At 44.4% G+C, this 135,353-nt stretch overlaps 2 protein-coding genes and 1 long non-coding RNA gene across 5 annotated transcripts; 2 read left to right on the forward strand and 1 right to left on the reverse strand.

The window, feature by feature from the left end:
• The first annotated feature begins 24,261 nt into the window (after positions 1-24,261).
• On the forward strand, positions 24,262-98,754 carry LOC115128299 (exostosin-1c). 3 transcript variants are annotated; one of them, XM_029658021.2, is made up of 12 exons: positions 24,262-24,409; positions 34,613-35,964; positions 91,736-91,829; positions 93,733-93,840; positions 95,072-95,191; positions 95,583-95,715; positions 95,971-96,089; positions 96,206-96,301; positions 96,623-96,709; positions 96,806-96,966; positions 97,284-97,617; positions 98,192-98,754. In XM_029658021.2, the coding sequence occupies exons 2-12, from the start codon at positions 35,018-35,020 to the stop codon at positions 98,378-98,380; spliced, it is 2,388 nt and encodes a 795-aa protein (XP_029513881.2). In that variant the 5' UTR covers positions 24,262-24,409; positions 34,613-35,017; the 3' UTR covers positions 98,381-98,754. The 3 variants fall into 3 exon arrangements, with proteins under 3 accessions (XP_029513881.2, XP_029513880.2, XP_029513884.2); XM_029658020.2 differs by lacking the exon at positions 24,262-24,409 and adding an exon at positions 24,874-25,488; XM_029658024.2 differs by lacking the exon at positions 24,262-24,409 and adding an exon at positions 24,875-25,488 and having other exon boundaries at positions 97,284-97,455.
• An 80-nt stretch (positions 98,755-98,834) lies between these two features.
• On the reverse strand, positions 98,835-103,387 carry zgc:114119 (Mediator of RNA polymerase II transcription subunit 30-like). Its single transcript, XM_029658026.2, has 4 exons — positions 103,163-103,387; positions 100,175-100,333; positions 99,756-99,845; positions 98,835-99,621 (listed from the first exon to the last, which is right to left on the reverse strand). Exons 1-4 carry the CDS (start codon positions 103,385-103,387, stop codon positions 99,526-99,528), a joined length of 570 nt encoding a protein of 189 aa, XP_029513886.1. The 3' UTR covers positions 98,835-99,525.
• Positions 103,388-131,860: 28,473 nt separating this feature from the next.
• On the forward strand, positions 131,861-133,544 carry LOC115128990 (uncharacterized). Its single transcript, XR_003863585.2, has 2 exons — positions 131,861-132,131; positions 132,844-133,544. It is a non-coding gene; the product is annotated as an uncharacterized LOC115128990 (long non-coding RNA).
• The last annotated feature ends 1,809 nt before the right edge of the window (positions 133,545-135,353 follow it).

The following is a 135,353-nucleotide window of genomic DNA, read 5'->3' on the forward strand; positions in this document are numbered from 1 at the left end:
GCACCGGTGGTATGGGAGGTGGACGCAGGGATAGAGAGGGCCTCACGGTTAGAGCCGTCCCCCCTAACTGTCCAGCGGGGGCTCAGTACGTGCCGAGGGGGGTCCGGGATAAGCTAATCCGTTGGGCTCATACTAGAGGACAGTGCGGAGTCTTAGAGCGAGATACTGGTGGACCACGCTGGCTAAGGACGTGAGATTTTATGTCTCCTCCTGCTCAGTGTGCGCTCAGAGCACGGCTCCTTAGCACTTGTCTAGAGGGAAGTTACAGCCCCTCCCCGTTCCACAACGGCCGTGGACACACTTATCGGTGGACTTTCTTACCGACCTTCCCCCGTTCCAGGGAAGTAATACGATCCTGGTCGTTGTGGATCGGTTTTCTAAGTTCTGTCATCTTATCCAGTTGCCCGGTCTCCCTACGACCCTGCAGACTTGCGGAGGCCTTGTTTACCCATGTCTTCCGGCATTATGGGGTGCCTGAGGTCATCGTTTCTGACCAGGGCCCCCAATTCACGTCCAGAGTATGGAGGGCGTTTATGGAGAGATTGGGGGTCTCGGTCAGCTTAACCTTGGGTTTTCATCCCGAGAGTAATAGGCAGGTGGGGCGTGTAAACCAGGATGTGGGCAGGTTGTGGGCAGGTTTCTGCGGTCATATTGCCGGGACCGGCCTGGTGAGTGGGCAAGGTATGTTCCTTGGGCTGAGCTCGCTCAGAACTCCCTCCGCCACTCCTCAAAGAAACATGTCCCCTTTTGAGTGTGTGTTGGGTTACCAGCCGGTCCTGGCCTCATGGCATCAGAGCCAGACCGAGGCTCCTGTGGTAGAAAAATGGGTACAGCGCTCCAAGGACACCTGGAAAGCCGTCTAGGAATCGCTAAGGTTAGCGGGAGAACGGCATTTGCACCGGGGGACAGGGTATGGCTCTCGCCCCGATACCTGCCCCACCGCCTGCCCTGTCGGAAGCTGGGGCCGCAGTGTGTGGGGCCGTTCAAAGTCCTGAGGAGAATAAACAAGGAGTGTTACAGGTTACAACTTCCTAGGTATTACCATATTAACCCCTCGTTTCATGTGTCTCTCCTCAGGCCGGTGGTGGCTGGTCCCCTGCAAGAAGGTGGTCCCTCCGCCCCCTCTGGACATCGAGGGGTCCCCGGCGTACACAGTACGTGGCATTCTGGACTCGAGATGCCGGGTGAGGGGCCTACAGTACCTCGTCGACTGGGAGGGGTACTGTCCGGAGGAGAGATGCTGGGTTCCGGTGGGGAACATTTTGGACCCTTCTCTCCTGAGAGATTTCCACTGCCTCCACCCGGATCACCCGGCGCCTCGTCCTCCGGATCGTCCCCGAGGCCGGTGGTGGCGCGCTGGGGGAGCCGTGCGTCAGGGGGGGGGGGATACTGTCACGACTTCCGCCGAAGTTGGCTCCCCTGCCTATTCGGGCGGTGCTCGGCGGTCGTCGTCGCCGTCCTACCGAATCCCTTTTTCGTTTGTCTGTTGTTTTTGTCTTATTAGTTTCACCTGTGTGTATTTTGGTTTAATTAGCTTCCCTATATGTAGTAGTTTGACCCGCCCTTGTTTTGTGCGGGATTGTCTTTATGTTACGTGTATGCATGTTAGGTAGTGGTGTATTTTATTTTCTTTACTTGACACCCTGTGGTTTTTGGGTTGTCTTGTATTAGTGTCCTGCGCCCTGTATTGTGTTGGGCTTATTATTTTGGAGTGCAAGAGTAAAGCACTTTACTCAGTTACTCTCTCTCTCTGAGTCTGATTCCTGCACCCACCTAGTCCCGCGTGACAATGGCAGATAATATTAGAATTCACTCCAAAAGGCTTTCGGAGCCATCATCAACTCAGTGGGTTTTGTCCAACATGTCTCCGGACCTACTCACTGCCACAGTCATACTCTGGGCCTAGTTTTGTCATGTGGAATAAATGTTGTGGATCTTAATGTTTTTTCTCATAATCCTGGACAATCGGACCACCATTTTATTATGTTTGCAATCGCAACAAATGTTCTGCTCAGACCCCAACCAAGGATCATCAAAAGTTGTGCTATAAATTCTCGGACAACCCAAAGATTCCTAGATGCCGTTCCAGACTCCCTCCACCTATCCAAGGACGTCAGAGTAAAAAAATCACTTAACCAACTAACTGAGGAACTCAATTTAACCTTGCGCAATACCCTAGATGCAGTCGCACCCCTTACAACAAAAAACATTTGTCATAAGAACCTAGCTCCCTGGTATACAGAAAATACCCGAGCTCTGAAGCGAGCTTCCAGAAAATGGAAACAGAAATGGCGCTACACCAAACTGGAAGTCTTCTGACTAGCTTGGAAAGACAGTATCGTGCAGTATCGAAGAGCCCTCACTGCTGATCGATCATCCTATTTTTCCAACTTAATTGAGGAAAAGAACAATCCAAAATGTATTTTTGATACTGTCGCAAAGCTAACGAAAAAGCAGCATTCCCCAAGAGAGGATGGCTTTCACTTCAGCAGTAATAAATTCATGAACTTGTTTCAGGAAAAGATCATGATCAATAGAAAGCTAATTACGGACTCCTCTTTAAATCTGCGTATTCCTCCAAAGCTCAGTTGTCCTGAGTCTGCACAACTCTGCCAGGACCTAGGATCAAGGGAGACACTCAAGTTTTTTAGTATCATATCTCTTGACACATTAATGAAAATAATCATGGCCTCTAAACCTTCAAGCTGCATACTGGACCCTATTCCAAATAAACTACTGAAAGAGCTGCTTCCTGTGCTTGGACCTCCTATGTTAAACATAATAAAGGTCTCTCTATCCACCGGGTGTGTACCAAACTCACTAAAAGTGGCAGTAATAAAGCTATAAAACTATTGGCCTATATCGAATCTCCCATTCATCTCAAAAATGTTAGAAAAATCTGTTGTGCAGCAACTCACTACCTTCCTGAAGACAAACAATGTATACAAAACACTTCAGTCTGGTTTTAGACCTCATCATAGCACCGAGACTGCACTTGTGAAGGTGGTAAATTACCTTTTTATGCTGTCAGACTGAGGCTCTGCATCTGTCCTCGTGCTCCTAGACCTTAGTGCTGCTTTGATACTATCGATCACCATATTCTTTTGGAGGGATTGGAAACCCAAATTGGTCTACACGGACAAGTTCTGGCCTGGTTTAGATCTTGTCTGTCAGGTTGTCTCTGTGGATGGTTTGTCCTCTGACGAATCAACTGTAAATGTTGGTGTCCCTCAAGGCTCCGTTTTAGGACCACTATTGTTTTCAATATATATTTTACCTCTTGGTGATGACATTTGGAAACATTTCGATGAAACATGGTGAAGCCCCAGAATTGCCCTCCCTGGAAGCCTGTGTTTCAGACATAAGTGGATGGCGGCAAATGTTCTACTTTTAAACTCGGACAAAACAGGGATGCTTGTTCTAGGTCCCAAGAAACAAAGAAATCTTGTGTTGAATCTGACAATTAATCTTGATGGTTGTACAGTCGTCTCAAATAAAACTGAAGGACCTCTGCATTACCCTGATCTCTCTTTTGACGAACATATCAAGACTGTTCCAAGGACAGCTTTTTTTCCATCCACGTAACATTGCAAAAATCTGAAACTTTCTGTCCAATAATTATGCTGAAAAATGTATCCATGCTTTTGTCACTTCTATGTAATTTTTGCATTTGTTTAAATTCACATTTATTTAACCAGCTAGGCTAGTTGAGAACAAGTTCTCGTTTACAACTGCGACCTGGCCAAGATAAAGCAAAGCAGTGTGACACAAACAACAACACAGACTTACACATGGAATAAACAAACATACAGTCAATAACACAATAGATACAAAATTCTATATACAGTGTGTGCAAATGAGGTAAGATAAGGGAGGTAAGGCAATAAATAGGCCATAGTGGCAAAATAATTACAATTTAGCATTTAAATACTGGAGTGATAGATGGGCAGAAGATGAATGTGCAAGTAGAGATACTGGGGTGCAAAAGAGCAAAAAATGTAATAACCGTATGGGGATGAGGTAGTTGGATGGGCTATTTACAGATGGGCTATGTACAGATGCAGTGATCTGTGAGCTGCTCTGACAGCTGGTGCTTAAAGTTAGTGAGGGAGATATGGATCTCTAGCTTCAATGATTTTTGAATTTAGTTCCAGTTATTGGCAGCAGAGAACTGTAAGGAGAGTCGGCCCGAGAAGTGAACCCTGTGGCACCCCCATAGAGACTGCCAGAGGTCCGGACAACAGGCCCTCCGATTTGACACACTGAACAATGTCTGAGAAGTAGTTGGTGAACCAGGCGAGGCAGTCATTTGAGAAGCCAAGGCTATTGAGTCTGCCGATAAGAATGCGGTGATTGACAGAGTCGAAAGCCTTGGCCAGGTCGATGAAGACAGCTGCACAGTATTGTCTCTTATCGATGGCTGTTATGATATCATTGAGCATGGCTGAGGTGCACCCATAACCAGCTCGGCAATCAGATTGCATAGCGGAGAAGGTATGGTGGGATTCGAAATCGTCGGTGATCTGTTTGTTAACTTTGCTTTCGAAGACCGCAGGGTAGGATAGATATAGGTCTGTAGCAGTTTGGGTCTAGAGTGTCTACCCCTTTGAAGAGGGTGATGACCGCGGCAGCTTTCCAATCTTTGGGGATCTCAGACGATATGAAAGATAGATTGAACAGGCTAGTAATAGGGCTTGCAAAAATTTTGGCTGATAATTTTAGAAAGAGAGAGGTCCAGATTGTCTATCCCTGCTGATTTGTAGGGGTCCCGGTTTTGCACCTCTTTCAGAACATCAGCTATCTGGATTTAGGTGAAGAAGAAATGGGGGAGACTTGGGCAAGTTGCTGTGGGAGGTGCAGTGCTATTGACCAGGGTAGGGGTGAAAAGGTAGAAATCCTGGCCAGCTGTAGAAAAACGCTTAATTAAATTCTCAAATATTTTGGATTTATCGGTGGTGACCGTGTGTCCTAGCCTTAGTGCAGTGGGCAGCTGGGAGGAGGTGCTCTTATTCTCCATGGACTTTACAGTGTCCCAGAACCTTTTGGAGTTTGTGCTGCAGGATGCAATTTTCTATTTGAAAATGCTAGCCTTTGCTTTACTAACTGTCTGTGTATATTGGTTCCTGACCTCCCTGAAAAGTTGTATATCGCGGGGGCTATTTGATGCTATTGCTGTACGGCAGAGGATGTTTTTGTGCTGGTCAAGGGCAGTCAGGTCTGGAGTGAACCATATCTGTTCCTGGTTAGAGGAAGCACTTTTAAAGAATAACCAGGCATCTTCTACTGATGGAATGAGATCAATATCCTTCCAAGATACCCGTGCCAGGTCGATTAGAAAGGCCTGCTCGCTGAAGTGTTTTAGGGAGCGTTTGACAGTCATGAGGGGTGGTCGTTTTACCGCAGACCCATTACGGATGCAAGCAATTAGGCAGTGATGGGCTACTACAAAGGTACAAAAGTATCTATATCCACAGTAAAACAAGTCCTATATCGACATAACCTGAATGGCAGTTCAGCGAGGAAGAAGCCACTGCTCCAAAACTGCCATAAAAAAAGCCAGACTAACAGCTAACAGTCCGGTATGCTCTAGACAGCTAGCGGGCCCCAGCTAGCAGGCTAGCAGATGGGTATTCAGGGGACGTCGTGATGAAGGAGCCTGTTGAAAAAAAAACTCTGCCGGATTACGTCGGTTGTCCAGACGCGATGGATTGGCAGGGCTCCGTATCGGCAATAAAAGGGGTCCAGGCCAATTGGCAAAATAGGTATTGTAGCCCAAGGAGTGGCTGATGGACCTCTTCAGCTAGCCGTGAGATGGGCCTAGCATAGGCTAGCTCCAGGCTAATAGGTGCTTGCTTCGGGACAGAGACGTTAGCCAGGAGAAACCAATCAGAGAGCAGCTAGCTAGCTGCGATGATCCAGGTGAAGAGGTTCAGAGCTTGCGGTAAGAATCCGGTGATATGGAGAAAAAGGAGTCCATTAAGCTCTGGGTTGAAACACGCTGTACAGACTGGCAGGAGTTGTCCTGGCTAAAGGTTAGCTGATGACCGCTAGCAGTGGTTAGCTGACTACTAGCTAGTAGCTAGTTAGCTGGCTAGCCTCTGTCGGGGGTTCCGGTTCTAATGTAAAGAAAAAAGCATATCCATATCACATTGGGTGAGGCGGGTTGCAGGAGAGTATGTTGAAATTGGGGTTAAGAAAAATATTTTTAAAAGATATGCGAAGAAAAAATATATAAAAATATATAAATAAAGATAAACAGTTGAAATCAGAAGTTTACATACACTTAGGTTGGAGTCATTAAAACTAGTTTTCAACCACTCCACAAATTTCTTGTAAACTAACTATAGTTTTGGCAAGTCGTTTAGGACATTTGATTTTTCCAACAGTTGTTTACAGACAGATTATTTCACTAATTCACTGTATCACAAGTCAGAAGTGTACATACACTAAGTTGACTGTCCCTTTAAAAAGCTTGGAAAATTCCATAAAAGGATGTCATGGCTTTAGAAGCTTCTGATAGGCTAATTGACATCATTTTAGTCAACTGGAGGTGTACCTGTGGATGTATTTCAATGCCTACCTTCAAACTCAGTGTCTCTTTGCTTGACATCATGGGGAAATCAAAAGAAATCAGCCAAGACCTCAGAAAAATAATTGTAGACCTCCACAAGTCTGGTTCATCCTTTGGAGCAATTTCCAAACGCCTGAAGATACTACGTTCATCTGTACAAACAAAAGTATGCAAGTATAAACACCATGGGACCACTCAGCCATCATACCGCTCAGGAAAGAGACGCGTTCTGTCTCCTAGAGATGAACGTACTTTGGTGCTAAAAGTGCAAATCAATCCCAGAACAACAGCAAAGGACCTTATGAAAATGCTGGAGGAAACAGGTACAAAAGTATCTATATCCACAGTAAAACAAGTCCTATATCGACATAACCTGAATGGCAGTTCAGCGAGGAAGAAGCCACTGCTCCAAAACTGCCATAAAAAAAGCCAGACTACGGTTTGCAACTGCACATGAGGGCAAAGATCGTACTGTATGGAGAAATATCCTCTGGTCTGTTGAAACAAAAATATAACTATTTGGCCATAATGACCATCGTTATGTTTAGAGGAAAAAGGGGGAGGCTTGCAAGCCGAAGAACTCCATCCCAACAGTGAATCACAGGGGTGGCAGCATCATGTTGTGGGGGTGCTTTGCTGCAGGAGGGACTGGTGCACTTCACAAAATAGATGGCATCATTAGGCAAGAAAGTTATGTGGATATATTGAAGCAACATCTCAAGACATCAGTCAGGAAGTTAAAGCTTGGTCGTAAATGGGTCTTCCAAATGGACAATGACCCCAAGCATGCTTCAAAAGTTGTGGCAAAATGGCTTAAGGACAACAAAGTCAAGGTATTGGATTGACCATCACAAAGCAATGACCTCATTACATCATTCTCTCTACTATTATTCTGACATTTCACATTCTTCAAATAAAGTGGTGATCGTAACTGACCTAAAACAGGGAATTTTACTCGGATTAAATGTCAGGAATTGTGAAAAACTGAGTTTAAATGTATTTGGCTAAGGTGTATGTAAACTTCTGACTTCAACTGTATACACGGTACATGACAAGACGAAGACAAAAGACGCTTGACTGCTACGCTATCTTAGACTACTGCAATGCTCTACTTTCTGGCTCCCCGGATTAAACACTAAACAAACTTCAGTTAGTGCTAAACACGGCTGCTAGAATCTTGACTAGAACCCCAAAATTTGATCATATTACTCCAGTGCTAGCCTCTCTACACTGGCTTCCTGTTAAGGCAAGGGCTGATTTCAAGGTTTTACTGCTAACCTACAAAGCATTACATGGGCTTGCTCCTACCTATCTTTCCGATTTGGTCCTGCCGTACATACCTACATGTACACTAATGTCACAAGACGCAGGCCTCCTTACTGTCCCTAGAATTTCTATGAAAACAGCTGCAGGCAGGGCTTTCTCCTATAGAGCTCAATTTTTATGGAATGGTCTGCCTATCCATGTGAGTGACGCAGACTTGGTCTCAACCTTTAAGTCTTTATTGAAGACTCATCTCTTCAGTAGGTCATATGATTGAGTGTAGTCTGGCCCAGGAGTGTGAAGGTGAATGGAATGGCACTGGAGCAACAAACCACCCTATTAAAAAGTTGATTCACCAGCAGGATACAGTATGATTATTTAACCAGTTCTGAAAAAGAAAGACATGTTTCTATACAAAATATCATTATTGTTCCAAATGAAATACCTATGGGGGGAAATATAACTAGACTTTACAACAGTATGTGTTCGGTTTCTTGGTCCCGGTGACTCCTGGGCCCAGCTTGGTCTCATAGACTAGATCTAACATACTAAAAGTAAATCAGAGACAATCAAATGAGTATGATACAGTGTGTTACGTTCGGTATGTTTACATAAGACAGCAGGTTATGTTGGGGTTTGTTCCTTGTTCCTTGTCAATCATTGGCTCATTGGTGAAATTAGCATTCAGACAATATCTTAAATTAAATCAATCAAAAACCTTTGTTAATGCAAATGGAGACAAAAGTTAACAACAGGAACATAGCATGCATGTTTCCGAGTAAGTTCTGCAAAATAGTAAAGGGTCCAAGTTATTTTATTAAGCCGAAGTCCAGCCTTAGTGATTTCACTGCCTACATCATTACCTTCTACTCATGAGACCAAGCCCATGCATACACAGCTATACAAACAAGAGTGTCAGTGTTATTTAAAGGCTCAGCAGTAAATGTCCACTCCCCAAGTTGATTTATAGTGGAATGTCTGACTAGTCTCTTATCTCTTTCACTCTCCTGCAGAGTTCTGTCTCACAGTCGCACATCCCTCAGACCGTTTCTATATAAGAGGCAGAGATGAGAAAAGACTGTGGAACAATATTTAACATTATAATGCAAGCTTGTATCCTTTTCCCTCGTCACGTTATTTCCGGGTTGGAGCGAGCGGTCGCATCTGCACTCGGTCCGCAGGTAGTATTACATTTCATTATAGTACAACGGTTTGATTTGTCTAATCTTATCAATTTCTTCTTAGCTAGCTACACAGCCGTCTTTGTATCATAGATAATTGCGTAATTATCGTATTTCGTCGTCCTAACGCAGTCTACACTGCCCTGCAGCTAGCCAGCTAGCTAACGTCCACCGTTAGCTAGTCCACCGTCTACCGATTAGCAGCACAACTATTACACTCAACTGAACGACTTGATTAGTGTAGTGTTAGCTAGCTACATAGTTGTCTTTGCTGTCTTCGTACCCAAGATAATTGTGTAGTTTAGAGTGTGTAGTTTTATGTCGTCCTTAACTTAGGAGACTCTGCTAGCTAGCCAACAGCTAGCCAACGTCTACCGAACAGAACTTCTGCACTCAACAATCCGGTCGCATTTCGCCGCTCCACAGGTAGTATCACATTTTTTCATTTCATTTCATTACAGTACAACGGCTTGATTTGTTTGATCGTAGCTAGCTACATAGCTAGCTACACAGCCGTCTTTGTATCAAAGATAATTGTGTAGCCTAGAGCGATTTCCTAGGTTAGTTAGCCAGCTATTGTCGTTCTTTTAGCATGGCGTAACGTAATCAACACTGCTAGCTAGCCAGCTAGCCCCGAATAGCAGCACAGTAGAAACTATTACACTCAACGGAACGACTTGATTAGTGTAGTGTCAACAACGCAGCCAATGCCAACTAGCCTACTTAGTCAACAACGCAGCCTCTGCCAGCTAGCCTACTTCAGCAGTACTGTATCATTTTAATCATTTTAGTCAATAAGATTCTTGCTACGTAAGCTTAACTCTCTGAACACTCGTGACGTGTAGTCCACTTGTCATTCCAATCTCCTTTGCATTAGCGTAGCCTCTTGTGTAGCCTGTCAACTATGTGTCTGTCTATCCCTGTTCTCTCCTCTCTGCACAGACCATACAAACGCTCCACACCGCGTGGCCGCGGCCACCTAATCTGGTGGTCCCAGCGCGCACGACCCACGTGGAGTTCCAGGTCTCCGGTAGCCTCTGGAACTGCCGATCTGCGGCCAACAAGGCAGAGTTCATCTCCGCCTATGTCTCCCTCCAGTCCCTCGACTTCTTGGCACTGACGGAAACATGGATCACCACAGACAACACTGCTACTCCTACTGCTCTCTCTTCGTCTGCCCACGTGTTCTCGCACACCCCGAGAGCTTCTGGTCAGCGGGGTGGTGGCACCGGGATCCTCATCTCTCCCAAGTGGTCATTCTCTCTTTCTCCCCTTACCCATCTGTCTATCGCCTCCTTTGAATTCCATGCTGTCACAGTTACCAGCCCTTTCAAGCTTAACATCCTTATCATTTATCGCCCTCCAGGTTCCCTCGGAGAGTTCATCAATGAGCTTGATGCCTTGATAAGCTCCTTTCCTGAGGACGGCTCACCTCTCACAGTTCTGGGCGACTTTAACCTCCCCACGCCTACCTTTGACTCATTCCTCTCTGCCTCCTTCTTTCCACTCCTCTCCTCTTTTGACCTCACCCTCTCACCTTCCCCCCTACTCACAAGGCAGGAAATACGCTCGACCTCATCTTTACTAGATGCTGTTCTTCCACTAACCTCGTTGCAACTCCCCTCCAAGTCTCCGACCACTACCTTGTATCCTTTTCCCTCTCGCTCTCATCCAACACTTCCCACACTGCCCCTACTCGGATGGTATCGCGCCGTCCCAACCTTCGCTCTCTCTCCCCCGCTACTCTCTCCTCTTCCATCCTATCATCTCTTCCCTCTGCTCAAACCTTCTCCAAACTATCTCCTGATTCTGCCTCCTCAACCCTCCTCTCCTCCCTTTCTGCATCCTTTGACTCTCTATGTCCCCTATCCTCCAGGCCGGCTCGGTCCTCCCCTCCCGCTCCGTGGCTCGACGACTCATTGCGAGCTCACAGAACAGGGCTCCGGGCAGCCGAGCGGAAATGGAGGAAAACTCGCCTCCCTGCGGACCTGACATCCTTTCACTCCCTCCTCTCTACATTTTCCTCTTCTCTCTCTGCTGCTAAAGCCACTTTCTACCACTCTAAATTCCAAGCATCTGCCTCTAACCCTAGGAAGCTCTTTGCAACCTTCTCCTCCCTCCTGAATCCTCCTCCCCCTCCCCCCCCCCTCCTCCCTCTCTGCAGATGACTTCGTCAACCATTTTGAAAAGAAGGTCGACGACATCCGATCCTCGTTTGCTAAGTCAAACGACACCGCTGGTTCTGCTCACACTGCCCTACCCTGTGCTCTGACCTCTTTCTCCCCTCTCTCTCAGATGAAATCTCGCGTCTTGTGACGGCCGGCCGCCCTACAACCTGCCCGCTTGACCCTATCCCCTCCTCTCTTCTCCAGACCATTTCCGGAGACCTCCTCCCTTACCTCACCTCGCTCATCAACTCATCCCTGACCGCTGGCTACGTCCCTTCCGTCTTCAAGAGAGCGAGAGTTGCACCCCTTCTGAAAAAACCTACACTCGATCCCTCCGATGTCAACAACTACAGACCAGTATCCCTTCTTTCTTTTCTCTCCAAAACTCTTGAACGTGCCGTCCTTGGCCAGCTCTCCCGCTATCTCTCTCAGAATGACCTTCTTGATCCAAATCAGTCAGGTTTCAAGACTAGTCATTCAACTGAGACTGCTCTTCTCTGTATCACGGAGCGCTCCGCACTGCTAAAGCTAACTCTCTCTCCTCTGCTCTCATCCTTCTAGACCTATCGGCTGCCTTCGATACTGTGAACCATCAGATCCTCCTCTCCACCCTCTCCGAGTTGGGCATCTCCCGGCGCGGCCCACGCTTGGATTGCGTCCTACCTGACAGGTCGCTCCTACCAGGTGGCGTGGCGAGAATCCGTCTCCACACCACGTGCTCTCACCACTGGTGTCCCCAGGGCTCTGTTCTAGGCCCTCTCCTATTCTCGCTATACACCAAGTCACTTGGCTCTGTCATAACCTCACATGGTCTCTCCTATCATTGCTATGCAGACGACACACAATTAATCTTCTCCTTTCCCCCTTCTGATGACCAGGTGGCGAATCGCATCTCTGCATGTCTGGCAGACATATCCGTGTGGATGACGGATCACCACCTCAAGCTGAACCTCGGCAAGACGGAGCTGCTCTTCCTCCCGGGAAGGACTGCCCGTTCCATGATCTCGCCATCACGGTTGACAACTCCATTGTGTCCTCCTCCCAGAGCGCTAAGAACCTTGGCGTGATCCTGGACAACACCCTGTCGTTCTCAACTAACATCAAGGCGGTGGCCCGTTCCTGTAGGTTCATGCTCTACAACATCCGCAGAGTACGACCCTGCCTCACACAGGAAGCAGCGCAGGTCCTAATCCAGGCACTTGTCATCTCCCGTCTGGATTACTGCAACTCGCTGTTGGCTGGGCTCCCTGCCTGTGCCATTAAAACCCCTACAACTCATCCAGAACGCCGCAGCCCGCCTGGTGTTCAACCTTCCCAAGTTCTCTCACGTCACCCCGCTCCTCCGCTCCCTCCACTGGCTTCCAGTTGAAGCTCGCATCCGCTACAAGACCATGGTGCTTGCCTACGGAGCTGTGAGGGGAACGGCACCTCAGTACCTCCAGGCTCTGATCAGGCCCTACACCCAAACAAGGGCACTGCGTTCATCCACCTCTGGCCTGCTCGCCTCCCTACCACTGAGGAAGTACAGTTCCCGCTCAGCCCAGTCAAAACTGTTCGCTGCTCTGGCCCCCAATGGTGGAACAAACTCCTCACGACGCCAGGACAGCGGAGTCAATCACCACCTTCCGGAGACACCTGAAACCCCACCTCTTTAAGGAATACCTAGGATAGGATAAAGTAATCCCTCTCACCCCCTCCCCTGAAAAGATTTAGATGCACTACTGTTCCACTGGAGGTCATAAGGTGAATGCACCAATTTGTAAGTCGCTCTGGATAAGAGCGTCTGCTAAATGACTTCAATGTAAATGTAAAATTGTTAATCTGTAGTCTAGGACCCTATAAATGTAAGGAGGGAGGGGTGTTATAACCCCTCCCCTTCTATTAATACAACATAAGCATAATCAATTATTATAATACATCTAACATTTGGTACCGGCTCTATCAGACGTCTAGCAACCCAAAGGTTGCGTGTTTGAATATCATCATGGACAACTTTAACATTTTAACTAATTAGCAGCTACTTTTTTAGCTACTTTCCATCTATTTAGCATGTTAGCTTATCTTTCCCCTAACCTTCATCCTTTAACCTAACCCTCACTTTAAGCCTTAACTCCAACCCCTAGCCTAGCTAATGTTAGCTACCTAGCTAATATTAGCATTAGCCACCTAGCTAACGTTAGCAACAACAAATTGGAATTCATAACATAAGTTTAGCAAATCTGTAGCATATTGTACGAATTGCAATTCCTAACAAATCATACTATGTTATGTCTATTCCTAAGTCCAGGTTGCTGGGCCTCATTCATAAAGGCAGCATCTCAGAGTAGAAGTACTGATCTAGGATCAAGTCCCCATGTCCATGTAATCTTATTAAGATCTAAAAGGCTAAACTTGTAGCATGATGTACTACAGTACCATTACTGCTTTGTAACTATATCCTGTTTTATCTTACTAAACATGCTCCAAGCTAACACCGAGGCAGACTGGGACAGAAATTCAACACTGGCATTTTAGCTACACCAGCCTACATCACATCACCACAGCATTTCTCAATCTTTAATATACCAGTAACAGCGAAACAGCTCTTTTTAACCAGCTCATGTTAAAAACAAATACAACATGAATAAACACCAATGGAGTATGGTGATACAACTCACCACTAGAACTGTGCCTCTAATTCTGTTGTCTCCCTGCTGTCTGTTTCTGCATCTTCTTTGCTGCCAATGTCTGTCTGTGTTTCTCCTTGATTCACTCTGTTGTCACTCTGTCTATCTGTCTGTGCTTCTACTTGTTCTACTCTGTTGTTACTCGGTTGGTCTGTCTGTGATTCTCCTTGATCTCCTCTATTGACTTTTCTGGGGCACTTGCCTCTCTTGCTTGCTTGCTTTCTTTCCTCAACTTTATGATGGTCCTGAGCGTCATCATTATCTGGTTCACTGTCTGCGCTAGTTCAAGCATCATCCCAGCTGTGAGTGAATAAATACACTTATTAGACAATTATAGGAAACTGATTTGCAGATTTTAAGTGTGTCAATACGTAGACATAATTAGGATTATTGTGTTCATTAGTATTACATAAAAAAGGAACTGGCAGTATATCTGTGTGTCTCCCTCTCTGCTTTCTTCGTACCTCCACTGCACTCGTCCCTGAGCGTCTTTTGTTAAGCCTAGCATCCTTTCTCACGGCACTGGTACCAGAAGACCAGGGGACCACACTGCCTGTACTGAGCTCAGCAACAACTTAGGTGTGAATGATACACATTTATTAGATAAAGAAGAAAAAATATATTTTAGATTTTAGATTCTTCAAAGTGGCCACTCTTTGCCTTGGTGACAGCTTTGAACACTCTTGGCATTCTCTCAACCAGCTTCATGAGAAATGCTTTTCCAACTGTCTTGAAGGAGTTCCCACATATGCTGAGCACTTGTTGGCTGCTTTTCCTTCACTCTGCGGTCCACCTCATCCCAAGCCATCTTAACTGGGTTGAGGTTGGGTGATTATGGAGGCCAGGTCATCTGATACAGCACTCCATCACTCTCCTTCATGGTCAAATAGCCCTATATAGCCTGGCATGTTGGGTCATTGTCCTGTTGAAAAACAAATGATAGCTCCATTAAGCGCAAACCAGATGTGATGGCGTATCGCTGCAGAATGTTGTGGTTGCCATGCTGGTTAAGTGTGCCTTGAATTCTAAGTAAATCACTAACAGTGTCACCAGCAAAGCACCCTCACACCATCACACCTCCTCCTCCATGCTTCATGGTGGAAACCACACATGCGGAGATGATCCATTCACCTACTCTGTGTCTCACAAAGACATGGCAGTTGGATTTTGCGACTGCACTTGAAGAAACTTTAAAAGTTCTTGACATGTTCCGTATTGACTGACGTTCATATCTGAAAGTAAAAGACTGTTGTTTCTCTTTGCTTATTTGAGCAGTTCTTGCCATAATATGGACTTGGTATTTTACCAAATAAGGCTATCTTCTGTATACCACCCCTGCCTTGTAACAACACAACTGATTGGCTCAAACATATTAACAAGGAAAGAAATTCCACAAATTAACTTTTAACCAGGCACCCCTGTTAATTGAAATTCATTCCTGGTGACTATCTCATGAAGCTTGGTGAGAGAATGCCAAGAGTGTGCAAAGCTGTAATGAAGGCAAAGGATGGCTACTTTGAAAAATCTCAAATATAATATATATTTTGATTTGTTTAACTTGTTTGGTCACTACATGATTCCATATGTGTTATTTCATAGTGTTTATGTCTTCACTATTATTCTACAATGTATAAAATAGTAAAAAAATAAAGAAAACCCTTGAATGAGTAGGTGTGTCCTAGGGCCCATTGTCCTGCCATTCATCTGCTGCCATCACCTCATGTTTCAGCATGATAATGCATGGCCCCATGTCACACGGATCTGTATACAATTCCTAGAAGCTGAAAATGTCCTAGGTCCATGGCCTGCATACTCATCAGACATGTCACCCATTGAGCATGTTTGGGATGATCTGGATCGACTTGTACGACAGAGTGTTCCAGTTCCTGACAATATTCAGCAACTTCACACAGCCATTGAAGAGAAGTGGAACAACATTCCACAGGCCACAATCAACAACCTGATCAACTCTATGCGAAGGAGATGTGTCGCGGTGCATGAGGCAAAGCCCCAACCTTTTTTGATCCAAGCCCCAACCTTTTTTGCGGGGGTCTCTGTGACCAACAGATGCATGTCTGTATTCACAGTCATATGAAATCCATAAATTAGAGCCTAATGAATTTATTTCTATTTACTATTTTCCTTAAATGAACAGTAACTCAGTACAATCATTGAAATTGCTGCACGTTGTGTTTATATTTTTGTTCAGTGTATATATTTATTATTTATTGTCAATTTCGACCAGCCCATCCCAATAAAATATGACCGGCCCTTCTGGCATTTGCCAGAATTGCCAGACGGCCAATCCGCCCATGGCTAACACTACGGTGTCCAAGGGGCCAGGGTTCCGGTCTGGAAGCCCAATTTAGACTGCTCCTACAGTTTTGCTTCGGTACTGCAGTTTAACTGACGCCAGGCCCAGAAAGACAATTTCCGTACATGGCCTCATAGAGAAGTCAGATTCAAAAATTCCTAATAAGACACTTTAGTCATCACCTTTGTGCACAAAACTTCCATTCAATTTGTTATAGAGTGATAAATGATGCTGGCTCATCTAACCAATAGGTGGCGCTTTCATCGGTCCTAGGTTGGTAACCGTTCTGTGAGCAATAGAGATAGTTAGTTGAGTATTGGTCTCTGTGATAGATCGTGGAGTAAATCAGTTCCTAATAAATGTCAAGCAAAGATTACATCCTGTGTCCTCCCATTATATGTCGGTCTATTTAAGATATTACAAAATTATTAAAATAATTGTCGCTGGGACCGATTTTTCTTTCTCCAGCACTCACAGCCAAAAGATATTAACATTTTATTTTCATCCAATGTCTGCCATGTTTTTGGATGATGTGATGATGTCTTCGCTGCTCGCGTAGCTCCCTGTGCACACTCAGTCCTAGTACACATGTGATATTGGTCCGTCGAAACCCGGATGCAACCCGGATATAGACGTCCACAAATCGGCGCATGCGAACGTAAGTAGATTACCTTGAAAACAATGGTCGGACATCTTGAACGCAGTCTCCAATTCTTATTATACCTCAGTGATTGTGTCCCGTCTCCTTATTCTTACATGGTGTCAGAAGTAAAAAACTATGACGTTGATTGCCAATCTGTCTCCTGAAACTAGCTCACCTAATGTCATCCTCGGTGAGTGTGGACATTTACAAGCGAAAGGGAACCAGAGATGTTGTGCAAAAGAACAACACTTTTATACATGCTCGCTGAAGTCGTTAGGAAGCCCAGCAGCAGGATGTTTCTGTCCACAGGCTGACTGTGTGTGTGGAGTCTTAGTTGCTAGGCAAAGCTGGGCCCTCACCGAGCAGCACGGTCATCACTAGCTTCCATAGCCAAAAAGTCATAATTATGGATAAACCTCGCCCAGTTCTACAATTTCTTTTTTTTTTATTGTCTTTGAAACCTAACCCTAAATGTAAACTTAAAGAGATGCTCTTATAATTGTGTATACATTTTAGCCAGTAGATCTGAAAGTAGCGCTCATGAGCCAAAAACAGTCCCTGAAAATTGCATACAATCTCACAAATGTGCAGATTTGTGCACCCTTACATCGCTCTCTCTGCTCTGCTGTGGGTGCATCATGTGCATCTTGCTAGCTGTCACTCATATGGCAAGGTGCTGAAGCTTATTGGTTGAAGTCATTGCTCTCTCTCTCTCTCTCTCTCTCTCTCTCTCTCTCTCTCTCTCTCTCTGCTCTGCTGTGGGTGAATTATGTGCATGATGTGAGCTGTCACTCAGATGGAGAGGGGCTGAAGCTCATTGTCTGAAACTAGAATTGCTAGGGGGCTGGCCCACGTGGTGGAAAATGTAGGGAAAATGGCCTAGCACAGATCCAGAAAAAAAGTCCCTTTCAAACTAGGGATTTTGTGTCTAATTAAGGTGAAACAGTAATTCTGCATATAGATTATGCTTATGAGCTACGAATTGACACATCCAGCCCAAAGCGTGAGGTTTAAAAAATACTTAGTAATCGTCAAAGCTCCAGAGCATGTCTTTAACCTTAACCACACTGATAAACTTATGCATAACCCTAACCTTAAATTAAGACCAAAAAGCTCATTTTTGTTTGCATGAAATGTTATGATATTTCCAATTTTAACTTTGGGCATTGGAATCTAGTGGAAACCGAGCAGTACAGAAGGGACAGGAGAGGAGGGAAAAAACACTAGGAGGAGGAAAAGTGTCTCGGCAAGCAGAATAAAACAAAACAAAGATCGAAATGGCAGTGGCAGTTGTACATATAATCAATGAATCAATAAAATGTATTTAGAAAGCCCTTTTTACATCAGCAGATGTCACAAAGTGCTTTTACAGAAACCCAGCCTAAAACCCCAAACAGAAAGCAATGCAGATGTAGAAACACGTTAGCTATAATTCATCCAGAGCCCTTTGACTTCTCAAACACGGGAGAATGGCCAAGATGGATGAGGAGATTTGAGAGGTTTCGTCTGGCATCAGGGCTGAATACAAAACCAGAGGAATATCAGGTGAACTCTCTTAAATATGCTATGGAGGATGCCACTAATTATATTTTGGGAGTATCAATGGACTGATGCAGATAAAAATACAGTGCGTTCAGAAATGATTCAGACCCCTTGACCTTTTCCACATTTTGTTACGTTACAGCCTTATTCAAAAACATATAAAAAAATGTTTTTCCTCGTCTATCTACACACAATTCCCCATACTTATTTACATAAGTATTCAGACCCTTTACTCTGCACATGGTTGAAGCAGCTTTGGCAAATACATTTGCTAAATTTTCTAAAAACGAGTTTTTTCTTTGTCATTATGGGGTAGTGTGTGTAGATCGATGAGGGGGGGGGGGGGACAATTTAAACCATTTTAGAATACGGCTGTAACTTAACAAAATGTGGAAAAAGTAAAGGGGTCTGACTACTTTCTGAACGCACTGTAAGTATGAAGCAGAAAAAGGAGCATTTGGGCAGCACTGTGTTTAAAAGTATTATTTTATTTTTGAGAGAGCTTAATTCAACATGAGATGTCAAGATGAGGGAGAGAGTGCAGAGGCATTCATCCCAGGTGTACACAAGCTGGCTGAGCATGGTAACGTTGGAGTGCTCAAAGAAAAATTGATAAGAGACAGAATTGTTGTTGGAATAATAGACTGTCAGGGGCTGTCGGAAAAGCTACAGTTCGACTCAGACGTGACACTGGCAAAAGCTATTCAAAGAGTCAGACAAAGTGAAACTGTAAAGAAACAGCAAACATTACCGCACAGCAATTCAGTAGGAGGAGTAACCACTACAAATGTGGATCCTGTCAAAGCAAAATTGAATAAAATTCCAACAAAGTGCACAGACAACATACAAAGGGCAAAACAAGACGTGAAAAGCTAAGTGAAAAGAAGTGCAAAAGATGTAGAGGGGGACGAGAACATAGACGGAAGGACTGTCCAGCCAAATGACATGGAATGGCAACTGCTCGGCATCTGACCGTAATGCGCTACAGAGGGTAGTGCTTACGGCCAAGTACATCACTAGGGCCAAGCTTCCTGCCATCCAGGACGTACAGTATATACTAGGCGGTGTCAGAGGACTGACCCAAAAACTGTCAGAGACTCCAGTCACCCAAGTCATAGACTGTTTTCTATGCTACCGCACGGCAAGCGGTAGCAAGCACGCCAAGAATAGGACAAAAAGGCTCCTTAACAGCTTCTACCCCCAGTCCCCCCCTCCATTTATTTTGTACACTGCTGCTACTCGCTGTTTATTATCTATGCATAATAACTTCACCCTTACCAACATGTACAAATTACCTCAACTAACCTGTACCCCCACACATTGACATGGTACCGCCTGTATATAGCCTCACTATTGTTATTTTATTGTGTTACTCTTTATTATTTTTTTGTTTATTCAGTAAATATTTTCTTAACTCTTTATTGAACTGCACTGTTGGTTAAGGGCTTGTAAATAAGCATTTCACAGTAAGGTCTACACTTGTTGTATTCGGCGCAAGTGACAAAGTTTGATGTGTCTCACACTCAATAAAAAGTGTGAGTTTGTCAAGGATGAAATCATTCTCTTGGGTCACAGGAATTCTGCTTTTAGGGCTCCTAAGTGGCGCAGGCACTGCATCTCATAGGCACCGCATCTCATAATAGAGGCATCACTACAGACCCTGGTTCGATTCCAGGCTGTATCACAACCGGCCGTGATTGGGAGTCCCATAGGGCGCACAATTGGCCCAGCGTCGTCCGGGTTAGGGTTTAGCCGGGGTAGGCTGTTGTTGTAAATAATATTTTTTTTCTTAAAACTGACCTGCCTAGTTTAAATAAAGGTTAAATAAAAAAGATATAATTCAGGACTGGAGCCAGATCACAACAAGGTTGAGGCAATCAGGGAGAGGCCGGGGCAATCCGTGTAAAAGGGGCCTTTGCTTGCCATAGAGTTGTGAAGACCATAGTTTCAGACAATGGACCGCAGTTCTCCGCAGAGATCTTCCAAGCTTACGCTCAAGAGAACAACTTCATGCACATCACGAGCAATCCGCGGCACCGCGGAGCATGCTGTACAGACCATCAAAAATCTCTGGAAAAGAGACCTGAAGCAAAGCATAGCGCTGTTGGTGTAGCTAGCCACACCATTGGCACATGGATTCTCTCCAGCACAACTGCTCATGGGGAGACATCTGCGCACAAGCTTACCAAAAACAATGACCAAACTGCTTGCCAAGTGGCTGGATGTACAGGCTTTCTGCAAAATGGATGAGGAAGTAAGGAGGAAGCAAGCAAAGAATTACAACCAACACCACTGCTCAGACCACTACATGACCTCACATCTGGACAGAAAGTGTGGATCACTACAGAACAAACTCTGAGAACAGCCACAACACCGAGATCCTACTTGGTAGAGACTGACAGGGGCGTGCTCAGAAGAAAGAGAATTCACCTTCATTCTGCACTTGAAGGCCTTCTTGCAAGACTGCCTTCCTACATATCCCTTGGCTACTAAGGTTCTGCTATTTTAGAGAATGCAACTGAGAAAATGTATGTTTTTTTCCCCTATTCTTAAACTGACACTGATGAGGAGTGCGTCTGATATGTTCGCAGATCATCAATTCTGGATCAAAGGAATGAAATCCAATCTCGTGAATATAAAGGAAGCCTTTTGTGCTTTGAAATATAATTTGTGTTGTGCTTTGAAATATGATTAATATCATAACAATTACTGACTAAATAATATTATAAAGCTAGGCAATTATTTTGCTAACAGTGCAAATTCATTTCAGGTTGCTTAGATGTTTTTTTATTATTTTTAATTAAAATTTTGTTCAGCCTACACCTTGAACACATAATGGTTTATTGTGTCGAGTAAGATGCAGCCAGTGCATTTGGGAATCCTAAAATGTTTCCATTTGGAGTGAAAGAATCCTGGAATCACATTGAAACTGTGACAGAGGCTGTTGCTAATCCGCAGACGGTGTTGCACAATGATCTCAGTCCTGAGAGATGGAAGATAGGAGATAGGCTAGCTATGATGTCATCATAGGAGCAGCCTGTTAACAGAGCAAGCAGGTCACCTGTGATACAAGTCAGTATTCGATGTCCATCCATGTCTGAGGACATCGGGAGATTACATGGAAACCAGCCACTAGGGGGCAACAGTGAGCCCTGTTACCTTCAAGTAGACAACACTTTTGTTGAGTGTTGTGGGCAGATATAGCGGATAGGCAAAAGCACCTCTGGTTCAAATCCAGCAATAGACAGTTGTTTTTTTATATTTTTCTTTTAAGCCTATCACAAATCTTAATCCTTACCTTAACCATTTGGAGTTAATGCCTAACCTTACGAATTCTGAGTTTAACGCCTAACTTAATCTTGGAACGACACAGAGGAGTAACCAAAGCACTTCGAAATTTGACATTTGGAACCATTTTAAAATTTGATGTTTGAGAATCATGGATGAACATCTAATTCTGACGTTAGCTTGTGAGAGCTTGTCGCAGGACAGAAAACACGGAGCAGCCTCACAAAGGAGGAAGAGACTGTGAGTAGTTACATCTTTTGAACACAAGGAGGCACTAGGTGCATAGACAATGACCAGCGTTTGTGTAGGCCATGTTCACAAAGAGAGCATCTTGATCATCTTACTCACATGAGCAAATACAACCACTTCCTTTCTCTTCATTTTGATTGTTGGCACTTTATACCATAGGGGTACAGAAAACGTGATTGGCATTGTAACATGGAGGGCCTAATTAGGTAATAGCCTAAATTATGAATTGCGTGTGTTTGCAATGAACACCAAGTGTGATAAAATATTAAATTACTGAATTAGTTTTGAATGTTATTTAAATGGCGTGAGATAGGCTAGTTGTTTTTCAGATTTGTCATTTTCCAACCTCTTAGCTTCCTGCTCAAACTAGAATATTATATCACCAGACAAATTCAGAATTTGTCTGCGATATAATGGTTTAGAGTTAAGCAAAGTTCATCTTGAACCCAAATCAATTGCCGACATATCGACACCTTGGGACTAAGGTTCTATCTATTTTGGTCAAAAATGACTTATTCACAAAGAGTTGATCTTTAGGAGGTACTTCACATGTGAGTATGTCCCATATGTGAGATATGTCAGATTTGTGAAAATGTAAACTATACTCAAAATAAAGTTGCACACTCAATGTGTTATCTCCCTGCAATTTAATGGGTATTTACCAATGTTTCGGCATCACTGTGGCTTCTTCAGGGTGAAGAACCCTGAACCCTGCACCCCCAAGAAGGCACAGTGATGCCGAAACATTGGTAAATACACATTAAATTGCTGGGAGATTACACATGGAGTGTGCAACTTTCTTTATTTTGATAGTTTATTCGCCGTTAGTCAGCACCTCCACACAAACTATTATTCAGGGTGTGTGCCAGCTCATGATTTAAAAAAAAATCAGATATGTGAAAATGTAAATCATCCCAATGAAAAGTATCTGTGCAAAAACCATTGGATTTGGTGCTATAAGGTTCCATCTACAATCCAACTACACAAAGCTGGGTTGTCAATACAAAATGATTGTATATAAGTGATGTACTTATTGAGTCATGAAAGAGGAACACGTCACGAAATAGTTCTGAGATCTGAGACTTGAAAACTACTCATCTCAAAATCATATATTTTGCCGATAGAGCCTTATTCCAAGTCTTTGTTTATTCATAGGTTCTGGTTGTCTTTTGCAATTACTTGTTTTTTTTCCCACCACTTTTTCAGAAGAATGGCCCTCACTTATTAAAGGAAAAATTTTGGTATTTGTTTCATTGATCCATTGTTGATATAGTCCCAAAATGTTTTGCATGTCAGCAATCAAGTTTTCAAGATATATAACTTTCAAAATACAGAAATTCAGCCAGTATGATGCATGTTACGTGTTTTGCGTCATATGAGGCAACGTGCATCATAGCGGCTGTATTTCGGTATTTTGAAAGTTATTTTACCTTGATTTCTGACATACAAAATATTTTGGGACAATATCAACAATGGACCAATGAAACAAATACCAAAAGATAATTTTTGGGTGGAATTTTCCTTTAAGCTCTTTATGGTAAAAACAAATACATAGGCTACATGTGCATTTGAGCATGGTTAAGGCCAACTGGAGAGACATTGCTGCGTTTGTCTTTTTCTATTTAAATACGAAAACCATACATAGGAGTATTTCACCAAAATTACAAACATACCACATTTTTTTTGATAACTAGCAAGTCATTTACTGACTTTGGGTGTCAGAGACCAGAAAAGGTGTCATTTTACTGATCCAGAGCTAAGCTTTAGCAAAATTGCTAGTTCTCTATAGGATATAGTGCAATTGTCACTTTTATGAACTATCACTTTAACAAATGTGTGATGAACATTAATTCATATATTTGATGATGTGATTAGAAAGAATGAAGGGTATTATCTTTATTGAATCATTACATGTCTGTAATAAGTTTAACATTCTGTGCCATGTAGACTTTTATGGCTGAACCCAGGTGCGTTTCCACCCCCTTAATCAACGGATTTACAAAGGTCTCAGGATTTTGATGCTCTGCACTTAAGGTACATTTAAGGTGAGGACCGTAATGGGTTATGAAATAAGAATTCACTACAACTTCTGGGATGTGATAACATTGATGCTCAATATCTCAGAACTATGTTTTGCACAAATATAACCTTATAGACCCATGGTCACGATATTTAGGGGTTCACTTCAAAGTCGAAGCCGTTCTGTGTGCGTAATTCAGAGGTTCCAAAGTCCTCTAGTTGCGCGGAACCGCTGGCCAGATGTGTGTATTTTCTATAAATAGCCTACAGCTTTGTGCGACTGAGGTACCTCGGCGCCGCGACAACCAATCACAAACGCAGGGGGCTGGTTGTCTTTGGAACGTTGTGTATGTTAAAAAATGACAATATATCGCAGATATCCATATCTGGTATTGCAGGATAACGTGTGCGTGCATGCGCAGGTGATTTGCAAATGCTTGGCCGAGGAGTGAAAAGGAAATCGGCTGAGAGGGGAACTGCACTTTATTTTGACCCCCCGGTGAGGGTGAGTTCTCTGTCGGGAGAAAGCAGGCGGAGCGCACTGGTGATGTAGGCAGCCCATACCCGGGAAAGAGTACTATGTCTGTATTTAGTCTGTTCAGCAGCCTATATCAATGACTGTATGTTGCACTCCGGAAGTAATGGGATTATTCTCAATCACATAGTACTGTATATGGACAAGTGTTTATAGGAAATGTGGTGATTCTGCATGTGATATCGTGCTCAGTGTCCAAGGGCATTGTGCCTACTGTTCAATATTAATTTCATAAGGGTACGAGCATAGCCTACGGAGTGCATGCTCGGCTCAGCCTCATACTGTCACTGTTGACATATTCTACGAGTAGCCTATGAACCCAACCGATGGCAGCGCATTTGAATGATTGGTCTATTTATAGCCACCTCGATTGTTTATTTCCCCTATGCATTGTTTCAATAGCTTCTACCGAATTGCATCAACGCCCTCGACACACTCACGCTCCGATAAAGGGAATGACACTTGTCGTGACCCAGGGATAGGCTGCAGTCTATGTCTCATATAGGGTAAAGTACTGCTGTCACGTTGAATATTCACTGAGAGGGAATCATATGAAATAATGTGCCAATTTCCTCTCTGCGGAGAAAGCGTGCTGTTGAATGTGGCTCCAGGTAGTGCGAACACCCAAATGATGCCACTGTGGAGAGTGAGAAAACTGTGATTGTAATCGCAGACATAGGCGGAGGGAATCGCCGTGGTGATTATTATTTTTATGGACGCGCCCGGTGTGTATGTTTGCGCGTGTCAGTCGTGTAACACAATCATGTTATACATAGCTCGTAAATCGAGAGGAGCGCCAGTGCATCAACTACATCGATGTATTGATCTACCCTCATGCCGCTAGAAAGGACGCTCAATTTGTATGCAAACACAACGTGCCGCTGTAGCTAGAGGAGCGTCAAGAGAACAGAAGCAAGCAAGCAATTACATATTTGGTTGACAACTATTGCTGACAACTCACGAAGATTACCGACAAGGACTAAATACTTGCTTTTGAAAGTGGATGAGACTGTCTGCCTGTCATTCCCGTAGGACCGCAATAAGTACAGGTAACAACACAATAACCTAGCGGTTAGAGCGTTGGGCCAGAAACCGAGAGGTCGCTGGTTCGAATACCTGAACTGACAAGGTGAAACATCAATCGGTACTCTTGAGCAAGGCACTTAAGCCTAATTTGCGCCAGGGGCGCCGTACTACCATGGCTGTCCCTGTAAAACAACACATTTCACTACACATATTGCGTGTATGTGACATTTTTGTGTTGTTTTACTCTTACGCTGTTTACTAGTTTTCTGAGGGATATAAATATGTAGAACATGATGAAGGTTGAATGCTCTGCTTCAGAAATCTTCTAATATGGGTGTAATTTGGCATTTGTTGCAATAGAACGATGGCATTCGTAAATGACATGTTAAATCTATTAACATAACATTATGCATGACCCTGTTTTTCCAAGGGGTAGACCCTCCGAGATGCCTTTCCTGCACACTCAGATTGGATACACTTGACAGAGCTATAAAGCTCAGTATACCCAATTTCAAGTGAGGTGTCACGACGAATTCTGTGGTGAAGCATTTGGTTGACAGATTTAAATGGTGACATCCCCTGACAATAATTAATTTATGGTATTGACTGATGAAGCGCAGCCAAGGACGGGGACCTGGTCCGAACTGACGCCCCATAAATAATTAGAAATCAAAACACTAAACCTGTGGAATGATTTCACATTCACTGTTACCAAACAGTAATGTCTTTAAAGCGAGCTGAGGGATGGGCAATGGGGAAATGCAACCACACTCAAATTAATAGACTGCAAGGATTGATATCTAAATGAGTTTGAAACCATGCAGTGTTTGTTTGCATTTACATTGCTTACAAACATGGGAGTAAAACAAGCTTATATTTTGGGTTCTGATGTTCTAGATGCTACTTATTATCTATCCATATTAGGAGAACGTGGTCTAGTAAAGGCCGTTAGTCTAGACTGTATGACTCAGCTTGAATGTGATACCATGGTATCTAGAGATGTGGATAGGTGATTGAAAGTGACTCGGATCTCTGCTCCTCTGACACGGATGTGGGACTCATTGCATCATTCACACTTAATATATTACCTTATTTTGTGCCGTGAAGGGCGAGGTACATCATGGCTGCAGGCTGCCTGGTTCTTGATAGGCATCATAGTGGAGGAATCAATGTTTGAATTATAGAATTGCTGGGCACTGCCATAACAAGTCACGGCACCCCCATAAAACACTGGCATCTCCTAAGCATACAAATATTATCTTTTGTCCAGGCCATTCTCACACATCACTCCTTAGAGTCCAACCACACGGATAAGCATTGTGTTTTTCACTGGGCTCATTGTGTAGTCGTGAAATTGTCCTTTAGACCTGATCCAACATTACGTTTTACTTTCATCCCCGTGGTCAAGTTTATTTTCATAATAATCTGATCCCAGATCTGCATATAAGGGGGCATCTTCTGCTTGAGCACCATGTACAGTGCATTTGAAAGTATTCTCAGACCCCTTGACTTTTCAACATTTTGTTATGTTACAGCCTTATTCTAAAATGGATTAAATAAATTGTGTCGAGGCACAGATCTGGGGAAGGGTACCAAAACATTTCTGTGGCATTGGAGGTCCCCAAGAACACAGTGGCCTCCGTCATTCTTAAATGGAAGAAGTTTGGAACCACCAAGACTCTTCCTAGAGCTGGCCGCTCAGCCAAACTGCGCAATCGGAGTAGAAGGGTCTTGGTCAGGGAGGTGACCAAGAACCCGATGGTCACTCGGACAGAGCTTTAGAGTTCCTCTGTGGAGATGGTTGTCCTTCTGGAAGGTTCTCCCATCTCTACAGCACTCCACCAATCAGGCCTTTATGGCCAGATGGAAATCCACTCCTCAGTAAAAGGCACATGACAGCTTCTTGGAGTTTGCCAAAAGGCACCTAAAGGACTCTCATACCATGAGAAACAAGATTCTCTGGTCTGATGAAACCACGATTGAACTCTTTGGCCTGAATGTCAAGAGTCACGTCTGGATAAAACCTGTCACCATCCCTACGGTGAAGCATGGTGGTGGCAGCATCATGCTGTGGGGGATATTTTTTCAGCATCAGGGACTGGGAGACTAGTCAGGATCGAGGGAAAGATGATCGGAGCCAAGTACAGAGAGATCCTTGATGAAAACCTGCTTCAGAGTGCTCAGGACCTCAGACTGGGGACAAGTCTCTGAATGTCCTTGAGTGGCCCAGCCAGAGCCCAGACTTGAATCCGATTGAACATCTCTGGAGAGACCAGAAAATAGCTGTGCAGCGACGCTCCCCATCCATCCTGACAGAGCTTGAGAGGATCTGCAGAGAAGAATGGGAGAAACGTCCCAAATATAGGTGTGCCAAGCTTGTGGCGTCATACCCAAGAAGACTCAAGGCTATAATGGCTGCCAAAGGGGCTTTAACAAAGTACCGAGTAAAGGATCGGAACACTTATATTTGCTCAAATTTAAGCAAAACATTTTTGCTTTGTCATTATGGGTATTGTGTGTAGATTGAGAGGGGGGAAAAAACAATTTAATCAATTTGAGCATAAGGCGGTAATGTAGAAAAATGTGGAAAAAGTAAAGGGGTCTGAATCCTTACCAATTGCCCTGTAGATAGCATGATAAGTTGTGTTCTATATCCCACATGATCTGCTGTGTGAGCAGCACGAGTCGATGCAGAGCTAGCAGCTATAGTTGTTCCAACCCATCTAGTGTGTTTGCTTAATCAGCCCTTGTGGCATCGGAGTGAGAGCAGCATATTATTGAGACACATTTAATCAAGCCAGGTTGTAATTATCATTGAGTTTGGAATTGAAGGCGGTGGGAGGCTAGGCATGGGTCATTCAGGCTAGAGGTAAACATCTTGTTAACAATGTAGGAGTCTCTCACAGACTCTCACCACATAGGGCAACAAGGTTGTATTGGGTAGAAACGCACAGCTATATAAAAAAGAAAAAAAAAAAAAGAAATGTCCTCGTAAAAATACCAGAGCTTAATTAGGTTTATGGTCATTACGGTCCTCAGGTAATCTCTACTAAATGGAACAATTCCACACTACTAGCTCACTGTAGACAGAAAGGAACCCAATTTCGTAACAGCCTTGGTCACGAATAAAACATGCCGCCTCCATTGTAAAAAAAAAAAAAAACCCAGAGCAAATAGAATCACCTAGAAGCCCTTAATGCCTGGGTGCTTGGGCGTTGGTTGGACTGTTCCTGTTTTCCCTTTTTCCCAAAAGCACTATCTGAGATGACCACAAGTCACACCTCGACCACAACCTCAGTCATTCCTGGTCAGGTCTTCCCCACATAAACACACATCCCCACAAGCACACATTGCATGGCACAATAAGGCTAGGACTAGGAGTGCCCCTTGGAATTGTCGCTACGGTTCTCTGGCCTCTAATGACAGAGTCCAGCGCTTAATTTTAGTCTGGCTTCGCCTCTCACCTCAACGCAAGATTTGTTTTTCTTTAGGAACAATTTCCCTGGACTAACGTATGTCCAGCTTTAGTCAAGCAACACACGTTTTGTGTGTGCACAAAAACGCGCACACACACACACACACAGAGCCTACTAACTGAACACGTTGGCAGAAAACGGCCTAACAAGTAGCAGTTCAGCATTTGAGTCTCTGTGTAACTCTATCACGCAGATAGACACTGACTCAGGCATGCCGACTCTGTTCGGGAAAGAATTGAGTTACTATTTTAAAATCAGATGCTGCTGGTCGAGTGTCTATTTATAGTCTACTTTATACACCTATGCAAATCCTTTCCGACGTAGTAGTGCCATTTCCTCATGTACAGAGGAAATGACTACTTCCTTCAGAGTCCAACTCAAGCTCATTTCAGTTTTCAGTCGACAGTTGCTGTAAACACAATTCCATCTACTGCTGATTCAATTGCATTTCCTTCAATAGCTGCAGAGAGACTAGTTTAGTCTTGTGGGAACAGCAAAGTTGAGGGTAGGCAGTCTTCGAGGTCCTGAGGGAGGCAGAGGAGGGATGGATGGATGAGGTTTGAGCAGGCCGCCGGTCCAGCTGTCACCGACACTGACTGAAGCTTGTGAACCAACAACAAAACCCAGAGATGAGGATGCAGTGTAGGCATGGGAGGTAGAGACGTTAGGGTGAGGAAGGATAACTTGGAGTTTGATTGTCTTGCTAATAAAGAGATTTCACGAGGCACCTGTAAAGTTTACGGTGGGGCTTTTAATGCTCAATGCGAACACACAGGTGACAAGTACAAGTGCTGTGTATAAACACACATTGATTAGTCAGAGGAAGGAGTTGCTGTATATTTCACTCCCTACTGCTTTGACGACCCATCTACTTCCTTGTGTGTTAGCCTTCCCACAATGCATTGCAGTATCCTCACACCTCTCAAGTGTCCTTCTTATTTGAATCCACTACTTACCTGAAAAGGCAAGTCACAGTCATCTCAAGTATCCCCCAGAGATACCTTACTCTTTCAAGTCTCAATGCCTTCTTTTGTGTGACAAATGACCTTCTTTCACCCCATATCTCAAGGCTAAGCTGAAATATTTCACAGATACCTTCTTGAGTCTGACATCAACATATTGGCGGTGGAACTAAAAACGAATCCATAACCCTTCTTTACCATATGTGTCAAAGCTTCCTGTCAGACCAGTGATCAACCATACAAAAGATGGAAGGAAGGAAGGACGCAGTCTAAGAGCTTCCAACCAGAACCCTTAAGGTTCCCCTCTGTCTGAATCCTGTACTTTCCCTCAGGCTCCTCAACAGGCCATGTGGCCTTTGTCAGTGCTAGGCCCTACCATACTGATCCATTCATCATTGATCTGTGACAGTGGAGCCACATACTCTCTTAGTAGGAGTCTGGCTGCGTAACTCCTTCTCCAAGGTGTGTGTTTATGTGCATTTGTGTAAAGGCTGTTACTGGCCAGACATGTCCGGGGTTTGTATTGGCCAACATTCATTAGCGCTCCCAGCGCTGTGCTATCTCCCAGCGCTATGCCATCTCCCATCGCTATGCCATCTCCCAGCGCTATGCCATCTCCCAGCGCTATGCCATCTCCCAGCGCTATGCCATCTCCCATCGCTATGCCATCTCCCAGCGCTATGCCATCTCCCATCGCTATGCCATCTCCCATCGCTATGCCATCTCCCAGCGCTATGCCATCTCCCATCGCTATGCCATCTCCCAGCGCTATGCCATCTCCCATCGCTATGCCATCTCCCAGCGCTATGCCATCTCCCAGCGCTATGCCATCTCCCATCGCTATGCCATCTCCCAGCGCTATGCCATCTCCCATCGCTATGCCATCTCCCAGCGCTATGCCATCTCCCATCGCTATGCCATATCCCAGCGCTATGCCATCTCCCATCGCTATGCCATCTCCCAGCGCTGTGCCATCTCCCAGCGCTGTGCCATCTCCCAGCGCTGTGCCATCTCCCAGCGCTGTGCCATCTCCCAGCGCTGTGCCATCTCCCATCGCTATGCCATCTCCCAGCGCTATGCCATCTCCCAGCGCTATGCCATCTCCCATCGCTATGCCATCTCCCAGCGCTATGCCATCTCCCAGCGCTATGCCATCTCCCAGCGCTATGCCATCTCCCATCGCTATGCCATCTCCCAGCGCTATGCCATCTCCCCACGCTATGCCATCTCCCCGCGCTATGCCATCTCCCAGCGCTATGCCATCTCCCATCGCTATGCCATCTCCCAGCGCTATGCCATCTCCCAGCGCTATGCCATCTCCCATCGCTATGCCATCTCCCAGCGCTATGCCATCTACTGCTACACTGCTGTTTTCATTTACACAGTACAACAAACAGGATGGCGATTGGGGTTCTATCGTTGCCTTGCATAATGTTGACAGTTGGTAATGGAGATTACTGATCGATGTGGAGGGAATTAGTTGACATTTCCCTGGTTCTTTGGTGGCCGTGTGAGATTAAACTTTTTGGTGTCTTTCATTTTGAGAAAATATCTCGGTATTAGTTGGAGAAGAAAGTGAGAATCCATCCTTGTCATTACCATCACCCTCATCATTACCTGAACTACAAATCATCAGAGACATTATAGTGCTCGGGTCAGGGTTGGAACCAAAATGTTTTTCCAATCATTCTGAGCAAAACCCCTATATCTTGGGAACAGAAAATTGACATTATTTACCGATTCTCATGATTTCAGAATAACATTTTTGTTCCGGAACACTAGAGATCACTTTCGTTCCGGGTTCTGTTTCCATTCTTCAAAATCGCTGTTTGGTTCTGTTCCCTGAACCAGTTCCAACCCGTAGCTCAGGTTGTCTTTTTTTCTGTCAGACTGGATATATGTCTTAGCCGTGTGTGAGAGTATGCTGAGGTAGATTGAGTTTTACTTCAGCAGGAGAGGCAGGGGATATAAAGCAGAAAGGAAAATCAATGTCTTAACTAAAGGAGCTGGTAAATTATTGATGAGGACTATGTAATGGGATCCCTAGTGTCTGTTTCCTTACAACTTTGTCTGCTTGCCACTGTGCTGTGGGAGAGGAGCTTGGCTGAGCCAAAAACCAACACCCAGATTCTCTATGGCTCTCAGTGAGCTCACCATCTGAGACTACCTGATGTGCGCATACATACATGCATACATACATACATACATACAGTATATCACAAACGTGAGTACACCCCTCACATATTTGTAAATATTTGAGTATATCTTTTCATGTGACAACACTGAAGAAATGACACTTTGCTACAATGTAAAGTAGTGAGTGTACAGCTTGTATAACAGTGTACATTTGCTGTCCCCTCAAAATAACGCAACACACAGCCATTAATGTCTAAACCGCTTGCAACCTAAGTGAGTACACCCCTAAGTAAAAATGTCCAAATTGGGCCCAATTAGCCATTTTCCCTCCCCGGTGTCATGTGACTCGTTAGTGTTACAAGGTCTCAGGTGTGAATGGGGAGCAGGTGTGTTAAATTTGGTGTCATCGCTCTCACACTCCTTCATACTGACTGGTCACTGGAAGTTCAACATGGCACCTCATGGCAAAGAACTCTCTGAGGATCTGAAAAAAAGAATTGTTGCTCTACATAAAGAGGGCCTGCACTATAAGAAGATTGCCAAGACCCTGAAACTGAGCTGCAGCATGGTGGCCAAGAACATACAGCGGTTTAACTGGACAGGTTCCACTCAGAACAGGCCTTGCCATGGTCGACCAAAGAAGTTGAGTGCACGTGCTCAGCGTCATATCCAGAGGTTGTCTTTGGGAAATAGACGTATGAGTGCTGCCAGCATTGCTGCAGAGGTTGAAGGGGTGGGGGGTCAGCCTGTCAGTGCTCAGACCATATGCCGTACACTGCATCAAATTGGTCTGCATGGCTGTCGTCCCAGAAGGAAGCCTCTTCTAAAGATGATGCACAAGAAAGCCCGCAAACAGTTTGCTGAAGACAAGCAGACTAAGGACATGGATTACTGGAACCATGTCCTGTGGTCTGATGAGACCAATATAAACTTATTTGGTTCAGATGGTGTCAAGCGTGTGTGGCGGCAACCAGGTGAGGAGTACAAAGACAAGTGTGTCTTGCCTACAGTCAAGCATGGTGGTGGGAGTGTCAAGGTCTGGGGCTGCATGAGTGCTGCCGGCACTGGGGAGCTACAGTTCATTGAGGGAACCATGAATGCCAACATGTACTGTGACATACTGAAGCATTGACACTTTGGACCCAATTTGGACATTTTCACTTAGGGGTGTATTCACTTTTGTTGCCAGCGGTTTAGACATTAATGGATGTGTGTTGAGTTATTTTGAGGGGACGGCAATACAAGCTGTACTCTCACTACTTTACATTGTAGCAAAGTGTCATTTCTTCAGTGTTGTCACATGAAATGATATACTCGAATATTTACAAAAATGTGAGGGGTGTACTCACTTTTGTGATATACTATACATACATACATACATACATACATACACAAATAGTCACGAGGCCTGCATACAGACACCGCCTGACTTACACATGGTTGCACATAAACACAGACAGAATGAGTTGGAAATGTATGTTTCAGTAGTCATTCAATTTACATTCAAAGGTAATTCTGTAGTGTCACAATACACTGGTCTAATGAGACAATGCATTGTTGATCAATATCACCTGTCTGTATGGAGCACGATAACAGGAGCAAAATGAAGGGGGGCATCAATTCTACATGGATGTAGAAGGTAGAAGAATGAGTGGGAGGGAGGGAGGGATGTAGAGATGGGGAGGAAAAGAGAAAGTGAGGGAGAGCAGGTGAGACCTGAAAGCTGCCTTTGTGTGGCGGCTGGCAGGAGGAACACTGGTCTGCTCTGTGAGGTGTTCCATACACACCACAGACACACACACTGGGGAGTTATGGGGGGGATGCTTTGGCAAACATACCGGGTTGCTGTTTTCAAATGTAACAAAAAGCCACTCTCTCCCCACCCCAAGATTATCAGACATTACACTGCCATAAAGTGGCTCTATTTTCCCTTACTTTACCCATCTCCATTTTGAAGTTGCTAAACAGCTCCCCGTTTCCTCCTCCACTGCATCTCAACTGTATCTGACGCTGTTCAACCAGAGCTTGAAGTACGTGATAATATCAGAGCTGGCTGCTTGATGTTCGGCATACTGAAACCAAAACGCCACGGTTCCAGGACTGGATGTCAAAAGCATAACCAGACCAAACATTCAAACTACTTTGACCATTTTCAAATATAGAGTGGTGGTATGTTTAAACTTTGAGAGTCAATGTTTTTTTTTTTATGTCTGTCTCACCAGAACTGTCTGCTATCTGAACTGAACTGAGCGAGGTCTGTGTTTTGAAGAGACTAGATTTCATCTTCAGTTCAACTCGGGGGGGTTTTATAGTGACTTTTTATGTGAATGAAATGACCACCGCTGTGCTAATTTATTGCTGAGTGTGTACACGCTTCATACTGATTCAGTGTATGTTTTGGTTGATACAGTATATCGGCATGTTGGTATGAGCGTGTGTTGTGCATTACATAATGGTGTGAGACCGTGTTCCTTGACTTGTTAATGTGCATAGTGCTGCTGGGCTCTGGCTGTGCTGTTAAGTGCTCCTCGGGTTGTGTACTGAGCTGTGATCTCGTTTATTTGCGTCCTCAGGAGAGACCCGGGAGACAGCGGGCGCCATGAGGCGGCGAGGAGGGCTTGAGAGAGAGGAGACATCGTCCTTCATCATCCACAGCATCGGGCAGTGCAGGAAGTGCACACACGCACCACAGAGACGGTCTAGCAAGAGACAGGCTAACGGCACCCGAATCTGAGCGAGAGAAACCGGAGAGAGTGGCTTCAACATCCATTTATTTATCCTCAATGGGCTCAAACTGGATGGGACCAGACTTGGAAGTGACGATGTCCAAGTTACCACACCGTTCTATATTGGACCCTCCTTGTTAGACCTTTCGAAATAACTCGCCCACCGCTCTGAGGCTTAGAACTGAGGGGCAGAGAGAGAAAAAGAGAGAAGGAGAGTGATAGAGGAAGAGAACGAGAGGCACTCTGGGCCCCATGCAGGCGCGTAAGAAGTATGTCCTGCTGGGGCTGTGTGCTTGCTGTTGGCTGCTGCTCTTCTACTGGGGAGGCGGGGTCCAGGTCCGTCTCTTCAAGCTACTGGGGCGGCCGAGGGGTGAGGTGGTGCGTCCCTGGCCCAACTGGACCGACCGGGCCTTCCTGCCAGGCTATGCCCAGCTGGAGGAACTCCAGACGGGGCCGGGTTCCGCCGAGTCCCCCCACCAGCGTCACCAAGCCTGGACGGGCATCTATAAAGACAGTCGCTGCCGCATGGAGACCTGCTTCGACTTTACGAGATGTCGACGTAGAGGGCGGAATGGGTTTAGAGTATACGTCTACCCGTCGGAGAAGGGCGAGCGCGTATCGGAGAGCTATCGTAAGATACTGATGTCTATAGGCGAGTCGCGGTACTACACCACGGACCCTCGCGAGGCGTGTCTGTTCGTTTTGGGGATTGACACTCTGGACCGAGACCAGCTCTCGGGGCAGTTCGTGCCCAACCTGGATGATCGTATCAAAGGTTACCCGCTCTGGAACGAGGGACGGAACCACCTTGTCTTTAATCTGTACTCTGGGACCTGGCCCAACTACAACGAGGACCTGGGCTTCAATATTGGCCAGGCCATCCTGGCTAAAGCCAGCCTCAACACGGAACACTTCAGGCCCGGGTTCGACGTCTCCATCCCCCTGTTCTCCAAGGAGCACCCCCAGAAGGGGGGCGAGAGGGGCTGGTTGGTGCGAAACACAGTGCCCCCACGCAGGAAGTACCTGTTGATGTTCAAAGGGAAGCGGTATCTAACGGGCATCGGGTCGGACACCCGTAACGCCCTGCATCACATCCATAACGGGAAGGACATCGTGTCCCTCACCACATGCCGTCACGGGAAGGACTGGGAGAAACACAAAGATGCCCGCTGTAACCATGACAACCTGGAGTATGAGAAGTAAGTCAGGATTTGGCATTCTGCCAAACTTCCAATTCAGTTAGTCACTCATTGACAACAATGCATGACTAAGTGAAAATTCGACTTAAGTGGAAGTTAGGATTCTCCCCTTAGGGATAGGTTATTATTGTGAGGTGGTGTCATAACTTGTGTTATGTTTCATCAGGAATACACGTTGGGCTTGTACTTGTATTGCTTAGTTTTTACTTGTTCTGGCCGTTTATTGTGGCTCTTAGATTTAGGGGTTTTATGAGTTTGATTTTCTCTCATCTAAACTGAGGTCTCCTTCTGGATATTATCTGGCTTTTACAGTTAATGTTCCAGTTATCATGTTAGGATTATCGAGTGTTGGTTGCGTGTTGTGTTAGATTTAAAGTATAGAGTGTGGTCCTGGCTGTGTAAGGTCTTGGTGATGAGTTTACACCCCTTGTAAAGCAAGTCAACATCCAAATACCAATAGATTGTCCAAAGGCCAATAGAAAAGGTTCTGAAACCTCCTGAGAAGTGTGTTTATTCATCCATGCGTAGAGGAGCAGTGTCACGATGCAAAGAGTGGGATTGAGGAGAGGGAAAGTTGACTGGAATAAGAATAGCAGTTGATTGGGTAAGAATAGGGGGAGGCTATCTTTTTATGTAGCTTCCAACAAAGTACACCAGTAATCTGGTCCTGGTCGGTTACCTCTAGAATAAGAGAGAGAGAGAGAGTGAGTGGAGAGACTTGTCTTACCCAGTAATAGCAGTTGTCATCTGGCCAGGACATAGCTACCTTTCTGGGTTGTTGACATTGGGCCAGTGGTGAAGGGAAGGGGACGGATCTCCCACTCAATACTGTATGAATGAGCTCATTTATTCCACACATAACAAACGGTCTGCTCAGACATCAGGGGGTGTGGGGGCTTATGTTATATGATAGTGATTTGGATATGGCGAGGGGTTAGATAGGGGTGACAAAGACCTCTCTCTGACTCTCATATCCCGAGGAGTGGGTGGGCTTTTAACATGAGAACCATGCATGGAAGTGGAGTCAGAATGAATTAAATGAAGGCATTACGATATATAAATGTCCCATGAAGCTGAAGGATTCTGAGAATAAGGTTAGGTAATGACTCCCACCATCCATGTCTCTCTCTCTCTCTCTCCAAATGCCATTCTTCCCCTGTTTCTCCTGTCCTCCTTGGCTGTGGGCTCAGGCAGGCTGCAGCCTCTTAGCAGGTTGCACCAGGTTAATGAGCCCATGCATCTGGTCCACCAAGAGATTAACCCAGGAGGACCTGGTACTAGACAGAGTAGGGGGGGGGGGACCTGAAGGGGAGTGTACAGGACAGCCAAGACATGGGGGTTAGATAAAGGGAGGGAGGGACGAAGAGGGGGAGAGAGGCAGACAGCAGGAAAGAGAAGAAGAAAAGGTGGGAAGGGGTAACAGATGGGGAGGAAGAGGAGAAGAAGGTAGGACTTCAGGCAGGGAAAGGACCCAGAAAGAAAGAGGGGCCAAGAGGGAGGGTGACGAAGCGAGAGAAAGAGGGAGGGAGAGAGGGGGATACTTTAGGCAAGGGAGAGGCTTTACCGCAGCTTAATGGCCTAGTTTCTCTTTTTTCTTACTTTGAAGGATTCCCTGAGAAAGGAAAGAAAAACCTGCATTGTACAGTGAATCTAAATGAGGGTGTGTGTGAAAAGAGAGGAGTGGAAATGAAGCACGGACTTTCAGGAGACACACACACACATATATATAACACGTACTAGAAGAATACTTTACAGAGTTGCTTTAGTTCTAGTTGAAGCACTGAGGTATAAGTATCAGGGACGTGGGGGAGGGCGGTGTAATGGCAAAAGGATGTACCTCTCCATTCAGCTTAAACGGATATTCCCATGACGACGGCCTTGCCAAGTGGAAGACGGTGTCAGAGCATAGGCCATTATTCATGACTCAAAAAGTACTCGAGAAGAGGGGAATAAAAAGAGATTCATAAAAAGACCACTGTTCGCTACTGCAGTGCAGAATATACAGTAACCGTTGTACACTGTAGATACAGTACAGGAATATACAGTAATATACATAAATACACTACATGGCCAAAAGTATGGGCCATGTAGAATGATATTCCAAAATCATGGGCATTAATATGATATGGAGTTGGTCCCCCCCCTTTGCTGCTAAAACAGCCTCCACTCTTCTGGGAAGGCTTTCAACTAGATGTTGGAACATTGCTTGCTTCCATTTAGCCACAAGAGCTTTACTGAGGTCGGGCACTGATGTTGGGCGATTAGGCCTGGCTCGCAGTCGGCGTTTGATGGAGTTGAGGTCAGGGCTCTGTTCAGGCCAGTCAAGCTCTTCCACACCGATTTCCGACAAACCATTTCTGTATGGACCTTGTTTTGTGCACAGGGGCATTGTCATGCTGAAATAGGAAAATACCTTCCCAAAACGGTTGCCACAAAGTTGGAAGAACCGACTCAACTAGAATGGCGTTGTATGCTGTAGCGTTAAGATTTCCCTTCATTGGAACTAAGGGGCCTAGCCCGAACCACGAAAAACAGCCCCAGACCATTATTCCTCCTTTACCAAACTACATTTGGCACTGTGCATTGGGGAAGGTAGCTTTCTCCTGGCATCCACCAAAGCCAGATTCGTCTGTCGGACTGCCAGACAGTGAAGCGTGATTCTTCACTCCAGAGAACGTGTTTCCACTGCTCCAGAGTCCAATGGCGTCGAGCTTTACACCACTCCAATCAACGCTTGGCATTGAGCATGGTGATCTTAGGCTTGTTTGCGGCTTGCTTTGCAGCTCCCGACTAACAGTTCTTGCGCTGACGTTGCTTCCAGAGGCAGTTTGGAACTCGGTAGTGAGTGTTGCAACCGAGGACAGACGATTTTTACGTGCTACGCACTTCAGCACTTGGCGGTCCCATTCTGTGAGCTTGTGTGGCCTACCCCTTCGTTGCTGAGCCGCTGTTGCTCCTAGACGTTTCCACTTCCCAATAACAGCACTTACAATTGACCGGGGCAGCTCTAGCAGGGCAGAAATTTGACGAACTGACTTGTTGGAAAGGTGGCATCCTATGACAGTGCCACGTTGAAAGTCACGGAGCTCTTCAGAAAGGCCATTCTACAGCCAATGTTTGTCTGTGGAGATTGCATGGTGGTGTGCTCGATTTTTATACACCTGTCAACAACAGTTGTGGCTGAAATAGCAGAATCCACTATTTTGAAGGGGTGTCCACATACTTTTGTCCATGTAGTCTATATAGTACAGTAAAGGACAACATCATCATTATTACATGCATATTGCATTATAGGAATTATGTATCTGAAATAATTGTGATTTTTCTATAAATGAACTGAAACTAGGCATGGCCCTGACATAATAAGAGGCTTGAATTGTACTGTAGTTAGTGTTCCTGCAGTTCGACCATGGGTATGTATTTGAATGCATGCTTGTGTAAGTGTGTTTTGTTTGAATGGGTGGATTTGTGTTTGTGTTTCTGTGAGTGCGTATGTGTATGCCTTTGTGTGTTTGTGTGCATGTATAATAGTGTGTGTGTGTTGGGATGTTGGCAGGCCCCAATAAGAAATCCTACACCCCACTGTAATTAGGGGCTGTGAAATTGTACCCCTGGAGAGCATGTGGTGTGTGCGGCTCGTGTTCCAGTCCAGAACAAACTCCTCTGTTTGTGTCTCTGTTTAAAAAAAGGTGAATTGAGACAGAGCCTTATAGTTCTTTTTCTCTCTCCTGTTCTTTCTCTCGCTCTCATTTTTCCTCTTCCGGTCCTGATCTCCCTCACTCCCATCTCTCTCTCTCTCTGTAATTTTGTTCTTGACCTCCATCCCTAGCTCTCTCTCTCTCTCCTTTTCCCCTCTTCCAGTGTCTCGCCCACACTCCTGCACTCCCTTCTCTCTCCCTCTTTATTTAGTCTTCCTCTTGAACTCCACTCTTACTGCAAGTACTTCTCCCCATCGGTCTACACCCACTTTTTGATTTATGTTGTTTTTTTTTTTTATCACCGCCCTCCCTCTTTTTAACATTCAATCAAATTGATTTATAAATCCCTTTTTTACATCAGCTGATGTCACAAAGTGCTGTACAGAAACCAGCCTAAAACCCCAAACCCCAAGCAATACAGATGTAGATACATGGTGGCTAGGAAAAACTCCCTAGAAAGGAGAAACCTAGAGAGGAACCAGGCTCTGAGGGGTGGCTAGTCCTCTTCTGGCTTTGCCGGGTGGAGATTATAACAGTACATGGCCAAGATGTTCAAACGTTCATAGATGACCAGCAGGGTCAAATAATAATAATCACAGTGGTTGTAGAGGGTGCAACAGGTCAGCACCTCAGGAGTAAATGTCAGTTGGCTTTTCATAGCCGATCATGCTATGTTTGGGACATGGTAGCACATCCAGTGAACAGGTCAGGGTTCCATAGCCTCAGGCAGAACAGTTGAAACTAGAGCAGCAGCATGACCAGGTGGACTGGGGACAGTAAGGAGTCATCAGGCCAGGTAGTCCTGAGCCATGGTCCTAGGGCTCAGGTCCTTCGAGAGAAAGAGGGAGAGAGAATTAAATTCACACAGGACACCGGATAAGACCTCTCTGAGTCAAAGGGTTGCATTTAATTCAACTAAAAAGAGAGGTGGACCAGCGATCTCTCTATTGCTCTACTGCCCCCTATCAGTAAGCTGACCTCATAGCACCCAGTGGTGATGCCAGGTGGTTCCGTGTTACTATGTCTGGTTGCTTCTCAGATGGTTGTCTATTTTGTCTGGCTACACTAGTGGTAAACACATTCTTTTGAAATGCTAAACAGAATCAGTTATGCTTGGCAACAAAAATGTGGCTTGTTTGCAGTCCCACATTTTAATATTTTGTTACCTTTTTAAATGTTCTGGTAAGAAAGACTTCCTAGCTCTACTGCCTCACAGTCCTTGGCTAATTGTTTATGCCCCCCACCAACTCTTTGCATTTAGCTATCCCTCTCCTTTGGACCTGTGTATATTGAGTGGGAGAGTAAAGCCTGTCAGGTTGTCAGGTGCCTCTCAGGTTCCTGATGTGGAGCCATTTGGCCCCTGAGGCCCACGCTGTCTTACCACCAGCCCACGCGGGGGCCCTGGCTCTACTAGTGTGGATGTCCTTAATGGGGGCCATTCACCGGCCTAATTGGGCCGTTTATCCAGCCGGGCCAGCGCCACGGCGATCATTGCGGGAAAAGCCCCCGGCGTCCTCACTCCCTTTTGTCCGAGCCAACTGGAGCTGAAAGCCTTTCACAATATGGGCGAGACTATAGGAGATGGAGAGAGGGAGACTCCTGCCTTCTGCTGATAAGACTCTCCTTCCCCTCTCTCTCTGTTTTTCGCTTGTTTACCCGTTTTGATAGCCTCCACTTGACTTTCTGAACCCACAACTCTGTATCCAGAGATTATGGATGGTAGGGATTAGGAAAAAGGGGACATGTGAAACTAAGTGCTCCTTACACTATGTTTAATGTTCCATACAATTAGGTGAAGTTGACCTTCAGCAAGTATTGTCTTTCAGAAATGTCAAGACAAAAATAGAATACATTTATTAAATATACATGTGTGTTCATTAGTCATTTTTCTTTTTTCGTCTATGAGGGAAAAGAGGACTGCTTTAAACCATTGGTCTTAATGTCCCATTGGGTGGCTTGAGTCTTTGACAGATGCCTAGGGGCATGGTTCAGTGGCTATTCACTCATATATGTATGTGTGTCTGGTGTTAGGGTTAAATTGGGATTTGAAAGGGGTGGATTTAACCTCTTGAAACTAGGGGGCACTATTTTTATTTTTGGAAAAATAACGTTCCCAAAGTAAACCGCCTATTTCTCAGGACCAGATGCTAGAATATGCATATAATTGACAGCTTAGGATAGAAAACACTCTAACGTTTCCAAAACTGTTAAAATATTATCTGTGACTATAACAGAACTGATATTGCAGGCAAAATCCTGAGGAAAATCCAATCAGGAAGTGCCTCTTATTTTGAAACCGTTGTGTTCCTATGCACCCTATTGGCCATTGAAAGGGATATCAACCAGATTCCTTTTTCTAAGTATTCCCTAAGGTGTCTACAGCATTTTGACGTAGTTTCACGCCTTTATGTTGAAGAATGAGCGTAAACGACTACATTGTGTAAGTGGCCAGCTGAGGGCTCTCAGAGTGATTCTTGCGTAAAAGACAGAGGTAGTCATTTTTCCTCTTGCTCCTACTGAAAATCCAATTGTCCCTGTTGATATATTATCGAATAGATATTTAAAAAACACCTTGAGGATTGATTATAAAAAACGTTTGCCATGTTTCTGTCGCTATTATGGATAGAATTTGTACATTTTTTCAGCGTTGTCGTGACCGCTATTTCCGGTGGATTTCTCAACATAATGTGACCAACAAACGGAAGTATTTTGGGTATAAAAATAAACTTTATGGAACAAAAGGAACATTTGCTGTCTAACTGGGAGTCTCGTCAGTGAAAACATCCGAAGATCATCAAAGGTAAACGGTTAATTTGATTGCTTTTCTGATTTTCGTGACCAAGCTTCCTGCTGCTAGCTGGACATAATGCTATGCTAGGCTATCGATAAACTTACACAAACGCTTGTCTTGCTTTGTCTGTACAGCATAATTTCAAAATCTGAGATGACAGGGTGATTAACAAAAGGCTAAGCTGTGTTTCACTATATTTCACTTGTGATTTCATGAATAGGACTATTTTCTAGTAATATTTTTTGACCGTTGCGCTATGCTAATTAGTGTAGTTGATGACAATTCTCCCAGATCCGGGATGGGTAGTTCCAAGATTAACCTGTGATTCTTTTTAACCTGTGATACTGTGATTTTCCACGTTCTGATTCAGAATACTCCTCCTTACCTGCCTCCTTTTTGAGGTTGGTTGAGCCCACTTCAACTGCGTCCCGACTTCAGTCAACCCCTGTTAGTCGACAGACAAGTGGGCAGCTTTTTATAAGGCGACGACTTCATTTCACCTCATACCATACTGACGACTGACGACCAAGTTCGCATTACCCTAGCTGATTTATTTAGCTAGCATCTTCTCAACATGAGCTACGGAGGACCCCTAGAATCAACAGTTACCACGTATCCTTACACTCCTCAGCACTTGATACATTTGCACCCAATAAAAACACTCTTATATGAAAGGGTGTGGTGGTATTGTGTGGCATCTACTACTGTGGGCCAAACCCAGACAATCTACCCTGGCCCAGATACCTCCTATAGGCAACTTAGGAAAATACTGAACACTATGAATAAGTCAAATAAAATCCAAATGTATTTGTCACGTGCTTCGTAAACAACAAGTGTAGACTAACCGTGAAATGCTTTCTTACGGGTCCTTTTTCCAACAATGCAGAGTTAAAATAAAATAGGTGACAAGGAGAAATTCAGTTAATAATGAATAACAATAAAGTGTTAAAGTAACATGGCTTTATACAGGAAGTGCCGAGTCGCTGTGCAGGGGTATGAGGTAATTGAGGTAGCTATGTACACATAGGTAGAGGTAAAGTGACTAGGCAACAGGATAGATAATAGACAGTAGCAGCAGTGTGGTTGTGGCATCGGTATGCAATGTGTGTGTTGGGATGTCAGTGTAGGTATGTTTGAGTGTGTGGCTAGTCTGAGTTCTACTGTTCATCTCTTATTTAATGATAGCCTGGGAGCTAGCTGAGGCCAGTTTGGTGTTGAGTCCCCTGTCTCTGCAACACCTATGATAAATGACCCCGACTGGATGCTGCTCCCAGCTGCTCGCTCTGGGAATGTCTACTAGGTATAGACTGTTTAAATCCTATTCTGACGCTTGGCTATATGGGCTCTTGGGATGTTATTATTAATAATAGTTAGGTGGGTGCTTACATTTGCCCTATTTCATGTACATGTATTATATACATGAGTGTATTATATACATGAGTGAATTGGAAATGAGTTTTGTTGCACATCCGACTCTCTCGGAGAGTGGGGTCACGGCCAGGGATCAGCCATTATTGACTGTGACCCTGGAGCAATTAGGGTTAAGTGCCTTGCTCAAGGACACATTGACAGATTGTTTTTCACCTAGTCAACTTTGGGATTTGAACCAGTGACCTTTCGGTTACTGGCCCAAAGCTAGGCTACTCTTCTGTGCTCAAACTAGCACTTGTATATTTTTGTTCATGTTGTCCTATAGAGGACCACACATTGCTATGATATGTATTTGAACCCGGAGGTAGACCTATATGCTTTGTTACACTGTGATCCCTGTACCTCAGTTTGCATGTTGTTTTCAGAGAACATTTGAATTGCTTTACTCTCTGCCTCTTGCCTTTTTACATACTACACCCAGCCAACACACACTGCCCTTCCCACTGCCTCTACACACCACCTAGCCTATTTCAGTCATTTCCTTCACTCTTCCCTCTGACCCTACGCCCTACATTACAAGCAGTCTCCACGATCAACTTCCTAGCCAACTCCATTCATAGCTCCATTCCGAGGACTATCCTTAGCTTGGTATCCACTACTATTACTACTGCTGCTCCTTCACCCAATACCCATGTCTCCGTACCGACACCCACCCCTCATATCCCACTCTCACACCACAGTTCAGGTTACCCACACCCTGGCCAGATTGCCCATCCTTGTCCCTGTGTTTCCAGCTGTCCCCAGGTTGTCACCCCTGTCCCCGTGGACCCACTATCCTGTCCGGTGTAGTCAGGCTGGCAGGGCTGCAGTAACCAGAGCCTGCTCCTCTCTTTCTGTCGCAATGAGTCTCTCTTTCTGACACCCTCTTCCATTATCTCGCTGTTCACGCTCTCTCCTGCTATTTCTCTGCCCAATCTCCCTCTCTTTCTCGTTCTCTCTTGCACTCTTTGTTCCTCCCTTTCTCTTTATCTACCCCATCTGTTTTCCCCTGCTGTCTCTCCCTAGATATCTGTCTCTGCCTCGTCTTTCTTTCTCTTAATTCCTCTCTCTCCCTCTTGTCTTCACACTCTCTCTCTCTCCTCTCTATGGCTGTAATATGATCAGGTGCAGGGAGTGAGCTGTCTCCACTCCAGTAAATGCATTAGCCCCGTCTCCTCTCCCTATCCCCTAGCTAGACTACTCTGCTGGCCCCAGTCAAACCCCAGTGTGGCTGGACGGATGGGTCACAAGGCCAGAGCCATTCCAGGAATGGACTTTATTGCTTCTGCAAACGCACACATACACAGATAGGTAGATATAAATGTGTGCATACACACACAAATGCCCTAAGCAGGAAAATACACACACACACACGTTTGTTTTTCTGTCCTTTTGGGGTCCAAACAATTGATTCCCATTCAAAATACTATTTTCTCTAACCCCTAAACCAAAAACACACACACACACACACACTCCATCACTGCTCCTAATAGGGTGTAAGCTGACAGACCGAGCCAGACTCCCTCCGTCAGCACAGTGAATCTATATTCATTCACTAGCTTCACTGTGCGCTAGAGACGAATGAACTAGAGCGAATCCATAGATCCACTAAGCCCACTGATCTATTGAGAAACCCTCTCTGGAATGGAATCTAGGAATCTATATGGCATGGATCCGTTCCCTACAGAATGGATTAGATAGCTATAGCGTTAGGACAACATAGCGAGCAGGTTATCAGTTTGCCACTACTGCAGTGGTAAGCATTTAGGTAATGTTGTTAGTGCAGCATAGAGCATAGCTCGTTTCCTGGTTCTCTTATCAGTAAATCACTTATTCAAACCTGCTGTTTTAGCTTGTAGCATTTAGCTTCAGTGGAAGCACCACAGTTGTATGCAATGAATCAAGAAGATTGAATAAGAATGTCTTTGTGAAATACCAGAGGAGAGAGATACAGTCTTAGTTAATAACTCATACTTACAGTACAAATATAGTAGGGCTATTAGCTGTGTGGTAGCCTCCAAATGAACTTCATTAACCCTTGCAGTACCCCTTCCCTCTAGGGTGGGAATGGAATAGCTGTGCCCGCTGCTGATTGGCTGGTGTCCTGCCTGTTATCTGGAACGTCTGTCTGTCAGGAGAGACGTCGTGGGGATACCAATCCATCAAAAGGTGGCTACGAGCTCCACTCATTTGAGCTACGTGTGTGGATGGGCCAGCAGGCTCTATTCGTTGCGTTCCACTCAGAGAGGATGTCGGCCTTGTATAGTGTATATCCACCAGGGGGCTTGGGAACAAGAGTAGCTTACCAAGCAAGAGGGGCCGAGCCACTCTATTTGACTCTAGCTAGCGACGACATTTGAACTTCCGTGTTATGTGCCTGTTTGGTTGCCTTACACCCTGGAATTATAATTGATTTTTTTTTGGGGGTTTGTATCATTTGATTTACACAACATGCCTACCACTTTGAAGATGCAAAATATTTTTTGTGAAACAAATAAGAAATAAAACTAACCCAAAGTCAATACTTTGTAGAGCCACCTTTTACAGCAATTACAGTTGCAAGTCTCTTGGGGTATGTCTCTATAAGCTTGGCACATCTAGACACTGGGATTTTAGCCCATTTTTCAAGGCAAAACTGCTCCAGCTCCTTCAAGTTGGATGGGTTCCGCTGGTGTACAGCATTCTTTAAACCACTCAAGTGTTGCTTTAGCAGTATGCTTTGGGTCATTGTCCTGCTGGAAGGTGAAGCTCTGTCCCAGTCTCAAATCTCTGGAAGAGTGAAGCAGGTTTCTCGCAAGAATTTCCCTGTATTTAGCACCATCCTTCAACTCTAACCAGTGTCCCAGTCCCTGCCAATGAATAACATCCCCACAGCATGATGCTGCCACAACCATGTGGGGATGGTGTTCTCGGGGTGATGCGAGGTGTTGGATTTGCGCCAGACATGGCGTTTTCCTTGATGGCCAAAAGGCTCACTTTTAGTTTCATCTGACCAGAGTACCTTCCATATGTTTGGGTAGTCTCCCACATGCCTTTTGGCAAACACCAAAAGGTGCTTATTTTTTTCTTTAAGCAATTACTTTTTTTTTATGGCAGCGCTTCCGTAAAGCCCAACTCTGTGGAGTGTATGGCTTAAAGTAGTCTTATGGACAGATACTCCAATCTCTGCTTTGCAGCTTCTTCAGGGTTATCTTTGGTATCTTTGTAGCCTCTGATTAATGCCCTCCTTGCCTGGTGCGTGAGTTTTGATGGGTGGCCCTCTCTTGGCAGGTTTGTTGTGGTGCCATATTCTTTCAATTTTTTTATAATCGGATTTAATGGTGCTCCGTGGGATGTTCAAAGTATTGGATATGTTTTTATAACCCAACCCTGATCTGTACTTCTCCACAAATTTGTCCCTGACCTGTTTGAAGAGCTCCTTGGTCTTCATGGTGCCGCTTGGTGGTGTTGCAGACTCTGGGGCTGTTTGGAACGTGTGTGTATACTGAGATCATGTGACACTTAGATTGCACACAGGTGGACTTTATTTAACTAATTATGTGACTTCTGAAGGTAATTGATTGCACCAGATCTAATTTGGAGGCTTCATAGGGGGTGAATGCATACGCATGCACCACTTTTCCATTTTATTTATTTTTTAAATCATTTTTTGAAACAAGTTATTTTTGTTTTTTTTCACTTCACCAATTTGGACTGTTTTGTGTATGTCCATTACATGAAATCTATTTAAATTACATGTTGTAATGCAACAAAATCCTGGTCCTGATGGCACTCTGCGATGCAAGGTACTGACCATATCCAGGTAAGATACGCTAAATACATATGATGTGAAAATTATACCAATATAGACATTTTAATGATATGCCTCACATAAAAGGGACCTGGCATCCCAATAAGAGGATGGGGGACTATGTACAAACAGGCTACACAATTGTTACAGTACACGTTTGATAGCCTTCATGGTACTGTTCAATAGAAGCAATTATTTTAGTCAAAGGTTCTTCTGGCCTTGATGACGCCAAAAAGATTTACAACTACTGCCACTCAAGAGCCAGAATAATTTCAGAAAGCTGCTTTGGGTTCCTTGCTGCAAGATGGGGGATCCTGGGATGAGCCCTTGATATTGCCCCGGAGAAAGCTGAGACCATTGTGAAGGCCTGCGTGGCCCTCCACCACTACCTTTGCACCACAGACACATCAACACGGTACATCCGCCGCACGTTTGACCACTCCACACCCACTAGGAACCTGCTTCCAGGAGAGTGGAGACAGGTGGTACAAGGGGACACCAGCTTCCTGGACCCAAGAAACATGTCGGCAGACAGGTCAACCAGAGTTGCACAACAACCTAAATGACTACTTCCTCACACCAGCAGGTCAGGTGTCTTTCCAAAATGCTGCTATCACACGTGGCACCCTACTCTAAATGTTGGAGTGTGGTTTAGAAAACAGGTGCACGCATACCTTCTCTTCTGGTTGATGACGGTTTGACTCATGTTGTGAGCCTCACACTTGGTTTTGCTGTTTGGATGTGGCTGCCAAATCCCAATAAAGAGTACTATGATGACTCACGTCATCCTTGTTTTAGTTTTTTTTATATATTTATATAAAAAATGGTGAGGCTAGACCCTCAAGACATTTACTTAACCTTGTGTTACGTGTAGTGGCCTTTCACCTTCCTGCTATAGTAAATGGGTGTGTCCAGCTGTAGACAACAAGGTCTGCCACAAGTACAAGTAAGCAGTACTTTTAAAAGGGGGAAAAAGTGTGATGACCCCCCGCAGAGGTGATGAACCAGGCCGGGGAGATGATGAATCCAGGGGAGTTGAACCACCGGTAGATGGGCCCTCAGGGCTCAGCACCATCTCTGCACTGTCCAAAACCACATACTCCTCCAACACCTACAAGCAGATGGCGAATACGTTAGAATACAATTCAACCAATCTAAAAACATGTTTCCCCAAAATAACTGATTTCATAAAAATCTCAATCTAATTAACACACACATTACCTCTGCTAATCTTATAACACAGGCAATGAATATTTCCCACACACAATTTCTCCCATCCAGAAAAGAACTGATTTCACATGTTCTAACTAATTCTGCTAAACATAAGATCACAAACACACACATGAACTGTACAAAAGGAATCGGTTACATGACGAGTACATACCGTATCTGGCTTATTGGTGTCTGTCTGACGATGTTTCACGTGAACAAGAAGCCAATCCAATTGTCTGACAATCGGTGGGACAGGCACCTGCGGCAGCCCCATTCCTCATCTCCGTCACCCTTTTCAGATTCGGAACATACCGGTCTTTCTCTATGTTTCTTTGATATCCGTATTGGTGTTCAAATTTCGTGATATCTCCTTTCAGCTGTTGTCTTGTGCTTGCTGGTCTGAATACAACCCCATTGAACAGCTATAAAGGTTCTTGTATTGTCTCGCCAGCTCACAAAGATGCTCCTCCAAACTGGACATGGACATAATAGGAAGCTTGCAAGTAGTAGAGGCTAAGTAGCAGAACGTCCATCGCTTCTGTATTTATACCAGAGGAGATACCGGAAAAGATGTGATGTAGACACTAGAGGTCGACCGATTAATCGGAATGGCCGATTTAATTAGGGCCGATTTAAAGTTTTCATAACAATCGGAAATCTGTGTTTTTGGACGCCGATTTAAAATACATTTATTTTTTATTTTATTATTATTATTTTTTTTACATCTTTATTTAACTAGGCAAGTCAGTTAAGAACACATTCTTATTTTCAATGACGGCCTAGGAACGGTGGGTTAACTGCCTCGTTCAGGGGCAGAAAGACAGATTTTCACCTTGTCAGCTCGGGGGATCCAATCTGGCAACCTCTCGTTGCACTCCACAAGGAGACGCAAATGCAGTAAGCCAAGGTAAGTTGCTAGCTAGCATTAAACTTATCTTATAAAAAACAATCATAATCACTAGTTAACTACACATGGTTGATGATATTACTAGATATTATCTAGCGTGTCCTGTGTTGCATATAATTTGACTGAGCATACAAGTATCTAAGTATCTGACTGAGCGGTGGTAGGCAGAAGCAGGCTCGTAAACATTCATTCAAACAGCACTTTCGTGCGTTTTGCCAGCAGCTCTTCGTGGTGCGTCAAGCATTGCGCGGTTTATGACTTCAAACCTATCAACTCCCGAGATGAGGCTGGTGTGACCAAAGTGAAATGGCTGGCTAGTTAGTGCCGCTATTAGCGTTTAAAACTTCACTTGCTCTGAGACTTGGGGTGGTTGTTTCCCTTGCTCTGCATGGGTAATGCTGCTTCGAGGGTGGCTGTTGTCGTTGTGTTGCTGGTTCGAGCCCAGGGAGGAGCGAGGAGAGGGACGGAAGCTATACTGTAACACTGGCAATACAAAACTGCCTATAAGAACATCCAATAGTCAAAGGTTAATGAAATACAAATGGTATAGAGGGAAATAGTCCTATAATAACTACAACCTAAACCTTCTTACCTGGGAATATTGAAGACTCGTGTTAAAAGGAACCACCAGCTTTCATATGTTCTCATGTTCTGAGCAAGGAACTGAAACGTTAGCTTTCTTACATAGCACATATTGCACTTTTACGTTCTTCTCCAACACTTTGTTTTTGCATTATTTAAACAAATTGAACATGTTTCATTATCTACTTGAGGCTAAATTGATTTTATTGATGTATTATATTAAGTTAAAATAAGTGTTAATTCAGTATTGTTGTAATTGTCATTATTACAAATACAAAACTTTTTTTAATCTGCCGATTTAATCGGTATCCGCTTTTTTGGTCATCCAATAATCGGTATCGGCGTTGAAAAATCATATTCGGTCGACCTATAGTAGACACCGGGGCGGGACTTCCATTGCAAAACTCACTCAGTACTGCCCCTTAGTCTTCGCAAGGAATGATATGTCTGGTCTCAATTTCCAGGTAGGAAAAATTGAGTTGAATGCAGAGCGTATTACATGGAGCCACCCCTTTTATGACGAAAACGACATTGCAACACTGCGCTACGCTCCGTCGGCCATGTTTGCACATTGTCCGTAGACCCCTATAAGGAGTGAGTGTGTGTGTGTGTGTGAGAGACAGAAAGAATGAGGTAAAATAGAGGAATAGGATGTGCAAGCGTGTGTATGAAAGAGAAAATGAAAGTGTGAGCGAGAGAAGGAGGGAAAGTAGGCCTACGTGAGTGTGCCAGAAAGAGAGATATATAAATACGGTCTGCTCTTTCTTTTTCTTTCTCCTCTCTTCTCCTTACGGTAATGCAGCATTGATCCTTGCTGGTAAAGTTGCAGCTACAGTACCTCCCTGCTCTTTAAACCCGGTCTCTGCCTAGCGCTAATTGAAGTTGTCCTTAATGCTCCTGCTCTGATGCTCTCCCTGTTCTCTTGACTGGAGAGGAGACCCCGGTGAGAGAAATGTTTAACCCAAACCCCACTCCTCTAATGTAGGGGTGGGTGCAAAGGTAACCAGTAAAGCTGACAATCCAGTTTAGGAGTGGTAGAAACAGAGGGTGTAGAAGGATGTCCCTTGGGCGTATCCGTACCTAATGTAGGACATGCGAGGGTTAGGTTAATAAACAGGCTGGAGCTAGAACCTCGTTGTCGTGCTTCCTTATTTTAGCTCATACTACATGGTGTCAGAAGTGGTTTTAAAATTCACATAAACGTGAAGGACGTACCAAGTAAATCATACATTCAGGCTGTTTCAAAGCAGGGGGGGCACAGTGTTGGAGATAAAACAGCGCATATCATTATTTTGCTAGCTAACGAGCAAGGACTAAGTTACTGCTAAGCAACATGTTGCAAGAGGAAGAAGCTGGCGGGATTTCAGGGTTTGCGACTCCATGTTCAACGGGTTCTGGCGCAAACACGGACAGGCCAGTGGCTAGTGCTGACGGATTTCACATTCGTCCCTCAGAGAAATTTGTTTGTATGGACATTCAAAACTGGCCGAAATGGATCAGGCGCTTTGAAAGGTACAGGGTAGCATCAGGCTTAAACGTGAAAAATGAGGCATTTTAAGTTAATACACTGATCTACTCTATGGGTGATGAAGCCGAGGATATATTAAATGCTTCAACGTTGACCGAGGAAGAGAAACTTAACTACAGTGCCGTTAAAGACTGTTTTGAAACGCATTTTGTAGGGACACAACATTATTTTTGAGAGAGCTGGGTTTAATATGCGCAAACAGGAGCAGGGTGAAACCACCAACAGTTTTTATCACAGCTGTTCACAAACTAGCAGAACATTGTCAGTTTGGCGCGCTCAGGGAAGAGCTGATCTGAGATCGGATTGTAGTCGGAATAAGAAATATATCACTACAGTTTCCAGCTTACCTTGTCCAAAGCTGTAAACCAGGTTAGGCAGAGTGAGACAGACAGTAAAAAGACAGCAGAAGAGAGTGTGGGGAAATACATGCATTTTCATACAGAGCTAAAAAAAACGGAGGGGAACACAGAACAGAGACAGACGTGGAGAAAACAATCACTGACAGCACCAGTAGTAAGTTCAAGAGTTTGTCGCAAATGTGGGAATTTTTTTTTTTTTTTTTCCACAGATGGAAAGATTGCCCAGCAAAAGATGTGGAATGCAGGAAATGTCACAGGAGAGGACACTTTTCAGCTGTCTGTCGATTAAAGAAAATGCATGAGGTTTCAGAGGAGGAACAGCAGGACAGCATCTTTCTGGGAGAAGTAAAGGAAAACAATGAGGCTGGCATTCAGACATTAAACTCAATGGGGAGGTTGTGTCATTTAAACTAGACACTGGGGCAGCAGTGACAGCTATCCCAAATAGGCTGTATAGCTATAGCAGAGATGGCCCTTTGCTCTCTACAAACAAAAAACTGTACGGGCCCAGTAATACGATTTTACCAGTGGTAGGGCACTTGGTGATTAAACTGGAGAGTAAAGACAAAAGTGCCATCCAGCCTGTCTTCGTCATTGACTCATTGAGAGAGTGAGCGAACTGGAGGACCCAGGTGAGGTTTTCAAAAAGAAATTCCCAAAAGTGTTTTCTGGTCTAGGAAGGATAGAAGGTGACTACAAAATCCGCCTGAAAGAGGATGCTGTCCCCTATGCCCTTACCACCCCCCGCCGGGTGCCTATCCCTTTATTGGCCAGAGTAAAGGAAGAGTTGGGGAGGATGGAAGAAATTGGGGCGGTGTCTAAAATAGAGAGTCCCACAGACTGGTGTGCAGGGATGGTAGTGGTCCCAAAAGCCAATGGGGAAATCAGGATCTGTGTGGACATGACTAAATTGAATGAGGCACTCTGCAGAGAGAGAGACACATCTTACCATCAGTTGAGCAGTCAGTGGCTCAGTTGGATGGCTCGCAAGTCTTCACAAAGCTGGATGCCCGCTCAGGTTTCTGGCAGATACCGCTGTCATCAGAGAGTAGGGAGCTCACAACGTTTATGACACCATTTGGCCGTTACTGTTTTAATGTTTTGCCATTTGGAATCGCTTCCGGTCCTGAGCATTTCCAAAGACGCATGTCCCAGCTGTTGGATGGGCTGAGTGGCGTCATAGTCCATGCGGACGATGTGCTCGTGTGCGGAAGGGACAGAGCAGAACATGATGTAAGGCTCACAGCAGTTCTGACCCGACTCGAGGAGACTGGCCTGACACTCAATGAAAAATGCACTTTTGCACAATCAGAGTTCTTGGGACACAAAATCAGTGCAGCTGGAATAGACCCGGACCCGGAGAAGATCAGCGCCATCACAGATATGCCCAGACCCCAGAATGTGGCTAAAGTCAGGACCTTCTTAGGCATGGCCACATATGTGGGTAAGTTCCTCCCACAGTTCTCAGATACAATCAAACCCTGAGAGACTTATTAGCCAAAGAGAATGACTAGTCATGGAGAGGACATGCAACAAGTAGCGTTTGACAAAATCAAAGGAGATCTGGCCTCACAGAGAGTGCTGGCCCAGTACCGTCCCCAAGCTAAGACAAAAGTATCAGCAGATGCATCATCCTTTGGGCTAGGGGCGGTCCTCACACAGATGCAGGACAACATGGAGTGGCGCCAAATAGCATACATCTCCCGAAGCTTATCCGACACAGAGCAAAGATATGCTCAAGTGGAGAAGGAGGCGTTGGCTATCACATGGGCATGTGAAAGGCTCAGCCAATACCTTATTGGCCTGCAGTTCACAGCAGAGACTGACCACAAACCACTGTTTGCTCTGTTAGGGACAAAAGCACTGGACGACTTGCCTCCCAGAGTTCTGCGCTTCCGCCTCAGATTGCTGAGGTTCACCTACAAGATGGTGTATGTGCCAGGGTAGGCACTGATCACAGCAGATGCACTCTCCATGGCCCCAATTAAACATCCATTATCAGAGGAGGAGCAATGTCTAGAGGGTGAGGTACAGGTGTCCATTAATGCAATAAGGGACAGTCTACCTGCATCTCAGACCAAACTGCAGCAGATTGCAGTGAGCAACAACGAGACCACATCTGCCAACAGATAGTGCAGCAGTGCAAGAAGGGATGGCCCAGGCAGGAGGAACTGCCTCCGCTGCTGAAGCCCTATTGGGTGCACCAAAGTGACTTCCACTGTAAAGGAGACCTTCTCATGAAAGGACAACGGATAGTTATCCCAGAGACTCTACAACCAGAAATGCTAGACCGAGTGCATGATGGACACATGCGGATAACCAAATGCAGACTGAGGGCTCAACAGTCAGTGTGGTGGCTTGGTCTGAGTACTCAGATTGCCAAGCTAGTGGCCCAGTGTGAGGTCTGTACAAAATGTCAACCTTGTCATCCGGAGCCAATGATGGCAACGGTGCTGCCAAAACGGCCATGGCAAAAGGTAGGGGCGGATATGTTCTATTGGAAAAATGACACATCTGCTAGTGGTAGATTACCACTCAAGATACATTGAAATAGCAAAGACACCCATAACCACATCAGCTGGTGTTATCAATGGATTAAAGTCATTTTTTTCCAGACAAGGGGTCACTGAGGTCGTGGTTACAGATAACGCTCCCCAGTTCTCTGCGAGCTCCTTTTCTGCTTTTGCCGCAGAATATGACTTCACACATGTGACCAGTAGCCCCTACCATGCACAGAGTAATGGTGAGGTAGAGAGAGCTGTGAAAACAGTCAAGGGACTGCTGAAAAAGAACAAGGATCCATACAGGGCTCTGTTAGCTTACAGAGTTACACCACTGCATCATGGGCCGTCGCCTGCCAAGCTCCTGATGGGCAGGAGGCTGCGTTCCCCATTGCCTGTCTCGCCGGCTCAGCTTAAACCCCGATGGCCTAACAGGAAGGCCTTCGCTGAGAGGGACAAGCGGCTGAAACAAACGCAGACTGGAGACTTTAAATCAGAGAAACCGTGCTAAGGAGAGGCCAGAGCTGACCGAAGGTCAACGCGTGTGGATTACAAACTCAAAAGACACCAGCGATAGTGCTGAGGAAAGCGGATGCCCCACGCTCCTATGTGGTGGACACAGGCTCAGAAGAGGTACGAAGGAACAAAACACACCTCAGAGCTCTTCCAGATCTACCAGCCACACAGACTGAGGCCACAGAAAATGCACAAAAAGAGTGTGAAGGAGAGAGAATGCTCACAGAGCCACAAGCGCGCCCAAAAAGGGTTGTGAAGCCACCAGAGTGGCTGAAAGACTATGTTACGTGAAGAGAAAACATACTGTTGGGGACCATACCCAGCAAAAAGAGACTGTACCTAAGTTAATGTTCATACTGTGTGATTTAATGCTTTCATACTGTTTCAGGATGGGAAGTAGCATGTTAGAGAATAATACTGGTTTCCAAATTGCATTTCAGTTATGCTTCAGTGGTTATGCATGTTGAGTTCTTGTTCATGGGAGAGGGGAAGATAGTAGTAGGATGTCCCTTGGGGGTATCCGTACCTATGTAGGACATGCGAGGGTTAGCTAGAACCCCGTTGTCGTGCGTCCTTTTTTTAGATCATACTACAGAGGGTTTTTTGAAATGTTAGTTCTAGTGAAACATTTTGATTTGCTAAGAATCGGCACAAACAAACCTGTTAGAAAAACAGATCCAGGTGAAACTTCAAGTCTCCATTTCCTTTGATGTCAATTTCACGCGCCGTTTGATGTTATGGGAAGCCATACCTGTCAATAGCAGAAAGTGGGTTTTGATGAATTTATCAAGAAAGACACCATGGCCACTTGAATGAAACGGACTGTGGTATAGTGGAGACTTTGTTTATTATGGTCTGGCTCTGACTGAGGCGTGACATTTGAAAAATGCTACATGCACATCGTCTCTGTGGTAACCTTCTCTTTGCTTAGCAGCAGCAGCTCTGACTGTCGGCTGAAAGAAAATGGCTTTCTTCTTGATGTTCTGTTTTCTCATCTGATAGGGCTAGGTGGGAAATGAATGACGTTTATAAGTCCTGTCTAACTTTCACTGATTTTTGTTGTTGAGGGCGTAGCCTTAGACTGCTAGATTGTGTCCTACCTTGTCAGATTGTCCCAGTCCAAAATCAACACCTAGCCCCTTTCCCTAGCCCTTGTCAGATCTGCATAAATGGAAAGGTATAAGCAACAGTGCTTACATCTAGCCAACACTTTCACATCTGCCAACATGGAAGGGGAAGAAGGGGCTTGGGGTTGTTTTCCCACCGACCGGGCCGTACTATTTATATTATTCCTATTCAAATGATGGCAAATTTTATTTGTCATATGCTTTGCAAACCACAGATAGACTAACAGTGAAATGGTTACTTATGGGCTGTTCCAACAATGCAGGGAGAAGGAAAATAGATAAATAATAGAAAAGTAATTACACCCAATAATAAATGCACAATGATTAACGATAACTTTGATTATATACCCGGGGTAGCAGTACCCGTGTCGCTGTGCATGGGTATGAGGTAATTGAGGTAGATACAGTATGTACATATTAGAGGTCGACCGATTTTAATTAGGGCCGATTTCAAGTTTTCATAACAATCGGTCATCGGCATTTTTGGACACCGATCATGGCCGATTACAAGCGTTTCAAACGTCACTCGCTCTGAGACTTGGAGTAGTTGTTCCCCCGCGGCTTTTGTGAAGCGATGGGTAACGATGCTTCGAGGGTGGCTGTTGTCGATGTGTTCCTGGTTCGAGCCCAGGTAGGTGATTGACTGTAGACCCTGCCACATGCCTCTTGTGTCTGAGCCGTTGAATTGAGATTCTACTTTGTCTCTGTACATTAACATCTGCTAACCATGTGTATGTGACATACGATTTGATTTGATTTGATTTGAATTCCCCTCCGTTGGATCCAGAGCGCTGTTGATGTCCTACATCTCAATAGTTGGGCGGGCACATCTCAACAGTAGAAAGTAGCTTCCTTACTTTGTCTTTGCTTTTTTAACAAAATGCACAAGTGACACACTAGAGTCATCCTAGGTTTCCTTCACATTGCTTTGACCGAGCCTTTGTTCTCGGATGAGACCAGATCAAGGAGAGGAGACGAGGGGAGGAAGCCACATTCGACTATTGAGATGCACCCCCTCCTGTATGTATTTGAACTCTGTGTTCTTTATGCTGGAAGGGTTAAGGAGGCTATGCTGGGTCATGTTTGTGTAACCCTCACACACTGGTCTGGGGTCAGTGTTAGAGACCCATTTGGACACACTGGTCAGAGAGTAAAAGCTTTGATCTACTATTATCCATATAAGTCGTCTTTGTCAGACTATGGCGTCATAATGGATGTGCATATTTGGTGGATATGAGTTATGTTATTCATTACTTTGACAGTAATAAGCTTAGCAAGCAAGGGCACGTATATCGTTACCTCTTTTGTTTTCATATTATCGGGTTGAATATTTAATTGGGAATGTACTCCGTAGCACGTAGTATAAAGACTAGCACATTCTGCAAGACAACAGTTCTTTAATTATCAGATACCATTTCCCCCAGGGTCTTCCTCTTCTATCCAACCTCCCTTTCATCCACTCCCCTTCCTCCCAAGCCCATCCTTCATTCTCTCTCCTCCGCAGCCAAACATCTCCCATCCTCCCCCTCCCTCTTTCCCTTCCTCCACCATCTCTCTCTCTCTCTCTCCTTCCTTGTCCCTCACTCCTTCCTTCATCATCCCTCATCTTCCATCCCTCCCTCTCTCCCTCTCCATCCCTCCTTGCCCACCTCCCCCCTCCCTCGTTCACCCCGTGTGTTATCTGAGATGGCCGTTCGTACGTCTGTGGCCCAATTACTTGGAAACAAACAGTCAACCCCCTCCCCGAGCCTCTATCGCGCCTCGCCAACCCGCGCTGTGCTTCACCTGAATCCATTTGAGTCTCTCCTATCACCCTGACCCTCTGATTAGAGAATGAGAAAGTGTGTGTGTGTGTGAGAGAGAGAGAGAGATGTATCAGAAAAACAACACTCTCTGTATCAGCCGGCCAACATGCTTTATAAGGTGTTATTCTCACTCTACCTGCAGTTTTAACAAGGCTAGTTTTTTTTACTGTGCTAGTTGTTTTTACTGTTTTTACTGTGCTAGCTGTTTTTACTGCGCTAGCTGTTTTTACTGTTTTTACTGCGCTAGCTGTTTTTACTGTTTTTACTGCGCTAGCTGTTTTTACTGTTTTTACTGTGCTAGCTGTTTTTACTGCGCTAGCTGTTTTTACTGTTTTTACTGCGCTAGCTGTTTTTACTGCGCTAGCTGTTTTTACTGCGCTAGCTGTTTTTACTGCGCTAGCTGTTTTTACTGTTTTTACTGTGCTAGCTGTTTTTACTGCGCTAGCTGTTTTTACTGTTTTTACTGTGCTAGCTGTTTTTACTGTTTTTACTGCGCTAGCTGTTTTTACTGTGCTAGTTGTTTTTACTGTTTTTACTGCGCTAGCTGTTTTTACTGTGCTAGCTGTTTTTGCTGTTTTTACTGCGCTAGCTGTTTTTGCTGTTTTTACTGTGCTAGCTGTTTTTACTGTTTTTACTGCGCTAGCTGTTTTTACTGCGCTAGCTGTTTTGACTGTTTTTACTGCGCTAGCTGTTTTTACTGCGCTAGCTGTTTTTACTGTTTTTACTGTTTTTTTGCTGCTGCGCTAGCTGTTTTTGTTTTTACTGTTTTTTTACTGCGCTAGCTGTTTTTACTGCGCTAGCTGTTTTTACTGCGCTAGCTGTTTTTACTGCGCTAGCTGTTTTTGCTGTTTTTACTGCGCTAGCTGTTTTTACTGTGCTAGCTGTTTTTACTGCGCTAGCTGTTTTTACTGTGCTAGCTGTTTTTACTGCGCTAGCTGTTTTTACTGTGCTAGCTGTTTTTTACTGCGCTAGCTGTTTTTACTGTGCTAGCTGTTTTTACTGTGCTAGCTATTAACAGCCATGTGTGCTTGCATGTGCACATGTACGTGCATGCGTGTGTGTGTGTGTGTGGTGTGTATATACATGTGTATTTGTCTCTGTGTGTGCGTGTTCGCCAATCTTAACCAGATCTGTTTGGGCACGCTCTCCTGACTCATTGCCCCTTCCTATTTCAACGTCTGTCAGGGGGCTTGTAAAAGTAAAGAGAAAGTAAGAAAGAGGAAAGAACTAATGAGTCACTTCTGACTAACCCCCCCCCACCAAGTCCCAAAGCAGCGCTTTTGAATTCTAGGCATGCACCAGACCAGAGCCGGGTTCGGCAAGGTAAACCGGAGGCTAGCAAACAAATCTGAAGAACGGTGCCGTATGCTTATGAGGGGTTAGTTTGAAGTAGTTTGAAGAGCCGGTCGTCACGGTTTCGCTCCACCTTGTTTGAAAGAAAGACAGCTGGACGGGTTGAGAAACACTGGAGAGGAGGAAAAAAGAGGCAGGGAGGGTGGGGTGTTGTTGGGATATCTTCTCAAGGATGTGTTTGTGTCTGTCTGATTGAAGTGCCACATCTGAAGAGGTGCTATTAGCTAGAGAAGGCCACTGAAAGCTGAAAGAGAGATGCTCTCTGCCAGACGTTTATGTTATACTGCACACTGGAGTTGATATGCTACTGAGGGCTTTTTGTGTGTGTGTGTGAGTGAGAGAGAGAGAGAGAAAAAGATGAGTGGGTGGAACACGGGTGCTCTTTAATTAATGTGCGTGTGCATGTGTGAGCGTTTGTGTGTGTGTGTGTGTGTGTGTTTCCATTTGTGCGGATACGAACGGTGTATGCTTTTGTGTGATGTCTGTGTGCATGTGCGCGCTTATGTGCGTTTGCGTGTGATCATCCTCACTGGAGAGGTGGTGGAGGAGTGCAGCCCAGCAGGAGCGTTCCTCACCCTGGCTCCTTGGTCTAATTAACTGTGCTACTAATTACAGCACCGTGCAACAAGGAGGACTGCGTGCGCTCGTGTTTGTGTTTAGCCGGAAGATCTGTCTGTGTGAAAGATCCAGATAATGTGTGTTTGTGTCTCTCCTATGTAAAAGTGTAATAAAAAGCATGAGCTGGCGCACAGCCCAAAGAGTTGGTAGAGGTGCTGACTAACGGCGAGTAACCTATAGGCTATTAACAAAGAGTACGGAGACTCATACTCTATATACAAGCGCCCAGTCATTTATTGGGTAAACAACCGGCGTTCCGGCACCACGGTGCCTTCTTCAGGGAGGTGTGGAAGTGTGCCCTGAAGGAGGCACAGTGATGTCGGAACGCCGGTTGTTTACCCAATAAATTACTGGCCGCTTGATTTTTATTTTTAAAAAGCTTGATAGAGATCCCAGATGCTGTCATATTCCACACAGACCATGTTATTTTTCTCCAGGCCCCCATTATTAGCCAGATAATAATAATTTTGTGAAAAATGTCACGATCGTGTGGACCAAGATGCAGCATGGTATGTTTCCATCCTTTTATTTGGAAGAGAAACTCAAAGAACAAAAACAATAAAGCGAAAAAACGAAACGTGAAGCTCAAAGTAGTGTTCGCAGGCAACTACTCCTAGACAAGATCCCACAAAGCACAGTGGGGAAATAGCTGCCTAAATATGATCCCCAATCAGAGACAACGATAAACAGCTGCCTCTGATTGGGAACCATACCAGGCGAACAGATCATTAATCACCTAGATAAACCACCCTAGTCATGGTCATGCTCCAACCAACATAGAGAATAAACAGCTTTCTATGGTCAGGGCGTGACACAAAAACCCCAAGTTAGACATGCCCACTAGGTAAAAATGGACCAGCCCATCTTGCATTTGTCACTGTGTGTGTGTGTGTGTGTGTGTGTGTGTGTGTCTCTAGGTGTGAGCTTAATGTCAGAGACAAGCACTTAGCCATCAGACTGGGACAGATGTTTGAGTGGCTGCGGGTTGGCACGGTAACCATGGTGATAATGAGGGGGGCTTGGTTAATTGGCATGTGTGAGCTCTCTCTCCTGTCTCTGTCTGTCTGTCTGCTCTCAATGTCACCTTTTACCCCCTGAAGAGGTGCTCTATTCAATGCAGTGTGTGTGTGTGTGTGTGGGTGCGCATGCATGTGTGTGTGCGTGCGTGCGTGGTGGAGACAGGATGGGGTTAGCTAAATGAAGATATGTCAATCAAACAGAGTTTAGCTGTGCAGGATTATATACCCTCACCTTTTGCACAGATGCACACACACATACCTGCAAGCAGTCTTGTGCACGTGCGCACAAGATTAACACATACCATCACATGTATCCTAGATCACATTCTTAGCAAACTGTCAGATGAAAACCTTTTTATAAAATGTTTGACATGTACTGAAAGCAGTATCTCCCTTCATGTATTGAAAGCAGTAACTCTCTTCATGTACTGAAAGCAGTAACTCTCTTCATGTACTGAAAGCAGTAACTCTCTTCATGTACTGAAAGCAGTAACTCTTCATGTACTGAAACCAGTAACTCCCTTCATGTACTGAAACCAGTCCCTTCCCGTACTGAAACCAGTCCCTTTCCGTACTGAAACCAGTAACTCCCTTCCCGTACTGAAACCAGTATCTCCCTTCATGTACTGAAACCAGTAACTCCCTTCATGTACTGAAACCAGTAACTCCCTTCCCGTACTGAAACCAGTAACTCCCTTCCCGTACTGAAACCAGTAACTCCCTTCCCGTACTGAAACCAGTAACCCCCTTCCCGTTTTGAAACCAGTAACTCCCTTCCCGTACTGAAACCAGTAACTCCCTTCCCGTACTGAAACCAGTAACTCCCTTCCCGTACTGAAACCAGTAACTCCCTTCCCGTACTGAAACCAGTAACTCCCTTCCCGTACTGAAACCAGTACCTCCCTTCCCGTACTGAAACCAGTAACTCCCTTCCCGTTTTGAAACCAGTAACCCCCTTCCCGTTTTGAAACCAGTAACTCCCTTCCCGTACTGAAACCAGTAACTCCCTTCCCGTACTGAAACCAGTAACTCCCTTCCCGTACTGCAACCAGTAACTCCCTTCCCGTACTGCAACCAGTAACTCCCTTCATGTACTGAAACCAGTAACTCCCTTCATGTACTGAAACCAGTAACTCCCTTCATGTACTGAAACCAGTAACTCCCTTCCCGTACTGCAACCAGTAACTCCCTTCCCGTACTGCAACCAGTAACTCCCTTCCCGTACTGCAACCAGTAACTCCCTTCATGTACTGCAACCAGTAACTCCCTTCATGTACTGAAACCAGTAACTCCCTTCATGTACTGAAACCAGTAATTCCCTTCATGTACTGAAACCAGTAACTCCCTTCATGTACTGAAACCAGTAACTCCCTTCATGTACTGAAACCAGTCCCTTCCCATACTGAAACCAGTCCCTTTCCGTACTGAAACCAGTAACTCCCTTCCCGTACTGAAACCATTAACTCCCTTCCCGTACTGAAACCAGTATCTCCCTTCATGTACTGAAACCAGTAACTCCCTTCATGTACTGAAACCAGTAACTCCCTTCCCGTACTGAAACCAGTAACTCCCTTCCCGTACTGAAACCAGTATCTCCCTTCATGTACTGAAACCAGTAACTCCCTTCCCGTACTGAAACCAGTAACTCCCTTCCCCTCCTGAAACCAGTAACTCCCTTCCCGTACTGAAACCAGTAACTCCCTTCCCCTCCTGAAACCAGTAACTCCCTTCCCGTACTGAAACCAGTAACTCCCTTCCCGTACTGAAACCAGTAACCCCCTTCCCGTTTTGAAACCAGTAACTCCCTTCCCGTACTGAAACCAGTAACTCCCTTCCCGTACTGAAACCAGTAACTCCCTTCCCGTACTGAAACCAGTAACTCCCTTCCCGTACTGAAACCAGTACCTCCCTTCCCGTACTGAAACCAGTAACTCCCTTCCCGTTTTGAAACCAGTAACCCCCTTCCCGTTTTGAAACCAGTAACTTCCTTCCCGTACTGAAACCAGTAACTCCCTTCCCGTACTGAAACCAGTAACTCTCTTCATGTACTGAAACCAGTAACTCCCTTCCTGTTTTGAAATCAGTAATTATTCATGTACTGAAACCAGTAACTCCCTTCCTGTTTTGAAAGCAGTAACTCCCTTCCTGTACTGAAACCAGTAACTCCCTTCCTGTACTGAAACCAGTAACTCCCTTCCTGTACTGAAACCAGTAACTCCCTTCCTGTTTTGAAACCAGTAACTCCCTTCCTGTTTTGAAACCAGTAACTCCCTTCCTGTACTGAAACCAGTAACTCCCTTCCTGTTTTGAAAGCAGTAACTCCCTTCCTGTACTGAAACCAGTAACTATTCATGTACTGAAACCAGTAACTCCCTTCCTGTTTTGAAACCAGTAACTCCCTTCCTGTTTTGAAACCAGTAACTCCCTTCCTGTACTGAAACCAGTAACTCCCTTCCTGTTTTGAAAGCAGTAACTCCCTTCCTGTACTGAAACCAGTAACTCCCTTCCTGTTTTGAAACCAGTAACTCCCTTCCTGTTTTGAAACCAGTAACTCTCTTCATGTACTGAAACCAGTAACACCCTTCCTGTTTTGAAACCAGTAACTCTCTTCATGTACTGAAACCAGTAACACCCTTCCTGTTTTGAAACCAGTAACTCTCCATGTACTGAAACCAGTAACTCTCTTCATGTACTGAAACCAGTAACACCCTTCCTGTTTTGAAAGCAGTAACTCCCTTCCCAAAACAAGTTGTTGTTTTGTCATCCTGTGGAAGTATTGTGAAGGATATGATATTTGACAAGTTATTTTCTTGACTGCTGAGGCCTGATTTTGCAAAGGCAGTTACAGTAGCTGTTGGCTTGTTTGTGTTTCATTGTTTTGTAGAAGGAAGTTTGGCAATGCAAATGGCCCTTTGGGGATAATGAAGTCTCTAAGCTGTTGGAGTATTGGTGCTGTGAGTTAGGGGTTGAGGAAATGGGTACAGGCAGGCGGTAGTTTTCTGTATTAGTATTTAAGTCCTATGTTAGGAGAGGGTGAGTTGTCTGTGTGCCATATTACCAGTAGTTCTGTGTTAGGGGTGGGTAAAAGGCAATAGTCTGTGTCAAATTATTGGGTTGGTGTACAATTGTTGTGTCGTTTGTGTATTGGTGTGATGTAAAGCTAAACGTTATGGGGTGGATAAAGTGAAGTGGGTAAAGACAGTTGTTGTTGTGCTTGGTGTTTACAACCAGTCTCTGGGCTGAATGAATGTTCTAGACAGCCTCTGGAGCAGGGCCAGTCTGGCCACACTGGGCTCTGTGTGTGTGTGTTGGAAAGGCCACTCTGTGGAAAAGCCAAAACCAGGACAGTTACTCAATAAGGCTGCAGGCTGCATGATGTGGCTCTGACTAGGTGTGTGTGTGTGTACAGAGACAGCACCTTGTCAACTCAACACGACCTTCACAGACCATTCTAACCCCATTCCCACATTATTTGGTAATGGGACGGTTAACGGCCCTTAAAGGGATGGTACAGTGATAGGAGCAGTAAGTAGCCCTTTAAGGTTCAGTCTGGTTATAACAGTACCAGTCTCTCCTCTATAGGGGGTGGTCACAGGGTCAGGTCACACACTATAACACAGGATAGGAATTCTACTGAACAGCGTGATCCAAGGGAGAGCTAAACATTCCACACATTCCTATGGGAGGGTGTGATGTGTGATGCATGTTGAAATCAGAGCGGTCACACGGAGTAGAAGGCCATATGATGGGTGTCAGATGCTATGTGAAATTGGTCTATTTTGATCCATGTGTGTGAGTGTGATGTACAGTGGGGCAAAAAAGTATTTAGTCAGCCACCAATTGTGCAAGTTCTCCCACTTAAAGATGAGGCCTGTAATTTTCATCATAGGTACACTTCAACTATGACAGACAAAATGAGAAAAAAAAATCCAGAAAATCACATTGTAGGATTTTTTATGAATTTATTTGCAAATTATGGTGGAAAATAAGTATTTGGTCAATAACAAAAGTTTATCTCAATACTTTGTTATATACCCTTTGTTGGCAATGACATAGGTCAAATGTTTTCTGTAAGTCATCACAAGGTTTTCACACACTGTTGCTGGTATTTTAGCCCATTCCTCCATGCAGATCTCCTCTATAGCAGTTATGTTTTGGGGCTGTTGCTGGGCAACACAGACTTTCAACTCCCTCCAAAGATTTTCTATGGGGTTGAGATCTGGAGACTGGCTAGGCCACTCCAGGACCTTGAAATGCTTCTTACGAAGCCACGGCGGTGTGTTTGGGATCATTGTCATGCTGAAAGACCCAGCCACGTTTCATCTTCAATGCCCTTGCTGATGTAAGGAGGTTTTCACTCAATCTCACGATACATGGCCAAATTCATTCTTTCCTTTACACGGATCAGTTGTCCTGGTCCCTTTGCAGGAAAACAGCCCCGAAGCATGATGTGTCCACCTCCATGCTTCACAGTAGGTATGGAGTGTGACTGTTTGAGGTGTCTTTTATACGGATAACAAGTTCAAACAGGTGCCATTTAATACAGGTAACGAGTGGAGGACAGAGGAGCCTCTTAAAGAAGTTACAGGTCTGTGAGAGCCAGAAATCTTGCTTGTTTGTAGGTGACCAAATACTTATTTTCCACCATAATTTGCAAATAAATCAATTAAAAATCCTACAATGTGATTTTCTGGAATTGTTTTCCTCATTTTGTCTGTCGTAGTTGAAGTGTACCTATGATGAAAATGACAGGCCTCGTCTTTTTAAGTGGGAAAACTTGCACAATTGGTGGCTGACTAAATACTTTTTTGCCCCACTGTACATCAGTCTACTCTGTTAGCGAATATAAAGGATATAATTGTGATTCGGAGGAGGGTGTTCAAGGTTTTGGGAAAGCAGAAAGGGCATTAAACAAAAACATTGGAGACACACAGGCTCCGTGATATTGCTTCCCTTGCCGTGACCTCTAGTCTCTGCAACTTATCTGTCCAATCACTCTCAACACAGACACACCACCGATTCCACATGATCCCAACACACACAGATGCAGCAGGAGGCCATTAAAACACATTCAAGAAGACACATACAAGCCTGGAGGGTCACCTCAGATAGACCTGAGCGTTACCTAAAGCAGAACTCCATGATACCCCAAGTTCCCTTCGGTGCAAAGGTAATCACCATCACCTGACCTGAGCCAATAATCTGGCAACTCCACGAGAATGTCAACTAGGAAGCTTAGAATACGCCAATAGGGGATCCATGGAAATAGAATTCTAAATCCACTGGTGTATTTTTTTAACTGTTCATGTGTTACTCAAGTTACAATTTGTTTTTCCATTTCAAATGTAAAATAGCACATTGGACCGTATAATTCCAAGGTCTCAACTATTTGTCGTTTTTCATCTTAGCCACATACTGTGTACACTGTCCATAATCACAGTGTACTTTATGATGGCAAACGGAGAGATTATTTACTCCCAAGAGTTTGTAGTGTTGCAGTTGGGGAAATATGAGATCGTAGGGGTTATATGGCAAAGAAAAACCTCATCTGTCTGACATAAAGACTCCACCCTATTTCAGGAAGTTATTATGTAGATTACTTGCATATTTTAAGGATTTAATCAAGACCCACAATGCAGCAATGTCTAGTTTGTCTTTTACGTTGGCATCTAACAGAATAATCCACACACGCTGATCTATCTTCACACACCAGCTCAGATGGAGGCACAATCACAGATCTGTGGAATCCCGCATACACATATTTGTACTGATCCACGCATACTTCCGCACTGAGACACACACACTCACACATACACTCCCTACCTCCCAGGGGAGTGTGTCAGGGCCCCAACTGATTAAAGCTTGGCAGCGGGGGCTCTGTCAGCATCATAAAACACAGGCAGTCGTGTAGATGATCTGCCACCCATTTCCTAGGTGATATATTCTCTTACGTGTGCATAGGCTGAGAACAGAGTATTCTCTCTCTCTCTACCTATCAACCAAGAGGAATGACTCATGTTGATGACCCCTAGACGACAACCCATCTGCTTCGTGCCCATCACACACTTTCTTTTTGACCTCCCTCCTTTTCCCTCTTCCTCTCCTATTCCTTTCTCTGCTTCTCCCATGTCTGCATCCATTATCCAATAGGGTGTTATTTTGTCCATGCAATAATGGGTGAAATGAGAACAGGGAAACAAGTAAACGTATATATTGCTCTGGTAATAATCATTCTTTTGTCCATTTTGGTATTTACTACAGTTCAGGACTATTGATTTAGTATGGTTTGTATCGGTTTTGTACTACCGGAAATATACAGCTGCCTAGCTCGCTAGCTTACACCCAGACACTTTAACGTCTATATTGACTCCGAGTTGTTGTTCATTGAGCAATGTCTCTGTTAAAGAAGCACCGGGAGATCATGTCATCTTACTCATTGTGACATTAAAGTCCAGACTGATCCTAGATCAGCAGTCCTACTCTGAGATGCTTGATGAGCACTGGCCCTGGTTTGTGGAGTAGCTGACTGAGATGTATAAAGAGATCGAGAAACCAGACTGAATTCTCTCACATTAGGACCATAATCCTCTCAGAAAAGCAACAGCTCATCAATGGTGGACAACTGGACACGATTCTGAATCAAACGGCACGCAATTAAATGGGAAGATAGGAGCCCAAGAGAGGGAGACTGGGTGATGGATAGAGTCCACTAGGTTCAAACGACCAATTCAAATCAAAAAACAAATCAAATCAAACTTTATTTGTCACGTGTGCCGAATACAATAAGTGTAGACCTTACCGTGAAGTGCTGTTGGTTAAGAGTTAAGAAAATATTTACCAAATAGACTAAAGTAAAAAATTATAATAAAAAGTAACACAATAACGAGGCTATATACAGGGGGGTACGGGTACAGAGTCAGTGTGTGGGGGTACGGGTACAGAGTCAGTGTGTGGGGGTACAGGTTAGTTAAGGTAATTTGTACATGTAGGTAGGGGTGAAGTGACTATGCATAGATAATCAACAACGAGTAGCAGCAGTGTACAAAAGGGAGGGGGGGGGGGTTAATGTAAATAGTTAGGTGGCGATTGTATTAATTGTTCAGCAGTCTTTGGCTTGGGGGTAGAAGCTGTTGAGGAGCCTTTTGGTCCTAGACTTGGTGCTCCGGTACCGCTTGCCGTGCGGTAGCAGAGAAAACAGTGACTGGAGTCTCTGACAATTTCATAGGCTTTCCTCTATTATATAGGTCCTGGATGGCAGGAAGATTGACTCCAGTGATGCACTGGGCCGTACGCACCACCCTCTGTAGCGCCTTACGGTCAGTTGCCATACCAGGCGGTGATGCAAATGGTCAGGATGCTCTCGGCGGTGCAGCTGCAGAACCTTTCGAGGATCTGGGGGCCCATGCCAAATCACAGATGCTACTGATGAAAAAAGAATGGGAATGAATAGTAGCTTTTCTTGTTTCCTTAAAACGCAGCCAGTCTTTTTTCTATGTGTAGTCATTAAAGTTGGGGTCAACTCGAGTCGGGAAGTGAAATGTGCATTTTTTTGTTTTGTTTCAAGAGTATACAGTGCTTGGCTTACTGTATAAATGGACTTGACCCATTTGACATGAATTGGAGTACAAGTAGACAGAATTGATGGGTATTTTCACATTGTAAATAATGTAGAAACATTTACCATGTTATCACTAAGTACCGAACAGGGATGTTGAAAAAAAAAAAAAAAAAGTTTAGACACACCTACTCATTCAATACTTTTTCCTTATTGACTATTTTTCTACATTGTAGAATAATAGTGAAGACATCAAAACTATGAAATATAACATATGGAATCATGTAGTATCCCCCCCCCCAAAAAAAGTGTTTCACAAATCAAAATAGATTTTATATTTGAGATTCTTCAAAGTAACCACGCTTTGCCTTGATGACTTTTGACTGGTACTGTATGTCCTGTTGGTCGTGGTTTGTTTCCTTAGTGTACAACTTCGTAGCGGCGGTCAGTCAACTCTGTTATACTGTACCTGCACCTGTGGATGGGCGTTCCATCTTCCGTCAATGACTATTGGTACAGCTGCTCACGTATTGTTCGAAATGTATTTGTTTAAGGCCAAAGTAGGTCTAATGAATAGTCTTTGAAGCCGGTGGAGTCATTGACTGATCTATTATTGCCCATGTTTATTTATCTACTATTATATATTATCCATTGTTGGGTTAGGCCTATAGGTGGTCTGCTAATGATGACAAGTCTGTTGACGTTTCTCTGGTTTGGTGGTGTGGCATTAAGGGTGAGTGGTTTTAAGGGTGAGTGTGTAGGCAGGGTGGCAGACAGCAGTTGGTTTCTCTCAAGATGAGGGACTCTGGCTAAAGACTAAAAAGGGTCTGGCTTTATTATTTCTCAAGACGTTGGACACACACACACACACACACACACACACAGGCTAGACAGAAAAATACGCGCACACACACAGCCACTCCACAGTGTTTTAATGTGTGAGCATGCAACACCTATTTATTTGCGAGCTGCATGGAAACACTGTCATTGATGTGTAAAGTCATAAATTATTCAACACCATTTCCTTCACCCAAAAGACAGCCTATTTTCTAAATCTCTCTCAACCTCTCCATCTCTTCCCCCTTTCCCTATAACAGTTTTTTTTTAACTACAGAGAGAGTCTGATTTTTTATTTGTGGTCTCCAAGTCTGTGATGGACATGAGAGGAAGAGGGTTTAAATCTCATGGAAAATGAAAATAGGAAATGGAGGGAAGTGGAGGGAAGCAAAAAGGCAGTACTAGAGGAGGGAAGCAAAAAGGCAGTACTACACACACACACACACACACACACACGCTACACAACTCCCTCATTCATTTTGCTGACGACCTGACGGTGGTAGGCCTGATCACCGACGATGATGAGACAGACTTTCGGGAGTAGGGTCAGAGACCTGTCAGTGTGGTGCCAGAACAACAGCAAGACAAAAAGGAGATGATCGTGGACTACAGGAAACAGAGGGCCTAGCATAACCCCTTTCACATCGACGGGTCTGAAGTGGAGCGGGTCGAGAGCTCCTCGTGTCCAAATCACTAAGGATCTGTCATGGCCCACACACACCAACACAGTTGTGGCAACGCCTCTTCCACCCTCAGGAGGCTGAAAAGATTCAGCATGGGCCCTCTGATCCTCAAAACATTCTACAGCTGCACCATTGAGAGCATCTTGACTGGCTGCATCCACCTTTTGGCCTATTTCTCTCTCCTCTCTTTCTCACCCTCTCCCCCCTTCAATTTGATTACATTCCAGCACACTATTGGAATGAGTGGTAAACACTGCCCATTGCCAAAACAGTTGATAATGAAACAATCTTTCAGTCCCACTTCCCTTCCTCCCTTATTTTTGCCCTCCAAGCAGACCTCCTAATCTCTACCATAGCTTTCTCTCTCTTCTTCTTCTTCTTGTTGTTTTTGCCATCCCTCCAGCCCTTTCAAATCAAATCAAACTTTGTCACATGCGCCGAATACAACAAGTGTAGACTTTACCTTGAAATGCTTACTTACAAGCCCTTAACCAACAGTGCAGTTGAAGAACATAATTAACCAAGTAAACTAATATAAAAAGAAAAAAGAAAAAGTAACACAATAAGACTAACGAGGCCATATACAGGGGGCACCAGTACCGAGTCAGTGTGCGGGGGTACAGGCTAGTTGAGGTAATCTGTACATGTAGGTGGGCGCGAAGTGACTTTGCATAGGCAACAAACAAACAGCGAGTAGCAGTGTACAAAGGGGGGTTCAATGTAAATTGTCCAGTGGCGATTTTATGAATTGTTCAGCAGTCTTACGGTTGGGGGTAGAAGCTGTTGATGGGCCTTTTGGTCCTAGACTTGATGCTCCGGTACCGCTTGCCGTGCAGTAGCAGAGAAAACAGTCTATAACTTGGGTGACTGGAGTCTCAATTTTATGGTCTTTCCTCTGACACCGGTCCTGGATGGCAGGAAGCTTCGCCCCAGTGATGTACTGGTGATGCAACCGTTCAGGATGCTCTCGACGGTGCAGCTGCAGAACCTTTTGAGTGTCTGTGGACCATTGCCAAATCTTTTCAGTCTCCTGAGGGGGAAAAGGTTTTGTCGTGCCCTCTTCACGACTGTCTTGGTATGTTTGGACAATGATAGTTCGTTGGTGATGTGGACACCAAGGAACTTGAAACTCTCGACCCTCTCCACTACAGCCCAGTCGATGTTAATGGTGGCCTGTTCGGACCGCATTTTTCCTGTAGTCCACGATCAGCTCCTTAGTCTTGCTCACATTGAGGGAGAGGTTGTTGTCCTGGCACCACACTGCCAGTTCTCTGATCTCCTCCCTATTGGCCTCCTCATCGTTGTCGGAGATCAGGCCTACAACTGTTGTGTCGTCAGCAAACTTAATGATGGTGTTGGAGCCGTGATTGGCCACGCAGTCATGGGTGAACAGGGAGTACAGAAGGGGACTAAGTACACACCCCTGAGGGGCCCCAGTGTTAAGAATCAGCGTAGCAGATGTTGTTGCCTACTCTTACCACCTGGGGGCAGCCAGTCAGGAAGTCCAGGATCCAGTTGCAGAGGGAGGTGTTTAGTCCCAGAGTCCTTAGCTTAGTGATGAGCTTCGTGCGTACTATGGTGTTGAATGCTGAGCTGTAGTCAATGAACAGCATTCTCACATAATGTTCCATTTCTCCAGGTGAGAAAGGGCTGTGTGATTGTGTCATCTGTGGATCTGTTGGGGCGGTATGCGAATTGGAGTGGGTCTAGGGTGTCCGGGAGGATGCTGTTGATGTGAGCCATGACCAGCCTTTCAAAGCACTTCATGGCTACCGACATGAGTGCCACGGGGCAGTAATCATTTAGGCAGGTTATTTTCGCTTCCTTGGGCACAGGGACTATGGTGGTCTGAATGAAACATGTAGGTATTAGACTCGGTCAGGGAGAGGTTGAAAATGTCAGTGAAGACTTGCCAGTTGGTCAGCGCATGCTTTGAGTACACGTCCTGGTAATCCGTCTGGTAATCCGCAGCGGCTTTGTGAATGTTGACCTGTTTAAAGGTTTTGTTCACATCGGCTACCGAGAGCGTCATCACACAGTGATCCAGAACAGCTGGTGCTCTCATGCATGCTTCATTGCTTGCCTCGAAGTGAGCATAAAAGGCATTTAGCTCATCTGGTAGGCTCGCGTCTGGGTTTCCCTTTGTAGTCCATAATAGTTTTCAAGCCCTGCCACATCCGACAAGCATCAGAGCCGGTGTAGTAGGATTCAAACTTAATCCTGTATTGACGCTTTGCTTGTTTGATGGTTTGTCCGAGGGCATAGCGGGATTTCTTATAACCATCTGGATTAGCCTCCCGCTCCTTGAAAGTGGCAGCTCTAGCCTTTAGCTCGATGCGGATGTTGCCTGTAATCCATGGCTTCTGGTTGGGATATGTACATACAGTCACTGTGGGGACGACGTCATCGATGCACTTATTGATGAAGCCAATGACTGAGGTGGTGTATTTCTCAATGCCATTGGATGAATCCCGGAACATATTCCAGTCTGTGCTAGCAAAACAGTCCTGTAGTGTAGCATCCACGTCATCTGACCACTTCCGTATTGAGCGAGTCACTGGTACTTTCTGCTTTAGTTTTTTCTTGTAAGCAGGAATCAGGAGGATAGGGTTATGGTCAGATTTGCCAAATGGAGGGTGGGGGAGAGCTTTGTATGCATCTCTGTGTGTGGAGTAAAGGTGGTCTAGGTTTCTTTCCCCTGGTTGCACATGTGACATGCTGGTAAAAATTTGGTAAATCTGATATAAGTTTGCCTGCAAAAAGTCCCCAGCTACTAGGAGCGCCGTTTCAGGGTGAAGATTTTCTTCTTTGCTTATGGCCTTATAGAGTTGGTTGAGAGCGGTCTTAGTGCCAGCTTATAATACAGTGTTTGATGCCATTCCGATTATTCCGTTCCTGCATTACTATGAAGCCATCCTCCCCAATTAAGGTGACACCAGCCACCTGTGATACATACACAAAGCCCCCCCCCCCCCCAATATCTTGCTCCCTCACCCACGCGGTCTTTCTTCCCCTTTCTCCTGGTCCCCCTCTCTTCCTCTCCATGTTCATGCCGGCTCTGTATCCCACTCTCCCTGCTCCCCACCTTAGTACACACCCCCTAATATTTGTCTTTCTCTGCTACTCTCTCTTGTCACAGAGAGACAGGACTGTGCTTCTGCACTGCACTACACTTTAGCCTAATGGACAGTTGTCTCATTTCTATACATAACATCCTATGATGAAGTTTCTCAAACTCTCAGCTCGGAGTGTGTGTGTGTGTGTGTGTGTGTATGTTAGTGCTTGGTTGAGGAGTGAGTAATAGTGCTAAGGGATCAACTGGTGGTCAGGTCATATCAGTCCAGATTATAGAGCTTAGTCCCTTTATCCACATCTCACTGTAATTAACAAAGAGAGACTGAGGGAGAGCGAGAGACGCTCAGCGTGAGCTCCTGATTTGTTTCTCGCTCTTTGTTTTTAAAATGAGAAACACAAGACAATAAATAATGAGCAACAACTCTATTCAATCAGAATAGGGGAGGGGGGGGGGGGGGAATAACTTTGTGCCTTAAATGAAGAATGATTGACTCTCAGTAGCTAGCTAACGTTACACAACAAAAAACCTTGCCAGCAAGCTAACCAGCGAGCCAGAAAAAGCAAGGGGAGTTAATGTATCTACATCAAACCACCAAATTACACATACACTACATGGCCAAAAGTATATGTTCGTCGAACATCTCATTTCAAAATTATGGGCATTAATACGGAGTTGGTCCCCCCTTTTGCTGCCATACAGCCAGCAATCTTCTGGGAAGGCTTACCACTAGATGTTGGAGCATTGCTGCAGGGACTTGCTTCCATTCAGCCACAAGAGCATTAGTAAGGTGGGGCACTGATGTTGGGCGATTAGGCCTGGCTCGCAGTCGGCATTCCAATTCATCCTAAAGGTGTTCAATGGGGTTGAGGTCAGGGCTCTGTTCAGGCTAGTTCTTCCACACCGATCTGGACAAACCATTTCTGTATGGACCTCGTTTTGTACAGGGGGGCATTATCATGCTGAAATAGGAAAAGACCTTCCCCAAACTGTTGCCACAAAGTTGGAAGCACAGAATCAACTAGAATGTCATTGGAAGCACAGAATCAACTAGAATGTCATTGTATGCTGTAGCGTTAAGATTTCCCTTCACTGGAACTAAGGGGCCTAACCTGAACCAAGAAAAACAGCCCCAGACCATTATTCCTCCTCGGCTAGGTAGCGTTCTCCTGGCATCCTCCAAACTCAGATTTGTCCTTCGGACTGCCAGATGGTGAAACATCACTCCAGAGAACTCAATTCCACTGCTCCAGAGTCCAGTGGCGGCGAGCTTTACACCACTCCAGGCAACGCTTAGCATTGAGCATGGTAATCTTAGGCTTGTGTACCTGCTGCTCGGCTCGGCCCATTTCATGAACCTCCCGACAAGCAGTTCTTGTGCTGACGTTGCTTCCAGAGGCAGTTTGGAACTCGGTAGTGAGTGTTGCAACTGAGGACAGATGATTTGTACGCGCTACGCACTCGCCGATCCCGTTCTGTGAGCTTGTGTGACCTACCACTTCGCGGCTGAGCCGTTGTAGCTCCTAGACATTTCCACTTCACAATAGCAGCACTTATAGTTGACCGAGGCAGCTCAGCAGGGCAAAAATTTGATTAACTGAATTGTTGGAAAGATGGCATCCTATGACGGTGCCACGTTGAAAGTCACAAAGCTCTTCAGAAAGGCCATTCTACTGTCAATGTTTGTCTATGGAGATTGCATGGCTGTGTGCTCGATTTTATACACCTGGCAGCAATGGGTGTGGCTGAAATAGCCTAACCCATTAATTTGAATGGGTGTCCACATATTTTGTGCATATAGTGTATTTAACCCCTTGTTGTTTTTAGCAAAATAATCCTTGGTATAACCTTTAAAAAAATTCCATGTACCTTAGTAGAACCCCACCCCCCTTTCCCCAGCTTAGACAGGACTTCGGCTGTAATGGGTTAAGGAGAGAACACCACCACCAGTGGCACGCCCTCCCACATGAGAGACTCAACCAGCACTACCCTCACCCCCAGTCTCGCCACCCAAAAAGGCACATCCAGCACCTTTCTTCCCACCATAGTGGAGGACCCCCCCTCCCCCTCAGTGCAGAGCAGGCTCAGGCCCTCCTCACCACCATGAGGGATGAGTTCACCAAACTGGAGGGGGGGGTTCTGCTTGAGCAAACAGCCACCAGAGGAGCTCCTAACCAAGGTGAGGACAGAGCAGGACAGCAGCCTTGCAGCACAGCTGAAAGAGGTTCAGCAAGAGAGAGACGGACTCAAGAGAGAGCTGGCTGATCTAACAAAGGAGGTGAGAGAGCTCCACAAAGAAAGGGAGAGCAGTAATAACGAGCTGATCCACCCTAGGAGAGGAGATGCAGGAGAGAAAGAGAACATGCTGCAGGAGCAGCTAGATCACCACTCTGACTTGCCCTCACGCAACATTGGAGCCCACCCCAACCAATCAGGCCTCCCAAGCCCTGCCTGCTGCACGCCTCACCCCAGCTCACAGAACAGCTGACCGCGGCACCAGCACAGACCAGCCTGAACACCCACCAGCCCCAACTCTATCCCCTCTAGTCCAGAAGACACACTGGCTGATATTGTCCTGTTGCTGGACTCAAATGGGAAGTTTGTTCAGGAGAATAAACTTTTCCCCTCGACACAAAGGGCGAAAGGTGTGGTGCCCAACAACGCAGAGTGCCATGGAGCTGCTTGATAAGGCCCATCTCGGGTCGCCAAGCCACATAATCATACACACCGGAAGCAACGACCTGCGTGTTCAGCAGGAGAGGGTGGCCACTTCACTATTGAGAAGGCCTCCGGAATCTTCCCCAACACAAGGATTGTGGCTTCCACCCTTCTACAGAGGAAGGACTTCCACCCAGCCACAATCCAAAGAATAAACGCCAGCCTCTCCCGGGATTGTGCCCTGCGACCCAGTGTACACCTGGCCCATCATCCCACCCTCCACCTGGACTGACCACTCCGCTCTATATAGCAGCGAAGTATGTGGTCCACTCTTTAATAATGAATTTACCAAATGGGACAAACATCCAATCGAAATACTGCATGCTAGAGTTTTGCTAGACTGTATTTCAAATGCAGAGAAAACCTCAAAATAACTAAATGTAGAGCACAATTGAAAAAAGAGACATGAAATTTTACAACCATCTAAAAACAAGCGACCCTGGAAAATGTCATCACACAGCCCTACACTGAGTGTACAAAACATTAAGAACACCTGCTCTTTCCATGACAGACTGACCAGGTGAATCCAGGTGAAATCTATGATCCCTTATTGATGTCACTTGTTAAATCCACTTCAGTCCGTGTAGATGAAGGGGAGGAGACAGGTTAAAGAATGATTTTTAAGCCTTGAAACAATTGAGACATGGATTGTGTGTGTGTGCCATTCAGAGGGTGAATGGACAAGACAAAAGATTTAAGTGTCTTTGAATGGCGTATGGTAGTAGGTGCCAGGCGCAGTGGTTTGTGTCAAGAACTGCAACACTGCTGGGTTTTTCACACTCAACAGTTTCTTGTGTGTATCAAGAATGGTCCACCACCCAAAGGACATCCAGCCAACATGACTCAACTGTGGGAAGCACTGGAGTCAACATGGGACAGCATCCCTGTGGAACGCTTTCCCCGACAAATTGTGTCTGTTCTGAGGGCAAATGGGGGCGATGTAACTCAATATCAGGAAGGCGTTCCTAATGTTTGTTATACTCAGTGTGCAATGTCAAGAGATCGAAGAGTCCCTTCAGCCAGCTGGTTCTGAGGCTCAGTTCACTAACCGGAACCAACCCCATATAGCCTCAGGACAACACTCAGGAAATCTGGCCCAACCAAATTATCACAGAGCAAAAATAAAACACCTATTGGAAAGACACCACAGAACTTCGATGCTATTTGGGTCTAAACAGGCAGACGACCTGACCACGGTGGCAGATCGAAAACGGAGTAAAACACTGACTAGGTACAGACTCAGTGAGCACAGTCTGGGCACAGAGAACGGTCGTCACAGGCAAACCCGGCTGCCCAGAGAGACAGAACTGCATTTCCTTATTACGCTGTGGCAAATACTTAGACTTAAGAGAATCTTTCTTTCCCCAAATTATAATTCAGTACAAAGGATTTGCAACTATAAATGATGATGAAAACATTTCGTCATTATTAAGTGAAAATGTGCCCTCCCGCCATAACCTGAGGGACGGACAGTAAGAAGAGCAATGTAACGTCAATAATATTTGCCGTTTTGTTCTGGCTTTCATACCATGCAATGTGTCTTCTCAGTCATGTTGAGACTGGCCTACTACTATTGCTTTCATCTATTATTATTGTCATTACTATTGTTGTTGCTGTTAATGGTAATGCCATTTCCACTACTACTAGTATTATTGATGCCTTATTGCTGTTATACGTGTACTTTGACATATGTAAGTTTTTTAACTTACCATGTCAATAAAGTCTACAGAATTTAATTGAGAGATGGGGAGAGAGAGAGAAAGTGAGATGGAGGAGAATGAAAGAGAGACCGAGAGAAATGGAGAAGCAGGCACTGATGTACGTACACACACACACACAGATCCCCCCCCCCCCCCCTCCACCACAGAGAGAAGAGAGTGGATTGTGTGTCATGACAGGATGGACTGTATTTGTGTATATGTGGATCTAAGTACTATGTCCAGAACAAATAGCAGTGAGGATATGAACTAAGCTCTGTGTGGTTTCTACTAGAGATCAGCTGTAGTTCAAGACCTCTGTAATATCCTAAGTTGTGGGTATACTATACAGGCTGGGATGGGATCCACTGGGAAACTGGGCGGGACATCGGTCTGCCAATCAGTGGTCAATCAATCTCTACCATGTGCCGTATTTAGATCAGAGGTTGACATAAAACATCTGTGCAATTCATGTTGTCATACATTGCCTGTACAATATAGCTGATCTTTTATGCAGGAGTTCCTGCACTTTCGTTTTGCTAAATGCACAGTATTCAAAAGGATCAAATGGGTACATTAATGCAGCGCTAAACCCAGTCTCAAATGGCTTTACTTCATGTGGAGGAGTAAATAAGTTCATATACATCCACGGGTCACATTTTACATTAAATTTGCACGTCCGCCACTAATATGGATGATAGACAATGTTATACTTGTATAATATATGTGTGGATGCTATCCAATCCAATATAACTTTATTGTCCCTCGTGGAAATGTTTTTATGTTCAAAAACAACACCGAGAAACAGAGCAATTAGCATAGCTCTTAGATAAACGAATCACAGGGGACCGGCAGGCACTAACACAGCTTCCACAAACATCAATAGCAGATATCCTAGAGACCACCCACGGAATTGAGCTAACTTTGACACTGTCACATCTCCATTCCTTCTTACATGTGGATCATTATCCGTGTTCAATAAAAAACACTGGACAAAACCATTAAACGCAACGTGTCGCTCCCATGTTTCATGAGCTGTAGTAAAAGATCCCGTACATTTTCCATCAGCACAAAAATAGTGTTTATTACAAATGTGTTGACATCCCTGTCAGTGAGCATTTCTCCTTTGCCAAGATAATCCACCCACCTGACAGGTGCGGCATATCAAGCAGCTGATTAAACACCATTGATCATTACACAGGTGCTCCTTGTGCTGTTGACAATAAAAGGCCACTCTAAAATGTATAGTTGTCGTCACACAACACAGTGCCACAGATGTCTCAAGATTTGAGGGAGTTTGCAATTGGCATGCTGACTACAGGTATGTCCACCAGAGCCGTTGCCAAAGAATTGAATGTTCATTTCTCTGCCACAAGCCGCCTCCAAATTCATTTTAGACAATTTGGCAGTACGTCCAACCGGCCTCACAACCGCAGAACACGTGTAACTACACCAGCCCAAGACCTCCACATGCGGCTTCTTCAACTACGGGATCGTCTGAGACCCACCACCCGGACAGCTGATGAAACTGTTGGTTTGCACAACCGAAGAATTTCTTAAACTGTCAGAAGCCATATCAGGGAAGCTCATCTGCATGCTCGTTGACTGCAGCTCGGCATCGTAAGCAACTTCAGTGGGCAAATGCTCACCTTCGATGGCCACTGGCAGGCTGAAGAAGTGTGCTCTTCACAGATGGATCCCGGTTTCAACTGTACCGGGCAGATGGCAGACCGTGTGTATGGCGTCGTGTAGGCGAGCGGTTTGCTGATGTCAACATTGTGAACACACTGCCCAATGGTGGCGGTGTGGTTATGGTATGGGCAAGCATACGCTACGGACAACTATTTCATTTATTGATGGCAATTTGAATACACAGAGTTACCATGACAAGATCCTAAAGCCCATTGTCGTGCCATTCATCTGCCACCATCACCTCATGTTTCAGCATGATAATGCACAGCCCCATGTCGCAAGGATCAGTACACAATTCATGGAAGCTGAAAATGTCCCAGTTCTTCCATGGCCTGCATAATCACCAGACATGTCACCCATTGAGCATGTTTGGGATGCTCTGGATCGACATGTACGAGAGCGTGTTCCAGTTCCCACCAATATCCCGCAACTTCGCACAGTCATTGAAGAGGAGTGGGACAACCATGCCACAATCTACAGCCTGATCAACTCTATGCGAAGGAGATGTCACACTGCATGAGGCAAATGGTGGTCACACCAGATACTGACAGGTTTTCTGATCCACACTTCTACCTTTTTTAAGGTATCTGTGACCAACAGATGCTTATCTGTATTCCCAGTCATGTGAAATCCGTGTTTCAGGGCCTAATGAATTTATTTCAATTGACTGATTTACTTATATGAACTGTAACTCTTGAAATTGTTGCGTTTATATCTCTGTTCAGTGTAAATAAATCATTATGATAATTTCCCTTTTAGATAAGGGAATCAAATGAATAAAAATAGATAAAGAAGATTCTGTCCAAGCTCTGATATTTTGGCTTGCTGCTGTTGTTAGCCTCGTCTTAGTCGGAAGACGCATTGAGTAATATATCAATCATAGCGACAACGTGTGTGTCAAGGGAGGACTGGGACAGAAGCCAGACAGACAGATAGATAGATGGGAGGAACAGAGGGAGGGAGGAAAAACAGGAGAGACTTATCTGTCTGGCTTCTGCAACTGTCGTATGGGGGAGGGAGGGGGCATCCATAGAAGATACAGACATACTGTATACAAGATGGGATTAAACATCTGCACACACCGTGACGTGCCCACACACAAAGACTTACACACAGCAGGAGATGATGCGCGAACACATGCACACATATAAACAAACACACTGAGCATAAACATGCACCGGTCACTCTGAAAGTCTTGAGTAATACTGCACAGCAACCTATTGGCATTTTCCGTTTGCAGTGGAAGCGGAGATTCTCGCTCATGTAAGAGGATACTCGGAGAGCTTATTTCTCTGCACATTGAAACCTTAACTGCCTATAAAACCTTTCCCTCTCTCCTTCGGTCGCTCACTGCCTCGTTCTCTCTCTCTGCCTCAGTCTCTCTCTCGCGCCACCTCCGTCTCGTTCTCTCGGTCTCTCCAACTGTATTATCTTAGGCATGTTCTGTGTAGGGTGTAACCCTGATCTTGATCCATAGCCATCAGATATAAAATTGCTACATAAATGCCTCCTTCTCACACACACATCATATTCCTCTCTTTCTAGTTTTCTATTCATTGCGCGGTCTCTGCTGCAAATTCTGTTTGTCTTTCCATCCCCTATTTCTCTCCCTCTCCTTATCACTCATTCCCCATTTCTTTCCTCTGTGTGTGGTGCTGGGGCTGTCCCAGAGGCATTAACAGCTGGCCACATCCTGTGCTCTCTCTTTCTGTCTCCCCCCTCTCTCTCTGGAAGGAGAAATGTCCAGTCTACTGCAGTATGGAATATGGATGGAGGCAGCACTGTGGGCTGTAGTGACATATGTAGGCTGGACAGACAGTGCATGGTTGGAGTATGAGTAGTACTTCTCAGACTGTATCATCACTAATACATTCTGCCATTGTTGCAGTGTGGCAGGGACAGTGTTATGGCTGTTGTATGTGTTGGGATTAACGTTAAAGTCCATATGAACTGTATGATGGGTGTAGAAGTACTGTATGACAGTGGTGTGTGTGTATGGTAGGCGTCTCAGGGTTTGCCCTTTTGTGTCCGCCGAGGTGAACAGAGCATGCACGGTATTGACTTTTGTGTCCGCCGAGGTGAACAGAGCATGCACGGTATTGACTATTTAGCGAATCCATACTGCCCGTCAGACACACACGTCACTGACATCTGACCTTTGCTAGAAAGAAATGTGGTGTGGTATTAACTGACCAGCAGCCGCTGTCAATCAACTGGTCGTGCCCCCTCCATGTGTGTCCATCTGTATTGGCTCAATACTCCCCCCTTTATTCTGCTTCATTACCTTATCAATGTTTCATATGGGGCCCGTGACCACAGAAGGGAATAGAGGGAGGGGGAAGATGAGAGAGAATAGAGGGGGAGGATGAGAGAGAAGAGGGGGAAGATGAGAGAGAAGAGGGGGAAGATGAGAGAGAAGAGGGGAAGATGAGAGAGAAGAGGGGAGGATGAGAGAGAAGAGGGGGAGGATGAGAGAGAAGAGGGGGAGGATGAGAGAGAAGAGGGAAGATGAGAGAGAAGAGGGAAGATGAGAGAGAAGAGGGGGAAGATGAGAGAGAATAGAGGGGGAGGATGAGAGAGAAGAGAGGGAGGATGAGAGGGAAGAGGGGGAAGATCAGGGCGAAGAGAGCGAGAGGGAGGACGAGGGAAATTGAGAGTGAAAACGAGGGAGAAGAAAGAGGGAAGGGAGAAGAGGGGAAATGAGGGAGAAGAGAAATGAGGGATTAGGGGAAATGAGGGAGAAGAGAGAGGGAAGATGAGGAGAGAGACATGCACGAGTTCACACTTAACAAACAGACCTTCATTTGTACACAACCCACACATAGTGAGTGATGCATACTTTTTAAACATCCTTTTGGTGATAGCCGTACAACAGTGAGCCCTGGGCCTCAGCATGCTGACAGAAGCTGCCGTGCTGTGTGCACGTGGTACCATCTGTGTACCATGTTTGTGTGCGCGTGAGTGTTGTGCATTTGTGTGTGTGGTCTTATCTGTTTAGTAGAGAAAATATGTATAGATTGAAACAATCTTCAGATTGTGTGTGGATGTGAGTGTTTGAGAGAGTAAAAGATAGACAGAGGACAGTGACATCGAAAATGAGATGTGTGTGTGACATTTGTGTGGGCGTGCATGCGGGTGGGAACAGTGTGTCTGTCGATCCTGGTTTTCTCCAACGTGGATTTCCGTCATATTCTATGTTTAATATTTAATAACCTCAGCTCCCCCGTGGACACCCGTGGACACAGGGGATCGGAATAGCATCTGTGAGGCGTTTGCAAACCACACATGCACACACACACATATATATACAGAGTGCAAGCAGAACACACACCTCACACCAGTACACTTTATTACGGCACACTGCAGTGCACAATGTCAGTCTGTACACAGGCCTACTTTCTGTATTCCACACGTCGGGCACAGGAGGCTGGTGGCACCTTCATTGGGGAGAACAGGCTTGTGGTAATGGCTGGAGTGGAATGAATGGAATGGTATCAAATACACCAAACACATGGTTTCCAGGTGTTGATGCCATTCCATTCCAATGGCCGTTCCAGCCATTTTATGAGCCGTCCTCCCCTCAGAAGCCTCCGCTGACATCAGGGTTTCCCTGGAGTATCTGCACTGACTCTGCACAGGCTCAGGTCAGGCAGAGGTCGGTAATCCAGAGGTTGGGCAAAGGTATAGGACGGCAGGCAGGCAGGGTCAGGGGAAGGCAGAGTGGTCAGGCGGGTGAGCTCAGGGTCAGGACAGGCAAGGGTCAAAACCAGGAGGACGAGAAGAGAGAGACTGGGGAAAAGCAAGAGCTGAACACAAAAATGGCTGGTAGACTTGACTAACTGGCAACAGCCAAACAGAGAACACCGGTATAAATACACAGGGGGGTGGAGACAATCACAAAGACAGGTGAAACAGAACAGGGTGTGACACACACTCATGCTGCTGCTACTCTGTTTTTTATTTTACTCTTATTATTATCTATCCTGATGCCTAGTCACTTTACCCTGCCTTCATGTACATATCTACCTAAAATACCTCATACCCCAGCACATTGATCTGGTACTGGTACTCCTGCTACTTGTTGGGAAGGTCTTGTAAGCAAGCATTTCATGGTAAAGTCTACAACCCGTTGAATTCGGTGCATGTGACAAATGAGATGTGATTTGATCAGCAATCCACGTGGACCTGCTTTCTAAAGAGTTGTAAGGTGCCCAACATGTGATAGGGATGGGCAGTTATCCAAATATTCTAATATCCGAACGGCTGTTAGTATTCCGTTACTTGGGAAAGTTAACATTTTGTTGTTGTCTATTGTAATAAATAAATCTGATGGTTTTTATGAGCACACCCCATAAAAAAAGGAGCACCGGTAGCCTACACACGTTTCACAAGTGTAGCTTGTTGTTTGTCGTCTGTCAATCAGAGCAGCGCTACAGTCCGAGGCTCCATGTGTAGCAATTGGGAGATTTCTCATCAATGCCAAATGGAATTTAAATAACAGAATAAAGTTGGCTACAATCAACGAACAGGTAGGCCGTTTCATATGGATGGAGTTGTTGTAGACGAGCTTTAAAACACAAGTGCATTATGGGTAACGTAGTGAGTTAACTTTCGTGTTTTGATGCAATTTGTTGTGGTGGCGGAGATGTAGCCGAACTGCGAGCCACGCTCTTCTAGCTCCGTTAAAACCAGTAGTTTATTTTGTCATTCAGACTACTTCATGGTGTACAAGATTAATAAACGTCAACTACGTCAGTGGAATTCCAGACTAACTCATTCGCAGCGGATAAGATCCACAAAATGTGGGAATTACCCGGCCCTGGAGCTAGCAAGTGAGGGCTCCCCTGACTCGTCCCGACTACGGTCTGGAAGCGAGGCAGGAAAGGTAACACTGGGGACTCGTCCAGGATTTATCCTGCCAGTATCGTTGAGTTTTTCACATTATACCGGAATAACAAAGAGAAAAAAAGAAAAAAAAAGATTCACACTTTCACGAGGTAACGGCTAACGAAGTTAATCATCATTGTTCTAGTAGTGGCTGACGTTCTAACTAAAGTTGTAAAATGGCGGCTACAAGCAGGAATTCTGTTATTACGAGAAAGAATTAGCCTGAGGATTCGACGTGCTACTCAAACCCCAATCATATCGCTAACTACAGTGAATGAAGACATGCACTCAGAAATCTCATTTGCCAACTGGATGAACGAATTTGATATTGCAAATGCTAACATTAACTGCAATCCATTTTTGCCAAGTTCAGATGTAGCTAATATGCAGCCAGCCGCAATTAATATGGCTGACTCGTGCCTTGAGTCAAAGACGTCTCCTCGACAACTCTGCCAACCACAGACTCTATGCAGCGAGTACACCTGTAGATGCTGCTTACTCCCATTACCCATGCAGGAGGCCAGCAGCTCTGCCAACCACAGACTCTATGCAGCGAGTACACCTGTAGATGCTGCTTACTCCCATTACCCATGCAGGAGGCCAGCAGCTCTGACCTCCACTCCAGCCATGTATCCTGTGTATAACCACTCAGTCACAAGACACCCATCAATGTATCTGGCGTGATGCTCTGCCCACTGAAGGTCATGAAATGTACTGTTATGAAAACGAAGTCTCACCCCAGGCGAGCAAGATCGAGTTCACACTCAGGCAGCCCCGGCGTGTACATTATGAGATCTCATCTGACCGTGAGGACGAATACGCTACTCAGAAGGAGAGGATCCCCACACTACGACCAGGTCAGTTTGATGGTTAGGGCTCATGGAAAGAGGTATATATTCTTTAAGACAGCGGAGCACAGAGAAATGTGCTGCCTTGGCGCTGTTACGACACCATTCACCCAGACGTTAAACCTCCAACTCCAGCTATCGACTGCATTCTCGGCAGGGCATTGGTCCTGTAAATGTCAAAGTCTTTGGAGAAGTTCATCTGCCCATTCAGGTTGGCACCCGCACATTCAGGTTGGTACCCGCAGACGTGGCGTAGAGAACACCGATGCCATCGTCAGTCATCCATTCCTGGAGCAGTCTCGGGGAAGCCATGATTTCAGCAGCCGTAGGATTGTGCTGTTTGGTGAACAGGTGCCCTACTTCAGAACGAAGGGGGATGTCGTAAGAATAGCACGCATCAGGGTGCGAGTACATCGTGCAGAGGAACGCACACTTCCGTGAACTTGTCAGAGGTGACGTAGTGCTGAGCCCGGATTCATTGAGAAGCATAGGCCAATAATCGAATCCCCATCAGGCTTTACAATCCAGGATCAGTGTCAGTGAAAGTAAAAGGGCGCTATTGCTGGAATCCATTCGGGCTGCAGCTGTTGTTCAGCCCACTGAACTAGTCTCGTTTCCCCAGCGGTTTCTTCTCACTTACAGTTGGCGTATACGGAGAGCTCTGCTGCACTAAGTGCAGACGAACAAAGTAGGCTTGCTCAACTCCTTAGTTCCAATGGGGACGTCTTCTCTACTGAACCGACTGATCTTGGTCGCACTGGTCTTGTACAGCATGACATTCGAACGTTGCCTGGGCCACCTGTGAAGCAGCAACCGTGGTGGATGGGATTCGAAAAGTAGCTCAATGCAGACCAGCAGTTCCAGCAAAGTCTTGAAACTGGAGTAGCCTCTCCAAGCTACGGCAGCTGGGCTTCATCAACAGTCATGGTACGCAAAAAGGACCAGACATACCATCGATGTGTGGACTACAGGGCTCTAAATGAGTTACTGTTAAGAATTCATATCCACTTCCCCGTATCCAAGACACTCTAGATACCCCGTGGACAGCCAAATGGTTTAGCGCGGTCTTAGCGTCAGGGCCCGTAAAGCAGCCGCTTTCTGCAGCAGGAAGGGCCTCTGAGTGGAATGTGATGCCTTTTGGGCTCTGTAACGCACCAGCGACGTTTCAACTGCTAATGGACCATGTCCTGTATGGAATGCAATGGGGGATCTACCTAGTATATCTAGATGACATCATCATCCTGGGAAGGGATGTCACGGAGATGCTCCAGTGCCTGGCAGTGTTCTGTCGGCTACGCCAAGCCAACCTGAAATTGTAACGCCTCAAGTGCCGTTTCTTCCGCCGACAGGTAACCTACCTTGAACACATCGTTTCCAAACACGGCATCACCACAGAAAATTTTTAAAAAATCCAAGAACGGCCCCAGCCTACCGGTGTTTCAGAAGTCCGTCAGTTCGTCGTTCTGACCTCAGACTAGCAACTATTTGTCAATGATTTTTGCTGATGGAGCAGTCTTGTCCCAGATGCAGGACGGTGAGGAACGCGTACTAGCGTATGGGAGCCGGCGGCTGTCCTCCACCGAGCAAAACTATTGTACTACACGGAGGGAACTACTGGCAGTAGTGGAGCTCACTACACACCTCTGTCAATACCTGCTCAGAAGACTCTTCATTGTGCACATTTACCACAGCAGCCTTTGGTGGCTCATAAGAATGAAGGAACCAGAAGGTCAACTAGCGAGGTGGCTCGAGAAGCATAACTTCAAGGTCATACATCGTCCAGGACGCCGCCATGAAAATGCTGACGTCCTGTCCAAGAGGCCCTGCCGCCAGACTTGCCCCTGCACTATACAGGACCCTACCCAGAAAAATGACTGTTTCAGGCAGCCGGAAGTGCAGTATGACCTTGGCCTCAGCATAGCTGATTACGTCTGGAAGCTACTTTATGGAGCTCCGCCCAGTGAGGGTAGGAGAAGACCCCATCCTACAGCCTACACTCTCTGAGGCGGCCTTCGACGAGGAGTCGGGTCATCGGGACAGTAAAGAGGACACGTTGGACGTGGAAAATATTTGCCTCACCGACACAAGTGACTCTGTTCTCTTCCATGGATGGACTCTGACATGGGCCCCGTCAAGAGATGGCTCGAGGAAGAACAGGAACGCCCATCATCGGGGGATTTTGCCTTTCGGGCCAGAGACTATGTCAAGGACGGCATTCGCTTACGCCGCTTCTACTGTACCGAAGGCGTAGGGTTTTACCCACAGATACTCCTACCTCATTGTGTTCCGGACGGACATCGTGAAGCAGATGCATGACAGCCCTGTAGACGGACACTTTGGCGTGGAACGCACACTTGCCCGGCTGCAGACAAGACACTACAGGTACCGAATGAGAGAGGATGTCACACTACGGTGTCGTACATGTACCAGATGTGCCGCTAAAGCCAGACCTCCAAGGAAGCCCCAAGCACCTATGGGGACTGTCCGCGTGGGAGTACCTATGGAGAAGATTGCCATTGATCTCATAGGCCCCATGAACAAGAGAGAACGCTACATATGGGTGGTTCAAGACTTTTTCACAAAGTGGGTGGAAGCTCATACATTTAAGTGCACCAATACCAAGTGCACACACACTGGTAGACAAATACAATCATGCGTTTCACACACATAAAGAACATTTAGATATTAGATCACAGTAACTTACTGTATATCCCACACCCATGATAGGCATTTGAAAAACGCTCACACACACACACTTAACGTACCCCTGCAAGCAAACACGCACGCACACACACACTCAATGGGTCATGACGATGGAGTTCAGAAAGGAGACATGCTCCATGTCCCGTTAGCAGACAGAGAACAGTCTGTTAATACTGGCCCTGCTCGACACACACGCATGTTTTGTTCTTCAAACCTCATGGGGACCTAAAATTGATTTCTATTCAAAATCCTATTTTCCCTAACCCCTAAACCTAACCTTAACCCAAATCTAATCACTTACCCTAACCCTGATTGTAACCATAAACACCTGAGCTTAAAATAGCATTTGTCCTCATGGGGACGTGGGTAATGTCCCCACAAGGGATCATTTTCCTTGTTTTACTATCCTTGTGGGGACTTTGGGGGATTTTAGATCACCACAAGGATAGAAGAACCAACACACACACACACACACACACTTACTCACTCATTCAATAGGAAAGGAAAAGAGAGTGAGAGAGTACGACAGAGAGAGAATAACAGAGAGAGAGCCTGTTCATTTGTTCTTGGAAACAAACTGCTGTTAAATTATTTATTTGTTCCCTTGCATTAAGTAAATTCGCTCATTAAAAAACATCAGCGAACAAATCAGCATGACCCAGAGTGGGATGAAGTAGGGTGCCAGCAACAGGCTCACTCCACTCCCACCACATGCTGGGGAGAGCGCTCTCTCTCTCTCTCTAATGGGTAAGTGGCTATACAAGTACATCCAAACAGACGTTATACACACTTGCATGAGAAATAACACACATTAGCTCATATCCACTAACTATCGGACACACATATGCACTTGCGCACACACACACACACACACACACACACTGCAGTTCTGCAGAACTACCTAAGCTCCTTCAATAGGTGGAAAACAGCACAACATTGCAGTATAGCGGTGGCAAACGGAAAACAATGCACCCTTTCACTACCCTAATTCTCTAGGGTGTTTGTGCCTTTTGTGTGCATGTATGTGCTTCCATACTGTGTGTGTTTGCTAGTGGATGTTTGCATACATTATGTGAATGTGTGTTGTGCTGCAAGTGTTAGTTTGTGTGTGCACATTTCCGTGTGTGTGTGTGTGCGCAGATTTGTATGTATGTATACACCACAACCTTGACAGTGACACTCATACAACAGTTCACCGAGAAACTCACACCAAGATCCAAATCAATGCTAACATCGGCGCCTGTATCTCATCACTCACAGAGTGGTAAATAAACAATGGTCGGTACAGCAGAGACAGAGACATATTTTATGCTGACGCCCCTTGAGCGTGTAAACAAGACTGTTGCCCTCAGAGCAGGAGAGACGAGGATATAGGAACTCTTTCGTAAAAAAACAAACGTGTTTATTTACTTAGAGCAGTGAGCAACATGACGGGCCGTTAAAAAAGGTTCCACTGGCTTGATAATGGCTTACATTTCAGAGGTATTTTTTTGCTGGGTTTCAACGTGTTTTACATTTAGAGGGTTGGGCTTGTGGGGAGGTCACCTGAGCTGCCTAGCTCAGAACTGTGAAGGGCCCACCTGGGTGATGCCTGGTACCCATTTTGTACCAGAATGCACTCCAAACATTGGCAGCTTGCCACAGTTGGTTGGGAACATTGGGTTCTTTTGGTAGCTCCGGGGGCATTTCTAATGCACTGATTTCAGATCACTCTGTCAACTCCCATCATAACCTGAACAGTTCTTTTCCACCCTTAACAACTGATTTATGATCAATTCGCCCTACCCATCTTAATTACGAACATAAGAACTGGTATGGGGCCAGTTGTGTTAACACAAAACCACAGTCACCATAACCCGGAGGGGATGCTGGTGCCTGAACAAATCATGACCGTTCACACCCAAAACACTGTCGGAATGATATCCATTCAGATGCCAGAATGACCACAAGTATAAACATAAATAGAGAGCAAATAGACTACAACACTCCCTACCGAGTTACAAACTGCCTCTGGAAGCAACGTAATGGTCTGGGGGCTGTTTTTCATGGCTTCGGGGCTTGGCCCCTTCGTTTCATTGATTCTAGCCGATTCTGTGCTTCCAACTTTGTGGCAACAGTTTGTGGAAGGTTCTTTCCTGACAGTGCACAAAGCGAGGTCCATACAGAAATGGTTTGTCGAATGGTGTGGAAGAACTTGACTGGCCTCCACAGAGCCCTGACCTCAAACCCATCGAACACATTTGGAATGTGAATTACTAATGCACTTGTGGCTGAATGGAAGCAAATCCCTGCAGCAATGTTCCAACATCAAGTGAGATGAGATGGTCAACACGTAGTGCATGTTGCTGGAATGGAGCAACTCATTGTGTCAAATGTTTTGAGGTCTGTATAATGCACGTCAAATAAAGTTGGATTGGATTCGATTAAAAGCCATACTATGTTCCATTCCAACGCTATCATCCCCATCGGCCTATACCCGAGAGAACAAAGTATTTCACTCCTTGACCACCAACGCGATTACAATCACAAAGCATTAACCTTAACTTAAACCATCTACCCTTACTTATACTTTGAAATTATGAACATAAAGACTTCATGGACCAGGTCATCTTAGTTGGCAACATTGCCACTTTATAGAATGGTTTCTAGCGTGGTTTTTCTACCAACAGCCTCAAGTCAAGTCCTGAGAGGTATGTGTACAGAATATGGGTACTGTTACGTTGTAGCTACAGTTGGATTTGATAGGATGTCTTTCAGTGTGACTGACTGTCCTTTTTAAAATACAAAACTCTAGAAGCGGACACTGAAGCTGACCCTGTGTGGGTCAAACCAATAGAGACAAGTTTTTTTTCTTCCCAAAACACAGCTCATGTAGTTCATACAAATGTAGTACATCCAACAGTCAGTGGCAATGGAATGGTATAGCTAAGATGTGGCCATGTCTTCCTGTTGGACTCTCTAACACAAAACCAAATTGTATTATGTAACAGGTCCAGTTATTCAATCAATCAAATGTATTTAGAAAGCCCTTTTTACATCAGCAGGGCTTATACAGAAACCCAGCCTAAAACCCCAAACATTGCAGATGTAGAAGCACGGTGGCTAGGAAAAACTACCTAGAAAAGGCAGGAACGAACCAGGATCTGAGGGGTGGCCAGTCCTCTTCTGGCTGTGCCTGATGGATATTAGGGTAAGGAAATGGGGAAACCTAGTCAGTTGTACAACTGAATGCATTCAAATGAAACGTCTGCATTTAAACTGAATCAGAGAGGTGCGGGGGGGCTGCCATAATCGGCGCCCAGGGAACAGTGGGTTGACTGCCTTGCTCAGGGGCAGAACGACTGATTTTTTACCTTGTCAGCTCAGGGATTCGATCCAGCAATCTTTCCGTTACTGGCACAAGGCTCTAACCACTAGGCTACCTGTCAATTAAACAAGTACAGCTTGTTCTTCAAGATATTCAAATGTTTGTTCGGTAGATGACCAGCAGGGTCAAATAATAATCACAGTGGTTGTAGAGGGTGCAACAGGTCAGCACCTCAGGAGTAAATGTCAGTTGGCTTTTCATAACCGAGGTCGAGACAGCATATTGAGTGTGGGCGTGTTTGCTTGTGGACGTCTCATTCCCCAGCCAGAATTGTGCCCAAACACTGTTGAGTAGGTCTTTTAACAGAAGACTAATGTCAATAGGTCTCTCTTGACCCTTACCGTAATAGTCTTTTGTCTCTAGAACCTCTGGTCTTCGTGGCAGAAATGGAGCCTTTGTAAAAGTGAATGCTGTTCCCGCTGTAAAAGTGCGAGCAGAATATTTTTTTGTCCTCCAACACTAACTCTCCATCCCACTCTTTCTTTCTCGCCTCAGGTTTGATTACCAAGAGCTGCTCCACAACTCCACCTTTTGCCTGGTTCCTCGGGGGCGTCGCCTGGGCTCCTTTCGCTTCCTAGAGTCTCTACAGGTAGGATGCTAAATACGGATCACAACACCCTAGCATGGTCCTGGAAGAATGCCAAATACTGCTCAAAATACACGGGCATGGTCGCAGATATGGGATTTGTTTGTGCCGTTTTGCCAACTCCTATAACTCCTGGGACCAAGCTACGTGCACGAATACACCTCTGAACAAGATTATGGATTGACGTGTATTGTGTTAGCAGTTACACTATTAGTATCATAGCCACACTGTCGTATGAATGTATGTGCTCTACTAATGTGTACAATTTAAGGTTAAGGTGTTAACCATGATGGTGGTGTTGACTGATTTGCAAAGGGGGGGGGTGTATTTGGTAAATATAACATTGAATGGGTTTGTCTTTCAGTAAACTCAGCTTCAATAAACCATGTAGTTAAAGAAATAATGATATGGCACAAACTGTGTGGAATTACCACCCATGTGGATGTTATGGTGATGGAGCTGTGTTCATGGTTTTACCTACCAATGAACCTCCCAGACTCTTGTGTTCCCTGGCCCTCTCTCCTTCTCTCTCGCTCACTGAGTCTCTCAATGGTCCGGAAGCTTCCATAGGGTTGCCAGCCTGCCACACTGCTGATCTAAGCTGAATGGGCAAATCCACTGAACACAGGGCTTGGCAGGGAAGCTCACTCTCACACAGCTAACTCATTCCTCCTCCTTCTCCCTCCCCCGCTCTCTCTCTCTCTCCTTCTCCCTCCATCTATCTCCTTTGCTTTACCATTCGGGCCAGTCTGAGATTTGTAAGATCTCCTTTTACTTGTTGTGCCAGCCCACAAAAGAACGTACAATTACCAGTGTGGTAGGAAACTTATTGTCTGCGTTCCAACTCTTGGTGCGTGCACGCACGCACGCACGCACACACTGACCCTGATGCTCCTCTCTTCATCTCCCAATGTAAACAACAACACACATATGCCCACATGCTGAGCTGCACTGGGATCTAGACAGGGGAATACTTCTTAGTCAGTCCGCTTCACTGCACCATTTCTCTGGGGAAGTGGCTCAGGCGAGCCCCAGGCTTTACGTCAGCTCTGGAGGCCTCAACATCTGGCTTGACCCTGTTACCTGGAGCGTAGCCTAGCGTATCTTAGCGTCGTCTGCATGACTGCCTTGGTGAGGGCTGGTCTCTGGTGAGGCAACTAGCAGAGCTTCAAACCGCCAGAGGGGGAATCTCAGTCGGAGTCGTCTGATCTCAGTCTGTAGCTGGTTCTGGCTGCTCTCTTGTGATTTAATTAGAAAAGTAAATAAAACCATCAACACCCAGGACCGCAGCTTGGAGAGAGAGAGATTGGAGGGAGCTGAAAAAAGAAAAGTAGAACATCAAAAACCTGACTGTCAGTAAACAACGGGGATACGGCAACATCAAACTCAGCTTTAAAAATATGATCTCTTCTCTCTCGCTCCATTTCACTCCTTCTCTCGCCATCCTCTCTGTGTAGTGTACTTAATTAGCAGACTAGGGGTCTGTTAAATCTGTGTGTGTATGTGTGAGAGACGTAGCAGAAATGTGATCTTTTTCTCTAGGGCCTCAAGGGGCTCCTGGGACAGGCAAGATAGTAGCTGTGACTCATGCAACCTCCCCAAGAGAGTGTCTCACACACACGTGTCATCGATTTCATTATCTGCTCAGACTGCCTTATTGAAGTACCAGCTGCTACTATGGTGGTATGTGTCAGAGACGAAGCCTGGAAATCTAGACAACATATTTATATTGAAAAATGGCCCGTCTACCACAAGCAGAGCAGATGACCAACGGTAGCATTACCACTGACCCTGCCCGTTTATGTTCTTGTCACACTGACCCACCCATTTCCCAGGTGATAGATTCTCTTACGCGTACATCTGCTGAGAACAGAGTATTCCGTCTATTCTCTCTCGCTGTCTCTAGGCGGCATGTATTCCAGTGTTGCTCAGTAATGGTTGGGAGCTGCCCTTCTCTGATGTCATCCAGTGGAACCAGGCTGTCATAGAAGGAGATGAGCGATTGCTACTGCAGGTAACACACACACACGCGTGCGAGCGTCTCACACGTTCACAACAGGTCTGGAATCAATTGTTTGAACCCAGTTGATACAGGAAATAACCTAATACCCCCCCCCTATAAAAAAACATTTTCATTTTTGGAAAGGACATGTTAAAAATCATAGAATTGACTATTAAAAATGGAATTGACCACAACAACGTTAGGCCCATGTGCGCCCGCATGTACACACACACACACTCCCCCTCACACACACACACATGCCCCGGTGGTTAGGGATTTGGAAATTGAATTTTGAGGGAATAAAGCTGGTGACAGGAGGTTGAATGGGTCCAAGCACATCAGAGAGTCAGGAGACCACTGAGAGGGGAATCTCTCTTTCAGATCAAGAGATGTGAGAGAGGAGGAGGGAGGGCCTTTCCTTCCTCAGGTCCCTATCATTAGAAGAGCTGTTATATGGTAGACTAGGTTCTAGGTGGAGTCAACAGGCTACCTAACTGGCCTTTTAACATCACTGTAGAAGATGCAGACTTCCCTGCTAGACTAACTTGATTTAATTCTAATCAAATCACATTACTTTATCCAAAGTAATCGCCTGGTGTAGGCTTACCGGTTAGGTGAGTCTATTCGGTATGTTTCCCATTTCTTCAGCTAGCCGACACATTCATAGTAGTTTAGGAGAATGAACGGGGTGAATTTGGGCTATTTTCATTTGGTGCCAATGGAGCGAACCTTTTTACTTTCCTCTACTAGAGCGTAGTGTCATCATGGAACATGGAAGTTGCCTGAAATGTTGGCTATAAACAGATGTAGGTGAGCTAGGATAGCTGCCGGGCACCTTTCCTGAACCCAAGCTCTCCCTCTTGCAAAACAATACCATTGATAGGGGATTTGACTCTGGATGGGTTGAGATAATGTAGCTAGTCCCTGACCACTTTCCCCATCTTCCTCCATAGTAAAGGTTATTGACTGTCAGTGGGTTGAGTCATGTATAAACTGCTAGGGGCTGTTTAAGTGGTTCAAAAGGTTTGCAGCCACAGGTAAAAATGTAACATACTGTAAGAACATTTTATTCTTTTACCAGGCAGTGTAGAGAGCAGTGTCGTTCCATGAAGGACATTTCATTCGGGAGATTCTGATTGTATGCAACGCGATAAAACCTTGCCTGCTCTGCCCTCTCACCTTTGCTCTCTCAACCCTCCTCTTTCTCAACTTGCACCCTCCCTCGTCTTCCGCTCTCCCCCAGGTCCCGTCTACAGTGCGCGCGGTGGGAAATGAGTGGGTCCTGGCTCTGAGGCAGCGCACTCAGATGCTGTGGGAGGCTTACTTCTCCTCCGTGGACAAGATAGTCCTCACCACACTGGAGGTAGGTGAGGAGTCCTGTTAATTAGGCACAAAACGGGAGAAAACGGACTGAAACAGTACCTGGCCATTGTCCAATGCTTGTTTTTGTTTTCCGTGGCATTTTTTTGTTGTTGCTGCGATGTGCTCTAATGAACACGACCCAGGAACTAAGAGAGAATGGATTGACCTCAGATTCATTTGTATGGGATTGTTTTGGATTGGGTGTTTTGTTGTTATACTGGCACCGGCTGGTCAAAGTGAGGAAGTGCATGTACTTAAGGTGATTACTTCGGTTTTACACAGACAATGTTGGCCAGCCCATATGGACATCGATAATTCATGTTTGAACTAATGGGTACATCAGGGCGTTCTCCCCTCAAACGTTCTCACCTTGTCATCTCTCTCTCTCTCAGATAATCAAAGACCGGGTGTTCTCCCACATCTCCAGAAATAAGTACATGTGGAACGCCTTACCAGGAGGCCTGCTCGTCCTGCCAGAGTACTCCACACACTTGGCCCACTTCCCCTTCTACTACCTGAGCTTAGGTAGGGAACCACACCAGACTGGACTGGTCCCGACTAGTTCAGACCTACCTGACTAGACTGGCTCATCCATATAATTATACCTCATCTATAGGGTCTCCTATAATAAAACACAAATGTATATTTCATAAAGTTTATAATCATAAGTATACAAAGCAAATCTAATGTCTCCTACAGTAAATGTTACTTTCAAATATGAAACGCTGTACATGGTAGATTGTACTTTAACTAACTTCTCCTCCTCGTTCCTTCCTGTAGGGGTCAGTCCAGGTCAAGAGTTCACCGCCATCATCCATGCAGTCTCTCCGTTGGTCTCCCAGTCTCAGCCAATCATGAAGCTGCTTCAGGTGGTCTCCAAGTCCAAATACTGTTCACAGGTGAGTGTGTTGGTGAATAAGAGGTCATAGGTAGCAAATAGACTGCTCCATATTGCTTCATTAAGCCTATTAACCCTTATGCTTATTGTGTCTCACTCTATTCCCTCCCCCTCTAGATCATCATCCTGTGGAACAGTGAGAAGCCGCCGCCCCACAGGAGTAAATGGCCACCCATGCCTGTCCCCCTCACTGTGACAGACGGTAGGAGGAAGGTGAGTGACAATGACGTCGCCAAATCCCAAGTAAGGCTACAGGAGGGGCAGAATGAAAGTCATTCCTGTCTACCTCTCTCTGTAAGTCTACCCCCCCACCCCCAAACCACACTGAATCTATGGGAGTAAAATGCTTCCTTTGTCACTGCTTGTCATTCACACATCCGTGACATTGACTCATCCTCTCTCTCCCCGTGCCACAGACCTCAATGGAGCAGACAGTGCCCCTGTCATTCCTTCATTATCCCAAACACAAACCAACCACTGTCAAACTGAACAAGGAATGGAAATGACCATCTCTCTCAATTCCCCTCTCTCCAGACGAGCAGTCGTTTCCTTCCCAACGTGGCCATAGAGACAGAGGCAGTACTGAGTCTGGATGAAGATACAGTCCTGCTGACCAGTGAGGTATGACCTTCCATTACAACTATACACTGTGGTAGAAAACACACACACACACACACACACACTTTACCCATGCAACTGTATTCACTCTTCGCGCAGGTGAACTTTGCCTTCATGGTGTGGAGGAGTTTTCCTGAGCGTATTGTGGGCTACCCCCCTAGGAGTCACTTCTGGGACCCGGTGAAGCATGCGTGGGGGTACACCTCCAAGTGGACTAACGAATACTCCATCGTTCTGACGGGAGCAGCCTTCTACCACAGGTACTGTAACCATAGAGTCCATAGAACGGGCCTCCCCATTCAAATGAACCAGTCAATTTGCCAGCCCTTTCTATGGATTCTGTTTCTATGACTACCATCGTGTACAGCTGATCTGACACACAACAGAAAAACATAGTAAACCAACGAAGACCATTAAACAGATGGTCTATGAGCTGTGGCTACTACTCGAAGCCCTTACATTTTACCCTTAGAATGTATTACCAGGCTTAATGTACAATATCCCAACCAACAACTATTTCCTTGCCATTTTAGTGATCACTTTGTTATCTCTGACCCTTCCATTACCTCTCCATCAGGTACTATCACTACCTGTTCTCCCACTACCTGCCCCCCTCACTACGGGCGCTGGTGGACCGCACTTCCAACTGTGAGGACATCCTCATGAACTTCCTGGTTTCCTCCGTCACCCACCTGCCACCAATCAAAGTGGCCCAGAGGAAGCAGTACAAGGAGCTGCCCAGCCCACAGGTGAGGCGACACCCATCGATGGTGAATTTGACCAATGAGCTGCCCAGCCCACAGGTGAGGCGACACCCATCGATGGTGAATTTGACCAATGAGCTGCCCAGCCCACAGGTGAGGCGACACCCATCGATGGTGAATTTGACCAATGAGCTGCCCAGCCCACAGGTGAGGTTGTGAGTTATTTATTGCTGTAGTTGTGATACTGTATATAAAGCATAACATTTGTCCAAAAAAGTTACATTACATTTTTCTAAAATTTTAAGATCAACCAATACCAGAATGACTTGATAGACCGCTTATTAACTAGGGTTAGACTTGTTGAGAGTTCAACCTGTATATTTACACAACAATAATCATTAAATCCCTCGACACAGATAGTCGGTTATTGCTGCATAACAAGAACTTGCTCCGGTTTATTTTTGTAAAGATGAGATTATCCCAGACCGTACGTCACAGTGGCGGTTCTCTCGTCCGACTCTATCAGACTGGAGATAAGAACCCTATTTGTAGCAGTTCCCTAGTTTTCTGACAGGCAATACACTGTACAACATCCTTATCAGCCTAGAACGAAGATTGAGAAATTGTGACACCAGTAATAGTCTACATTAGTGTACATTCCCACGGTATACAGAACCATAATTCCATTTGTACATCCCGTCTGTACGTTAATGTTATGTGCGTACGACGACCTGGGTTTCTAACTCACCCTCTTCTCTCTCCACATCTTTCATCCTCCCAGGGTACGAAGATGAGCGCTCCGTGGGCCAACCCAGAGCACTTTACCCAGAGACAGGAGTGTGTGAACAGCTTTGCCAGATGGTTTGGCTACATGCCCCTGGTCCACTCCCAGTTCCGCCTGGACCCCCTGCTCTTCAAGGACCAGGTGTCTGTCCTGCGCAAGAAGTACAAGGACCTGGAACGTGCATGACAGGGACCGAGACAGAAACACTGTGTGGAGGCCTGGAGTGGTGGTTAAATGTAGACAGAGCCTGGTGATAAGAGGGAGGGGACCTAAAGCTAAGAGAGACTCCGCCTCCAGGGGTCTGAGACAACAGGCTATTGGAGGAGTAAACATATGGAGGAAGCCTTATGTCCTCGGTGGAAGATGCCACTCCCATTGCGGTTTGAATGGAGTGGAACTTCATATCAAAGGAAGGCGCCAAGTGGACAGTTAATGGTGTAGTGCACTCCAGCTGGTGTATTTCTACAGTACACCGGCGAGTTGAGAATGTCGCACAGCGATTGGTTCATTCCACGTAACTATAAGACCAATAAAAACAGTGCAAACGGCGGATTTCAAAACATGTAGACTTCTGACATCACAAAGCATCACTTCAACTGCATTCACCAGACCCTTAAAAGTATCCAAGGCAAAGCAGACATTTCTCACAATGTATTTATTTTGTAGAAAAAGACTCAGTAACCTATTGCTTGTGCTTTCTCCGAGATCATGCAGTGTACAAAAATAGATTCACACTTCCTCAGCAGTCGGCATGCAAGGTTCTTAACCCTTAAGGTAAGCAGGGGGGTGTTGCCCAGCACTCAGGAAGCTAACCTCAAGAATAATGCTAAAACACACAAACACCTGAGATAAATAGCTGCCAGTGGCGATGAGATCCCATTGTCTTCAACACAGGTGACAGTCACTAGTTGGGACACAAAGAATAAGGGCAGATTTTTTTGCTGATACTAGATCAGCCTTTTGTGCACCGAGTAAAATTCACAACACTGAATTCAAGTTTATTTAGCTGGTCCTGAGTCAGTGCTTACCACTCAAAAAAAGGCAGGAAATTCACCTGAGGCTTGGCAAGTCTGAACTCATAATATCGGAGTAAAAAAAAAAAAAAAAGATACTGACAGTACAAAACATTTGTAGTAAACTCAGTTCATTCAATGTCTCTGAAAGCACCATACTGTAAAGGTTGATCACCAAAAGCTTCTAGCAGTCTGTCTCACACAAGTACAACAATGGTTGGAGGTACTAGGGCCAAGAGTTTCCTGGGTCAGGAAAAACCCATGGCCCCTAGTTGGAGGGCATCGTGAAGTGCAGTGAGGGAGAGTTCATCTGTGATATCATTTCCTGAGTGTCAGCATTGCGTTTACGTCCCATAACAGGTTCCTCATCTGGTCCATCAGAATCTTCATCTCCTGGTTTTTCTGCCTCATCTTCTGTGAGAGGGACCATGACACACCGAACCCAATCAGATTCAAGGAAATGTAACATCTCTGTACTAACTATTGGTTGTCATCCAACAAACGATATTGAATCAGTGACATACAGACGAAGTGGACACGTCACAAACCTCCAGTACTTCTAGTCTCTCCTGGCTTACAGCCGGACTGCAGGGCTCCACTCTCACAGGGGCCATCTCCTCCCTTACATATGGCACCAGCTGGAAAGACAGACGTATGATACACTAAGTTCATCACATCATTGGCACACATAAACCAACTACAAGACAATATACTGTCAAAGGTGACAAAGTACAGACAGACAAAACAAGTAGAGCTTGTGTATAGCCAGAAAGACAAACACTAGAGGGCCGACCCGAATCGTACTGTGCTGGCTCGGATATTTCATTTTTCACGTGATCCATACCAGCATAGTTCCAGCAACTATGGTGAATGCATAACCAAGCCAGCCCAGTACAGCTTGGATAGACTCAGTAGAGCGAAAGGTCAATGGAATCATTTTTTATACATAGATTTAATTGAGCCCTACCTCTGAGGGTTCTTCCTGCAGGTCAGAGGTCATCTCAACACAGCGCTCGTAGAGAAGGCGGAGCTTGCGAAAAAGCAGGGCCAGCTGACGGAGGTGCTCCTGGAGTTTCCCGAAGCGGTCCTGATACACAGCCTGGCTCTGGGTCACCCCGTTAGGCAACTGATAGATGGGGAAAGAGGGAGGACAACCCCAGAATGACGCTAAATAGTGTGTATCTTTTTGAACGGCAGTGTTTATGTATGTTGGTAATACACACACACAGTCAAAAGTTTGGGGTCACTTACGTTTCCATGTTTTTGAAAGAAAAGCACATTGTGTCCATTAAAATAACATCAAGTTAATCAGTAATACAATGTAGACATTGTTAATGTTGTAAATTCCTTTTGTTGCTGGAAATGGCTGATATTTAATGGAATATCTACATAAGCGTACAGAGGCCCATTATCAGCAACCATCACTCCTGTGTTCCAATGGCATGTTGTGTTAGCCAATCCAAGTTGATCATTTTAAAAGGCTAATTGATCATTAGAAAACCCATTTTCAATTATGTTAGCACAGCTGAAAACTGTTGTCCTGATTAAAGAAGCAATAAAACTTCTTTAGACTAGTTGAGTATCTGGAGCATCGGCATTTGTGGGTTCGATTACAGGCTCACAATGGCCAGAACCAAATAACTGTCTTTTGAAACTCGTCAGGCTATTCCATGTGAGAAATTGCCAAGAAACTGAAGATCTTGACCAACGCTGTATACTACTCCCTTCACAGAACAGCGCAAACTGACTGACCAGAATAGAAAGAGGAGTGGGAGGCCCCAGTGCACAACTGAGCAAGTATTAGTGTCAAGTCCTCAACTGGCAGCTTCATTAAATAGTACCCGCAATGCTGGCCTTCTAGGCAGAGTTGCAAAGAAAAAGCCATATCTCAGACTGGCCAATAAAAGATTAAGATGAGCAAAAGAACACATACACTGGACAGAGGAAGACTGGAAAAAATTTTATGGACAGACGAATCTAAGTTTGAGGTGTTCAGATCAAAGAACATTCGTGAGACGCAGGAAAAATACAAATATGCTGGAGGAGTGCTTGACGCCATCTGTCAATCATGGTGGAGGCAATGTGATGGTCTGGGGTGCTTTGGTGGTGGTAAAGTGGGAGATTTGTACAGGGTAAAGGGGATCTTGATGGCTATCACTCCATTTTGCAACGCCATGCCCTGTGGACAGCACTTAAATTGGAGCTAATTTCCTCCTACAACAGAACAATGACCCAAAGCACAGCTCCAACCTATGCAAGAACTATTTAGGGAAGACCGTATGGTACGTAAGAAGTGCCCATCAAGCCAATCCAACTTGTGGGAGGTGCTTCAGGAAGCATGAGATGAAATCTCTTCAGATAACCTCAACAAATTGACAACTAGAATGCCAAAGGTCTGCAAGGCTGTAATTGCTGAAAATGGAGGATTCTTTGACGAAGGCAAAGTTTGAAGGACACAATTATTATTTCAATTAAAAATCATTATTTATAACCTTGTCAACGTCTTGACTATATTTCCTATTCATTTTTTAACTGATTTCATGTATGTTTTCATGGAAAACCTGGACATTTCTAAGTGACCCCAAACTTTTGAATGGTAGTGTGTGTGAAAATATCTCAAACACACACTACCAGTCAAAGGTTTGAACACACCTATACATTCAAGGGTTTCTTTATTTGTATTATTTTCTACATTGTAAAATAATAGTTAAGACATCAACACTATGAAATAACACACATAGAATCATGTAGTAACCAAGAAAGTTAAAACAAATATATATTTTATATTCTTCAAAGTAGCCACCCTTTGCCTTGATGACAGCTTTGCACACTCTTGGCATTCTGTAAACCAGTTTCACCTGGAATGCTTTTCCGACAGTCTTGAAGGAGTGCCTACACATGCTGAGCATTGTTGGCTGCTTTTCCTTCACTCTGCGGTCCAACTCATCCCAAACCATCTCAATTCAAGTCTCTTATTATTGGTGTCCTTTAGTAGTGGTTTCTTTGCAGCAATTCGACCACGAAGGCCTGATTCACGGAGTCTCCTCTGAACAGTTGATGTTAAGATGTGTCTGTTCCTTGAACTCTGAAGCATTTATTTGAGCTGCAATTTCTGAGGCTGGTAATTCTAAGGAACTTATTCTCTGCAGCAGAGGTAACTTGAGGTCTTCCTTTCCTGTGGCGGTCCTCATGAGAGCCAGTTCCATCGTAGCGCTTGGTTTTATCAACTGCATTTGAAGAAACTTTCAAAGTTCTTGAAATATTCCACATTGACTGACCTTCATGTCTTAAAGTAACGACTGTCGTTTTGCATTGTTTTCTGAGCTGTTCTTGCTATAATATGGACTTGGTATTTTACCAAATATCTTCTGTATACCACCCCTACCTTGTCACAACACAACTGATTGGCTCAAACGCATTAAGAACAAAATAAATTCCACAAATGTACTTTTAACAAGGCACACTTGTAATTGAAATGCATTCCAGGTAACTACCTCATGAAGCTGGTTGAGAGAATGCCAAGTGTGTGCAAAACTGTCATCAAGGCAAAGGATGGCTACTTTGAAGAATCTCAAATATAAAGTATATTTTTGGGGTTAATACATGATTCCATATGTGTTATTTCATAGTTTTGATGTCTTCACTATTATTCTACAATGTAGAAAATAGTAAAAATAAAAACCATTGAATGAGTAGGTGTGTCCAAACTTTTGACTGGTACTGCATTTATATATATATATATACACACACTATAAACAGTATTATTTTGAATCTCTATTGGGGGGGGGGCAGACAGCACATTCTTTAACTAACCTTAATTTCATCAGGTGAAATATTTCTCCCCAAACCCCCATAACAGCAGACATTTAAGTGAGACATGGATTTGAATACATATGATGTGAAAGCATAATGTATAAAATTAATGTGTCAAACCTTTGGGAAACACTGGCATTACCTGTGTGGCTCGTGTGATCTGGAAGATCTCCATGGTGCGTGTGACGATGTCCTGGACGGTCTCCTGGCCGATTCGACAGAGGAACACAGGGGAGATCTCTCTCAGGGCTCCCTGAGGGAGCATGGCAGGCTGGCCGGGGCCTAAGCCTGGGGGCAGGTGGGACTGCTGCTGCTGGGAGAGCATACCAGCCAGACCAGGCCCCTTTTGAGGTAAGGGTGTAGCCATATGGGACCTAGGGAGGGGAAGAGGGACTCAAAGTGGAGGAAGGGAATGGGGAGGGAGGTCAAAGGGTGAGAGGGGGTGTGGCACAATGGAGTTCACAGGTAAGCAAGCACTCATTTGCAAATTTGCACAAGAAGCTTTTATCAAATATAAAAATCAAAAGGATACTGCTTTACTAAAAAGATTTGTTAAACCAAGCTAAAGCTATTTGGGGGAGGCATTAACCCATGTGGCTCAGTTGGTAGAGCATGGCACTTGCAATGCCAAGGTTGTGGGTTTGATTCCCACGGGGGACCGGTATAAAACTGTGGGCTCTGGATAAGAGTGGTCTGCTATATGACTACAGGTGTTGTCACACTCGGTCTCTTTCAGACAGTTCGCTTAATTTTTGTGCAGTGTTGGAACTCGGCCTCTCAAGAGCCACAAAAGCGAACCGAACTTAGACCACCTCTCGAGATGGTCTCATTTTGGTTTGCTTTTGTAGCTCTTTTGAGGGGTCAGAGTTCCGTTCTGTTTCAGGGCAATTAGAACACAAAGCTCCCCAGGTTCACTTGTCCTTATTCCCACACCACACACTAGGCTACTGCAACACCGTTTCCCCTGTCATAGCCCTTCACATTGGTGCCACAAAAAAAGAGAAAATTATGATGAGCAGTAGAGGTCGACCGATTAAATCGGAATGGCCGATTTCAAGTTTTCATAACAATCGGAAAACAGTATTTTTGGGCGCCGATTTGCCAATTTTTAAAATATTTGTACATACCCTTATTTAACTAGGCAAGTCAGTTAAGAACACATTCTTATTTTCAATGACGGCCTAGGAGCGGTGGGTTAACTGCCTCGTTCAGGGGCAGAACGACAGATATCCACCTTGTCAGCTCGGGGGATCCAATCTTGCAACTTACAGTTAACTAGTCCAACGCAATAACGACTTGCCTCTCTCTCGTTGCACTCCACATGGAGACTGTCTGTTACGCGAATGCAGTAAGCCAAGGTAAGTTGCTAGCTAGCACTCATCTTATAAAAAATTTAAAAAATCAATCAATCATAATCACTAGTTAACTACACATGGTTGATGATATTACTAGATATTATCTAGCGTGTCCTGCGTTGCATATAATCTGACTGAGCATACAAGTATCTAAGTATCTGACTGAGCGGTGGTAGGCAGAAGCAGGCGCATAAACATTCATTCAAACAGCACTTTCGTGTGTTTTGCCAGCAGCTCTTCGTTGTGCGTCAAGCATTGCGCTGTTTATGACTTCAAGCCTATCAAGATGAGGCTGGTGTAACTGAAGGGAAATGGCTAGCTAGTTAGCGTGCGCTAATAGCGTTTCAAACGTCACTCGCTCTAAGCCTTCTAGTAGTTGTTCCCCTTGCTCTGCATGGGTAACACTGCTTCGATGGTGGCCGTTGTCGTTGTGTTGCTGGTTCGAACAATACTAAAGTGCCTATAAGAACATCTAATATTCAAAGGTTAATGAAATACAAATGGTATAGAGGGAAAAAGTCCTATAATTCCTATAATAACTACAACCTAAAACTTCTTACCTGGGAATATTGAAGACTCGTGTTAAAAGGAACCACCAGCTTTCATATGTTCTCATGTTCTGAGCAAGGAACTTAAACGTTAGCTTTCTTACATAGCACATATTGCACTTTTACTTTTTTCATCAACAGTTTGTTTTTGAATTATTTAAACATGTTTCATTATTTACTTTGATGTATTATATTAAGTTAAAATAAGTGTTCATTCAATATTGTTGTAATTGTCATTATTACAAATAAAAAAAATATGTAAAAAGAAATTGGCCAATTAAATCGGTATCGGCTTTTTGGGTCCTCGAATAATCGGTATCGGTATTGAAAAATCACAATACATCGACCTCTAATGAGCAGTATTGCAGAAAAAACATGATTAGTAATTGTCAAGGATGCACAGAAATTCTAAAATGCAAGGAGTTTTCAGTTCAGATTATTTGTTTGCAATATGTGATCTATAGGCTAAGAGAGCTTCATAAACTGTTTATTCAATTGTGGGGGTTGAATAGTGTGAAAAGACAACCTATTTGGTGAGAATCACAACAGAGCTAAAAATGGATTTTGAACCCTTAAAGGGATGGTAGCCTACATTGGGTGTACAATTTTCAATTACAGCATTATGTAATCTGTTAACAATAATATTTACAAGTTAAAAGTATCTTCTGATTACAATTATTATGACTAATATTTTAAGCAAATGCAATTGATTAGCTTTCAAAATGTAAGTAAGTATATGGTATATCTAGCTGTCCAATAACACATTCTGATGGAATAGCTTGTCCTGCACTTTGTAAAAACCCAGTGTATTGAGTGAATGTTGGGAAAAGATCTTGGTTCCTTTCTAAACAGAGCAATGTGAATGCAAAGATGACTCGGATCACAAAAAAAGGTGAAGTGAACTGGCAAAAGAGTTGAGTCCGCATTTAAAAGGCAAGGCCAGCTTGAATACAAAGAAACAGCTCTTTAGCTTTTCGTTTGTTTTTACCACACAGTTCACTTTAAATAGGACTATGTCAATGTAATTAACAGCACCCTTGTTATGCTAGCTACTAATTTGCTAGCCCAATAATGGACTAAATGAGCTTAATGTTAGTCATTATGGTCCAAGGACCTTGCACGTTCTGTTTAAATGAGAATTGGCTCTGGAAGCCAAAACAGCCAAATACTTCCATCTACACGTGAATCGATTCTCAAATGCGGTACTGTTTCTAGAAACATACATCCCTGTACTTTCAAATCACATCAAAAATAATCTCACAAATTCAAAACACACACCGTTTTAACCCTTTTTTGAACGATAGGCTCGGAGAGGGGGGGCGTGCCTGCCGATTGGCTACAATTGCACACTATTGAGTACCGAAGACGAATGAGTTCAACGACTCTTCTGTGTAATGGGATTGAGAGTCTCGACCAAGGGCTACTAAGCTAAATTTAGTTAGTGATTCAAGAAATACAAACGTGTGCAAATGAATTGTATACCAAAGAGAATCATGAAAGGTCTAGACTTGGATAGCGTCGACTCCCGCCTAGCTAAATTAAACAAGCGGCGTGATTATGTTAGCCATAGCTAGCTAGTTAACGTGTTAGCTTGCTAAAGGATGAATTAAATACTGTGAAGCACGCTAGTGAAATGTAAAAAATACATCAACTTACGGTGTAAAATGGTGTCCTTACAATTGTCAGCTGTGACTTATCGTAGCTACGTGTCTGTTTTATTTGTAAATGTGTTGTTCCGACGACTCAACAGCCTCTTTCAAAGAAGACAACCGCGTTAGCTTGTCAAAAACGTCACTTCCGGCTTCTATGGGACTGTAGTTGTACATTTATCCACTAGGGGATAGTACAAGCATAGAGAGCAATGATGGGAGGCACAGTCCATATCTTGAATTTAAGGCATACCATAATAAATCACAATTCCCAAACTCAGAATTGTCCTACAATTAAGGTGCCATCTTATTCAATAAGACAGTGGAATAAAGACATATACACTCTTAAATTAAGCAGTACTATCCATAAATAAAATGATTTGTTATAAAGAAAATAAATGGTTTGTTCTATTAATGCCACAAGTTATAGCATTTGTAAATGCAGATGTGTGCAGATATTGTCTATTGAATCCAGATATTGGTTACTTTTGATAAATAACTATGGAGAACCGTTGTAACCTTTTGTACAGGGTGAGTTTAAGTGCCTTAAACTTCAGGCAGACACAGTGTAACACGGGTGGGTGTTACACTTCAGTCTGTCACGATCGTCGTAGTGAGGAGACCAAAGCGCAGCGTGATGTGAATACATATTTTAATGAAAAGACGGAAAAACACAAAGTACACTAAACAAACAAAATAACAAGACGACCGTGACCGCTATCAAAACTGAGTGCAAACATGCAACATCACATAAACAATAACCCACGAACCCAAACTGGAAAATGGCAACCTAAATAGGTTCCCCAATCAGAGACAACGATAAACAGCTGCCTCTGATTGGGAACCAATCCAGGCCACCATAGACCTACAATATGCCTAGACGAGACACACAACTAGACATACAAAACCCTAGATGAGACAAAAACACACATACCACCCTCTTCACACCCTGACCTAACCAAAATATATAAAGAAAACAAAGAATATTCAGGTCAGGGCGTGACACAGTCGTAGACTATCCAGCCTACCGAAAGAGGAGAAGAGGAGACAATGAGCGAGGTGCCTGATAAAGAGCTCCGGGCCTGTCTAAGTAACTGACTGACGCTGCTCCCTCTCTGTGCCATCGAAGCTCCCTCCGATACTGCCCAGCCTTTCTGAACTGCCTGGCTGAACAACACCTTATCTGAAGATGTGGAAGACCATCGCCCAAGACCTGCCTTCTTCTTCATGTGGCTTTCCGGCAGACTAGACGCTGTGTTGCCTATTGCTGCGGATTACACATTTTGGTCACAGAAAAGGGGAAATGGGGAATGGGAAAAACTTCAAATGCCCACCATCAAACCCTGCACCTAAACAGTATCCCCTAAAACCCACCACCCCAACCCCTTACGTTTGGCCCTAAACAATCCTACACCAGGCCCATCTGCCTGGGAGGAAGGAACCTCTTTCTCAAAACTTCCTGTAGATCTTCTAGATGAAAATCTCTCACATTCAAATATTTCTCTGCTGCTGCAACTACATAATCTATCATCTGTGATTTTCCACTCCATCAGTGCAGTTGATCACCATAGCAACTTTACTCAAACTCATCCTCTCTGGCTCATCCCTCAGGCATACTCACTGGGGGCCTCCCAGTCGACTCAATCACCCATGGGCTATCCTCTACTCTCTTCACTGCCTCAGCATAGGAAACTTTCTGCCCCACTCAAACTCTGGCAATCTCAACCTCTCTCACAGGGCACGTCGGATCCCCAGATGCACGGGCATCCCCACAGTTGACACACAGTGCTTTCTCTATCCCAACTGTACACTCCATCTGACTATGCCCTCCTGCACATTTCTCACATCATGGGATCTCCCTTCTACACACTGCTGCAACATGTCCGAATCTTTGGCACCTAAAGCACCAAAGTAGATATCCTAACCGACTTGCACCAGCCCATCCCCTTACTATAGTTTGTTAACAAGAAATTTGTGGAGTGGTTGAAAAACTAGTTTTAATGGTCTCCAACCTAAGTGTATGTAAATGTCCGACTTCAACTGTTTTTCAACCACTCCACACATTTCTTGTTAACAAACTACAGTTTTGGCAAGTCAGTTAGGACATCTACTTTGTGCATTACACAAGTCATTTTTCCAATAATTGTTTACAGACCGATTATTTCACTTATAATTCACTGTATCACAATTCCAGTGGGTCAGAAGTTTACATACACTAAGTTGGCTGTGCCTATAAACAGCTTGGAAAATTCCAGAAAATTAGGTCATGGCTTTAGAAGCTTCTGATAGGCTAATTGACATCATTTGAGTTAATTGGAGGTGTACCTGTGGATATATTTCAAGGCCACTTTCAAACTTAGTGCCTCTTTGCTTGACATCATGGGAAAATCAAAATAATTCCGCAGAGACCTCAGAAAAAAAGTAGACCTCCACAAGTCTGGTTCATTCTTGGGAGCAATTTCCAAACACCTGAAGGTACCATGTTCATCTGTACAAACAATAGTACGCAAGTATGAACACCATGGGACCACGCAGCCGTCATACCGCTCAGGAAAGAGACACGTTCTGTCTCCTAGAGATGAACGTACTTTGGTGCAGAAAGTGCAAATCAATCCCAGAACAACAGCAAAGGTCCTTGTGAAGATGCTGGAGGAAACAGGTACAAAAGTATCTATATCCACAGTAAAACGAGTCCTATATCGACATAACCTGAAAGGCAGTTCAGCAAGGAAGAAGCCACTGCTCCAAAACTGCCATAAAAAAGCCAGACTACAGTTTGCAACTGCACATTGGGACAAAGATCATACTTTTTGGAGAAATGTCCTCTGGTCTGAAACAAAAATAGAACTGTTTGGACATAATGACCATGACTATGTTTGGAGGAAAAAGGGGGATGCTTGCAAGCCAAAGAACACCATCCCAACTGTGAAGCACGGGGGTGGCAGCATCATGTTGTGGGGGTGCTTTGCTGCAGGAGGGACTTGTGCACTTCACGAAATAGATGGCATCATTAGAAGAAAAAATATGTGGATATATTGAAGCAACAGCTCAAGACATCAGTCAGGAAGTTAAAGCTTGGTCGCAAATGGGTCTTCCAAATGGACAATGACCCCAAGCATACTTCCAAAGTTGTGGCAAAATGGCTTAATAAGGACAACAAAGTCAAGTTATTGGAGTGGCCATCACAAAGCCCCTACTCAATCCTATAGAAAATTTGTGGGCAGAACTGAAAAAGCGTGTGCGAGCAAGGAGGCCTACAAACCTGAGTCAGTTACACCAAGTCTGTCAGAGGAATGGGCCAAAATTCACCCAACTTATTGTGGGAAGCTTGTGGAAGGCTACCCAAAACATTTGACCCAAGTTAAACAATTCGATGGCAATGCTACCAAATACTAATTGAGTGTATGTAAACTTCTGACCCATTGGGAATGTGATGGAAGTAGTAAAAAGCTGAAATAAATCATTCTCTCAACTATTATTCTGACATTTCACAGTCTTAAAATAAGGTGGTGATCCTAACTGACCTAAACCAGGGAATTTTTACTTAGATTAAATGTCAGGAATTGCGAAAAACTGAGTTTAAATGTATTTGGCTAAGGTGTATGTAAACTTCCAACTTCAACTGTAAATACATTCTCAAAATAAAATAGAACTTGTTTTACTTCTTTGGATTTAACTAGAGTGGCTGCAAGTACAATAGAGAAACCATTGCAAGTGCGCAGAAATAGTTCACAGTGACTATAAACAGTTTACCTTCGGCCATCAGAATTGCAAACATCGCTCCTTGTAGGACACATCACTGCACTCTATACTCCTCTGTAAAACTGGTCATCTCTGTATACATGTTGCAAGACCCACTGGTTGATGCTTATTTATAAAACCCTCTTAGGCCTCACTCCCCCTATCTGAGATACCTACTGCAGGCAGCCCTCATCCTCCACATACAATGCCTGTTCTGCCAGTCACGTTCTGTTAAAGGTCCCTAAAGCAAACACATCCCTGGGTTGCTCATTTTTTCAGTTCGTTGCAACTAGCGACTGGAAAGAGCTGCAGAAAAAACACTCAAACTGGACCGTTTTGTCTCCATCTCTTAATTTAAAGACTCAATTATGGACACTCTTACTGACAAAAAGGCATCTGCATTGTGTCTCGCCACACACCACCCGCCACCCCCTCTTTTACGCTACTGCTACTCTCTGTTTATCATATATGCATAGTCACATATCTACAAGTACACACTACCTCAATCAGCCTGACTAACCGGTGCCTGTATGTAGCCTCGCTACAATACCTGTTGTATTCGGCGCACGTGACAAGTAAACTTTGATTTGATTTGACAGTTGTGGCTGCTTCGCGTGATGTATTGTTGTCTCTACCTTCTTGCCCTTTGTGCTGTTGTCTGTGCCCAATAATGTTTGCAACATGTCTTGTGCTGCTACCATGTTGTTCTGCTACCATGTTGTGCTGCTGCCATGTTGTGTTGCTGCCATGCTATGTTGTTGTCTTAGGTCTCTCTTTATGTAGTGTTATGGTGTCTCTCTTATCATTGATGTGTGTTTTGTCCTATATTTTTCTTTCATTTTTAATCCCAGCCCCTGTCCCCGCAGGAGGTCTTTTGCCTTTTGGTAGGCCGCCATTGTAAATAATAATTTGTTCTTATAAACTGACTTGCCTAGTGAAATAAAAAATAAACCTTGTTAGTAACAATAGTTAGCCATGCAAATCAGCACTTTAAATGGCAGAATTTGCATTTGACCTGCCCCACCACTCTCACAGTTTGCAGGAACTTGTGCACGCAAATCACATGGAGTGAACACATTTTGAGAATGCCTCAAGTGACATTGTTTGTATTTCACTTGTGTTCATGCAACATATCTTTGTAAAAGGAGCTCTACCCACACCTTTAGGGAAGCTTTAGGGCTTGTTTATGGTAAAGCGAAACTTACTCCGAGCAATCTGCCACATCTAAGACCAACAAGCCAATATGGTCCTATTCAATTAACAATGTAGTTATTGCATTTGGCATTTTTCCATGTTTCTCTGTTTTTTTTCACTAGGTGAAGTTGTGTTTATGGAAGAAACAAAACTTAGTTTACCAATCCCTCCCCTCTCTAATCTTTCTGTATTTCTCTGCGTCAGAGCAGAGAACAGTACATTGTTTTAATTAGGCTAGATTCTGATAGCTTTATTGACATGGTAAACCTGCCATTCATACGCTGTAGATAGGAGCGTGTAGGGCAGATAATCAAAAACACAACATAGGCTACTACAATTTTACCCATTTACTCAAAAAGAAGACATTTCAAATTAGCACCATGATCTACACTAACCCATTAGAGATCTACTGTATCAGTAGTAGCACCACTGGCTATTTCAATTGCTACAATTATTGCTTCTACTATGGTATCTTCTACCTCGGCTTATCTCTCTCAGAGACATAAAAGTGGCCTACAACAGGAAATGTGTGGGATGATAAGGCAGGTGATAAAGATCTCCTACAAAGCCTTTGCATTGTCCAACAGTGCCTTCCCACTTGGTGTGAGTACAGGGTGTTACCGGAAAAAAAAGGCATTTCCCTCTTTGACTCTGGTGTCCTTGGGGCAGTTGGGTGTTCCACCGCGACAGGTGAGAAATGGAGGGAAATGAGTTGTATGATTTCTCCATGGACCGAACCAAGTTTAATCTCCCACTCTCTTAATTAATATGCATGATAATTGGGCATGTTTAACAGGGGTCTTCAAATCAAACCAAATAAAATTGTATTTGTCACATGCGCCAGGTGTAGATCTTATAGTGAAATGCTTACTTTACAAGCCCTTAACCAACAAGGCAGTTTTAAGAAAAAATAAGTGTTAAGTAAAAAATAGATAAGTTAAAAGTAAAAAATAAATAAATAAATAAAAGTAACAAATAATTCAACAGCAGCAGTAAAATAACAATAGTGAGGCAATATACAGGGGGTACCAGTACAGAGTCAATGTGTGGGGGACACCGGTTAGTCAAGGTAATTGAAGAGATTGCATCATCTGTGGATCTGTTGGGGCAGTATGCAAATTGGAGTGGGTTTAGGGTTTCTGGGATGATGGTGTCAATGTGAGCCATGACCAGCCTATCAAAGCACTTCATGGCTACAGACGTGAGTGCTACGGGTCGGTAGTCATTTAGGCATGTTACCTTAGTGTTCTTGGGCACAGGGACTATGGTGGTCTGCTTGAAACATGTTGATATTACAGACTTAGTCAGGGACAGGTTGAAAATGTCAGTGAAGACACTTCCCAGTTGGTCAGCACATGCTCGGAGTACAAGTCCTGGTAATCCATCTGGCCTTGCGGTCTTGTGAATGTTGACCTGTTTAAAGGTCTTAAACACATCGGCTACGGAGAGCATGATCCTACAGTCGTCTGGAACAGCTGGTGCTCTCATGCATGTTTCAGTGTTACTTGCATCGAAGCGAGCATAGAAGCAATTTGGCTTGTCTGTTAGGCTCATGTCACTAGGCAGCACGCGGCTGTGCTTCCTTTTGTAGTCTGTAACAGTTTGCAAGACCTGTCACATCCAATGAGCGACAGGAGCCGTTGTAGTACGATTCAATCTTAGTCCTGTATTGAAGCTTTGCCTGTTTGATTGTTCGTCGGAGGGCATAGCGGGATTTCTTATAAGCTTCCGGGTTAGAGTCCTGCTCCTTGAAAGTGGCAACTCTACCCTTTAGCCGGTGTGGATGTTGCCTGTAAATTATGGCTTCTGGTTGGGGTATGTACGTACGGTCACTTGGGACGACATTATCGACGCACTTATTGATGAAGCCAATGACTGATGTGGTGTACTCCTCAATGCCATCAGAAGAATCCCAGAACATACTCCAATCTGTGCTAGTAAATCAGTCCTGTAGCTTAGCATCTGCTTCATCTGACCACTTTTTTATTGACCGAGTCACTTTTGCTTCCTGCTTTAGTTTTTGTATGTAAGCAGCAATCAGGAGGAAAGAATTATGGTCAGATTGGCCAAATGGAGGGCGAGGGAGAGCTTTGTATGCATCTCTGTGTGTGTAGAGTAAAGGAGGTCTAGAGTGTTTTTGCCCCTCTGGTTGCACATTTAACATGCTGGTAGAAATTGCATGCGGTCTTAGAGCCAGCATCGGTTTGTGTTGGTAAAAAGACAGCTACAAAAAATATATATGAAAACTCCCTTGGTAAGTAGTGTGGTCTACAGCTTTTCATGAGGTACTCTATCTCAGGCGAGCAAAACCTTGAGACTTCCTTAGATTTCATGCATCAGCTGTTGTTTACAAGTATACATAGACTGCCAACCCTTGTCTTACCAGAGGCCGCTGTTCTATCCTGCCGAAAAAGCGTAAAACCCGCCAGCTGTATGTTATTCATGTCATCGTTCAGCCACGACTCGGTGAAACATAGGATATTACAGTTTTGAATGTCCCGTTGGTAGGATATACGTGATCGTAGTTGGTCTATTTTATTGTCCATTGATTGTACATTGGCTAATAGGACCGATGGTAAAGGGAGATTACCCACTCACCATCGGATCTTTACAAGGCACCCAGACATTCGTCCCCAGATATCTCTGTCTCTTTCTCCTGCGAATGACGGGGATGAGGGCCTTGTCGGGTGTCTGAAGTAAATCCTTCCCATCCAACTCATTAAAGAACAAATATTCCTACAGTACGGGGTGAGTAATCTCTGTCCTGATATCTAGAAGCTCTTTTTGGTCATAAGACATGGCGGCAGAAACATTATGTACCAAATAAGTTACAAATAACGCGAAAATACACACAATAGCACAATTGTTTAGGGGATCGTAAAATGGCAGCCATCTACTCCGGCGCAAGTTCTTACCACTCTCATTGGTTTCCAGCAGTGGCGGAAAAAGTACTCAATTGTCATGTAAAAGTGAAGATACCTTGATAGAAAATGACTCAAGTAAAAGTAAAAGTCACCTAGTAAAGTATTAGCGTAAAAGTCTAAAAGTATCAAAAGTAAAAATAATTTAAACTTCCTTAAATTAAGCAAACCAGACAATTTTTTAATTTTTTATTATTATTTATGGATAGCCAGGGGCACACTCCAACAATCAGACATAATTTACAAACGAAGCATTCGTGTTTCGTGAATCGGCCAGATCAGAGGCAGTAGGGATGACCTGTGATGTTCTCTTGATAAGTGTGTGAATTGGACCATTTTCCTGTCAAAATGTAACAAGTACTTTTGGGTGTCAGGGGAAATTTATGGGGTAAAAAGTACAATTATTTTTGTTAGGAATGTAGTGAAATAAAAGTAAAAGTTGCCATAAATATAAATAGTAAAGTAAAGTACAGTACATATCCCTAAAAAACGACTTAAGTAGTCCTTAACACCACTGGTTTCCAGTCAAACAATTCTAGTGCTAAACTGTGGCTAAGGACACAAGTCTTGAGTTGTTGACTTTCCAGGTACTTAGACTATACTCTACTGTAGGTGACATGTTTCTTATCAGTGCGAAACATTACAAAAGCGAGGACAAATCCTGAAGAACGTCCTGCTTATCCAAGCCTGAAACTATATTTAATGCATAGTAATGAGAGTTCTTGGTCAGGAGCGACGTTCAGTTTGCCAAGTCACAGTTAATTTCATGTCAACCTCCTCTTTTAACAAAAAAACAAACAAACACAGATAACATTATGCACATGTCTAATGATGTTTTGATGATAATTAAGTTATTCTTTTTTTTCTATGATTGTGGCTTTTTGTTTCTTCTTGAGGTCAAAATGATCCCAAAATGATCCCAAATGATCCCTAACCCTAACCCTAGTCCGTGTATGTCAAGTATGTGGGTGGTGTTGTTCTAAAATATTATGCTTTTAAAATAATACATAACATTCTAATTGTAAGTTGCTCTGGATAATAAGAGTGTCTGCTAAATTACTTAAAGGTACATGTACATTTTGAGAATGCCTCAAGTGATATTTGTTTGTATTTCATGTGAGTTCCTGCAGCATGTCCATGTAGAGGGAACTCTAGCGCCACACTTTTAGGGATTGTTCTTGATGAAACGAAACTTAACTCTAATCTGTCAGATCTAAGACAAACCAACCAATCTTTATGACTCCATTAAGTCAACAATGTACTTGTTGCATTATCGTTTGGCATTTTCTTGCTTATAGCTGGGGTTTTTTTTCACATGGTGAAGTTTCATTTATGGAAGAAACAAAACTTAGTGTACCAATCCCTCCTCTCCTCTCTACCAGAGCAAAGAGCAGAAATGGTTTCAATTACAGTAGATTCTGATTATTGACATGATAAACCAGGTATTCACATGCCGTAAATAGAGAATCCAATATATGAGATAGCTACAGACAGTACTAGATACAATGGTCAATTCACACAAACATTTTAAGAATGTATATTTTAACATAAAACTGTGATTTACACTAACCGATTGGAGATCTACTGTAGTATAATCAGTGGCATATTACCAGTAGCATTGGCTACTAATATTATGGTACGAGCAGTGGCTTATCCCTCTGATAGACTTAAAAGTGCCCTATAACAGGAAATGTGTGTGGTATGATAAGACAGGTGATAAGGCTCACCTACAAAGGCTTTGCCCACTGGGCACAGACGTCAATTCAACGTCGGTTCAACGTAATTTCAATGAAATGACATGGAAGAGGGGCCTCCCAGGTGGCACAGTGGTCTAAGGCACTGCATCGCAGTGCTAGCTGTGCCACCAGAGATTCTGGGTTCGAGCCCAGGCTCTGTCGCAGCCGGCCGCGATAGGGAGGCCCATGGGGCAGGGCCCACCGTCGTCCGGGTTAGGGAGGGTTTGGCCGGCAGGGATATCCTTGTCTCATCGCGCATTAGCGAATCCTGTGTCGGGCTGGGCGGTGTTTCCTCCGGTGTTTCCTCCGACACATTGGTGCTTCTGGGTTGGATGTGCGTTGTGTCAAGAAGCAGTGCGACTTGGTTGGGTTGTGCCTGGGTTGTGCTGGTTGGGTTGTGCTCTCGACCTTTGCCTGTCCCAAGTCCATACAGGTTTTGCAGTGATGATACAAGACTGTAACTACCAATTGGGGAGAAAAAAGGGGTAAAAAAAAGAAAAAAAGAAATGAGCGCTTCAAGTCTGAATACGACTGGTAAATAGCTAAAAAAAAAAAATAGCTACACAGACTGGAGTTAACCATGTATCTTTACTGACCTTTTATTTCAATCTTTGGACTGTCTCTATGCCCACTCACAGGGCCCTACACACTCACACACAGTGTCACTCCAACACACACAAAAACACTCATGCCACTCACACCTCTAATACAAACAAACATGGTCCAAGCACACCAAGACAGTCGTGAAGAGGGCACGACAAAACCTATTCCCCCTCAGGAGAAATGAAATGATTTGACATGGGTCCTCAGATCCTCAAAAGGTTCTACAGCTGCACCATTGAGAGCATCCTGACTGGTTACATCACTGCCTGGTATGGCAACTGCTTGGCCTCCGACCGCAAGGCACTACAGAGGGTAGTGCTTACGGCCCAGTACATCACTGGGGCAAAGCTCCCTGCCATCCAGGACGTCTATACCAGGTGGTGTCAGAGGAAGGCCCTAAAAATAGTCAAAGACTCCAGCCACCCTAGTCATAGACTGTTCTCTCTGCTACAGCACGGCAAGCGCTACCGGAGCGCCAAGTCTAGGTCCAAGAGGCTTCTAAACAGCTTCTACCCCCAAGCCATAAGACTCCTGATCATCTAATCAAATGGCTACCCAGACAATTTGCATTGTCCCCCCCCCCCCCACCCCCTTTACACCGCTGCTACTCTCAGTTATCATCTATGCATAGTCACTTAAATAACTCTATCTACATGTACATATTACCTCAACTAACTGGTGCCCCGGCATATAGACTCTATACCGGTACCCCCTGTATATAGTCTCGCCATTGTTATTTTACTGCTGCTCTTTAATTACTTGTTTTTGTGGTCACATTCCAGTTCATGTGGTCTGGCTTATCTGATCTACTCTCTCAAATCCAGGCTCAGTCACTGTTGGTTTTTCATGGAGGTGATTTAAGGTTAAACACGGAATAGAAAGAGAACAAAGGTCGGTCGGTGATGAAGTTTGCTGACTTTTTAGAGGTCGAACACATCAGACAGGTTGTTGGCCTGCACAGTAGGGGGCCGCTTCCCTGCCTGGCACAACAATAAGTAACACCTGGCGGTGTGCCCGAAGAACTGCGGCTTCTCTGGAAACAGGTATTACACACATCCGAGTCTAATACCCGTTTCAGACAGAATATGCTATATTACCTGTAAAACAAAATATCGGTGGGTAACTGGTTAATTGGGAGGGGTGGGGGGTGTTGTTAAACCAATCGGGGCTGTTTGCAGTTAAAATTAGGGCACTGATAAACAATATAAGTGTTAATGAATTTACCTGCAAAAAAGCTAGGAACCATTCACACAGACCTGATACCTGTTGTTTTGGTTACAGGGTCTGTGAAAAAGCTAGGAACCATTCACACAGACCTGATACCTGTTGTTTTGGTTACAGGGTCTGTGAAAATGCAGGAATCATGACTAGTCCTTTATGTGGATTTTTGTGGATTTTTTCTTTCAGATATGCTAAAAAGCAGGTTAAAAGAAGCAGGCATGGTACATTTGCGGAAACTTTGTCTGTGTATGAAAGGGGTATAAGTCCAGATCTAACAGTTGTCTCATCCGAACCTCCACTACCACCAAAACAATAAAGCCATATATACTGTTATGTCCTCTTCAGTCCACAGAAAGTTTCATGACTGCAAGAGAGAGAGCCAGGTCTGACTAAAACTGTGGCACAGATTTTCACCGTGTAGAAGGGGAGATGCTACTTATCTAGTCAAATCACATTCATCTTCTTTAGTGTCCTCAACCTCAGCTACCCCCCTGGGCTATGCCATGTTATGTTCACGACGCATCATTCATTTGCTTACTTTTTTATTTTATTTTACATATCAGGTACATTTCAGTATCTGCTCTCTCTGTATCCAAACCCTAATGAAGCGAACTCGCGTCAGTCCAATTACTACTTGATTATCGTGACGTTAGACGTCCCCAATTGCCTCTGCGTCCGTGACTATGAAACATTATTACTTTTGGGAAACTGGTAGCAGTATAAAAAGCCAGAGAGAAGTGTAGCCTCTGCCACACAGCCAGGGGAAAACCACAGAAGATCAACTGGGAGAGAGATGGGGAAGTTTGTACTGTTTGCCTCTCTGGCCTTTCTGCCATTGGTTTTCATTGAGGTAGGTGATGCTGTGTACTGTACTGTATCTTTGTTCCCCTTTAAAGGCACTGGTTGGCACACAGATTCAAGCAAGGGCTATTCTATTACGTAGCAAAAATATATGGAACTTGTCTATTTGAATGTATGTTTGCAGTAGCTAACCATAATCCTTTTAAAATCACATTGACTTTGCTTATGTAAAACATAGCAAACAAAGATTAGCTGTCCACAAGCTGATGTTTCTTTGCTTAGTCAAAAGTGTTCTGTTTTCATTTTTAATCACAGTGAAGGGTACATTATTATATTACAAACCCAAATGTAGTATATAATAATAATACTATATGACAGATTTTTTTTAAATCCAAAGTGACTTAGCATACATTTTACGTAAGGTTTGTCCTGGAAATCAAACCCAGAATCCTGTCCTGGCAAGAGCCGTGCTCTACCTACTGAGGGCCAATGTGTTTAGTAGCCTAAAATGTATTATTATAGGTAATGTTGATGAATGACATGACAGGACAGCATAAATATATACTAAGTCCTACTGACCCTACTTATTCAATGACACTTTGGGATGTTTGGCAATGGGGGCCCCTTTACCTACTTCCCCAGAGTCAGATGAACTCGTGGATACCCTTTTAATGTCGTTGGGCCAGTAACCGAATGGTTGCTAGATCGAATCCCCGAGCTGACAAGGTAAAAGTCTGTCGTTCTGCCCCTGAACAAGGCAGTTAACCCACTGTTCCTAGGACATCATTGTAAATAAGAATTTGTTTTTAACTGACTTGCCTAGTTAAATAAAGGACAAATAAAAAAGTTAAAAAATGTGGTAGTTTCGCGAGCCAATGCTAACTAGAGTTAACGCAATGACTGGCAGTCTACGGGTATGTGCTAGCATGATCATTGCCAAAATCTACACACAATACCCCATTGCAAATTTATTACAAGTCAAAAACTGAAATATCACATTTACATAAGTATTCAGACCCTTTACTCAGTACTTTGTTGAAGCACCTTTGGCAGCGATTACAGCCTCAAGTCTTCTTGGGCATGACGCTACAAGCTTGGCACACCTGTATTTGGGGAGTTTCTCCCATTCTTCTCTGCAGATCCACTCAAGATCTGTCAGGTTGGATGGGAAGCGTGGCTGCACAGCTATTTTCAAGTCTCTCCAGAGATGTTCGATCAGGTTCAAGTCCTGCTCAGGCTGGGCCACTCAAGGACATTCAGAGGCTTATCCCGAAGCCACTCCTGCATTGTATTGGCTGTGTGCTTAGGGTCCTTTGCCCCAGTCTGAAGTCCTGAGCACTCTGGAGCAGGTTTTCATCAAGGATCTCTCTGTACTTTGCTCCGTTCATCTTCCCCCCGATCCTGACTAGTCTCCCAGTTCCTGCCGCTGAAAAACAGCCCCATACATTGATGCTGCCATCCAACATGCTTCACCATAGTGATGGTGCCAGGTTTCCTCCACACGTGACGCTTGGCATTCAGGCCAAATAGTTCAATCTTGGTTTCCTCAGACTAGAGAATCTTTTTTCTCTTGGTCTTGAGAGTCCTTTAGGTGTCTTTTGGCAAACTCCGAGCGGGCTGTCCTGTGTCTTTTACTGAGGAGATGCTTCCGTCTGGCCACTCTACCATAAAGGCCTGATTGGTGGAGTACTGCAGAGATAGTTGTCCTTCTGGAAGGTTCTCCCATCTCCACAGAGGAACTCTGTAGCTCTGTCAAAATGTCACCATCGTGTTCTTGGTCACATCCATGACCAAGGCCCTTCTCCCCCGATTGCTGAGTTTGGCCATGTGTCCAGCTCGAGGAAGAGTCTTGGTGATTCCAAACTTCTTCCATTTAAGAATGAAGGAGGCAACTGTGTTCTTGGGGACCTTCAATGATGGGGAAATGTTTTGGTACCCTTCACCAGATCTTAGCCTCTACAGACAATTCCTTTGTCCTCATGGCTTGGTTTTTGCTCTGACATGGACGGTCAACTGTGGGACCTTATATAGACAGGTGTGTGCCTTTCCAAATCTTGTGTAATCTTTTGAATTTACCACAGGTGGACTCCAATCAAGTTGTAGAAACAGGATGATCAATGGAAACAGGATGTACCGGACCTCAATTTTGAATCTCATAGCAAAGGGTCTGAATACTTATGTAAATAAGGTTTCTGTTTTTTATTCTTTATAGATTTGCAAACATTTCTAAAAACATTATAGAGTACTGAGTGCCGAACGATGAGGATTTTTTTTCTATTTATTCCATTTTAGAATAAGGTTGTAATGTAACAAAATGTGGAAAAGGTGAAGGGGTCTAAATATTTTCCGAATGCACTGTAAATAAACACCCAGAGCTAGACAGCACAGAAAAACTCTCTGGACACTAGTGCTTGTTCTGTTATTTATACAATTAACAGCATTTGGTAACTATAGCATTTAAGGTATTCTAATCAAGCAGATAGAATGAACAAATCTAGGCCTCTGCATGATTGCTAAATAATTGATAGCTCTAAATGCTATTAATCACCAATAAAGACAACAATTCCCTGTCACCAATCTATCCTCTCCCCCCTGGGTATCTGTCCGTGTATGGGAACGCTCCGGTGAGAGAAACAAAGGAGATAGGACTTATCTGCAAAAACAAAACCGACTACTAGATTAGACCAGATGAAAAGCAGGAGGAGACAGGGAACACTTATGTAACAGAATACAGACTGCAACTATCAGCCACGAGAACTGAAGCCATATGCAAAGTAAGTGTGGCTAATGCAGTCAAGTAGAGTCATGGGTGGTTGACCTTTTGTGGCATAGCCATGAGTCATTGTCGACCTCTCGGAAACAGTGTGGGAGGACTTAGTCTCTGGCATCAGACAATTGGAGTCAATCATTGGCTAAAGGCCACTATACACAAACTACGCAAACACAGCGACGGAGCATCGTTTTCACACATGGTAATGCAGAGGAAAACGACGCTCCTTCGCTCTGTTTACACAAAGTGTGTAGTGGTCTTAACACAGTCCAACCCTGTCTCACACATCACCATAGTGGATTTTATTTTATTTATTGAACCTTTATTTAACTAGGCAAGTCAGTTAAGACCAAATTCTTATTTACAATGACGGCCTACCCCGGCCAAACCCTAACTCGGACTAATGAATGACTCATGTGGGAATTAGTTTAGTGCACTTTCATCAGTGCGTCTTTTCTTGAAATGAATCAACGTTATAATTAATGACATAAACGTGATATCTACAAATGATTACTGACTATTGGCATGAGGTATGTTACGCCATATGATGACTGGCATTACATTTAGATACATGACTGATATTACATTTAGATACATGACCATTCATGTATCAGGACATACTGAATATAAGGGTATTATTGCAGAGCATTTCAATTAGCTTTTTGCTCGTTGTTTGTTTCATGAGTTATAATAATATGTTATCGGATATATCTTTCTCCTATGATCTTTGACAGGCTACCAACATAACTACCAGCGCAACTGTTACCCCTTCAAACACTAGGACAGTACCAGAAACCATCTCATCAAACCCAGTCAGCAACCAACCCTCAGAGAACACCACGTTTCCAATGACAACCTCCAATAACAACATCAGCAGTAACGTTACCATGGGACCTCCTACCATATCTGTCTCCAACCATACAACAACGGCCGCCACAACCCTTGGTACGCAGTCCACACACTCAACTCTAGTAACCGCCACGACTACCACAACCAATGTGTCCCTGCAGACCACTGATTATACCACAGCAAACCAGAACAACATAACTCCTGCCAACTATATGTCGCCCACACCTCATGGAGGCACCGCAGCCCTGTCGGGCTCTTACAGTCTCCTCCTGGGGCCCCTGATGGCCATAATAATCCAAATGGTATAGGAATAAGAACAGAGCCCTGTGGAACACTTTACTGGAAGAGTACTCTACTTCACAGTCATTCACTAACAACTGAAAAAAAACACATCTGTGTACAGTTTCACAGGTGCAGGCTTAGTGATAAGAGCGTCTGCTAAATGACTTAAATGTAAATGTAAATGTAATAGTAAGTGATAATAATGAAAGTGCTATATAAAGGTGTAAATTGTAGTAGGTGAGCTGTGTATACTATTCATTAGGCATGGACATTGTATGAAGGAGCTATGAAGATGCTTTGGGACTGAAACTCTCAACAGACTGATCAAAATGACAAGCACTGAGCCCTTCCCCTATTTTCACCACTACCAATGACTGGTCCCTTCAACCTTATAAAAAGACCATGAACATGCATATCACCATGTGCAAAATGGCTGAAAACATCATCACTAGCACACGCTAAAAAAAAATATATAAAAATGTTTGATTGTACTGTAGTTGTAAATAAAACACACTTGTTAAGTAGTACCATTGTACTGTATTGTAGTACCATTCAGTTTTTTTCTTCATCTTGAAGTAAATACTAATTCTTGCCTATTTTATGTGGTAAAAATGACTGCCATTTAAAGGGGCGGTACACCAGCCTTTGAAATATGGCTATTTCTATTAACAAAAAGTGACTCATCCATTGATCTTGAGAGAAAATGACCAAAAATATGATTTGTTTAATTACGCCACAGCCAGCATTAGCATAGCTGCTAGTGAAACACTGGCAGTGGAAGGGCCTTTATGGCAGAATTTTTTTTAAAGCATGCCTAAATCCTCAGAGTTAGTTCAAACCAAATGTTATAGCAACCCAAATACCATAACAAGTTGCAGATAGAGAATATTGGATGATATTAAAATTTTCAGGGACGTGAGCCTACCAGACGAGCTAAATATCTTCTATGCTCGCTTCGAGGCTAGCAACTCTGAACCATGCATGAGAGCACCAGCTGTTTTAGATGACTGTGTGATCACGCTCTCCGTAGCCAATGTGAATAAGAGCTTTAAACAGGTTCAATTTCACAAGGCTGCAGGGCCAGGCAGATTACCAGGACTCTTACTCAGAGTATGCGCTGACCAGCTGGAAAGTATCTTCACTGCCATTTTCAACCTCTCACTGACCCAGTCTGTAATACCTACATGTTTCAAGCAGACCATCATAGTCCCTGTGCCTAAGAACACCAATGTCACCTGTCTAAATTACTATCGCCCCATAGCACTCACACCTGTAGCCATGAAACGCTTTGAAAGGCTGGTCATGGCTTACATCAACAACATCATCCCAGAAAGCCTGGACCAACTCCAAATTGCATACCGCCTCAACAGATCCACAGATGAGCAATCTCTATTGCACTCCACACTGCCCTTTCACATCTGAACAAAGGGAATACCAACGTGAGAATGCTGTTCATTGACTACAGCTCAGTGTTCAACACCATAGTTCCCTCCAAGCTCATAACTATGCTAAGTACCCTGGAATTAAACACCTCCCTCTGCAACTGGATCCTGGACTTCCTGACGGGCTGGCCTAAACATGGGGGCCTCTCAGGGATGCATACTTAGTCCCTTCCTGTACTCCCTTTTCACCCTCGATTGTATGGCCGTGCACTACTCCAACACCATCATTAAGATTGCCGGTCGTAGGCCTGATCACTGACGACACTTCTCTCCTACAGGGAGAAGGTCAGAGACCTGTCAGTGTGGTGGCAAGACAACAACCTCTCCCTCAGTGTCAGCAAGACAAAGGAGTTGATCGTGCACTACAGGAAACGGAGGGCCGAGTATGCCACCATCCACATCGACAGGGGCTGAAGTGGATCAGGTCATGAGCTTCAAGTTCCACGGGGTCCACATCATGAAGGAATTATCATGGTCCACACACACCAACACAGTTGTGAAGAGGTCATGACAACAACCCTTCACCTTCAGGAGGTTGGAAAGATTCGGCATGGGCCCTCAGATACTCAAAAAAGGTTTACAGCTGCAGCATTGAGAGCATCTTGACTGGCTGCATTACCGCTTGGTATGGCAACTACTTGGCACCAGACCGCAAAACTACATAGGATAGTGCTTACGGCCCAGTACATCACTGGGGCCGAGCTTCCTGCCATCCCAGACCTCTATACCAGGCGGTGTCAGAGGAAGACCCTAAAAATTGCCAAAGACTCCAGAAACCTCCAGCCACCCAAGTCATAGACTGTTCTCTCTGCTACCGCATGGCAGTCAAATTTATTTATATAGCCCTCCTTACATCAGCTGATATCTCAAAGTGCTGTACAGAAACCCAGCCTAAAACCCCAAACAGCAAGCAATGCAGGTGTAGAGGCACGGTGGCTAGGAAAAACTCCCTAGAAAGGCCAAAACCTAGGAAGAAACCTAGAGAGGAACCAGGCTATGAGGGTGGCCAGTCCTCTTCTGGCTGTGCCGGGTGGAGATTATAACAGAACATGGCCAAGATGTTCAAATGTTCATAAATGACCAGCATGGTAAAAAAACAAGAATCACAGTGGTTGTCGAGGGTGCAACAGGTCAGCACCTCAGGAGTAAATGTCAGTTGGCTTTTCATAGCCGATCATTGACAGTATATCTACCGCTCCTGCTGCCTCTAGAGAGTTGAAAAAAGCAGGTCTGGGACAGGTAGCACATCCGGTGAACCGGTCAGGGTTCCATAGCCGCAGGCAGAACAGTTGAAGGACTGGGCCAGGTGGACTGGGGACAGCAAGGAGTCATCATGCCAGGTAGTCCTGAGGCATGGTCCTGGGGCTCAGGTCCCCCGTGAGAGAGGAAGAAAGAAATAATTAGAGAGAGCATACTTAAATCCACACAGGACACTGGAAAAATACTCCTGACCCTAGCCCCACGACACATAAACTACTGCAGCATAAATGCTGGAGGCTGAGACAGGAGGGGTCAGGAGACACTGTGGCCCCATCCGATGATACCCCCGAACAGGGCCAAACAGGCAGGATATAACCCCACCCACTTTGCCAAAGCACAGCTCCCACACCACTAGAGGGATATCTTCAACCACCAACTTACCATCCTGTGACAACGCCGAGCATAGCCCACAATGATCTCCGCCACAGCACAACCCAAGGCGGGGAGCCAACCCAGACAGGAAGACCACGTCAGTGACTCCACCCACTCAAGTGACGCACCCCTCCTAGGTACAGCATGGAAGAGCACCAGTAAGCCAGTGACTCGGCCCCTGTAATAGGGTTAGAGGCAGAGAATCCCAGTGGAGAGAGGGGAACCGGCTAGGCAGAGACAGCAAGGGCGGTTCGTTGCTCCAGTGCCTTTCCGTTCACCTTCACAATCCTGGGCCAGACTACACTCAATCATAGGACCTACTGAAGAGATGAGTCTTCAATAAAGACTATAAGGTTGAGACCGAGTCTGCGTCTCTCACATGGGTAGGCAGACCATTCCATTAAAATGGAGCTCTATAGGAGAAAGCCCTGCCTCCAGTTGTTTGCTTAGAAATTCTAGGGACAATTAGGAGGCCTGCATCTTGTGACCGTAGCGTACGTGTAGGTATGTACGGCAGGTCCAAATCTGAAAGATAGGTAGAAGTAAGCCCATGTAATGCTTTGTATGTTAGCAGTAAAACCTTGAAATCAGCCCTGCCTTAACAGGAAGCCAGTGTAGGGAGGCTAGCACTGGAGTAATATGATCAACATTTTTGGTTCTACTCAGGATTCTATCAGTCGTATTTAGCACTAACTGCAGATTATTTAGTGCTTTATCCGGGTAGCCGGAAAGTAGAGCATTGCAGTAGTCTAACCTAGAAGTAACAAAAGCATGGATACATTTTTCTGCATCAATATTGGACAGAAAATGTATGATCTTAGCAATGTTACGCATATGGAAAAAAGCTGCCCTTGAAACAATCTTGATATGTTTGTCAAAAGAGAGATCAGGGTCCAGAGTAACGCCGAGGTCCTTCACAGTTTTATTTGAGACGACTGTACAAACATCAAGATTAATTGTCAGATTCAACAGAAGATCTCTTTGTTTCTTGGGACCTAGAACAAGCATCTCTGTTTTGTCCGAGTTTAAAAGTAGAAAGTTTGCAGCCATCCGCTTCCTCATGTCTGAAACACAGGCTTCCAGCAAGGAATTTTGGGGCTTCACCATGTTTCATTGAAATGTACAGCTGTGTGTCATCCGCATAGCAGTGAAAGTTAACATTGTGTTTTCGAATGACATCCCCAATAGGTAAAATATATAGTGAAAACAATAGTGGTCCTAAAATGGAACCTTGAGGAACACCGAAATTTACAGTTGATTTGTCAGAGGACAAACCATTCACAGAGACAAACTGATATCTGTACGACATATAAGGTCTAAACCAGGCCAGAACTTGTCCGTGTAGACCAATTTGGGTTTCCAATCTCTCCAAAAGATTGTGGTGATCGATGGTATCAAAAGCAGCACTAAGGTCTAGGAGCACGCGGACAGATGCAGAGCCTCAGTCTGACGCCATTAAAAGGTAATTTACCACCTTCACAAGTGCAGTCTCAGTGCTATGATGGGGTCTAAAACCAGACTGAAGCATTTCGTATACATTGTTTGTCTTCAGGAAGGCAGTGAGATGCTGCGCAACAACTTTTTCTAAGATTTTTGAGAGGAATAGGAGATTCAATATAGTTTTTTATATTTTCTGGGTCAAGGTTTGGCTTTTTCAAGAGAGGCTTTATTACTGCCACTTTTACTGAGTTTGGTACACATCCGGTGGATAGAGAGCCGTTTATTATGTTCAACTTAGGAGGGCCAAGCACAGGTAGCAGCTCTTTCAGTAGTTTAGTTGGAATAGGGTCCAGTATGCAGCTTGAAGGTTTAGAGGCCATGATTATTTTCATCATTGTGTCTTTTGGAGTGGGTCTGTGGACTTTTTCATGTGAATATTAAAGTCACCAAAAATTATAATATTATCTGCTATGACTACAAGGTCCAATAGTAATTCAGGAACTCAGTGAGGAACGCTGTCTATGGCCCAGGAGGCCTGTAAACAGTAGCTATAAAAAGTGATTGAGTAGGCTGCAAAGATTTCATGACTAGAAGCTCAAAAGACGAAAACATCAGTTTTTTTTTGTAAATTTAAATTTGCTATCGTAAATGTTAGCAACACCTCCGCTTTTACGGGATGTGCGGGGGATATGGTCACTAGTGTAACCAGGGGGTGAGGCCTCATTTAACACAGTAAATTCATCAGGCTTAAGCCATGTTTCAGTCAGGCCAATCACATCAAGATTATGATCAGTGATTAGTTCATTGACTATAATGGCCTTGGAAGTGAGGGATCTAACATTACGTAGCCCTATTTTGAGATGTGAGGTATCACAATCTCTTTCAATAATGGCAGGAATGGAGGAGGTCTTTATTCTAGTGAGATTGCTTAGGCGAACACCGCCATGTTTAGTTTTGCCCAACCTAGGTCGAGGCACAGACACAGTCTCAATGGGGATAGCTGAGCTGACTACACTGACTGTGCTAGTGGCAGACTCCACTAAGCTGGCAGGTTGTCTAACAGCCTGCTGCCTGGTCTGCACCCTATTTCATTGTGGAGCTAAGGGAGTTAGAGCCCTATCTATGTTCGTATATAAGATGAGAGCACCCCTCCAGCTAGGATGGAGTCTGTCACTCCTCAACAGGCCAGGCTTGGTGCTGTTTGTGGGTGAGTCCCAGAAAGACTTTTATCTACAAATTATATATTTTTGGAGGGGCAGAAAACAGTTTTCAACCAGCGATTGAGTTGTGAGACTCTGCTGTAGAGCTCATCACTCCCCCTAACTGGGAGGGGGCCAGACACAATTACTCGAAGCCGACACATCTTTCTAGCTGATTTACACGCTGAAGCTGTGTTGCGCTTGACCTCTGACTGTTTCATCCTAACATCTTTGCTTCCGACTTGGATGACAATATCCCTATACTCTCTACACTCGCCAGTTTTAGCTTTAGCCAGCACCATCTTAAGATTAGCCTTAACGCCGGTAGCCCTGCCCCCTGGTAAACAGTGTATGATCGCTGGATGATTCGTTTTAAGTCTAATACTACAGGTAATGGAGTCGCCAATGACTAGGGTTTTCAATTTGTCAGAGCTAATGGTGGAAGGCTTCGGTGTCTCAGGCTCCGTAACGAGAAGAGGAGAGACCAGAGAAGTTTCGGCCTTAGACTCCGACTCGCTGCTTCATGGAGAGAACCGGTTGATTTGTACTGCGGCAGGGACCGTGTGAAGGGATTTATACTACTATCTGTACTTACTGGTGGCACAGACTTCTTTTCATCCTTTCCTACACTTAAATTACCCTTCCTAACGATTGTGTCAACTATCCTCGCTGTAGGGCGATCGTTCTCCTGTATATTATGAGTACAGCGACTGCAATTAGAAGGCATCATGTTAACGTTACTACTTAGCTTCTGCTGCTGGAGGTCTTGGCGAACCATGTCCTATCAACATTGAGCTCATCAGAGGAAACCGATGCACCAACTCTGGAACTAACAGGACCATGAACAGCAACCCCCCCCCAAGGCATAAGACTGCTAAATTGTTAGTCTGGCTAGCTATTGATTAGTTATTTAACTATCTGCATTGACCCTTTTTTGCACTAACTCTTTTGACTCATCACATACACTGCTGTTAACTGTTTATTATCTATCCTGCTGCCTAGTCGCTTTAACCCTACCCATATGTACATACAGTGCATTTGGAAAGTATTCAGATCACTTGACTTTTTCCACTTTGTTAGGTTTTCATCTGCACTTTGCCCCATTCATCTTTGCCACAATCCTGACTAGTCTCCCAGTTCATGCCACTGAAAAACATCAACACAGCATGATGATGCCACCACCTTGCTTCACCGTAGGTATTGTCCAGGTTTCCTCCACACATGACGCTTGGCATTCAGGCCAAAGAGTTCAATCTTCGTTTCATCAAACCAGAGAATATTGTTTCTCGTGGTCTGAGAGTCCTTTAGGTGCCTTTTGGCAAACTCCAAGCGGGATGTCATGGGTCTTTTACTGAGGAGTGGCTTCCGTCTGAAACCCTACCCGTTGTCCTTCTGGAGGTTTTCCCATCTCCACAGAGGAACTCTGTAGCTCTGTCAGAGTGACCTCGGGTTCTTGGTCACCTCCCTGACCAAGGTCCACATTGTATTGTTAGGGGATCTAAATAAAACACGGTCAATCAGTGGGAAATATAATTTAGGGCAATATCGGTAGAAATGTTACAAATAGGGAGGTTCAGGACCCTCGTAAGACATCTTAGTACACTGAACAAAAATATAAAGGCAACATGCAACAATTTCAAAGATTCTACAGAGTTACAGTTTCTATAAGAAAATCAGTCAATGGAAATACAGTATATTAAATTAGGCACTAATCTATGGATTTCACATGACTGGGAATACAGATATGTATCTGTTAGTAAAAAAAAATTAAGTAGGGGCATGGATCAGAAAACCAGTCAGTATATGTTGTGACCACCATTTGCCTCATGCTGTACAACACATCTCCTTCACATAAAGTTGATCAGGCTGTTGATTGTGGCTTGTGGAATGTTGTCCCACTCCCCTTCAATGGCTGTGCGAAATTGCTGGAAATTGGAGGGAACTGTGACACGTTAGAGGTTGACCGATTAAGATTTGTCAACGCTGATATCGATACAGGTTATTGGAGGAACAAAAAAAGCAACAATAACGAATGGACAATGAACACTTTTATTTTAACTTAATATAATACATAAATAAAATCAATTTAGTCTTAAATAATGAAACATGTTCTATTTGGTTAAAAATAATGCAAAAACACAAGAAGAAGAAAGTAAAAGTGTAATATGTGCCATGTAAAAAAGCTCATGTTTAAGTTTCCTTTTCACATGAGTCTTCAATATTTCCAGTTAAGAAGTTTTAGGTTGTAGTTATTATAGGAATTATGACGCGTCAACTATTTCTCTCTATACCATTTGTATTTCATATACCTTAGACTATTGGATGTTCTTATAGGCACATTAGTATTGCCAGCCTAATCTCAGGAGTTGATAGGCTTGAAGTCATAAACAGCGCTGTGCTTCAAGCATTGCTAAGAGCTGCTGGTAAACTCAGTAAAGCACTGTTTGAATGAATGTTTACGAGCCTGCTGCTGCCTACCACCACTCAGTCAGACTGCTCTACCAAATCATAGACTTAATAAACCCACAAAAATACAAGCCTTTGGTCATTAATATAGTCAAATCCGGAAACTCATTTAGAAAACAAAAGTGTATTCTTTCAGTGAAATACGGAACCGTTCCGTATTTTATCGAACGGGTGGCAACCTTAAGTCTCAATATTGCGGTTGCATTGCACAACCTTCAATGCTATGTCATAGTTGTGTAAAATTCTGGAAAATTAATTACGGTCTTTGTTAGGAAGAAATGGTCATCACACAGTTTGCAACGAGCCAGGCGGCCCAAACTGCTGCACATACCCTGACTCTGCTTGCACTGAACGCAAGAGAAGTGACACAATTTCCCTTCTTAAAATAATGTGCTGATCTTAACTGACCTAAGACAGTGAATTTTTACTAAGATTAAATGTCAGGAATTGTGAAAAACTGAGTTTAAATGTATTTGGCTCAGGTGTATGTAAACTTCCGACTTCAACTGTATCTGATGCTACAGAGAGTAATGTTATCTGTTTTAATTCATGCTAATGCTATGTAAGTCTATGTATTTTACACATAGATAATCCATCCACCTGACAGATTTGGCAAATCAAGATGCTGATTAAACAGCATGATCAATACACAGGTGCACCTTGTGCTGGGATCAATAAAAGGCCACTCTAAAATGTGCAGTTTTGTCACACCACACAATGCCACAGTTATCTCAAGTTTTGATGGAGTGTGCAATAGGCTTGCTGACTGCAGGAATGTTCACCAGAGCTGTTGCCAGAGAATTGTCTGTTCATTTCTCCACCATAAGCCGCCTCCAACTTTGTTTTAGAGAAATAAAAATAGTTGTTTTTTGCATGGACATCCTTTGATGTTGCACAATCATACATCTTCTTTAACCCCAAATGTTTACAGATGAAATACAGAGAAATGTTCTTTGCGAATTAATGGGCAAGGCTTTGGCAACTTTGCATTCATGGGCGGCTCCTGTTCTGTAATGTGGGCTGGTCAAGCTTGTTTCCTGGATGGACGTTATATAAGACCAGGCTCACCCTCAGCTGTAGTCAGACTCTACACAGCCAGATCAGACCAAGGATAGCAAACCCAGGATTGTAGACCCAGGACTAACCCAGGACAGCAGTTTCCTCTTGTATCTGACCCATAAGACACCTCGCCTCTCTGCAATATGAAGTACCTGCTTCTGGGACTCTGCACACTGGCCCTGCTGGCCTCCACCATGGCACAGGTAATGTACTTAAACCTAACTCAGTAATAATAGCTGAACATGTTTTAAACTCATTAGCATTCCACTCTTAGCAATGCTCTGCAGGGGGAGAAAGAGAAAGAAAGGATGAAAGATGGGGAGATGTGACTCTAAGTGCAACTAATGGTGGATAGAGGGCAGGATAGACAGTCAGACTGGCAGACTATATTGACCTGTGGTATAGTAAGCGCTTGGAAAAGCGTAGTGAATAACAACAGTGATCCACTATACGGCTAGCTTAACCTTCATGTTGGTGCTAGCTGGCAGGCTTGTAATGCTAGGTGTCAACAGCCAATCCAGTAGGGTCTGAAAACTATAGCGGGCTTCGATCGATCAATAGCAAAGCGATGCCACGGGAAACAAGTGACAAAAGTTCAGCTTTCCCCAACCCTGTTCACTCGCCCTCACGCATGCTTGCATCGCCAACTTCTCTTCCCTTCATTGAAAATGAACAGAGCTCCCTTGTTTCATCACCCCCTAACACGCTAGATGAATTTCTGCCTTTGGGAAGTACCAAAACACCTTGATAGAGGAGATGCATGCAAGCAGAAGATGACATTTGGCTGGGATGGAAGAAAGTATACCACCCCAGCAAATTTCAAACTGTCCCTAATTCATTTCAATTTCAAACAGGGGTGAATTAATGCTGAATTAACATGTAGCCTAATGTAAATTATTCCATTTCAACCAACAGAATTCTACAACAACACCAACAACGGAGCAACATAATTCTACAATGGGATCAACAAATGACCCCAAAAATTCTACAATACGACCAACAATTGACCAAAGAAATTCTACAGTACGACCAACAACTGACCAAAATAATTCTACAATACGACCAACAACTGACCAAAATAATTCTACAATTGGACAAACAACTGACCTAAAGAATTCTACAATTGGACCAACAACTGCAGAAATAAAAGCCACATGGCCAACCACTCTCACCACACCAGCAGGGGGCAGCCGTGTCTTCAGTTACTCCCTGACTCTACTGTTTGGTTCGACAGCCACCCTGATCCTTCGTTCACTATGGCAATGATCGCCACCTAGACGACAAGAGTCACATTGACCGCACCATCCTGAGAGCGTGTTGGAAACTGAATGAAGAGCACAGGAGAATGAGCTGTACAGCTTTCTCTTTTCTCTGACAATGTGTTTTTACAATGACCTTGAGGTTTGTGTGTCCTCTGTGTATTTCAAGATGCATAATTAACATACTCTGGTTGACAGGGTATATTGCAATGCCTAAAATATATGAATGTTTTGTAATAATTCAAGCTGTGAGTTACTTTGAACAAAATAGCTTTCCAAATTGTGAATCATTTATTTTCTCATAGTACAAATGTTGATCAGTAACCAAATAAAAATAAAAATCGTATTGCTATGTGACCCAGTTAAATATTTACATATTAATGTATCATGTATTTTATTAAAGATATTATCTTTTATCACAGTAAATAGGTTTATCTGAATTGCTCTTGCTATTAATCTTAATATCAGTTCCATTGTTGAGCTTTGTAGGGCACTTTAAGGTCAATGTATAAAAAGTGTCCACTCCGAAAGTTCCTTCAAAGGAAAAATAAATATATTCTAATCTAATTTAAGATAAAGTTATGAATTAACCATGTATTATCAAAATCTATCACATACAGTGTGACTACACTACAAAAAGGAGCTAAACTAACTATAAAAAGGTTTATCATCTTACCAGGCTTTATACCCCAGTGTACAAACATTAGGAACACCTGCTCTTTCCATGATCTACACTAACCGGTCAAAAGTTTGAGAACACCTACTCATTCAAGGGTTTTTCTTCATTTTTACAATTTTCTACATTGTGGAATAATAGTGAAGACATCAAAATGGTGAAATAACACATATGGAATCGTGTAGTAGCCAAAAAAGTAATAAACAAATAAAAATATATTTTATATTTGAGAATCTTCAAAGTAGCCAACCTTTCCTGGATGACATCTGTCCAACTTGACACAACTGTGGGCCAGCGTTCCCGTGGAAAGCTTAGGGATCTTGTCCATGCCCTGACGAATTGAGTCTGTTCTGAAGGCAAAAGCAGATGCAACTCAATTTTGTACACACAGTGTATTTGTTAATCTACTTCTGCATGGTGTAATAAAGAAATAAGGAAATAGGGTGTATTGAGTTCTAAAAAGAGAGAAACAAAAGAGGGGGTAAGTGGGTGGTACGCTCCACATTGAGTTCCAAAGAGAGAAACAAAAGAGGGGGTAAGTGGGTGGTAAGCTCCACATTGAGTTCCAAAGAGAGAAACAAAAGAGGGGGTAAGTGGGTGGTACGCTCCACATTGAGTTCCAAAGAGAGAAACAAAAGAGGGGGTAAGTGGGTGGTACGCTCCACATTGAGTTCCAAAGAGAGAAACAAAAGGGGGTAAGTGGGTGGTAAGCTCCACATTGAGTTCCAAAGAGAGAAACAAAAGAGGGGTAAGTGGGTGGTACGCTCCACATTGAGTTCCAAAGAGAGAAACAAAAGAGGGGAAAGTGGGTGGTACGCTCCACATTGAGTTCTAAAGAGAGAAACAAAAGAGGGGGTAAGTGAGTGGTACGCTCCACATTGAGTTCTAAAGAGAGAAACAAAAGAGGGGGTAAGTGGGTGGTAAGCTCCACATTGAGTTCCAAAGAGAGAAACAAAAGAGGGGGTAAGTGGGTGGTACGCTCCACATTGAGTTCCAAAGAGAGAAACAAAGAGGGGGAAAGTGGGTGGTACGCTCCACATTGAGTTCTAAAGAGAGAAACAAAAGAGGGGGTAAGTGAGTGGTACGCTCCACATTGAGTTCTAAAGAGAGAAACAAAAGAGGGGGTAAGTGGGTGGTACGCTCCACATTGAGTTCTAAAGAGAGAAACAAAAGAGGGGGTAAGTGGGTGGTATGCTCCACATTGAGTTCTAAAGAGAGAAACAAAAGAGGGGGTAAGTGGGTGGTACGCTCCACATTGAGTTCTAAAGAGAGAAACAAAAGAGGGGGTAAGTGGGTGGTACGCTCCACATTGAGTTCTAAAGAGAGAAACAAAAGAGAGGGTAAGTGGGTGGTACGCTCCACATTGAGTTCTAAAGAGAGAAACAAAAGAGGGGGTAAGTGGGTGGTAAGCTCCACATTGAGTTCCAAAGAGAGAAACAAAAGAGGGGGTAAGTGGGTGGTACGCTCCACATTGAGTTCCAAAGAGAGAA

The sequence above is a fragment of the Oncorhynchus nerka genome, linkage group LG4, assembly GCF_034236695.1.
Source record: "Oncorhynchus nerka isolate Pitt River linkage group LG4, Oner_Uvic_2.0, whole genome shotgun sequence".
In the NCBI taxonomy this organism is placed as follows: Eukaryota; Metazoa; Chordata; class Actinopteri; order Salmoniformes; family Salmonidae; genus Oncorhynchus; species Oncorhynchus nerka.

What these genes read in the sequence shown, in the direction of transcription:
- zgc:114119 (XM_029658026.2), bottom strand. Translation starts at nt 103,387, where the DNA reads ATGGCTACACCCTTACCTCAAAAGGGGCCTGGTCTGGCTGGTATGCTC. An exon ending in AGATCACACGAGCCACACAG is followed by an intron (nt 100,334 to 103,162) that starts GTAATGCCAGTG and finishes CCCATCTATCAG; the next exon opens with TTGCCTAACGGGGTGACCCA. An exon ending in AGAGACTAGAAGTACTGGAG is followed by an intron (nt 99,622 to 99,755) that starts GTTTGTGACGTG and finishes TCCCTCTCACAG; the next exon opens with AAGATGAGGCAGAAAAACCA.
- LOC115128299 (XM_029658021.2), top strand. Translation starts at nt 35,018, where the DNA reads ATGCAGGCGCGTAAGAAGTATGTCCTGCTGGGGCTGTGTGCTTGCTGT. An exon ending in TGACAGACGGTAGGAGGAAG is followed by an intron (nt 96,302 to 96,622) that starts GTGAGTGACAAT and finishes CCCTCTCTCCAG; the next exon opens with ACGAGCAGTCGTTTCCTTCC. An exon ending in GGAGCAGCCTTCTACCACAG is followed by an intron (nt 96,967 to 97,283) that starts GTACTGTAACCA and finishes CCTCTCCATCAG; the next exon opens with GTACTATCACTACCTGTTCT.